We start from the raw sequence: 144,179 nt of genomic DNA on the forward strand, positions 1-144,179 counted from the left end.
AAGCTTCCCAAGAGTCAGGCTGATACCCTCAGGCTTCTCCAAAAACATCGCTGATCCATAGGGCTAATCTCATTTCCTGGACCCTGAAACAAGCTGCAGTCTAAGGGTTACGGCCGATGGATGCGTGAGACACAATCACCAGTTTGCCGAGTGGCTGCTGCTCCCCAGGTCTGTTAGGTACTTGGTGGCTTTTGGGCTTGCAAGAGACTTAGCTGAATGATGCTACCCACATGTAGGGGACACCATGCCTGAAGTCACCTTCCCCACTGCCTGCCTTCCACCGCCCCCAAACAAGTTCACAGGGATCACCCCAGTGCGTGTTTTGGAATAGGAGGGGTTTGGTACAGCTTTTGGGTTTCATGAAGTGCAAGAGCGCTGAAAAGCTGGTCAAACAACTTCCTAGAGCACATCCCTGCGGGTCCCCTGGGTCCATGTGCTCAAGGACACACATGTGTAGCGAGGTAGCTGTTTCTGCTAAGGCAAAGAGCAGCATTACCTGTTTAGAGAGCTTTGGCTGTCAGCAGAACGGATATTTTTGGCTCAGGTGGAAAATAATAAAGCTAGATAGGTCTGAGGTCCTGGTCAGAGTGTACCCGCCGGGTGCTTGACTTCAAAACTGATGCCAAGTTGTTCAGCTATTTGAATTTTCAGAATTGAAGTGCCAGCAGCTGGGCAGTCCTGGGCTGCAGGCACAGTGCAGGTGAGAACACGTTAAGCTGCAGGCTCTTGGGAGCTGCTTTCCCATGTGAGCACTAGACAGGGAATTACTGCCACTTCCCTGTCATCACCAGTGTGAAAAGTAGGTGTGGTATTTCCCGGTTCAATAAAATAGAAGGAGCCCAAGGTCACTACCCTTCTTTGTGAAGTGGGCCCATTCCATTTTAAGTGCTTCCTTTTGTTTCCTGCAAAGTGGTGACATGGAAACAAAGCCATCTCCCACCACCAAATGACAGCTTGCTCCAGCCCTTTTCCTAACAGAAGCCCTTGAGGTTTTCACCAAGGGAGCTTGATTAGGTTAGTAATCACTGCAGCACACAGAAAGCATTTATACCGTGCAACCTTTTGTAAATAAGGAGTTATACTGGTTCTGCCTTTAAAGCCAGGGAGATTTACATATACAGCTGTCTCTCAGCACTGAGGGAGGAGAAACTGAGGCAGTAAAATCCTGAAAGCCAGCAATTTATTCAAGAAGGGATGCAGAGAGCACTTGAAGGCTCAAAGCTTGTGGTAATTTACCTATAGTTTGCAGCACAGGGAACAAAGGATAGGATTTTCATTAAACCCTAGCATTTTTAGAGGCACAAACTGTATTTTTTTTTTAAGTCACATTGACGGTCTTGCAAGTTTCCTTCAAGAGTTGTTATTACACAAGAGCTGTGTGTGCAGCTCTTAGTAATTCGCTGCCTGTTAATTGTTGCTGTAGTGGGACTTCCCAGTTCTCTTCTATTCCTAAGACCTCTTCTGAGGTCTTCTGTCCTATTCTCCTTTGGCAGTCACCTCGCTCTGACATAGCTATTGCATCTGATGTGACCTCTAGTTAATGACTTATCATCTCCAAAACGTAAAGAAATCATTTGTGCCAAGTCTGCCAACACTAAATGACTTCGGGAGAGAGGGACTTTGTGACTCACGGCTCTCTGCTCACAGGTGTGACCAGGGAAATCCCAAACCTTTTCTTCAGTACTTCACATCTTGGGCTACAAGATACCTGGGAAGCAAAATCAGGTAACATCCCTTTTCCTTTCTTAGAGCAGACTCTAGTTTTAATTACCTCCTCCATTCCTTTGGTAGCAGCACTTCATGGGGGTTCCCTCTTCTGTAGCCGGGAAATCGGGAAACACAAGTATGACACAATTACCTTCAATTACCAAAAATATTACTTTTATGGAAGAAAGGCGAAAATTTTTACTTATTCCAGATCTGAAGCAGTGAGAGACACATAGAGATTATAGGGGAGTTTTCAGTGACTGAGGCTCACCCATGGCCTTCAGAGAGGAGAAATAATCATGTTACTGCCTTTCCTCCCAGCTTCACAGCGGTTTGTAGCCTTTAATCCCACACAGTGAATCCTCTGTTTGCTTGGGCTTTGGAGATTCAACAACCCCCATGTGCAGTTAGCACAGAGCAGGACTCCCCCGTTACTTGCTGGTTTGATCCTGGCTACAGCCATAAATGACTGCCCTGCCTCTGTATACACAACATATACGTGGATCAGATACAAATTTGAACGTGTAACACAGCTCCACCCATGCTGTCTGCAGAAGACAAACTCATCCACAGCAATGAAAAGTGCAAAGATAATTCAGTGTTTTCCACTTCATCCCAGGTGATGTTTCCTAGCATCCCTTGGCACATCCCTCCTTGCACACCTGCCTCACCCCCCCAAAAGCTATTGAGATGCTTGTTTTGCTGAGTCCAAGTCTTCTTTTGGTCTCCAAGGCTCTTCTATATGTGTTTCCAGAGAGATTAATAAATACTGTGCACACCAAGCTTCTGTAGGGCCCGTCACGGGAGCCCTGGTATCCCTCCAAAACATTTTAAGTTTGTTTTTTTTGCCATCCCTTCTCTTTGAATGTATGACTGCCAACAGGCCAATAATGGCTATGTGCTTTGCAGACAACATCCGTTGTTCAACCTGGAGCGCCACGTCCTTATTTTTATTTGAATGATTCTTCTCCTGTCCCATAATACACAACGACCCCCAATGGTTTTGCATTTGAGCTCCATCTGGTGCATCTTGGCTGCATGTAGCAACATCTCAGTGCCCATCCCTGCTGTGTAAATCCTCAAGCAGGTCAAGACATCACCATGTCCCAGCGCTGACTCATGGCTGTGCTCTCGCAAGGGTTGATGACAAGTTCTTTGGTGCTCTCATTCGTGTCCCCAGTCGTCTCAGTGTCCAAACAGAAGCGTGAAGCTATGTGTTCAATGTGTGACCCAACTTTACCCCATCGCTGAGGAGAGAGACACACAAGAGGAGAAACAGGGGTGAACAAGCTTCCTCCTCATTGTGCTTTTACTATACTGTTCCACCATCAAGAGGACAGTTGTCACTAAGCCTTTGCGGCCTGATGCTGGGAAGTACAGGGTCCCCCAGCCCACATCCAGCAGAGCACATGCTTAGCACTTCTCCCATCAGAAGCACACTCATTTAAGCTCAGCCTCTGCCTGGCTTCAGGAAGATAATATATTACTAACAGCTTTTTCCCCAGGTCACTGGTTCAAATGCCAGCTCGATGATTAACTACAGAGAAACGTTAGCATCTGCTGGCTGACTGGCAGCCCGTGTGAACTAAATTGCCTGTTTTGGTTTCACTTCTGCAGATAAGTATCCAGATCACCACCCGCACTAATAGACATCCTTATCAACACGCTCATTTAGAAGGCAAAGGGCTGAACAGGCCAGAGTGTACTCCCAGATAGACTGTGCTTCCCGGAGGAAGTCAGGGCACACGGGCGATTTGATGTGCAGTAATACTATGTGAAAGAAAGGCAACTTCAAAGAAAATGGCAGATCAACGAAAGGGCTCACCTGCTTGTTGTCACCTTCTTTGCAAGGTGACAGCAGCACCTGGGAACCGGGGAAGAGGGTGTACACAGACAAGCACAGCTGCTGCTGGCGGACTTGGTGGTTGTATGTGTATGTCCATTCCTGCAAAGAAGAAGAAGAAAGGCGGTGAGAGATCAGGGTTGATTCTTGGTATTCTTCTACCTGGAAAGTAAACACTTTGGCTTGGATCCTGCCCCCTCAGAAACCAAGCACAAACCTCACTGACTTCAAGAGGCACCAGGACAGGTCACTAGGATGTTTCAAGCCTCCTCAAAACTGCAGCTGTCATTGGGAGACTGTATATGCCAAAGAAAATGTCTACAAAAGCTGCTGGAAGAAAATGGTTCATGAGATAAAGGATTTCATAAGCTAGAACTGGGCCGTGGTTGGGGAGCAGGGAGATGGAAAAATGGCAAAAGAGGCAGAAATGCGCAACCACACAATGTGCAATCCTCTTTTTCCGAGGAAGAGCAGTACAAATGCTTTGCAGCTAGCAGCGGGAGAGAGGAGGTGATATATAGCAAGTATTTGCAACTCCTGGGATTCTGTTCCCAAATATCACAAAAGTCAGGGGTAAAGCTCCCCTTTATATCAAAGGAGCGGGACCAAACTCCAAACGTTTGCTTTCCTAGTTTGCTATGACCACTGCTATTCCTGCTCCCCTGGGCTGTCCTGGAGTATTTTTTTCTCATGCTGCTTTTCATGGTCACCTGCTCTTTATCAGCTCCTCAGCCCAAGAAATAATCTTTGGGGGAGCAGAGACTCTATCCTGTGTAAAGCTCTCTGGGATTATCATCGTTTCCACCCATGGATGTTTTTCTTGGGAGAAAAAGAGAAGAGGCTGATTGATAGTCTGACCAGGATTTCCAGATGTACTAGACAAAGCATCATGTATGTACAGATACACTGCTTAGCCCAGTAGTATTTCACAAAAGTTTATTCCAGTTGAACGTTTTCTGTCGTTCACCTGTGCTCATATTACCCAACAGCACCTCCAGAGGATCTAAGACCGTCCGGGCAGGGACGTCTCCGTGCTATTTGTGTGTGGACACAAGCAGACAAGAGCTGCTCTGGCTTCTGGGAAACCACAAACCATGCTTTTACATAACCCCAGAGAGTGACTTCTGGAACAAATTTTTTGCTTATAATTTTGTGAGAGTATTAACTTTAAAATTAGGGCTTGAAGGGGTTTCTGAAGGCCTCTAGCCAGGGTGCAAAGCAGGATCAACTCCTGCTGTGCAAACAGCTCGAGATAGTAGCCAGGCGAGCAGCAGCGGGAGCAGATGGAAAGCCGGCTGCTGAGCCGCGGCAGGGCAGGTGAGCAGGACTGGAGGACAAACAGCAGGCTGGCTCCGCTAGCAGAGGGCAATAACCACGCTGGAGAGAGCAAGGCCGGGCAGCAAGAGGTTTTCTGCAACAGGCCCCAAGAGACAAGGCAAATGCTTTGACAGGGTACAGGCCATTGAGAAAAAGCTGCTGTGAAAGAAAAGGTGCAGGGAGAAAGCAAAACAGTTGAGAGCTCAGATACAGAGGAGTCAGAGCTCCGGGAGGAGCGGAGTGAGCAGGGGTGTTGGCAATGGAGGGGAAGGCAGCGCTCAAACGTGTGGCAGTTTAGGCTGGGTCTGGAAAAACGAAGGGTAAAAGGTGCTCCTGGGAGGCTGCAACCCTTTCTGAGCGCCGGAGGGGAAAGCGAAGGATGGCTGCCCTGAGCTCAGAGCTGGGACGCCTGCAGCTCCCCCCGACTTTGAACGGTGGAGGCTTTGGGTTGCATTAGCATGAGTTATTAGAGCAGGGAAACGCTTCCACCCCTTTGGTATTTGTCACCGTCAGCAGCTTTAACTCCTCTCCCCGACTTCAAAACAGACAGCTACAGGCATTTAATTCCTGGGAATAAAAATCCCACTTCATTCAGGTTCTTAGCCACCTGGAAGGGAAAACACGCTTTTGCACAGCAGACCCAGATCCACAAGGACTTCACACTGTGATCCTCACACCTCACGTTGCTGAGCCTACTACTCCCCACCACCTAATGGAAATCAAACCTGGCTTTTTGAACAGCCTGCCCACAGGCTTCTCAGCGAGAGCTGCCCAGGGTTTCGGCACATAACAAGCATTAATTTTCAAAGCCGTAGTCTGCACTCAGAGGGCCTTCTGGCAACTACTGCTTTGTCAGACAGAGCAGAGTTTACCTGATCCTACAGTGAACACGTTCCAGACATCCCAACCATGCACGCTGTAAACTACCAGCCTGGGAAATCAGGTGCCAAATTCGCCTTGCATCTGTGAAGAACCAAGCCCTATGGGGCAAGCTCCACCACCTGTTCTCGGCGCCTGCGCTGCTACAAGCTACTTTGAAAACCTGCTTTACATTTTTAACCAATTGTTTGTCATTTTAGCTCGGGGCAAGGCTTGAGCTACACCCATGAGGCTCCTCAGCAGCAGCAAGCTAATCCTGTAACTCTTGTATATGTTGGATCCCCCAGCTAACTCAGGGAGCGGGACTTCATGACCTCTGAACCTCCATGCTTCCCTGAGGCACTTCATGGAGGAGTGCTGCTCCCAGAAGTTCTCCATGCTTTTTTTCCCAGGCCAGGCTCTGTTCAAGCCTCCCCGATATTCAAATCCTCCCAAGGCAGGACCACCCTCTCACTCAGCAAGGCGCCACGGGATAGACAGGGTGGTGGTAACCATCTCTCCTGAGCTGCTGTTCATCATAAGAAATGAGGCCTACGGAGCTAGATATATGTGTCAGTTTGATAGCTGACATTGGATCCTCCCCTCTTGCCCCCCGGCTGCCCTGCTACTGTCCTTATCTAAACTGACAGATTTTCACACAGCTCTTCTGTTTTGGCAGAATGGCTTTTTATGGAGGCCAGTCCTGTTGAAAATGTTTTATCCAGTTCTAATCATGTCTTGTCTCTTTTCAGCCCTAGACAAAAGCCAGAGAAAATGATGCAAAAAATGAAGACATTCTGGGGGGAAAAAAAGTCACTTGAACACCACAGAATCCATGAAAAGCTTTGAGTTAAAATACAGGCAAATGGCCATGCAAATGTTTATCTTACCCCATCTCTTCTTGGGATGAAAATTCCTGGTTTTTTTTCCCCATGAGAAACTACTTTATCTTCTAAACCCTGGCATACTGAGCACTCACGTGGCGAGCACAGCAGTAACAGCAGAGCTTCGCGCCCCAGGGTCGCGGTGAATGGGGCTACCGAGGGTACTCCTAAGAAGGGAGACCTTCAAGGAGCTAACACAGCTTCAGGGCTGCAGACTGGCCTGAAGCGATGCCAGCGGGACTGGGAGCTGACCCCGGGCACCAAGGAAAAACAGACACACGAGGTGAAACTGAGATCAAGATTTCCTGCCTTTTCAAAGACAAAGCAGCTCCTGATGAAGTGGTGGTGGAGCAAGGAGGAAGAGGGTGGACTGGGAGAGCAGGGCCATCAGCTGCACACCACGACAAGCAATCCCCCTCCTCCGAAGCCTCGGATAACGCTAGCCCCCATCTGAGGCTTGCGACTATTTTTCAAGGCTTCAGCATCATTCAAGCAGGCACCTGTCACTGCTGCTCAGCATCACTGTGAATTGAGGAATTATTTTAAAATGTGACCTTTGGCTTGGCGTAGCCTGGCTGGCAGAGGGAGAAAGGAGCCCCTCAGCCTAGCAAGGAGCAGCCCCATGGGAGCCCAGTGTTATGTGACAGCGCTGTACGTGCTCTGCTGCCAAGCAAGAGGTCAGCCGTACCCTAAAGCTAGGGTAGCAGCTAGAGAAAAGTGTTTCTGAAAAAGCCAGGAACCTCAGCCCTCAATTATCTTTTTAAAACCACAGGGAAGGACCTCCCAAGACATGCGACTGCATGGGTCACCTAAGGATACCAAAGTGCTTCACTCATCGAAAGGCCCTGGGATGCAACTAGCACTTACACACGTCTCAGGAGAGGGAAAGCAAAGTACAAAAGGTGCCCATGGCAGCCCGGGTGCAGAGGTGACATTGCTGCCAGCCAGCCCCTCTGCTCTGCCGGCTTAGCCCAGCCAGCCTACAGCTGGGGCAGGACGTGCCCATGGAGGAGGAGAACGAAGACTTTTGAGGGGAGGAAGGTCAGAAGAGAATTTTTGTGGTTGAGATGTCTCAGGAGGGACACTGTCAGGTTAGCTCAGATAGATGCTAATTGTTCTCCAAAGAAAAGTGCGGATTTAGTCAGCCCACAGAGGTCCTCAAACCAACTGGGGCAAGCTTCAATGCCACATCAGGCAGATTACCACATTGCATTTCCTTCACAATGAGAGTCAAGGACACGCCACCCAAATGCAATGGCAGCCAGTCAGCTCCAAGGCCAGATATTTTGGGGTATAGGCCAGATATTTTGGGGTGCAGGCCAGGGAAACAGATGCTGCAACCTTCCCACTGTTTCCTCACTTGTCTAGGAGATGACTAACTCTACACTCATCTTGCGGCTACTGCTTACATGTGTGTGAGCATCTAGGCTGAAGTGCCATCTTCTTTTTTATCTGAAGTATATCAGGTTTCATGGGACTGCTAATGATTAATAGTTTATTAAATAAAGATGTATGTATTAATATCAACTGACGCTTAGTTTGAAAAGAAAACCAAATCACTCACATCTTCATCAGATAGACCAGGGCAAAATTATCATCAATTGTTTTCCCTCAGATGCATTTCTCTTGTGAAAAACTAAATCAGTCAGTTCATTTAGCAAATGAGACACAACAAGACAGAGAGTACCCAGGCTCCAATGGGCAGGAGCACAGGCAGAGGCCGCTGTGCCCTGGGGACAGGTAGCACTGCATAAAGATCTCTGCCAGTCACTATCTCAGAGCCTGCCCTGACTGCTACCAGACCTTTTGGAGAGGGAAGGGCCAAGTGGATCCCAGGGACGAGAAGACAGAGCTCTCCTACACAAAGATGAGGGGTCTTCTTGTGCCTCAGCGCCCCTTTTAGTAATTCAGGACCAACACCAGACACCACCAGGGAGGGTTTGTGAGGTCTGCTAGGGGTGTCAATCTGATTTCACCGCAATCAGGGTACTCCTCTCAATTTACCCAAACTATGGATGTGGCCAGAGGGCTCACAACATCCTTCCCCTGCACTACAGACAGAAAAAAATAAAATAAAGAGCAATTGATTGCCATCTGAGAGCTCCTGTTCCTCTGTTCTCAAACCATGCTGATATATGACAGCTCAGATCTTCTCACACCTGGTCCCAGGACTTCACGCATGTAATGTTGGTAAAGGGCTTGGGGAGCCTACTAGGGAGATAGCTACAGAAGGGCAATCAAGCAACCACATTAATGCTACTAACACTGATAATAAAGGATCTGGATGGCCAGGATATTTCCATAGTACTTACTGAATGCCAGGAAAGCACAGCTTTGATTTAGTTAAGCCTGTTTTTCAAATAATGAAGCTTAGCGTAAACAAGATGTGACTTTGGTACGTTAAAAGTGAAGATTATTGTTCTATTCTGGTATAGCAAATAAATACAAAACTAAGTAGCATTCAGGACTGCTGCATAATCTATCCTACACAGCCTGGCGACTATAACCCCCATGTCATTCACATATTCAGGTGGTCTTGTAACAATTGTGTAATTAAAATATAAGTTTCTATTCACAATGAAAAGTTAAATATCCTGCTTTCTTCTGAAATATTCTTCATGGGTACAAGTAACAGAGAATTACCCTAGAAAGACAGAGAAAGATAAAAGGAAACTTTTTTTCTCTATTTCTGCCTGTGTATTGAGTGTAGCTACTCAGCAATCTGTTTGTAGTGCATTTTTCTGTTCCCCTGCAGAGTTAGTCCTGGATGTGCATAAGAAATGGAGTTGCCATCCAGTGGGAAGCGTTGACCTATTGCAAACTGCTGCAGAATCAGCATGGGAAGATGAAAAGTTTGTGGCATGAAAAATTCCAAAAATTTACTCCACAGAAATGTCAAAACAAAATGTGTTTGATGGGAATGAAACAACACAACTTGTTGGCATGACATTTCTCTTTTTAAAATATCACACCAAATTGATATTTCAGAAAGACCAATGCCATTTCATTTTGAAACGCTAGCTTGCAGCAGCATTTTCTGTTCTGATCTTCCCAGATTTTTTTAAAAACATCCAATTCATTGAAAGTTGCAATTGTCACTGAAACTTTTTTTTTCCTTCAGCAGAGTTAACCCTGCAAAACATGATGATCTGCTCTCATCAGCTCACTTCTCTTGCTGTTTGTGTAAAAAGTCCATGTAGCAGTGGAAGAAAGAAAAAGAACTCTAAAACCTGGGAGCTAGTTAAACCATAAGAACTGTAACTATTTAGTGTTATATTCACTATATTTTCTGAGCTGACTAAAATTCAAGTAGTCATTGTTGATTTTACCAGACTGTGAAGCAGATATTATTTTCCTGACTAAAGGCAGGCATGCAACTGCATGCAAAAGAGGTGCACATGCTTCGTTTCCACATACAAACTAGGGACATTTTCAGCAGCATCTCCAGGCTGGGCCTTTTATATGCATAGCTACCTGGTTTGCATGTGTAACCATGAGGGTTAAGGATCTACAGTCAAGTGGAAGCAAGCACACCATTGCCTATTAAATTATTTCACGACACCCCGAAGAAGCAAATGATTGTTATCATCCTCCCTGTTTTATAGATGGGAACAGTGAGAGAACTTCCTGACATGCCCAAAATCACAAAGGGAGCCTGAAGAAAAGGCAGGTTTCAAAGCCATGTCTTCAGGGTCTTGCTCCAGTGACTCCGCTGCAAGGCACATTTGCCTGCTCTTGGCTCTAACGTTTCATAGAATATGCTTTTGAGAACACTGATTCATATGGCTTTTTCTCGTCTCAGCGAGACTGAAAAAAAACGAGATCATCCTCATTAAATTCTCACTGGTTTAATGGGCAATCTAATATTGAGAGAATGCAGACTATGAAGTTATAAATACCACTGCAATTCAGTGCATTTTGAAAGAAATAAGGCCAAAAGATGAGAGGAAATTATAGTTCTCTTTGTCTTACTCTGATCTCTGCAGATGAACGGCGCGTAGCGTTCCTGAGCAGCAGCAATGCTCAGCGCAGGCTAGCACAGAGATAAGCGGTCCAGCCTGTACTGTGGCTCCTGCACCAGTCCCTGCTGCTGCCCAGGGCCTCCGCCGAGGTAAGGAGGACTTACCAGGGTTTAACTACGTGCTACCTTAGGAAACGGGCTAGCAGAACGGGTAATCCTCCAACAGAGCTTTAGCAAACTTAGGAAATCACCTTGAACCTGCCCCAGAGCATTCTCTCCAGCCAGCATCACGGGGACAGGCAACACATCTTACCTGTGCCGTTGCTGCTGTGCCTTTGCTGCTGATGCAAGGATTTAAGCTCAGGATGGGGAACTCTTGGGCTTCAGACTTGTGCGACTCCAGGCAGCTCTGCCTTTGCCTGATCATCCCAGTTTGATAGAGCGATTCCTCAGGAATCCTGCGGGAACAGCGTGAAAACAACATCCCTACTCCCCCAGGCACGCGGAGTACTCAAAGGGAGGCTCAGTGGGGTAAGGAGGGTGCAATTGCACCATTTCACTTTCAGAAAATGAGAGTGGCAAGATCTAGTACAATACTGAACCACTGAGAGCAGTACATGGACAGGGATGCTGCAGAAGCAGCACTCAGAGATGGATGGCCGGCCTTTCTAAGAGGAAAAAATAAATAACACCGCACGAGGCAAACAGAGCAGCAAGCAATAGATTGTGAGCAGGCTGAAGGTCAGCCTTCAGGTTGCAGGAGTGGGGAACTTTATAAAAAACCACCACAGAGCCCTGGCATTCCCTGTGAATGCTGCTGTGCAATGCCACACATGGCAAAAAAGCAAGAAAACATCTATAAATCATTTTCACCCTGTGATTCTGCACTCAGCTGTTGCACCAGCAGGTCCCTGGAGGTATCTCCAAAACATTTGCATCCTTTCTGAGGATGGTTCCTGATAGTGACCATGGGAATGGATGCAATGGTTTCTGGAGTAATTTTGGTGACTAAAAGGCATCTGTGCAAAAGCAACCGTGGAAGTGCATATTAAGCAAAGCATTAGGCTAGGAGTAAGGCAGAGCCACCTGCATACAGGTCATAAATGCCTGGAGTGGATGGTTTCACAACACAGAAGTCTTGAGTATCACAGAACAGCGTGAAAGGACTGGAAATTAGGTGCTTTTTTTTTGTAAGCAAGAGTCATAACGTACTGAAACAACCCACCAGAGGCTACAGAGGATTTTCTACCTTGGGATACTTTTGTAAGGAAAACTGGCTATATCCCTATACCACCTGTCCCACAGCGTGGGCAGGAGGATACCTGAGGAAGCCCCAAGAGCAAAGAGAAGCAACTGGTGCTTTGCCTCTCACCAGCCCTGCAGCAAAGAGCCACGGAGTCTATAAGGCTGCCTAGAGAAAGCAGGATCACAAATGAACCATGTCACACTGTGAGCAAGCTGTATTTAAAGCCAGCACAAAATTCACTATGCCCTTCTGTGAAGCCCAAGGGAGGAGGTGCCTGTGCCTCTGGGGCAGGGGGAGGCATGGGGACTGGAGGGGCAGAGGAAAGCTCTGTGGGGCAGGAGGGATGGGGCATCCTGCTGCCCTCCTAGAGACAGGCAGAGATCGCACATCCATACCGAAGTTCAGGATAAACGTTTTCCAGGTACCACTTGAAGCTGTGGCATTTCAACCTCTTACGCAGCTCCACTCTGCTCTGGACGCTGTGGGAAAAAGAGTATCATAGAGATACAATGGAAATCATAAAGGTGAGACACAACATACCAAAAAGGGAAGCTGAGAGAAACCCAACAGATATGCACAGACAGCCAACACAAGAGCATCAGCAGCTCTATTTTCTGCTGTCTTCTGCATGAGCTTGGGTGGTCGTTTCGATCTCTGTCTCTTTGGAGGTCTCACTTGGTAAAATGGCATGATGACATTTTGCCATTTTAACAAGGAGCCTGGAGTTTGGTGGATGAAAATGTTCATGGAAAAGTACAGTCATTTAAAACGGATTACTAAAAAAAATGTATGCTATCTACTATGTGCAATAAGTATTCATTTAATATATTAATATACTAGGAAATTAATATATGCTATTATAAGTTACTCTTAGTTTACAGGACCACAGAAGGCCTTGATTTCCAAGAGCACCTAAACATGCCTTTAAGTCAGCAGACGTTAATCACACAGTGAAATACTTCTTTCTTTCAGTAACCAGGGCAAAATTTCTGCTGAGGGATCATGCTGTATAGTGACATTTTCCAAACTCCAGCTCCTCCCTGGGCCAGCCTCTACCCATGGAGCTGTTATGAGCTGGCATTTACAGAGCAGCAGGAAGCCTCCAGTACCTTCCCTTCGCATAGGCTATCTTCTCTACACCCTTATATATTTAGCAGGACAGAGCTGTTTCACTTCATTTGGTGTTGGCGGATGGGAAGAAGATATGAATTCAGTGGAAACAGGTTAGTCACCAGGATTTCAATTTATTTATCCTGGAGATTGAGCCAGAAGGAATTTGGGTTTGGATTTAGGACCCTCTGTGGTCCAAAGAAAACTTTTTAAGGAAAGGAAGAGGATATGAAAATAAGAAATTAACACAAATACTTACACCTGACAGGGAAGCATTTCTGACTGTTCACAGAATGAATGGCAAACTCCCCGCATACAAAGCACTTGCTCCTTTTCAATAAAGCCTTAGTGGGCCCAAAATTTGATGATTTTCCTGCCCTTTAGCTGCCAGCAAGACCTCTGGACTCCCCCCCCCAAACTCCACTCTGGGACCAGAAGTACTTGTACCTAATGCCAAGGGCCGGACATAGGCAGAGGGGGTTTTCTTCCACCTCGATTTGGTTTGCTCACTGGGATAAACTAGCACAGCATATAAACTAGCTGTTTATATGTTTCATTGCTGTGTACATAGCATCTGCCTACCATTAGCATTTAATTGAGCGTTACTACAGAAACGATGCAGGCAGGTTTCCGCAGCAGGGCGATGTCACCGTGAACACCCACTGCAGCAGGCAGGGCACAGGCAGGGCACAGGCAGCAGAGAAAGACACCTACTTTCCATAAGGCCTCCCTTGGGCTGCCGGACGAGCCGCGTAGTAGTACTGCTTGAATTCGTCCATCCACACCTCCGCGGTACGCTTGGTGTTTCTGAAGGAGGCAATGAAAGACGGGTGAAACCAAGGAAGCCTGCGAGGTGACATTTTCTAAAATGCCTCGACTGATCCATCCCACTCTCCTCCCATCCTCAACTTGGTCTTCAGCTTCACCCAAATCACCTTTGAGCCAGCCCACCCCTCGCTACTAGAGAAGGTACTCCTCCTCCCCATTATTCCAGGGACCAAACAAAACAGGCCAAAGCTTGCATGAAGAATTCACCATTTCAGACTCCATTAGACGCTTTGCATCCACCAGACTCAGAATTGAAGCTTCTCCTAAGCATCATCTCCCAGGCAGGCATGCCTGGGGTTTTATGTAGTGGCTGGGATGGAGCTCTGAAAAGTGGTGCAAAATTTGCCAAAGATTGAAGGCAAAGATTTCCTTTGCGTCAATCCTGTATGGACTCTTCTGCTTTGCCCTCCCGGATTTCACTGAAGCAAATCTCAGCATTCAAAACTTAAGAGAAACCACCCCGGCCACAGTGCTGTAGCATAAATCTCAGTCTTCCACATCAGCCAGGTGTCTGGAGAAGATTTATGAACTGCAGAAAATCTTCTGTTGACTTCAGATGGCTCTAACTCTCCTTGCAAATGGCTTTGTTGCTCTGTACCTATCCGCCCATCCCTGTCTGGGCCAGGGGAGTCCTCCAAGCTCCTGCTCCAAGGCAGGCCAGTGCCTCCAAGCTATTGCTATCACGCCACTGGGCTGCGGGTGCCGCGGGGCAGGCTCTGATCCAGCCGAGTCCCACATGGCCAGAACAGGAGACAGTCTGCACATGAGCCCAGCACAACACTGGAGCCTGAGCTGTCTCTCACACTGAAGAAGAGGTCGTGTGGAAAAAAATCAATATCTGGCAGAAAGGTGGAGATATTTTTTGCTAACATCTCTGTTTAAACAGGTAGCACATAGCAACAGGTTGCCAGAAGCTGCTTCTCCTCTCAGTCTATACACTACAACATTAAGTTTAAGGCTGATAGATACCATAAGGCTAATAAAATCCCAGCTCCTAATGCTGACAGATATGTTTCTCCAGGCTGCTTTTCAGTCCCTTGCTGATTCACTGTGCTTCTTCCTCTCTCTCTAAGGCCACTGCAATAGTCTAAGTGCTCTTATTCAAGAGATACCAAAGTCACAGTGTCTACATCTGTATCTAACCTTCCCCAAAGTTTAGGGTTTTTTGTCTTGGCTTCCTGATGTCATCTGGGTTTATAAGAAACATGGGGATAAATGCCAAGGCTCACACTGAGGCATTGATTCAGAGCTCCCCGAAGTCCCCATGCGCCTGTGCCTGGGGTGCAGCCAGAAGAGCTGTACCCATTCAAGCTCCCCTTGCTCCTCCTGCAGGTGATGCAATGCAGACGCTGCCTTTTCACTCAGGTTTGCAGCGACTCTGGCAGTGAAGATGTTGCCACATCCCAGCCTCTTCTGTAGGAGTCTTATTTCACTACTAAAAGCAAGGGCCCTACTCGTGACTCTCAAATTTGTGCCCTCCTCCTTGATACCAGCAACGCCCTGTGCCCCTCATCGCCATCTTTTTGAAGCAAGGTGACAAGGTCCCCTTCCACACACTGCATGGCTGAAAATCACATATTAGGTGTAACTGAGAGGTGTAATTTGCACTCCCCCAGTTTGTTGTCTCATGCAAAGCATGGGGAAGGTGCAGAGAGCCCAGGTAACCCCGCTGCAAGCGGCTGGGTCTTCACAAATACTGTTGTCGGCTCTTTATAACACTGGGAAAGCCATACTAAAAGGAATGCCTGGTGTGTAAACACACACAAATGCAGTTTAGCTGAGAAACAACCCTGCATTAAGTATAAGTGCCCCCAGTGTTTTTCTCTGTCATTTACTTAATAGACAACCTTCAGCCTCATGCTCTAAAAAAGGAGAAAATCCTTCCTGACTTCACTATCTGCTCCCATCACCTTTCCCATGCCGATTCTGCACTGCCTTTCCATGCCCGCTGTTTCCAGGATCTTGGCCCATTTCAGCCGGCCGTTTCAGTACCTGGTTCAGTCTATGTTCCTGTGTGTGAGGACAGGTCCCCTTCAGCTGGAATGGCCTGGCAGTTCCATGGTGTCCCTGCCAGCAAGGTGCAGCCTGTTGCTGCCTCTGCTTGAGAGACAGCACCAGCCTGGGGGCAAAGCCACCCGCTCCGGCATGCTGCTCGGTTCCCCTCTCGGAGAGGCATCGGGAACCAAATTTTCTGGTTCAGCTGAGCCACGCTCAGCCCTCAGCTAAGGTCACTGGGTACTGACAGACATTGCTGGCAGCTTGATTTCAGGTCATTATAAATGTGTTCTGATGACCTTAGGGTCTAAACCATTTGCTGTTACGGTAGCTAGTGCTCAGGGAGATGCTGGGGACGTCCCTCCATTTCTGTGCTGATGAAAGGTACCATATACGTGTCCTATTTCTGTCATATTCTTGACACTGTAGAAATCCTAAGGGAGAGTCGTACTGAATTGCATTTTCTTCGGCTCAGGAGATTCCTGCCAGGGGTATTTCAAAGTTTTCCAAACAAACTCTCCTCCCCATCTTCTCTGCTCCCCCTCCCCACAAGGTAGCACCATATTCCATTTCACAAAGAACAAAGCAAGCACAAAACACCTACTTAATGTATGTATTGGCATTTCCCTCTGGAAAGACGTACGGATGTTTCTTCCGGAAGACATGTCCAACGCGGCTGCAGGGAATGATTTCCAAGCTCCCTCCACACATCCACACGCGGAAAGAGATTTCTACAAGAGAAGCAGCTTCAGCATTTTGTCTTTCTGTCCTAGAGCAGGCTGGATCCTGGTGCTACCTCTCACTTCATCCTCTGCCACATTAAACTGGGGTAAATCAATTACCGGAGGGGCTTTCCTAGGCACAACTTCTTTAAAAGTGCATTTCAAAGCTTCTTGCGATCTGTTTGAAGTCAGTGCACTTGAAACCTGCCTGTAGCACAGCAGGTGCTATCATAATGGCAAGAGCGAGACAGTGAGTAGGTCCCTATTCATGCAGCCCTGCTTACATTGCAGAATCATCTTGCCAGTTTTGTGCTCCCCTAATTACTTCTGCCCTGCCTATTTCAGAGTCACTTCCCTCCAAAGGGCTGTCAAGTTCACCAGGAGAGGCCAGGAATTCTGTGTTATTAATCACTACAGTGGTCATTATCTTTATGAATCCACCATTAATTCTGGAAAGTGAACAGAGAGCTATGCATCCATCACCTGTCCCAAAATGGATAGGAGCTTACCCTGCCCAGCGCATACTCGGGGCCCTGAGTGCCGACGTTGCGGACCAACAAGGCACATACCTTCACACAAGCAAAGGTCAGTGGTGGGAGGGATTATCCCAAAAATCTGGATAAGCTGTCAGTACGGGAAATGACTCCTGCTTGCCCCAAGCCACTCTCTGGCGGGTCCATGGGACCCTTCTGGAGGAAAACGAGCCTGTGGCACAACTGACACCAGAAGTTACAGGGCTCTTGGCAGGGAGCTGGATGAAATCCTAGCTGGCAAGGTAGGACGGGTGAACAGAATGGCTGATCTAATGGGTCCATCTGGTCCTAACACCTGTGAAGCTCTGAATCTGCAGCTATATTGTCAGACAGTCATGCTTAGACAGAACCAGCATGGAAAAGATATGAAATTAAAAAGAAAAGGCTTCTGCAGTTCTTTGCATCTTATTTTATCATTTGTTGACAGTATAGAGCTACACATAGCATGTATTTACTCCAAAACTACAAATTCCTTTTCACCACACCCCCCCCATTTAACTACAGAAGTCAGACACGAGGACACCCATTAACTTTGCCAGCTCATGCTCCCAGCAGTCCCCTCACATATGCCAGCACAAGGATGACTTGTCCCCAGGTTGGACGCTGGCAAGACAAGCGCCTGTGGTGGGAAGGCCATTTGGGCAGTGTGGACAGGCAGGCACTCCTCCTCCAACAGCAGGCACTGCCAGCCTGCAAAGCTGCCATCCCTCCAAAAACAACTCACAACTTCAGGGAGCAAAGGAGAACTGGAGCCCAGACCTCCAAAGCCACCTACTCTCAGGTGCACGTTGCTGCAGAGCTGGGAGCCAGCTTCGTGGGGCTGCCTGCTCCTGAGCTGATGGAAACGAGAGGCTGGCACAGCCACAAAGCCCTTTCGACTTGATGCCTGGGCCAAAAATTCAAGGCTTAAGCCCATCCCCAACAGCTGACCCTGGCAGCAGGGGCCAGCAAAGGCTGGGGTGGGAAAGCACAACAGGGAGAAGCATTTCTTTCCAGAAATCCCCTCCCCTTCCCTTCAGTGCTGTGTTTACAGGCAAGAGCTGCAACAGCAGTTGGAGCCTCACCACTTTCCCCAGAGCTGGGTAATAACAGGCCAATAAAACGTGCCCTTGTGCCATGTCCTGGTGCGATATTGGGAGCAACCTTAATCACAGCTGCAGGGAAATGAGATTACGGCAGGATACAGCCGCTCTAAGCTGCTGCGGCTCAGGTCCCCTCGCATGTGGCTGTTGCTCATTTGCCTGTGTGTCACAGCGCCGGCCACACTGCCAGCGCTGCTGCGTAAATCAGAAGGGTGCCCGATAAAAGGGGACAGTCAGCTGAGCAGCTGTGAACTTCAGCGTGGCTGCTGCGTCGTGCCTTCCCCTCCTCTGGTCCTTCTGCTCAGCCTGGGAGAAGAGCAGCTCCCTGAAGCGCTACGAGGGAAGGACCTGCACCGTTCAGTCCTTGCTTGCTCTTAATTTAAAGCCTAATAAGAGCTGAGCTGAGGTGATCTCTGTGCACTGTGAACTGGAATGAAAACACAGTGCTGGGGAGGCAGGAGATGGTGAGGAGTCTGAGCTCCCCGCTTCAGACATGTTGCACCCTGCAGACCCTGCTGCAATCCCAGTGGAGGCAATTAAAGCACGGGCTTCTGCAGGTAGGGGTGACCCCCAGAGCCATCCATGGCAGCTAACAAACAAGGTCTCCAGACAGGCAGCCAAGAGCTAAATGCTTCGAGAGGAGGTAAACTGAGGCGCCAGTGAAGGCACGGTGTGGGGCCAGCTCAGAGGAGCCAGGGGAGCAGGAACCGGCAGCACCCTCCACCTGGCCTGCGAGGGATGCCTGCAGTGCGGGTGTCCCCTCCCAACGACCCCCAGGAGAGGTGCGAGCAGTACGTGCTGGGGTGCACTGGGCTTGGCCTTAGCTTGGCAAAATACCTTTAGCGCTTCTTGCTGGCCTGCAAGTCCTTCTGCCATTACTCATCAATTCACCTACAGGGGATTAAGTAAATTTAAGAAGTAAAACACCTACAATGTCCTCCTCCTAAATCAAACACACTTGCTTTTGTTTTGCCTGAAGTCTCCAGCCCCCTCTGACTGCCCAGTCAATAACAACAAAGGCAGCAGCGATGCTCCCCAAGACCAGAGTCCTGCAGCCCCTCAGGACTATAGCTACCAGAAAAAGCAGAGTTCGCTGCGAGTGCCCAAAACGAGCAGCCGCTTGGTAAGCTCCTGCCCTCCGTCACCTGCCCAGAGCTGACTGGGGCCAGCAGGGTCACAGCTGCCCCTGCCTGCGTGCAAAGGAGAGGTGGGACACGCTGCCCTCGACTGTTGCGCCTGCAGGAGATGCAGCTTTGAGCAGGCATGCTTCTGCTCTCAGGGCAATGGGCAAGACAGGATCTGCCCTGCTGCTATGCAGACCTGCACTTTTTTGTTGCAGCATTAACCTGCCTGGCTCCTTCCTCGCCTTTCCCTTTGTCACACCGATGCCCTGAGGCAGCGTTACACCCTGCAGCACAGCCAGCACATGTTCGGTCAGGACCAGCCTCCTGGGACATAGCACCAGTAAGGGACACATGGCGCTCTGTAGGATAGGCCATAACCACACGTTAAGGAGCGCAACGCCTGCCGTGGCAGGGCATTGAGCAAGCTGCTGGGATCGAGCTTCCCCGGTGGGCAGGCTGCCCCGTCACTGTTCATCTCCCCGGAGCAGCTCATGCTGGCTGCTGTCAGAGATGAGCGAGGAGCAGAGACGGACAGCGGGTCAGGCGCAGGGCGGCAGTCCCTCTCCTCCTGTCTAGTTCCCTTCTGGAATGCTTTGTTTGGGCCATTGATCCAGCGGGGGAGGCGGGAGGGCTGCTGCTCCCTCCTAGGTTTCCTCAGAGCCACCCCACTCGGAAGAGCAGATGCTTTGGGACAGACCAGTGGCAAGACACCCACCCACAGAGAGAAAGCACGAGGGCGAGAGATTCTACTGCATAACAAGATATAAATAAATAAAATATGCTAGAGGAAAAAGGCATGTGAAGGAAACAACAGTGCCAGGCAGAGGATGGGTTACTGCAAGGCGGCAGCATCTGTTCCTTTGGATGACTGACAGCATTGCTGTATGTGTTAAGACACAAGATCCTTCCTTCCTTGCTAGCCATACTCCCCAGAGGTGTGAGCTATTAAAGCCAGGTTCTGATCTGTCTCCCTGACATCGAGTGCCTCCCCCTTCTTTCACGGATACAGTCTATTGCTCCAATTTGCAGCATCGCTACAGCTTCAAAGAGAGAACAGCCCAGCCTGATCCAGCTCCGCTTGACATGGGGGACAAGGGACAGGCTGTTACCTCTTTCATGTGCCCTCTCAAGTCTGCATGGAGGAGATTTCTTAATGCCCATCTTGCCTTGTGATAATGGGCAGAGGTGACTGAATTTAGGTTCGCTCTTAACCTTTTTTTTTTTTTTTTTGTGCAGGAAAAATCAATAGTGTCAAGGAGAGCCTGGCAGTACTCAGCCATCTAGCGATAAAAGAATGGATAAGAAGCCATGTTGCTTTGCCACCTGCTTGCGCCATGCCAATGGAGCTGCTGTTTCAGGCACTCTGCAAATTCAGGGAAGCACTGATGCCTCAGTTCATAGCTTCAAAATGCTGTCATCAGGCAATGGAATAAGACACGTCTTTGCTTTATTAATGAGAAAATAAGATCAGGAAGGAACAGGAGGGTGCGTGTGGTGTTCTCTCATCTGTTGGTAACACCAAAGCTGAAAACTCTGTGGTTTAGGGTATTTACCAATAGAAAATCAAAGTGGCATGGAAGGCAGGGAGTCCCAAGTACCAACAACTGCTCACTTCCCATCATTCATGGTTGTTGGATCCCTTACTCACCTGAGACCGAAACCTATGAATGTGAGGGAAACCATGGATAGCATTCAAAGCTAAATCCAAAATGACCTTGTATCCATCTGGCATGACTCAGGAAGAGAAGCCAACACAGCAAGGTGCAGGAGGAAGAGTGACTCACCGAAGTTCTCCCCGCCCCAGATGTCCATGGCACTGTCATACTTCCCCAGGTGATTGAACCAGGCTTTGTCGATCACAAACAGCCCCCCGGCAATGATGGGAGTCCTGCAGAATGGGTAAGGGAGGAGGGGACACACTCTCAAACACTGCTGCAGCACCTCAATGCACAGAAGCAGCCCTTCCCTTTGCCTTCTCTTCCATCGTCAGGACGTTATCCATGTATCTCCTTCTCACCAAACAAGGACAACACACCTCAAAAAGCATATGAGCCTTTCTTTCAGCCGCCTTGGTATTTTGCTGTCAATCATAAATTGCCTGGCACTTAATGACTGGCTAATGCACCCATCAGCACAACTCCTACAAGCCTGAAGTTCACAGCCCTGATTGTAGGCTTCAGCATCAAAAATGCACTTAGCGCTCGGGGGGGTTATTCACTCAGATGGGCTTTTTGCCTGGAGCCAGCCTATTAAGAGCACCATTCCACTGGGGAGGGGAAGGCAGAGCCAATTCAGAAGGGCTTTTTAAAAGCCATCACTAGCTGTGTGATCTTTATTTCAAAACAGGGTTATTTTTCATTCTTTGGATTCGCTAAGAAAACTGCACAGAGAAGGTCCATGGAGGAGGGGAGGGCAGACCCAGAAGACAGCTCGAGGAGACTCGCCATTTACCGGCACAAGTCCTGCCTCCATTCAGTTGCAGATAGTGTGGATGCCTTGGCGTAGGCTCGGGAGGAGCTGGGGCGACTGCTGCACCCGGGCAAGTCTCTGAAGTGCCCTGCGTGGCAGAATGACCAGGAACGCAAGGCAAGCCTTTGGGAAGTCAGTGAGAGCTCCTGTTAACAACAGCATCCTAAGGAGCAACAGTGCTTTGCTCCCCTGCGAGCTTTTGGGGGCCCTGAGCTTCCTCCAACACCTGGTCTCCTCCATGCTGCACACCCCAGTGTTTCACGGCTGGGGAGGCAGACACCAGCACTCGGCCGGCTGCCAGGAGAGATTCTGAGCAGAATGAGGGATTCCCTCCATCCCACGGCATGAGGACAGATGGCACCTCTCCTGTTCAGTTTTGCTATCTCTCCCGCTCATCCTGAATTTCTGAGGAGCCTTCAGCAAGGTCCAGAAGAGCAGTGCTGATCTGGAAGGGCTGGACTAGATACCATATTTCATCAAGTGGGCTGAGGACACTGCCTTATTTTTAAGTGATAATTGAACTGAGAGAAGCAGGAGTCTAGAGCACTGGGCTTTTTCTCTAACCATATTCAGCCATAAATATACCCCTTCTACCTTTGCAGCACCCTCAGGCTTCAATGTTGGGAGGTGAAGCTGTACTGCAAAACCCAAGCTAGCCAGGAGCTTGCTATACGTATTAGAAGTTCAGAGCTGCCCTGGAAGGAATATCACACTGCTATGGTGCACGGTGACACACATGAGGTCAGATGTGACGCCTGTCCTGCCCCATGTTCCTCAGGTGCCTCCTTCCCCCTCTTGACTTACTTAATGGGTTCAGTGGGATCAAGTCGTTTGGCTTTCTGCTCTGGAGAAAGCTGCTCCCATTTGAAATGCAGACTCCAGTCAAAACCTAAAACCAAAGCAGAGAATTACCATGGTGAAATTAGAAATGGGTATGGGTTAGGAGGCAATGCGGGTTGCAGAAGCCATGTTTGATGGAGTATTTCCCCACTTTCAAATGACTCAAGCCATGGAGATGCAGCTCTTGGGAGAAGAGTCCAATGACTAACGTATTTTACTACTGCATATGAACAAGAAACAACACATTGCATTACAGTTGCAAAGTCAAGCACTCCAAAGGCAGGAAAAGTCAGAATTAAAGCTGCTGATGAAACCTTACTTTGTCCCCTTGTGCACAGAGATACACGCTCTGATGGATATTGCACGCTACAAATAGCACAGGCATACTAATAAGCACTACAGTCACATCCTCCATTTGTTGCCTAGACATCCCACATCTCTTTTCGGCAGCCCAGCTTTCAGTGCTGCCAAGGGCGGCTTTGACATGACCCTTCTTTCCTGCTTGACCGCCTTATCCACTGTAGCAAACACATTCCTCACGCCATGTTTACCTGTCTCTAAAATAGCCTGAAAAGGGCCAGCGGGGAGCAATGAACAGTGCTAATGCACTTTTTGCAAGATAGCAGGAGCCAGCAGTGTGGTGCAGAGCCACCAGCTCCTCGGGCCAGTGCACTCTCACACCACAGGACGGACGCCCACGGGGCACGCACGTGGCTTGAACTCACCTCCTCTGAGGTCCGAGGAAGCCGCCACATAGGCAAAAGTGTCCAAGTTGATGATGTCAATAACGGGGCTGACCACTCGGGTTGGATCCTGGAAAGCAGAAGTGAAATGACCCATGACTTCAGATCCCACCGCTCAAACTGGTCAAGGGATGCTCTAAACTCCTGGAGACACCAGGTGGCTGGAAATCTCGGTGTCATTCAGGTTTGTTAGGCACAGGTGCCCATCACTGCCTCCTCCTCCTCAGCCATCACATCAGTTCAACCAAGGAATTAATGGCAGCAGCATCAAGCAGCAGAGGTATTGCTGGGAGCCAGCCGGCAAAAGAGGCTGGGAAGGCAGGCACCATTGCTCCTGGGAAAGAAGACGGCATGCTGCTGGCCACTGAGCTAGCATCTCTCACCAGCTTTGGCTTCACCCACAGTCTCTCCCTCCGCAGGCTGTGCATGTACTTGGCGCTGAACTTGGCTGGATGCAAACTCCGCCTGCCTTTTGCAAATTCACCAATGTATTCCCCTTTCACCTCCCTTAAATACTTTTTACTGGATTTCAGGTGACAAACAGGCAGTTGAAACGACAGAGGAAAACCACAGGCAGTCAAGCAGCTTAAATACAGGCATTTTTCAAATGTACGAACTATGGGGATACAATTAGAGTTTCGCCAAAGGTGTGAAAGGGTTAAAAAAAAAGACCCGAATTATTTTAAATAGTTGGTGGTGATTTAATTAACATCTTGTTATGGGCAAAGAGATTATACAAACAGTTACGAACAAAAATATCTACAGGAGGAAGAGACTCTGACAGCTTTGACTGGTCTCTTATCTCCCTTTTTCTTTTCAAAAATCCCAAACTCCAATTATAGCTCAAACTTCAAGCTTTTACCCTCGCCAGATCAAATCGTTTTTCACAGCCATGCAAAGAAAAGCATCTGAGCACACATGAGGTTGCTCTCTCGCTTGGAAAAGACTTTGTTTTAGAAATTAGTCCTAACAAAGAAGTACTCAAATGCAGCTGTAGGAAGAAGCAACCAAAGGCCATGAGCCAGGAGCTGGACTAGGGCTCAGGTTTTCCAAATGAGCATGAGAAATACTTGGTATTTCCATAACAACATCAAGTCAGGAGTCTTAACATGACTTTCTGTGAGTCAAACAACTCACTGAAAGGGCAAGGTCTGCTGTACCTACTACCGCATGGAGAAGGTCAAGTCATGTCCAAGCACGAAGAGCCTTTCAAACCCATCATAGCTGCTACGTAGTGCCCCTCAGACTGCCGCAGCTCACTATTCCCAAGAATCCTTTAGTTGCCTAAGGGCAGGGGAAAGGTTTTAAGCAAAGCATCGGCTTTGCGTGCCAAACACTGCAGGGAAAGGACCATATCTAGTCATTTAAAAGTTGCCCCTCAAGCATCTTACTGGTGAGCACTTCTAACTAGCCCACACTCATCCCCAGTTTCAATTCCACACCTATACTCATTGCATAGCACAACTTCTTGCAAGAAAATTCCCTTTACCTCTTGGCTGAGTGCATTACTGCAGAGTGCTAGCAGCTTTCAGCAGTGCAACCTTCTCCCTGCCTTGCTTTCCCTGCCATGTCATGGGGACATTTATATTTATTCAGCTTTCATGAAGGTCTCTCTGACCCTCAATAGAAAAGCACGGCATGCTCAAGAGCACAGCACTGTTGCTATGATTTATTTTGGGTTGAGCACCAGATCTTATTATAGGCAGCTTCATCTTTCTGTTCTTTTTATACTCAGGGTATGTTAATATTAACAACACCCAAATCTTCAATCCTCTTTCACATGAAATTCTCAAAAACCTGAGAACGCATTTCTCCAGTACACACCTCAAACAAACCAAATTATGCAATTAAATCAACAGGAAAAAAACTCTGAAAATGGTCCTGAAGACAATGGATGCCTTTCAACCTTCGAAAAGGACCTTCATTCCAGCTTGTCTCCCAACCTCTACACCGTGACCTTATAATGGACAACAAAACAGGCCATGGTTGCTCCTCTGGCCCCACAGCAGCATCAGGCAAGGCGAGAGGGCCAGGCTGCCCCTCACCTGCCTCCCCTTGCCCTAGGAGAGCACCGGACTTGGGGGGGGCAATGCTTGAACTGGAAGTAGGGGGTCACCATCCACTGGTTGATCCCAGTGCCATTTACCCCAAAATTCAGTTTTGGGGCAAGCTCATTGAGTCATGCTGTAAAAATGTCTTGGGCTGGATAATTACATTGTTAGAAACATTATTCAGTTGAAATGCACCGTTAATGACGTTAGAGATGTTTGTTCCATAAGTAAAAACAAGAGCCCGCGTGCCCACACGCTCACAGTCATATGCTCACAAATACACTGGTGCAAAGCACCCACCATTGCTGCCATTCCCTGGGACACGCACCCTCCCGGGCACAGGTCCGAGACCCCCCAGGCCCCCTCTCTTCCCCCCCCCCCTTTCATTTGCTCTTAGACTTTCTAGTCCTGCTTGTTTCCAAACCCACATGCCAGGCATGCGCTGCCCACACCCGAAAGGTAGCGTGGGCCTGGAGGGGGGATGCCATCGGCTGCCGGGAAAGCTCGACATGGGGCTCAAGGGGCACCTTAATGTGGGTGCATGGTGGCACATATAGGCACACGGTGCATTTCCCACCACAGAAAGCTGCAGGAATAGCTGCTCTGTCCAAGAAAAAAAAGAAAAAGAGAAGCGACGTGCAGGGTGGCTGGTGGTGGCGAAAGTGCCAGCTGTGCTTCGAGGCACTCACCGCTCCTTTGCTTGAAACTTAAATCACATTAGCTCAAAGCAGACTGTTCCTAGGAGTAACACGGTAAGAAAATGCTCTTTCTAGGCAGCTAATCCTCACCGCAGCGGTTGGACAGGGAAGCCAGCTCTTTAGCACAGCCTGAAGGTGGCAGCAGTAACATTTCATACAGTTCATTGATCAATATTTTAACCCTGATGGAAAGGATGGGTACAGTGGGCCTGGAAAGAAGGAAACCGAAGACCCACTGCCCTTATCCTGCAGTTTTTGCGAGCAGTTAAAAAGCAAGCAAGTGGGACCCCACTTGCTTTGCAAGTCCTTCAACACTCTTCATAGTAGGTCTCCATTGCTGCCCTCAGCTGGGCTGCAAGACACTGGGCAGGATAAGTGCAGCACGAGCAGCAGCACAAGCTTACCAACTGCCTTACTTCCAGCCAAAGATTTAACTCAGAAGAGCAAATAAAAAGAAGCTCATGGAGGTGACGTTTGCATGTGATGCTATATTCAGACCATGACGCAGTGAAACTCCTATGGCAATGCCGCACATGGCATCCGCATTCACCTACCCCACGGGCACCGAACATGGGGCACAGTCCCAGAGCTGCGCGGGAAAGCAGCTCTGCCTGTCCCCTTCCTGCTGCCACCGCTGCCCTTCTCCTGCCAAAACACAGCAAAAGCTCTGCCTGGGAAAGAGGCAATTGCACTGGATATTCCTCACGGAAATACAGCAGGGCTTCAGCAGAGAACAAGGAATGCCTGCCTTAAAAAAGCTCAGAGGAACAACCGATGCAGTAAAGTTTAGTGGTGAATCCCACCCTGGGGCAGGCCAGCTACGAGGCTCGAGTGGGGTATCATAATGTGTGCTCTCGTAATTCCATCGGAGCTGTGATCGATAACATGAAAAGGCCATTTTCATTATATTACCATTTATCAGCAGCACTGTGGCCCAGCCTGCAAACCGAGGTTGGGACCTCTCCAGCGCTGGCTGCGCTACAAGGGCCAGCAGCACCGACTGCCCTCATCCACCGCAGAGGGTTCTGATCTGGTGCTGTGCCCCTCTTCCCCTCGTCCCATCGCTGCTGTGCACAGGGGATGCACAGCCCAGCCAGCACAGCTATCACATATGGAGGCCTGAAAAGCAGGACGCCTTGGATGAGGGGCACCGTGAACACCAGCAGAGCAGGTTTCTCCATAACCCACTGCCTCAGCTTCCCCTTGCTCCTCAGCTGCCCTTATTCCAACATAATTCAGTAGTTTTAAAATTACCAAGTAATAAATACTAGCAATCAGGAAACAGAGGTGTAGCAAGGGTGGAGGAATAAGGCACAGCGAAGGGAAAGGACCATGCGCCCGTGCTGGAGCTGAAGGCTTCATCCCCTGCACCGTGCCAGCAGGTCACCAGCACAGAGCTCCCTCTGACTCAAGTGACAAGGCGCCGGGAGCCTCCGTGCGCACGTCTGGCGAGAGTCGCCACCGGCAAAAGGCGAATGTCATTGTCTGCTCCGAAATCAGCAGAATTTAAATCCTATTAAATCAATTTATTAGCGCTTAATTTGCATGAAATTAAATTCGGCCCCTATTCAAGGAGCTGTCACTCCCTTAAATCATCAGCACTGAGCATTTTACATGAGCCTAATTAAAAACTCTGCTGGAGCACTGCCCACGTATTCCCCTTTCACCACTCAACCTGTGCTTGCCGGTTACAGCCCCACCGCCCCAGGAGGCACCTTGTCCCACCCACCCACACGCTCTCCCGTCATGAAGACTATCCCACCTGGCTGCTGGCTGGAGGAAGACCAGCAAAGGCCACTTTGCACCCCAAAAGCTCATCTCTTTCTTACTTGGATGCCTGCATGCAGTTGGTTACGGTTGGGTGGTCATGCCCATTGAGAGGGAAGAGGAGGTGGACATCAGCGATGCGTCCCCTGAGGGTGGCCCTGGCCTCTCAGGAGCACTCACCTCTTTGATCCTCTGCAGCAGAGGGAGTAGCCAGTCCTTATTCACCTCACAGTGACTGTCAAGGAAGGTCAGGACTGCTGCTTCTGCCACATCTGCCCCTCGGATTCGGGACCGGATCAGACCTGTTCAGGGACACACCATGTCAGCTGCCGCCCAGATGGCTGGGCAACGTCCCTGGGCTCCTCCAGCATCGTCTCCCGCACTCGCGCATCTCCTGGGTTTTGACCCATCTAAACCCCATTCAGACAAAACACGGCTCGGGTTCATTGCCTCTTTCCCGGCGCTGCAAGGCATGTCAACCGTTTCCCAAGGTCACCAAAGCAAAAAGCAAATAGCTCCACCAAGATTAATGATTTATGGCATTTATGCCAATCCTTAATTTGCGCAATTATTTCTGCTGTCACCTTCTGGGGCAAAACACGACTCAAAATGCTTTCATAACCCCCTGAAGGTAATAAATTTAACACAGATATAAGTCAGTGGGGAATGGGCCAAGGGAGTTGAGGGTGGGATCAACTCGTGCCAGAATCAGGCTTTTCTTAGACTGCTGACTTTTCCCTGCTGTGCCCCTTTCTGTGTCCCAGTGACCCCCAGATCCCTCTCCCGCCCTGGGGGCCCTGCTGATTTGCAGCTCAATGGGAACATATATTCCACCAAGGAAAGAGGGTCAGCTCTCATGGTGCTAAGAGCCCGCTTGGCAGTGAATTTAGAGTCCTTCGGAGCTGGAGCTGGATTGCCGTGTGCATTTGTGAGAGAGAAAAATTAATGAAGAGAGAGGTCATGGAAAACAGCTGCACGCATGGATTTCACACTAGACTCTTCGGCAAGATCACTGCTCTTAAAGATGCTCTGTTCCTATTTATACAGGAATCAACCGGCTTTCCAACACTCCTCCTGCCTGCGGCCAATGCTCAAGTGAACCGCAACGTAGGAAAGGAGATGGTCCGTTGGCAAACAAGGACACGCAGGTTGCTCAAGGGGAGCGAAGCTTCTTGATGAAGAAGAAACAGTGGTAACATGAGGGGAGATAGATGCAGATAAAGAGAGACAGAAGGATTTCAGGGAGCAGACACACATCAGGTCCCTGCAGAAGGAGGTCACTGACCTTCATATTGAAATTCCCTAGAGGAAAGGGGTGAAGCCTCTGAGCAGGAGGGAGAAGGACAGGAGAACAAAGCCTGGAGCAATCCAGCGTTTGCCAAGATCACCTCCTGCAATGCAGGTCATCCCTGTATCCTTCTCTGCAACTTGTAAGATCTTGTGGGTAGGCACGGTCTGCTGTATTCACCCCAGCCCTCCCCAAATCCTGATAGGTCCTGAGGGGTACAGCTTCACTGATGTATTAAGTAAGGTAAGCCCTCCAGGCTGGGTTCCCACATCCTGACTGCTTTATAGAGCACTAATACCCGCAGGTCCATCCAGTGCTGGGGGCGAGCGCATATGTACCCCCATAACACAGGAGAAAAAGGTGAGGAGGAGGTGCAGGTCTATGGAGACCTCCCCTACCCTCCTGCCAAAGCAGGCGTGTCTCTTACACCCATGGGGGGGTGATGCCACCCTGACACCAGACCTGCAGAGCTGAAACCTTCTGCAGAAAGAATCCACAGACAAACCCTCTCCACTCCTCAGTCTCCCCAATCCGACACACACCTGGACTCACACCTTTGATTTCTAGCATGAAAAATTTCTTTGTTTTTTGTTTTCCTAATACTGCAAAGCAGGACTTGGAAACACCCATTCAGACTATGGGGAGCTGGAAGATGTCTCAAAAGGTTGCCAGCAGCAGCCCAGTAGGACATACATTCATCCTCCATATAGCTTTTCTTAATCTTTCAAATATAATTAATTTTTTTTTTTTTTAAATCCCACAGAAGCAGCAGGAACAGATCTCCTCTCTTTCATTAGAGCAAACATCTTTAAAAATAAGACCCGGGGCTTTGTTTTGCCTGTTCTAATTTTCTGGCTAATAAGCTACAGCTGAGCCTCATTGGATATCTTAATAGTCCCATCTTTTTCAGTGAGAGAGGAGGGATCCATTTCAAATCCCAGCCTTTTATCACATCTCCTTTTAACAGGGCCCCCCCATCCCCAGGAACCGCTGACCTCCCTTGTCGCCCACTCCACTGAGGTCCCCCCTGGCTCCATCACTCTCATGCCTCCCAAAATCCGGGTTTCCCACCTGGGTCGTGGGCAGGCACCTCTTACCTTCTCGCTGTCCGTTCCGCAAGCACTTCACCTTGGGGAGCTTGCCCAACAAGCGGCAGTCATCAGCTTGGGAAACACAAAGGGAGGACATGTCACCTTCAGCCCTCACGGTGGCTCTGGCAGCAGAAATGGCCCTAGGGGAGATCGGGAACAGGGAGAGGACCCCGTCCTGGACTGACTGATGGCTTGTTAGGGCAATGACACTGCTGGGGCACAACAGTCTTACCGCTCAGCTCATGCAGCGTAAATCAGGACTGGCAGAGCAGCAGTTTTCATAAAACTAGTGTAAACCCAGCAGATTTACACAGAGAACAGCTGGATTATGCTGTAAAGTCAGCACAGAAGAGCCGTGGTTGGGGTTGGAGTTTTTGCACGTTAATGCAAATTACTATTTTTGGTAGCTGCAAAGCAACACATAAGCCGTTTGATGCATGTCTGTGTGGTGGGGCACGAGCCTCCTGAGGTGGCCTGGGAGCCCCGAATGAGGAGAAAGGGATGGTGAAAGAGAGCCCCGTGGAGTATCCGAGGGCTCCTCATGCCCGGGGCAGCAGTTGCATGGGACAGAGAGGCCCCAGAGCCACCCACACCCGAGCCAGGGAGGTCCTGCAATCCCAAATGCAGTTGCTGCCGCTGCTCTTGCCCCGGTGCTGCCCGCAGCCCCAGCGTCCCTCCTCACCTGGATTCCTCCCAGCAAGAGCTGGGCCTGCAGGCAGGTGCACCCATCACCGCCCGCTCTACCTCCACACACCCACGCCGTGACCTCCACAACCCCTTCGTGCCTCTCACCACTTCTCTGCCTCTTCTTCCTCAGCACTATAAACACACACGTATGTGCCCCATCCCTGCCACCCACCCTGTGCATCCACATGTACCTCCGAGTGCTTTCGTCCCCTCCAGCAATCTTTGTTGACAAAAGACATCACCGTACTGGTGTCCCTAACAACTCTGGTACAGAGCTGTGTTGCTCTGCGCACACCAGGGGAGCAGAAGTGGCAGGGCTTGGCTACAGACCTGCGATGGAAATTTGCTGGGAACCTACGTGCAGAACAACTGCATCCCAGCAAATAAAAGGTCAACGGACAGACAGAGGTGAGAAATGAGACACAACTAGGCACGAGATAAAAGCACCAATTGCTTGGGGTGGCTTGCAAGGAAAAAACTGACCGTGTGTGTATAGCATATTATGCAAATACATGTATATTATGTAAATGCATGCAGACTAGATGCCAGCAGGCTCAGACTATCACAGGAAAGGAGATGTAAGAGAGCTGAGAAGCACCGATTTCGAGTAGCCGAGGGGCTGCTCGAAGTTACACGGGAAACAGGCTCCCCCCTGGTGCCCTGGGATGAGTTTAAACCCAGCCCTGCTCCTTCTCCCCAGCTCATGCCATCGGGTGTGCTGCAACAGGGGAGCTGCATTTCTACAAACCCTTCTCCTTTCAGGAAGGCGAGCGCTTTGTCTATTTAGCCAAACAATCAGCATTTACTTTCTCCACCCTTCAAAAAGCCTGCTCTGCTGTACGCCAGAGCAGCTCAAGTCCTTGCACCTGCTCCTCTTCTCCGTCGCAGCCACTCTGCCGGTCCCCAGGCTTGCCTAGCCTGGCCCCCCGTGCACCGGAGTCACTCCAAAGCTCACCATAATCACTGCAACCCCTTCCCCTGGCTTCAGCGACTCCCCAGGGAGGCGTCGATGCCGAGAAGTGGGTCTCATGTGAAATCTGTCCCTAATGCTCTCTGAGGCAGTGCCTATTTATAACATCCAAGAGCAAAGCATAGATCCTTTTTTTTTTTTTAAACCTCTCTGGCTTTGTTTCCACATTTCCTAGTAAATGGCTACATTTTGCAGCTCCTTGAAATGTAAGCGTCATGGACTGCTCGGCCTAGGTATCATCCTTTTTATGCCTGAGAGAGTTTTTTTGAGCACTTACTCTCAGCACCTGTATCTTCCACTCGCCCATCTCACCAGGCAAGGTCTTTAGCTGGGGTAGTTCCCTGGGAGCTCCCAGGGCTTCAGCTACCGCCTTTTGCTGCAGATCGGACCTATTGATTTCACTTGAGTCACACCATTAACTGGGAGAGAATGGCAGGAGGATGTGGGCTGTCTGTGGCGTACAGCGCTATTTACGGTGCCCCTCAGAAATGGGCAGCCCATGCGGGAAATCCTCTTTACATGGGTTAAAAAATCAACAATCCATCAAGAGTTGCTGGCCAGCTACGTAAATGTATGCAGAACATATGCATACATCAGGAGGGTCAGACTATTGTTGTCCTGTGCAATTCCAGTGGTTTCAACCCAGAATTGCTCCTGGCTGCAGCTGAAAGCCAGATTAAACACACCACGGCTGCAGCAGGATACAACCGGGTAAGGACTGGATTCATGTCTACTGGGCGTAAAAATGATTTGCCATGCACTTTTCTTTTATTATTTTCATGAGAAGAGCTTTGATCATTTGATCATTTGGAATTTGAATTCTCCACGCGGTGACGCAAACCCGGCAAAGCGGGGTTTGCTCTCCACGCCTACGGAGCTTTAAATTTCCTTCCACTTCGACAAACTCTTCCCCCTTCTCTGCGTAAATCCCAGTCCCTCACAGTCTCTTTCAGTTTGGCCTCTCGCTTTTAACATAGAAAGGGTCACTTACGATCATCACTGAAGTCATCCACTAGTATGATTTCATGGACGAGGTGCACTGGGGTGCGGTTCAGCACGCTAAAGAATGAAGAGAGAAAATCCATGACAGTGCTTGACCAACTCAACAACCCAGTAAACGGGGTGGGAAAGCCTTAGGAACCAATCCCTGCCAAAGCACAGAAGACCAGGCTTGGATTTCCAGAAAGGATATACTAGATAAGACCCAGAAACCACCACCCACCACCCCCCCAGTAACCTACAGTGCCCAGCTATCAGGTCCCTGTAGCCTGTACCAGCCGAGCGCCTGGTATTCCTGGGAAATAGCTGAGATTCACCCTTATCACCTTTGTGAGCAAAAGCAGAGCATAAAGCCAGGAGAAACAGGCTTTTCGGCAACATGCACATCGCACCAAGTTTCCTAATGGGGTTTACAGCAAAGCTGCCGTCACCCCGCCACCTCTCCCGGGGCTAATGATACGGTGTCTGCCAACAGCAGGGCCAACACAGAGAAAATTACCCAGCTCAAACCCATCTTTACAGAGCTCACAGCCGTGGCAGGACAACTCCTGTTTTTACCCGTGTGCTGATCGCGTTTCAGAGACTGCCGAGAGGATAAGAGCAGGGTTGGAGCCCGCCTATTTAATGAAAGAGAGAGGCTGGAGGATGTGGTTCACAGCTCCCTCCAGGTGGACAGACACTGTGAAATGTGGCTGAAAGCTACAATCTTCCCTGAATTATGCCACCAAGGGCTTTATTATTATTATTATTAAAATGTCTAGACCTGTTCTTCCCCTTTCTCGCACAGCGCAGAGGTTGGCAGAATTACACGTGCATAAAATCCTGCCCCATCAAAGGGTCAAGGCTGACTTCTTGAAGCAGAAACCCCAGGACATCTCAAAAATCTCCTAAGGGCTTCACATGGGCTTTAATAACACCAGGTGGGTGACACGGGCCATTCCAGAATTTAAACTCCTTGCCTTCATCCCGAGTGTGGTTCTTTTTTCAAACAGGATTTAAAAGCCCCCAAATTTCACACCTGAGTCTGCCCTCTGGTCTAGGTTAGAAAAAACCTTCAAACCTACTGCTGGCATAAGAGGACACACACCCCTTGAAGCCCCTAACATCTCCAGATCCTTATCAACAGGTTTCCCCAGCCTCTCAGGCTCCTAAAGCTTCAGCAAAAAGCCTGGAAGCCTGCAAAACCACATTCTTGGCCCAGACCCCGGTCAAGAGGGCTCCAAAGGGCAGGGTCCCCAGGGAACCCCAGGAGCCACCAGCCCAGCTGGCAGAAACCCAGAGGGGTCTCACAGCATCACCCCCAGATATCTAAGGACGTTCATCCAAAGGGCTGCACTTCTCTGATGAAACCTTCTTGATGAAAAACCACAAGCCCACCTGCCCAGGAGGACTTGGAGTATCTATACCTATTGCCACCTGCCAGCACCCACCAGGTGCTGGAATTACAACCCTGTAGAGAGAGAAAGAGTTGAGTCGGATTTTTTTGGAAGGAGAACAGGATATCCCAAGGCAGATGCTTGAAATGGATCCTCCCCCCATGTTTTGTTTTGTTTTTCATCCAGCAGAAATCCTGAAAAAAAGGGAGTTTTATCTCAGACCAGAGTGGGTAAGGCTGGCACCTCCCTTGTGGAGCTCCTCAACAACACTTCCAAGCCCATAATTACTTTCCCTGGAAACACAATCCCAGCCTCCTCCAGTTTCAGGATCTTGGCAAAAGCCATGATTTCCCCCCCACTTCAGATGCCGTGCATGTTAAGGCTGGGGTGGGGAGGAGAAGAAAGCCTCTGTCCCCTAAGCAACAGTCATAGTGGGAGCCCTAACAGCCAGGAGATGCTGCGGTCACCCCAGCATCGCTAAGGCTTGCACCAAGCAGGGTTAGACAACACCACCTCGCCAACGCCCACAGCCTGCACAAAATATTAGAAAAAGTGGTTGAATGCCCCTCCTCCCACTGGGGCACACAGAGCAATTTAGATGTGCTGTTCCCACCTGTCAAGTGTTTTTTAATTATTATTATTAATAGGTTTGTTATTTTTAAAAAATCCCCATATGTGAGAGCTGAGTTCAGCAAATTACCGTAGCTGAGCGTCAGTACAGAGAGACAGGAGAGCAATATCATGCTCAGTGGAATATTTAACAAGCGCTGATTGCCTGGAAACCTAACTTGGTGAAACCTGCAGGAAAGAAGCAGACTTGTAAAAAAGCCAGCAAAATAAATAAATAACCCGCCAAGAGCGGGAGAGGGGGAGGCAGTGGGCAACTTGAATATTCAAAGCCTGCCTCCGCCCAATCTCCCCTACAGATTCGCCTGCCAGAAGTGCAATGCAGGGCTTAACTCTACAGGAAGGCGGTCACAAAGGGGCTAATTCTGCTTTTGCTGGTTACAGCAAGAATAACTCAACCAAAACCGCTGCACTGGGCACTAGACTCAGTCCTGGGCTCACAGCGGTACTCAGTGATGGAGGAATTCCCCCCAGGGCACCTCTTACAGAAGAAAATCCAGCATTGACCATTTTCAAGGCGCTGGGCTAGGGAGATGTGCAGCCCAGTCTTGGCTCAGCTGCAGGCTCCCGCTGTTCCCAGGTCAAGCTCTTTGCTGCCAGCTCTGTGCCTTGGCTTGCCACCCCATAAATCAGGGAAGATGTCCCCTGAATGCCAACGATGGTCATCTCTGGGATGCAGAGGGGTGACCAGAGCAAGGGGGAAAAAGTCAGTGTGCAGGCTGACAAGAGAGGGACCTCTCCAAGGCTTGCCCCAGGTCCATGAACCATCATCCTTCCATGGAGCTAACGACAGACACCACCATGGGTGACACAGCATCCCCCAGCACCAAAAGCAGCCTCACCCAGCGCCATCACAGCCCTCTCCCATCACTTCCCTTGTGGGACTCACCCACAGTGTGACACTATCCCAAATCCTGAGTGAACAAAGCCCTGGTGAGGGTGGTCCAAAAGCTGGGTCTACCATGGCTCCAAGGGACCTGATGTCCACTGATTTCAGCAGGCTTTGAGCTCGTCATTGCTCTTGTGAATCTGTGCACAGACACCTGCAAGCACCAAAATTGCCGCTAAGCTAAGGGCCACTTGATACAGGCATGAAGAGATCCGCAGCAAAGGCTGCAACACTGCGACTGCAGCACGCTTCCCAATGCAACCGAGAGCAAGCACACCAGCTTTTTAGCAAAGCCAAATTCACGTCTCCAACGCATTTTCTACCTGTGCTCTATTAATAATGCGATAACGCACCCATGCCGCTGGAAACACAGGAGATTATAAACACCCCTCCTGCAGCACCCCTCAGGAAGGATGGGAAACAGAGGCACCAAATATGGCACATTTTCAACGTTATGGGGATTTTTTTTTTCAGATAGACTATAAAAGCACTTTTAAAAATTCAAAGACAGCTTTTCTATTACTTATGCCTCTGCTCAGCTTTGATTTTTTTTTTTTTAAATACTTTCTTTTCTTTCTTTATGTGTGTGCATGGCTTTTTTTTCCCTTTTCTATGGGTAGAATCAGAAGACAATTAATATTACAGTGCTTTGAAGTTCCCCGGTTATTTATAGAATTTTTTTCCCTGAAATCAAACATAGGTAGATATACTGCAGGGATCGGCATATTTTAACAAATCAAAACAGCTTTTAAGATCTGTTGAGCCAGAGATCACAACACTTTCTCCTTTAAATCACCAAAAGACCTGTTACCGTTGAAATGAAAACTCATGCCTCTAGTCCAGAAAGTGCTTACACTTATTGAACCCCATAAGACCAGATACGCTGCTGATTTATCTTGAAAAGTTAATGCTGAAATTTTCTTTGTTTCAATGGATTTAGCAGACATTATGCAGATGTAACCACAGAGAATTTCACCTTAAATTTTCATCCTAAGGTCCTTCTTTCATCCTCCTCAGCAATTTCTTGGGATCTTTTTCCACCTACCCAAAGGTAAGCACGGGATTCAACAATTTCATCTCCAAATAAATACCAGTGCAAAAGTCACCCTGACATGCAAGACGTGGAAAATGTTTGCAGGGAGGAGTTCAGATCTTCTGACCACAGGTCATCATCGTTTTGGTCATCACCCAGAATACCAGTTGCTTTAGGAGGTGCCTGTGGACATTGATCCTCGGGAACTCATGAACCCACTAATTCTCTCCATGGCAACACGTTGGGACTTGTTAGGGGAAAAAAAAAAAAAAAACAAAAAACACAAAAAACCCTTTGGGAGTATAATAAAGTGTCAAAAGGGCCAAGGGTCATAATTATCGAAATCAGACCAAGAGCGCGGAGCGAAAATGCCCGCCAAAATGAACTGCTTCAACAACCCAAAATGGCTAATTATGTAGGAAGAGAGACATCACACCAAGAATAACCATAATGAGCTTTGATTACACTGCGGCTTTCGCATTTTATTCTTTCAAATACTCACCAAGCTCTTTGAAATTCAAGAGTTCTCTTATGTTAACATCAAAAGGTAAAAGCGCATGGAGGGCTGTGTACTTAGTCACCGTGAGAGATGATTAGCAAATTAAGAAAAAAAAGTCCAGGGTTTAAGCGAAAAGCAGAAAAAAAAAAAGAAATAAAAAAATAGTCAGCACAAAGTGCTAATTATACAGTTTCTGCACAACACCTGGCTTGTTTTTGCTTCTTTAATCAGGCTCGTTTCAGTTATGGCACAGACTCTATACAGTGCCGCCGCTGCCGAAGGAAGGAGGCACGCGGCTTTGTCATTTCCCTGCCTCAGATGTGTCTGGATGCAGACAAGGTAGCGGCACGAGGGGAAGGTGCGAGGTACTGGCTGTCCAGGACATCACTTCTCTTACTTACAAGCACTGGAAAATGAAAGGCATGATATTCTCCCTACTAATTAATGATCTAAATATTTAATGTGGTATTCACAGCACTTGCATCAGGACTTTTGCCAAAGGACGTGTTTTGGTTTGTCAGCGAGAGGTAAATAATTAAGTCTCCTTATTCCTGTTCTGAGCTCCCCAGCTGCAAGTTTGAAGAATAAATAAATAAAGACCATTCAGCAGAGTAAATAGGACTGTTTCACCCTTTGCCCAGCAGGCTGCCAGCACGACAGCCTCCTGCACTCCTCTTCTGCCCAGCCTGTGCCAGCACTGATCAGCCATCAAGCTCCCAGAATTGCCTTACTGGAGAAAGTCACAGCACGACGGTCTCCAATAGTCCAGGAGCAGAGCATCACCCCAGGCTGCCTGCGGTTCTGCCTCCCCCAGCCTTGCCTCCAGGGCAGGCAGCGTTTCTCTCCCCACTGCTCCCAGGGATGCTCCCAGGGATGGGGCACGCACCAAGCCTTGCTCCCGGCAGACCTCGGCAGAGGATGCCACACCGCATCAAGTCCTGAAAGCACGACTGCCCACCCAGCGGTGGCCACATCTCGGCGTGTGAGCGTGCCGATGGCTGCAGAGGAGGGATGGGAAGGAAAGAGGAGGATATTCGCATAAGCAAGGCATGGAGTAGATCCCCCTAACCACACGGCATTACACGATGGGGAGGCACTATTACCCATCGCTATCGAGAGCACCAGCATCCAGCCCGGCCCCAGATGACAAGGAGCGTATCTTTCCTGGCCACGCTGCTCCTTCTCCTCCAGTGAGGAGATATTTTATAATAATTTTATAATCCCCCAAGCCTGCTATGGCCTTGGGGACATCCTTAAGCTCTCCCCCGGAGGAGCTGGGCAGCTAGAGCTGGGTAATAAGCTGGATTCCCTTCCTAAATCCAGCCTAGCACAGGATGGAAAGAGAGGAAAGAAGAAATTGTATTCTTTTTTAAAAAAAGCCTCTGTATTGCTTTTTCTCTCCCTCGCTCCTGCCTTCCCTCCTTGGGTTTACTCACACGGGCCCATCCCCGTACTATTGGAGGCTTTCACCATTTTTAATGCACTGAGCCTTGGAGCTTGAAATATGTGAAACAGAACCGCAGGGGGATAAGAAACTTGCCCAATGTCATCCGAAAAGCGAGTGGCTGAAACAACAACCCAATGGCAGTTTCTTCACTGTCTGCACAGTAAAAAAAAAAAAAAAAAAAAAAAAGAAAAAACCTCAAGAGCTACTTTGCACCATCTGCTCCTTTCTGGCCTCTTCTCTTTTCTATTTTCCTTTCTCACAACACCCATAGCCTACTACCTGGACGCTTGTACATATTCACAAGCATAGTTACATACGCATTTATAAACACTGACTACATCATTTGCAGAGATTTGGACATTCAATTAATTCAGCTTTTCTTCCCCCCCCCCCCCCCCCCCCTTTTCTTCCAGCTGGCAAACGGTCAGAGAAAAGATCATGAAACTTCTAAATTAATTCATTATTCAACACAGTCCACTAGCTTTTCTCAATAGCTCTGACGACGCAAATTGTTCATAAGCGAACTGTCACAAATGCTCGCAATGTGACTTGCATAAGGGGTGCTGCAGAGGCCACGTACCGGTGCCTCTGCTTCATGGGTCAGAGCACTCGCATCCTCTCCAAGAGCCGAACACAACACACCGAGCCTGCAATACAGCTCAGCCTCAGCATTTGCTGAGCATTAAAGCTCTCAAGCACTTAGGAAAGGCGTAGGAATAGCAAAATCCCTCCTGCTCGTCATGTACGTGGTCCCTTCTGCAAGAGCTGATTTCCTCCTCTGCTATAGGGTACCTTCACCAGCATTTCCCTCTGCCACCCCTCTGTGTTTACATGGGGTCCTGTAAGAAGTGCTCCCTTTGTGGGGCCGGTGCCCCATCGCCCCATAGCTTTGGACAAGCCAAGCATTGTCCCTTTGCCCTGTTTCTTGCTCCTGCCACAGCGGTTAACTGAGAACATTCATTGTGCAATGAGGCCGGAAAACCCAACTTGCTGGAACTCAGGATATCAGGTTTGCAACCCAAAATCTTCCACCAGCCACAGACAAATCACCTCTCTGTTCCTCAGTCTGTCCATCTGTCAACTGGGTTATACCAAGAGCGCACCGTGGAGATGTACTGGGGAGAACAGGGTAGAAGAGGTGCCCATTTTACTCACTGCTGTGCTTAAAGCGCTTGGAGACACTTGGCCACAGACTGCTCCGACAGGCACAAAGCAGTGTCAGGAGGACAGAGTTTGTTTTGAATGGCCATGGAAAATGATCCATGTTGTTACAGCCACTGTGGGATGGAGTATCTGAAAGATCTAATTAAACTAAGCATTTGCCGAGCAAGAGGGAAAAAAACGGAGCAGTCAGAAGGCACAGCAAATTAACCTACAGAGGCTGAAGAGGCAGATAAGCTCTCAGCTGGGTCCAAAAACAGGCAGGGAGGTGGCAATATGTGCACAATCATGGCCGGAGAAGAGCAGAGCAGAGCAGGAGCCACGTCACCAGCACGACTTGCCACCAAGGGCTGGTACCCCTATGGCTGGCTGGATCAAAGCGAGTCTCTAAATACTGCATCCAGGAGGAAAACGGTGAACCCTGATGCCAGGAGGCCACCTCCAAACCATGGGGACCAGAAAAAGGATGATCAGCTCAGGAGAGCTCAGGATCTCAGCCCAGGGAGAGGCAGGGGAGATGGTGACCCAAGGCTGCCATCTCGGTTCCTCACTGCCCAGGCTTGCCTCTGCGGTGCAGCTCAGTGGGATGCTCTGCGGGGCTCTGGCAGTGTTTGGAGATCAGTCTACAGGAAAGGGGACTCAGAAGGGGCCCCAGAGCTGGGGAAAACCTCCCCACAGACCAAACACAAGCGCTGGAATCGCCGGGGCACGTGAGTGGGGATGAGCAGTGCACGGAGGCAAAGATGTGGTGAAAATCACATGCAACTGGGTAAGGAAGGCAGTAAGGCCAACTAATCAAGTCAAGCAAAGAAAAGAAAAGGAATAAGGAAGAAAGTCTTTTTATAGCTGGAAATCAGAAACTTCAGAGGACAATATTCTAGAGGAAGAAGGAAAAAATCAAACTACCTGTATTCCTAACCATGCCATCGTTGCAATGATCAGTTCTCTAATGAAGCCAGATATGTGGGATCCAGGCATTAGAGTCTTATCATGGGTCTAACATCTTTCATCTGACAACATCACTCATGATTGTACCTGCCAGGACAGTCAAGTGGTGAGTTATAGGGAGAAATGAGACTAAAGTCCATCCCTGCACTTCACATGTTAAAAGCATCGTATATCTCAGGGGCGAGAGGACACTTGGCTTTGCCTTGCCATCTCTGTTACAATGGGTTCCGGAGAATGGTAAACCTATGCAAGGCACTGTAAAGATAAAAGAGAAGGTCCAGGATCAAAGAGGTGGTACACTGTCAGTGCTATGCACACCCGAAATCCACACACCCTAGAGAGAGAAAGCAGCGACAGATTATTAAGTGTGAAGCCAAGGAGATGGGATTGGGCATGAAACCATAAAGCAAAGCAGGAATTCAATTTCAGGACTGTCAAACTCTCTTGTGGCAGTGGGTGCGTTCACCTGAGGAAGGATGCTGTTTTCAGAGAAGAGCCCAGCAAGGATGTGACGGTGAACAGGGCACAGCTGAAGTCTCCCCCCAGTGAGCAATCCCAGTCTGACCAGTACCAACAATGGCAAGGGGTCCCTGGGGAAGCCAGGATTTAACTGACAAGGCTTGCAGCAGAGCACAAACCTTCACTATGTGGGCGTGAGACGCACCTGCAAAACACTTATCACTGGCACAGAGCAGAGCACACCCAAGCTCACTGCAGAGGAACCCACCAGCCAAGACCTGGAGATAGCCCCCTCAAAGGTGTGGTGGACACAAGTCACTAAATATTCCCACAAGAAAACTTGCAGATTTGAGGCATACATTGGGATTAAACACTGATTTCAAAAACCTGTGGTGAAAATGAAGCCTTTAGTCTATTCACTACAGCAAAACACAGCCAAGAACAAACCGACAAATGAAGGAATGGCCACATGCCCAGAGCGCTCCACTGCGTATCCAGAGCAGTACAGAAACCGTCCTTGAAAATCTAGTCTGCATGTGCACCATTAGGGCTTCTCAATTAGCAAGCCTTTCTGGCACTTGATGGGTCACTGGAGAAGCTCAAACAGCAGTACCAGAGCAGACATCTGCAGAATAATAGCTGTCCCTAGAGGACTGGGACAAAACACAGCTGAGCACTGATACCCAGCTGGATATAAAACCTCTTATCCCAGACTCTATCTAATCTGCTGCTGCTCCCTCAAGAGTCTCCCATGCTAGACACTGCAAAGGGAGCAAAGCTACTTACTTTCCTGAGCATCCCACTGTAAAACCTACTTCTCAGAGACCAGCTTTCACGCTAATTTCTCCCAGTAATCATTTGAGACTGTACCTGGTAGGTCTGGTCCCATTGCTGCGGTGAGTGCAAGCAGATTCTGCCTTTATCTACAAAAACCTCTAGCCCACTCACCCTTTTTTAAGAGCAGACTGGGACCTCTTACCTCCGAATCGTCCTTAGCAGGGTCGACCGGGCCTCGTTGTGGAAGGTGATGATGACGCTGGTGGGCGGGAGGTCCTGGCGATAGTGCAAAGTCGTACACCTGGGGGGCAGAAAGAGGAAAAGGCCATTCAGGTGCTGGAATTCAAAGTGGGAGCTCACTTCATTAACACAGGCATCAGTAGATTGTCCTCCAGCCACTATTTAAATGAAAAAAAAAAAAAAGGAGTTTTTCTGCGTGAATCCTTTCTGAAGGAGTCCAGAAACTGCGAAGTAAGTCACTGAGGATTAAAGCAGCAAAAAGAGCTTAACTGTCATTAATAGGAAGGGATGAGAAAGGAGGCACCGAGCTTGCAGCCCTTTTCTCTAACCACTTCTTCCCAGCTAGCACACCCTCCTGTGCTACCAGCCTCCCCCACCAACAGGTAATGGGAAGGTAACAGTCCTCCCTTTTTATATTGGTCAGGGCAATGCCACCTTCAGCAAAGATACTCCTCACTGACGTTAGCACGATGGGATCAGAAACGGGTCCTTCACGCCAAAGGTAAGGCACAGTGGTGGTCCTTGCAGAAGGCCAGCTGCAAATCTTATGCTGCCTCAGTGGCTCTGTGAGCTTCATGGGGCTTTTGGTGTCATTCCAGAAGTACTGGAAGACATGCTGAGGTCGTCTTCTTTCTTAAATTGAGGCAGGAGCCTGAGCACTCTCACACCCACCTGACTGATGGCACCAGCAGAGGTAAGAGCATCGTTGCAGCTCCAGCTCCGAGCCGCCTCACTCCCACCTCCTGAGGCTGCAACTTCCACCAGCCGGCTGCAAGGTAAGCCAAGTCCTGTTTCTAAACTGATTGTTTCCTTACTCATTCTGCCTTAATGGCATAACCTGACTACAGGGAAGATTGGGATTTAACACTTTCCAAGCCAGCCTGCAGGTGAAAACCCACAACTGCAACCACAGCCCCTGCTGCATCCTTCCCAGGAGGAAACATCGTAGACTCTGTAATTACTTTGACCTTTAGCTGATGAAATTTGTGGCTTTTATAGACCGATGCCAACATATTCCTAGCTCAGGAAATCCAGATATACCTCTTACATCTGTGCTGCTCTTTCCAGGTCCCCGTCAGCCCCTGTGATGACCTTAAGATGACACACCAGTGGCAGGAGGACACCCTGTGCCCAGCCTAAGGAGCTCCTCATCACAGCCATCACGCCCCTTCCCATCCACACGCCACTCGCCTGCTCTTGTATCGCTGCCCAGGTGCTACCACTACCATCCTCAAAAGAAGCAGGAAAGAGAACCAGGCAACCACTCTTTCAAGAAACCATCAGTTTGCTCCCCCAAAGCTCTGAACCACGGTATCTGCAAGGTGAAGTAAAAACAGATGGGAAAATTAAGGTGGGGATGGGGAGGAGAAAGCAAGTAACAGTAGCCAAATATTGATGGTTTATGCTATCAGCACAGCATATTGCACCTCAGAAATGCCAAAATGATCGAGATATTCTTTTCAATGAGGTTTTTCACCTTTTCATTTTGAAATTGCATTTCTGATTATTTACAAAGTCACCTAAATGAAAGGAAAAAAGAGTGCACAACAGGTGAAATAATTCCAAAGATAAGAAAAAAAAAATTACATCTTGGATGGGACAAAATATTTGCAAACTCACACTAAATCGGTTGCTGCCTTCTCTCATGAAAACCTTTCCCAAATCCTGCCTCAACTTGACGAAAGCAGATTTCTCATTACTACCCTGTTCTTTCAGCATAGTCACTAACCCCCAAAATTCATCATTCAACCAATTCTAATTCTAGGTCCATCCTCAAAGGACACTAAAGTTGCATGGCCACTTGGCATGCAGGAGAAAATTCAGTGACATTGCCCCATGCGACAACACCCTCATTCATCAAAGTTACGTCTCAGGGATGCTAAAAGCAGAAGGTTTCTGAATTACTAAACAGCAGCAGGTCATGCCCTGAGCTGCTCAACTGGGTCACTGCGGCCCCTTGCGTCATCCAGTAACCAACTTCAACTGAGCTTTCCCAACCTGATATGATGAGAAAGAAGCTGCTGCTGCTGCTCGGCGCCTGGTTTGCCACGCTTAGGCTCAGCTCTCGCTTGCTTTGCGGAGCTGCAGGGACAGACTACGACGATTGCTTTCCCTGTGCTATTTATACACCATTATCTCCTAACTGTTCCCAGATGCGTGTCCTTCCACCCGCTTCCATCAGGAGGGGTTGTGTGGAGCAAACAGGGGAAGCTGTTTCTGGAAAAGAATGAGAGAGGGTGGAAAATACAAAGTCATCAATACTTTACTTATGTTACGACAATAGTTAAGAAGCTAATAAATAAAGCCGCAGCGGATGCGTGCTGTATCACCCACCAGTGGGAGTGCCAGGGATCCTGCACACTGGCTGAGCCTTCCAGCGCTGTGGCGAAGGCTCCTCGTGCGTGACAACAACTTGATTTTAAAACTCCAGAGGTCTACACACCCGATCAGCTTTAATTAGACAACACGCGGGAGGAAAACACTGAAACATCATAGAAGAGCACCTCCAGAGCTTGGTCACTGTCTCTGTGACTCACCCCTGACTTCTGTCTAATGAGGCTCATCATATCCCAAAGACGTCTGACTGATGACTGCACTGCTGCTACGGAGTGGGCAGGGACCTGGCAGCACCCCCAGCCTTGCTTCGCCTCTGTGACCAGCACTGCACAGCCGGTGGGACTCGCCTCCCCAAAAAACAGCCCACAAAGGGTTAGGCTGAGCTGCTGCATCTGCTAGGGCTCCTCCGGGGTCCTTATGTGACCCTGACTCTGCCCTTGCCCAGGATTTCACCCCTGGGTCCTTCCTTCAGGAGCCCTCCCAAACTTTTCTCCAGTTTGTCCCTTATTTTTCTTTCCTTCCCCCCCAGCGTAACTGCAGCTAAACATCCTGGCTCCTCAGAAGGCAGATTTCAGTTTAAGTTGTTGACTACAAGTGTTTTTTTGGCACTTGCTTGGGTAATAAAAACCACAGCTTGGAAAAGCATTAAATCCAGCATGTCCAGAATTATTTTGTGTGACAATTACATCTGGGGTAATTTCAATTTAATACCTCACTGCAAGTGAAAATTGCAGCATGCAGCCCTAAAATTGCTGTAATAATGAAAATAAACCCGCTAAGAGCTGCCTGTGCTAGCTCAGGCTGTCACTGGATAAATGTTTTGTGCTGCTTATGATATTTCATAAGTCACCCAATTGCCAACAAGAAAAAAAAACAAAACCAACACCCACAACATTTTCAGGAAACCAACGAAAGTTTGAGGGTTTTTTTTTTTTTAGATTGTTCAAAAAAAAAAAAGGTTGAAAAAAAAGTAATAACTGCATTGCTTATATTTGCAGTGTGTTGAAACTCACTGGCTGAAGTCATTGAAAGTTTCATGCTTTGAAACCTTGCAGCAGGACTGGGGAGCAATCTTAGCACAGCAAGTACTAGCAGGAACGTTGCCAGGCTGAACTGTCTGCAACATGGGCTGCTCCACCAGCTCACAGCATCTGGGGGGCCAAAAGAAGACAGAAGCTAGGCTGGTCTGCCCCAAAAACCCCAGAGTGAGCATCCAGCCAGAGAAACAATTATTATTTCCTTCTGCAAACCCAGAAGTCAAACTTTCATTTGATGGGAAGTTTCACTTTTCTGTTGTAAGGTTATTTCCCATTCAAATTTGAATCAGGAAGTTATGAAAGGGGCATTCTGGCTGCAGACACCTTAGGAATCACCCTTGGAAAATCCCAGCCTGGACTCGCCGTACTTCCTTCAGGGTGAAAGGAGCAGCACATCTCATCGCTGTGTTCCCAATATGCCATTAACAGCTCAGGAATAACTTACGGCACACCCGTTTGCAGGGACAGGGAGTAGACAGCCGGAGCCCTGCACTCATCGCAGGAATTGCAAAGCCCTCCTGCAAAGTCCCAAACTTTGGACACTCCAGTGTTCCTCACAGGCCTCCGAAGTCCCTCACGCTGGACTTTTTTCTTAGGTTGCTTCGACCCTTGTGCTCCTGGTGAGCGATGGGGTATCACACCCTGGTGGCCTCTGCACACAGGCGCCCCTGCATCCTTTGAGGTCCTCCTGATGGGGCAACGCACACCCATTCCCAGGGCATTTCAACCCATTTTACATTTAAAATGGCAGATTTAACTCATAGTGCCCCTCACCAAATGGAAGACCACCTTGGAAACACCACTACGTAACACAACGGTAAAGACTAACAGTGTGAACAGAGATGGACCCTGTTCCTCAGCCCCTCCTGGTCCACCCCTGGGCTCATCCAGAGTGTGTTTTCTCCTTGACATCTGCCATCACGTGCCCGCAGAGTGCGCCATGTGTCCCGAAACCCACCTCTCATGCTCACCCTCTCCTGTGCCTCGTTAACTTCCTTCAAGAGATGATTATCTTCATCTCGCTCCCCCAGCTTCCCCTGCCAGGCTTGTGCTCGTTCCTCCTTTCTGCTTCAACGGTCATCACTTGCCAACAGCTCTGCTTTGAACCCTTAACATTTTCCATAAAGTCCAAACTCTCCCTCAACACAGCTCACCACTTCCAAAGCGCTCTCTGCGTATTTATTTCAAACAGCCAGCCGCATCAGACAGAGCTACACCATCTTTCAACTCCCTCCTGGCTCCTCTCTTCTCCGTGGAAACACGCGAGAGAGCAGTCTCGTCACCACACATCTAAACCAAGAGTATTTGGGTTTGTCCCCACACTGCACTCACAGAGCTCTCCCTCTCACATCGACCCAGAGGACAGGGACCTGCCATCAGAAACAGTATGGGTTCACACTACCACTGATGGACAAACCTACAAGCATGTTGGATTTCAGATGACATTCCTTGAGTCTGACTAGCTCTCCAAGCCCGACGGCTCTCTTGAGTGAAGACACATGCAAGAGTCATGTCACAGCAGTGCAACTACCATGAGCTGCATGTTATAGACTTGGATGCTCCACCAGAAGCAGAGAACTTGGTGGAGAAAGGGGAAAAACATAAAAAGCCCTTTTAGCTCACAGAAGAAGTGAACTTAATTACACAAATCTCCACAGCAACTTCAAGGAAGAGTTAATACTAACGTCAAAGTTGTCAGCTCACAACCATGCTGGAAGAAGAGATCTTGCCAGCCACACCTCTCCCAGGACTCAGCAAGCCTCTGCTCCAGCCTGGCCTTGGGCTGGACCAAGTCATCCATGCCTGGGAGAAGCCTCTGCAGCTTTGCTCAGGCTACACACCAGTCAGTCAACAACTACATCCCAGGGACCTTGCTGTCACCCCACATCCAGCCAGAGAGACAGAGCAGCAGGGAAAGTAGAGGAGAAGGACCAGAGGTACTGAAAACATGTCTGTGCCCTACCAAAGGGACAGGAGCCACTCCGCTTCTGGAAATGGGCGGCAGTCCAGGGAAGAAAAACAAGGAGAGCTTTCTTTTATAATTTTTCATTCTTATCATGAAAACCAACTCAGCCCTCTCTTGGTTGAGCTGCTTCACCTAAGTATTGTGGCCGGGTATCCTTGGTGTAGTCACTGCAATTCATCCCTCCAGGACCCCAGAGGAAACTGGAGCAAGTCTTGACAACCAACCAGGTGTGAAAAATTACCCCCTCAGAGGAAGATGAAAATTACTGCCCTCAGGAGCAAGGAAGCCACCCCCCATAGGCAAGCAGAGTCGCCGGTGGGAAGGAAGAGATTAGAGTCCCAGCTGCCTTTACCCGCCCGTAGTGAACATGCCCGGGCTCCGCACACCTGCAGGGATGGCAGGACATGCAGGCACCTTGGTCATACCTCTCAGGACAACCTCTCAGGCTGGCATAGCCCCTAGCCAGTGGGAAACCATTGTGCCTAAACCCTATCCTCAAGCTGAAGCAAAATTACAGGCGATATCCACAAAAATAGTCTAAAAATAGGGAACCTGGACATGTTGCGATTTAGAGCTATATAGCAATGTGTGTGCCAACTTGTATGGAAGCTAATGAGTTCATAGAGCTTACTGCTGGACAGGACCGTGCACTGTCTCACCTGACCTCTGGGTAACAGTCTCTGGCATTTTTCCCAGTTATTTATGCATTTCTCAGTTATCCATGCATCAAGCTCAGTGACTTGTGTCTGACTGCAGAGTACCTTTCAAAAAATGATTACTTCATGCCCTCCAGAGATTGAAAATCCAAGAAGCGCTGTTCACGTTACAGTCAACGCGTCAGTCTCATACAATAGTATAAACGGGATACGACAATTCAGTATTTGCATGACCAGAGCACATAGAGGGTTCAGTGGCCTTCTTCATGACATTCACCTCCTGTCACCACCCTCAGTTCTTCTTGGCTCTCCCCATGCCATCCTTCCTGCACATTGCCTCAAAATATTTTGTCACTCAGCTTTGAGAGACCTTGAAAATCCTACTTTGTCTTCCCAACATATGCCAGCACCTCCTCCTCCTTCTATGGGTGTGCTTCACACCGCCTCAATCAGGATGAGGCTGCCAAACAGAGGGCTGACCATGGTCTGCCTTGCTGCCCATCTCCAGCACCACCATGCACTGCGTGCGCAGTAGCTGCGGGGATTGCCACTGGCTACAGACCTTCTTGCTTCTATCCTGGTCCTGCAGGTCCACCTCGGGCTGGCCGTGACTGTGGGCAGGTTGGTGCTACCAAAACACCCAAAAGCCTAGAGCAAAGAGAGGCTGAAAAAACAGCTGGAAGGCAGAGGACACTGAAAAGCAGCCGTGCCAAAAGGAAAGAAGAAGGGACAAGGAGTCAGATGTCAGCTGGTGATGCCACATGATTGCAGGGAACAGCAGCTCAAGTCTGGCTTGCCAAAGTGAAAAAATACCCCTGAGAAAGGTTGGTAGAATTTCTCCGTGCTGGACTGTCATGTGCCTCAGGTTTGCATTCCAAAAAGGGACTGAAAAATCCCCAGGGTGGCAGGCAACAGCCTCAGTGGCTGCTGGGGCTGGGAGAAACAGGGGTGATCCAAAGAGAGGAAACCCTGGTTGAGCAGACGACTTGGGGGAGTGCAAGGGCTTGAGCAAGGGTGAGAAGGCAGATCTGCCACAAATATTTAATGGTGGTTAGCATCAGAGCTGACATGGAATTATTTAGCAGGCTTTAACTAGATGTAATTGGATAAAACTGTAAGGAAGACCATCAGGAAAATGCTGCCAGGGCACTGAACCAGTGCCGGCTGTAGATCAGACTCCCAGAGGAACCTGTCCAAGTCCCCACCTCTCCCCTCCCCAGCACATGCTATCGCAAAAATACTAGAAAACGGGCAAAAGAGAAGAGCCATCCCGAGGGCAGGAGAAGATGCAGCCACTGACCAAAGAGGTCTTCTCAGCCTCTGTGTTCTTCTGAAGTCGATGTGCTGCCACGAATGCGATGGTCACAGCTAGCGCTTGCCTGAAGGCAAGCAGCTCGAAGCCTTGGCAGGGTACCACCACACACACACTGCCCACCAAGGCAGGGACCTGCAAACAGGAACCCGGGTTCAGCTCAACTGTGGGTTGATCTGAGACGGTCAGCCCTCTTGGGTTGACCAAGAAGGACATTTTTCTACACAGCTTCTGGAAATTGAAACAGTGCTGTATTTGGCTAGTGCACAATTACCATTTCCTCTAACTCACTGCCTCTTTCGGTCTCTTTCTTTCTTTCTTTTCCCTGCAAGACAGATATCTAAAAAATTAATCAAACGGCTAAATTCAAAGAAAGGGGGAAATGCAAGAAGGCAAAAATAACCTTCTGTGCACATGACGTGCTGCTGCCTGCGAACCTCAAAACTGGTGAGATGATGCATTTATAATTTATTAAAAATTTGCTGGATTTTTGTCTTTGGAAAAGGGGAGGAGGAAAAAAGAGAACCTGCTAAAAAGGAAGGAGAGAATAGCATGGCTGCATTTAAAAACAAGTTAAACCAGATTGTGTGTCTTGATTTTCAAAGCAGCTCATGAATAATTCAGACTTCAAGGGCCCTCCACACAGACTCAGGGTCTGTCTTGCTTCTTGAGTCCCCCCACCCTTCCTTCCTCAGAACTGAGGCAAAAAAGAAAAAAAGAGCCAACAAAAGTGAAAAAAAGAAGAAAAAAAAAAAAAGAAGAACCTTCTTTGTTTTCAGTAGAATTTTAAATTGTGGCCAAATTTCTGATGCCAGTTTTACTGGAATACCAGAGCTGATATCAAAGGTTTTCACTTGGTGAAAGTAAATGCAAAATCTGGCACCGTGCACCTTCCTGGAAAGCCACCAATCCTTTATTAAAGATCTTTAGAAGCCAGGACAACCTGAAATTATGTTTCAGAGAGTCAGAACCACGGATGTAAAGATTCATTAGGGAGGACACTTTCTGACCAGAGCTTCCTGGCACCACGTGGCAAATCAAGGCAGAGAAAGTCCCCATCCCCTCAACGCCCCCTTAGTCATCAGCGGAGAAGCACAAACCCAACTCCATGATGTGGTAGCTCAAAACCACTTTAAGCATGCAGGAATCTGCAGCACTTACAGCAAAAATCCACCCAAATGGCCCCGAAACATTGCCTGTGATCGCCCTTTTGCCAGTTGATGGAGTAGGACTTTAAGGCGCTGGGTAGCTGGAAAAAACAAACAAACAAGAGTTTGATGGAAGAAATTGTCTCGTGGCCTTCGTTATCAATATTAGCGAGCCTCAGAGAATTAGTTCCATTGCTTACTAATACTCGACTTCGATTTCTGCCTACGCAAACATATTGGGTCAATAGAAATACCGAGACGAGCATGAAAATTAAACAAACAACTTCATTCTGTCAGAATTACTTGGAGCAAGTTATCAAAGTAATCGATGGCATGTAATAACTATAAGACAAGTGGTCAATACGTTATAGCAGTCAAAGGCAGAGAATGGCTCTAGCAGAGAGTGATCAATGGCACCCCGGGAATGCCAAAGCACTTGGTGATGAAGCGAAGTCCGTCATGAAGTCATCAGCGGACCCCGGCATGGTTCAGGAGGGTGCCACGTCGCTCTCTGTGATGGGCACCAAGACAAGCAAGGCTTTCTCTTCCCTATAAAAACCCCAGGATCCTCTCTGTCCATTGCAGGGAAGGAGGCACATGGAATTTAAAGAGGAGACTCAACGCCCGCATGGATTGACCGGTGTTGGCACAGCCATCCTGAGGGCCACGGATGGGGCTGCGGTCAGTCCTGGTCTATAAGAGAGCCCCATCCCTCGCTCCAGTGGGAAGAAGTGACTGCCGCAGCGGTACCATGTCCTCCCACCAGCAGTTCCTGCAGCTGCGGACGCACGTCGCAGCTTCACTTCCACTCCAGCACATCATTTGTTCCAGAGGAGCCCAACCTGTACTTTCATCTGATACTTGAAATCACTTGCTTTTAAATACAGCCTGTCATTTTTAGATGACTAGAAGTGTCAAAAACATTTGAGATCTAAATGAAATGTTTTCTTTTTCAGGATGAGGAAAACAAATCTCTTTGGCCTTAAGTTTTCCTGTATTTTTACTTTCAGATTCACTGAGAATTTTGCTTTTGTTTTATCCTGAAATTGCTAACTCCTGGCTTTTCTCTTTCTTAAATAACCAAAGAACTGAAACACAGTTATTCACTCAGCTCTACCGAGCCCTGTCCACCCGCATAGCCCCCAAATTCAGGCTCCAGAGATGTGGCCCTGACAACACCGATGTAACCCAGGCGTAGGGAGCGGAGCGGATCCCACCACCAACTCCATCTCTGTTTCCAGCTTCAGCCTCTCAAACGAAAGCAGCAGTGCCCATGTCCGAATGCTGCTCACATTGAAATGGAGCAGTTCATCCTCAGGGCGCAGCGACTGGCAGGTCACTGTCTTTTATTAAATACCCAGCTCTCCCCGCTCCCAGTCCCCCATCATGACAGGGACATGCAGAAAGATCACCTCGCCACAGGCAGATATCTGGGGAACAAGCTTTTATCTCCAGGTGAATGTGTCGCAGAAGTGGAGCTAATTAACTGGGGCTCTGTTTTTGAAAAAGGTTAATATTTTATCACATGTCTTCTATCTTGAGGAATAATTAGCCCTGGCAGTACTAGCTCTGTCGTTTCCCAAGGGACTGAGCCAGAGACTGGAGGCTGGAGAGAGACACGTGGTATTGATGGATAGACAGCATCTCAACACTGGGCTAACAGTACATCTAACCAGTGGTTACTTCTCAACACAAACTAACCTGCCATAGAATATTAACAGAGGCAAAACCCTGCTCCAAAGGCTGTACGTATTCTGCTTGTCCTAGTCTACGCCCTCAGGTGCAGGGGATGCTTCAAACCAAGGCACTGCGACTCAGTCAAGAGCTTCACAGCTCTGGCACTGGAGCACCAGTCCAAGCCCCTTCTCCCCAGGCACTGCTGCCAGTGCCAGCTCTGGGGCAGTCTCTTCCCTTGTTGCTCCAGTGCCCCGGTCTGCACAAGAGGGAAAACCCCAAGGGCTCCCTCAGCTCTTCCATCCCAGCAACAAACCTGTTCTCATGGTGGGAACCGACCACTGCAGCAAATTCCCACAGGGACTGCGGAGAAGAAGGTCCCCCCAGTGCTTGTGCAGCAGTCCTCATCATGTGGTACCCTATGAGGCTGCTAAGAACAGGGCTGGGATGCAAGCAGAGTAAACAGAGAAATTGGAAAAGGATGAGGGAAGAGTCATTTCAGCTCGACCCAGAACTATTTTGTGCATTTGTTTTTCTTGGCAAAATGCAATGGACAGGTCTGGGTGGGGAATTTCCAAAATGAAATCAAAATTGTCTCATGGGGAAACAAAATCAAAATAACTTAGGTGAAGGAAGTCTATCACTTGGAGGGGGGGAGAAACTGTTTTCATCTTTTTTTCTCTCTGAAACAGCAATTTTTGGCAAGCAAAACATCAGTCCAAACAAAATAAAGAGACGGCTAGGATGGAGGCTGTGCCTGCTCCTGAGTGAGCTCCTCGGACTCTTCTCGGGAGGATGCCTGCCCCGTGCTCCTCCTACTCAGCAAAGCACTGTGGGGCTGGGACAAGGGACAACTTGGAGCAACAAAACACAGCACATCAGCACATAGGAAATTTAATGTTGCACCATGGGGTTTGCTGGAACAGTCCAAAGTCACCCTCGCTGCCAGGAGGAGGGCTCCAAGACACTGAGGTCCCATGCGCTCCCCTGGTATCCATGCTGCCGATCTCCTTCGCCCTGCAGACACCTTTTAACCGAGAACACAGCTCAGGAATCGTTTCTGCTCGCTGTGCAGACAAGTGCCATAACTCACACTCCTGGCACAGCTCTTTCAGATACAACTAGCTTTGCCCTCCAGAAAAAAAATGAGTAACACAGCCACTTAACTGACATATGCTCCTGCATTCAAAACACCCGCCTATACATTTCCATCAGCTCCTCATACAGTCTAGCTCACTCCTCAACTCCTTCCCAAGAGTCACCCTCATCCTTCTCACTCAAGAAAAAGAAAAGGAGGGGGAGGAATAGGACTGCAAATCCACTGCAGCAGAATAAGCACCGGCACATTTGCCATTTCCCTATAGCATCCATAATCGAGACACAAGCAACCTCGTTCCTGAAGAAACACCAGCCTCCCCCCGCCCCTGCCCCAGCATCCCTTCCCAGTACCATTTTTAATTAAAGCCTCTCAGCCTGCCTTTCTCTAGGCAGCCCCTGGAGATACAAAACAGCGGTATCTCATGGCGCTTCAGACCCTGCCCCACTTGGTGGTCGCAAACATCCAGCATCAGAGCCCGTGACTCCAGGGCACAGTTCGCAACCTGGGATCCGTGGAGCCACTGCGCTGCCAGGGTGAGGAAGACATAACAGCTCCGAAACCAACAGGGTGGCAGTCCTTTCACTGTGATGCAGGTGGCCTGGTGGTAATGATTGCCCTCCACTTCTGCATAGGAGTTGTTTGTTGGCTAACCTGACCCACCACCTCCAGCTCCAGGAGCAATCAGGCAGGGGCTGGAGGGCACAGCGCTGTTGCAGGCTGCCATGTACATCAGAGAAAAATCTGGTGTTGGGTTGGGATCTCGGCACTTGGAAGCCTCTCTCCTCCCCAGGGAGGTCTGTGCAAGTCACGCAGGGCGATTCAGATGTCGGTGGGGCCTCAGGAACACACTAACCCCCAGGACAAGCACCAGCAGAGTCAACATGGACCGCGGCAGAAGCCCCATCACATCTGAGGAGAGAAGAACAGGCTCTTTGGGACAAGTGGATTTTGGGATGATGGTCTGGCCAGCAGTGCTGCCCAAGGACAGTCCCCAGCCCAGACACAGGCAGCCACCTCAGGGGAGATGCGACCTCTCTCAGTCCTCAAGCCCACCATAATCTCATTTCATGCAGCCCCTTTTCATCACTACTTCCCCTGCCCCTATTAAAAAAACAAAAAGCTTCAGAAGAGGGCATTAAATAGAAAGAGATATTTGAAAAAGATCATCGCATTCATCAAGTTTTTTCCCCTGAAGCCACCAGCCTCTGTCTCAGAAGCCATCAGGTCTAGCTGGCCTGCTCCTCAAGCCCTCCACCTCCCGGCAAGCTGTCCCACGGGCCACCAGATAACAAACATGGGGCAGCAAACGTTACAGACGCTGTCATGCATTGGGGTGGCCGCAGCCATTCCCAGGGTGGGGACCTGGACACACACCAGCTGTTTCCCAGGACTGTGCATTTCCAGCCCAGTTCACAGCCGGTGAGTCCCCAGAGACACCCACCACACCTCCTGCATCAGCTCTCCAGAAGCAGTAGGTGCAGCTATTGGACAAAGGAACCTTACTGACTTCTTACCAGGTGGCCCCATATCTATGCAAGATGCCAACTCCAGCAGAAGCAGAAAAACATGGAACACTGGTTTTTTGCAGTGTTAAAATGGTCCAATGAATATTTTTCTCCACTTTCAGGAAATGTCATGGTGTAGAGGGTCTGTGGGATTTTTGTCTCTGAGTGGGAGTGGGATTTTTGTCTCTAACCAAGTTTTCTGAAGCCTTAGGAAAGAGAAAAATTTAGGAGTTTCAGTTCCAGTTTGAAACAAGCAGTCAGGGTCACTTTTTTTTTTCCCAATTTTTTCCCCAATGTTCTCTGAGCAGAGGTCTGGACAGATCGCAGCCCTGCGGTCTAGGCAGGATTTAGCAAGGACCTTCCTCTCTTCCATGAGGAAAGGCAAAGCAGATGGTCACGGTCAGTCTTCCAGTGAGTTCAGGCATCCCTAGCAGGAAACACTTCAAATTACGGTCGGTCCTCTTCTCTCAGAGAAATGCACATAAACCAAGAACCTCTCTACTGGAAGAAGTGAAGTGCTGCTTACAGCCCAGCCTTTAAAGCTTCTCCTGTGCTGATGTGGTGTTGGCCAGCTGACAGGAGGAGACTGCGTCTTTATGGCAGTCTTGGAGGGATGCAGTGCTGAGGCCACCATATCTCGCACTGGATGCACTGCAGAGGATGCACAGTGAAAAGCAGGGCGTGAAAACAGCTGCAGAGTCCAAGCAGCATGAAAAGCTGATACTGAAACACTGTGGGGACTGTGCTGGAGTCTAAGCAACCCCACCACTGGCAAAGCCTTGCAATGTCAAGGCAGAAGAGATACATGAGTGTGGCAGTTAAGTGCATCGCTCTTAGGTGATGAACCCCAAAAGAGGAGAAGAGAGAACTCCCCTCCCTGCTGTCCGCCAAGAATGACCTGAGACCACCGAACATATCAATGTTGCCCAAGCAGCAGCACACCCTCTCACTTTTTAACCACATCGACAAAGGCCTCCAGTCACTTCAGCAGTCCTCCATCAGGGCGACCGCACAGCGGTACACAGATCTGAAACACAGATTTGCTACTGACGTAATGATCAATCCCGGAAAAGATAGCAGGCAGCGAGGACAGGAGGCTTTAGCAAGCATGCTTTGATGTGCACCTACCCCTCCTCTCATTTAAATGCACTCGCTCTGAGTGACAGGAGAATTGGCGCCCATAGTGCCTGCAAGACAGGAAAGATACGGGTAATGCAAGTGCTGCAAGGACAGCTATTCAAGAAACTTGAAAGCTTCTTACACAAATGCAGGCAGCTGAGGGAAAAGAACTACAAATTATGTTCACTGCAATCAAGGTTTGTAAATTATGTCAGCTCTTACAAAACACTGGGCCAAGCCTGAGAGGCAGGAGCCCCAGAGGGCTCAGAGGTTTCTGCAACAAGAGGGAAACCTAGGCTGATCTCGTAGCTGACCCCGCTTCGAGCAGGCAGCTGAATCAGAGACCTCCTGTGGTCTCTTCCAACCTGAATCATTCTATGATTTTATGAAGTGTCTGTTTCTGATTAATAGAAGTCTTGCTTTCCTTGCTTAGCTGCCAACAATTGCAAATCTCAGTACTCCTTGTTCTCTCTGCTACCTGAAAACAATCTCTCTGGGTTTGATCACACACCTATTCCTCAGACCTCCTTGGAGTTTCGAGTTCAAATTCACCCAGAAGACCAAGTGCAAAATGCCACTATGAGTGGTGAGCACTCCAGATGGACTGAACCTACAAAATGCACAACTGAGCTCTTTTGAATGAAAGACTCAGGTTTTAGCCTACCTATAGTCATAGGCGGGTCAGGTTTAGCCAACAGGCACGTAAAAGCCAGTGTTGGCCCAGGAGCAATGGGCAACCAACTGGCCATCACAGCCATGAGATGCTGGTACAGCTGTCTGACAGGGTCTGGAAGGCCAAAATAACTAGTGCCTGGCAGTCTGGGGGACACAGTGCACACCCTTACTCAGACTATGCCCCACCCTTAAGTCTTTGGCCAGATGGGACCTTCCCAGTTTGCACCCTCTAAATTGCACTTTGGGTTTCATGCTTCAGTTCATTCAAAAGCCTCAGCTCTCCAGCAACACATAAGTCCAAACTGTGAGTGACAGCAGGTCTAAACTCTAGCACAAAACTATAGGTAGTGGGGTTTGATAAGGGGAGCTCCATACTGGGTCTGTTGTTAGCAGACAGCAAATTTGCCCAGCTAGGGGAACCGGCTGCACTGGTAACCAACCTGTATAGCAAAGGTCTGAAATCCTGGACGGTAAAAGAGCTTGAAAACAGGATAACTATGATGAAAACAACAGTTCCCTAGAAAATAAAATAAATCCCAGCATCACACAATGATCCCATCTTACATAAATGGTACAGCTGGATCTCAAATGGTTGATCAGTGATTGGCGATAGTGTGTGGAGAAAGAGCCGGCTGCCCAAAGCCATGTGTCCCACTGACTTTCAGCTGCCCAGCTGCATTAGGAGAAGATACAAAACATACTAAGATACTTATTTCACATCGTCAACCCATGCTAGCTATTTCAACCATCGCCAAAGGGTTACCAGGTTGCACAGAAGCAGCAAGAGCAATTAGCGCTCTTAAGACTGCCCAGCCTGTGAAAGGTTCAAACTTAGGCCACAAAAGCCAGCTGATTGACGGCAGAAATAAAACCTTGGCCTCTTCGGGCGGTTCCAGTTTATCACCAAGACACATGCCAACCCCTGCTCTGCCTGATGGACTGTTCTCATATCTTCATCCCCAGAGATCGCAGCCTAAGGAGGTGATGGAAAAATACAGTGTCGAGCGCTAACCTCTTGGGGTCTGGTGTCCAAGCAATCATCCTGTTTCCTAATGGAGATACTTTCGTCTCAAATGTGTTTTCCACCGTTCATTTGTGTAACTGCTTGCCTGCAGGGTCATGCTGTGCTCTTGCCTGTAGTTAGGAATAAGAACGAGATCAAGACCAAAGGCAGGGGTTCCCAGATCTCCTCCTATCCAGCTAATTCAGCCTCAGAGTATGCTCTGCTGGCAAGAGATCCAGGGACAGCCCTCACCCATACAGGATTTTGCCCAAACGTGATAAATCTTATATTGTAATGAAATCACAAATGCCCTGGCTTTGCCCAGCGAACAGTATAACAGCTGGAATAACAGAACAAGGGACAGAAAAACTCTTTGGGATATTGCTGGCAGTCACGCAGCAGCTAATAATGAACCCCAAAAGCAAGAAGACACCCGTACCCCTTTACATTCAGCCCCCATCCAACCTGCGCAAGGTGCTGCCAGCCTGCTCTCCCTGAGGCATCACACACTTTTCTCCTGGGAGAGCACCCATGTGGAGACCCCCAAGCCCAGACACGAGGGTGCAGGACACAGCAAAGCCAGCAGCATGCACACATGGCCGCACAATCCTCTGATTTCACCAATGCTGAGTCCAGAGGTGTGGCAGCACTTGAGTGCTCCCTCTCCCCAATCCTCCTCACCCGGCTCCCCCTTCTGCAGGCCAGACTGGCTTAGCCTGCACAGCTCCATCCATCCTCACGGACAGAGGTCTATCCGCCTCCACCGCACACAAGGCACCTCTGCTCAGACATGCCCCACTCCCTGCTGTCCCACCACCCTTGTGCCCCGAGCAGACGCCCTCGGCAGCATCAGGCTCAGGGAGACCACACGCACACACACATCCCTCCCGTACCCACACGACTTCTTGCCCAGGTCTACAACAGAGCGCATCCGGAGTCAGCAACTCACAGGACGCTGCCTGAATAAGCAAATTTTAAAATAATAGAATCCCTTGGGACTTAGTCTGCATTACACAGGAAACCGGATTAGTTAGCTACAATCCAGAGGCCACACTGAGAAACGTATGGAGTCAGCAAAGGGAAGGCCAACAGTAGACCAGGAAAACCTCTAGGTTCAGTTCCACTCTCAACTGTTTGAGGTCCATCTGGGTGACGTCCCAGCAAACCTTCCCTCAAATTCAAAGGGGGTTTGGCTACCTGCTTCTGCAGGTCTAATGTTCAGGTACCGCTAAGGATAGCAGAGCAGAACTCCACCTCTGTCCTGCCTGTGGGATAAGATGGGCTTTTCTACACACGTCACTCTCCAGACATTAAGTTCCTCCTTTGGGGACTCTCAAGAAACCAGGCAAGGAAGGTAAGATGCCTAAATCTCTATGTGGGGTACAAAATGCATTTCTAGTTGTTGAGACCCAGTGTGCACCTCGATTCATCTCAAAGCGGTTTTGGTCTAGTGGGCAATGAAGTTGAAGGAAGACAAGGCAATGTGAGAAGTCCAAGGGGATCATAAACACGCTAAGCCAAAGGCAACGCTGTCAAAATCTACTTTTCTCCTCTTCAACTCTTCACTTCCAAGAAGATATTACAATATTCTCAGTGCACTTGACTGTTTGCCGCTCCTGGGATGCAATCATCAACTCAGCCAAAAACGGAGCCACTTCAAAACCGGCATGTGATACAGCTGCCCTCACGCAATCTGCACGCAGACACCTACGCGCTCTTTCACGTGCTGTGCGCCAAACGCGTTTGCACAGGACACGGGGACACGTGGAAGGTGCACAGTGGCAGAGATGCACACTCAGCCCCACATGCCCATGTAGGCAGGTACAACACCTGGCGGAGGCAGGACCACCCTCAGGACAGTGGGCTCCTCCCGGTCATCCCCACCCACAGCACAGGTATTTTCAACTACCCCAACTAGAGCTGCTGCGACGTAACACTGAACGTGCAGCCTCTGCACCCTTGGGATGCACGCTGCCGTGAGTGGGTCAAAATAACACTGCAGCATGTAGTGCTTCAGGGCTGAAATCCTGACTTTTCTGGACCTTGAGAACTCAAGACAGCAGCAATTTGCCCCAGGGGAACATGACAGGCATCACCTCTTCCCATCCCTCCAGGAACAGTCCCTATGAGCAGAGCCACCAGCCCTGGGCAGCTCTCCCACCCAACAGACACTCTCCAGCTGGCACTGCACTGCGGTTTCAGTGAGGAAACCTGGAGGAAGTCTTACGGTGTGAGCTGTTCCCCGCAAAGGGAACAGGGCAGACTACAAGGGCAGAGTTTTTCTAGGGGGCACAAGTTGGTGTGACCAGGCCCCCAGGCTACCAGGATGCTCTCATCTTCAGCAGACAATGCGCCAGTATCCCTGCCAGCCTCGCGTTTCAATCACAACTTGATTTTAGCAGCTGCTTTTTCTCTCTCAGATGCACACATATGCACATGAACGCACCCTCTCAAGCAGCTGTAAAATTCAAGATTAACCGGGTAGGTAGGGCCTCCTGTAAAGCACTTGGGACCTGGGGAGTGGGGGAGCTTCAAAAATTTGGAGGATTATTGCCTTATGCCAGGATCTGAGAGGGCTCCATCTCCGGCCTCCTTGCTTTACCAGCTCTTGAAACAGCACTACTAAACTCGTATCGGCGCTGCAGAGGAAAAAAGTGAGACAAACGGAGGAAAACAGGCAGCAGGGGATGCCAGAGGCTGGCTGACATGATTTGCAATAGATAGATAGAGAAGTCTGCTGGAGGCTTTTACCTCTCCTCCAGCCACTATCCTCTCATCTACTCTCCTCATTCCCAATTTCACCTCTCTGCTTCACCACCATCAGTGAGTACAAACCCCAGCTCAGGCTGGTGCTGGCCATGACTCATGGTCCCAGCCTAGCCTGGCAGCCACAACAGCATCTGCACATACACTAAACCCAACGGAGCATTTGAGAGGCGGAGGTCAGCCTAAGCAGCATATGGAGCAACCACGTGGCGAATACCGGCCTCCCTGGGAGCTGTCTGCCACAGATGGAAAAAGCCTGGGAGCCATCACAACGAAATCTTCTGGCTGGGGGCGACGCATCCTCCCTGTCAGCTTTCCAAGCTGCTGAGCAATACTGGAAACCTCAGCTCCTCTCCCCTGGCGCTGACTCACTCGCTGCCATTTTGGTCCTGTGGTTTGCCGGTGGGAGTTGCAGAAGGTGGGATGTGGCAATGAGGTAATCCCAATGGCGTGTGGCTACCGTGGCGGAGCAGGACTAGCCACCCACTCCAGCAGCATGAGCTGGCTGCGCATGATGTGGACGTGCCACCTAGACCTGGGTCCCGCCTGCTGCTGTGGACACGGGGATTTTTTAACCTTGGCTCTTGGTGGGGATGTGATACACCACCACAGGACCACATGTGGTCTTCTCCTAGAGAAAGACATCCCTTCACGTAGTCCAAGGGCTGAGTCAACATGCAACCAGGAATGCAGTTAACGGCAGGGAAATGCAGGCGGGCCACCAGGAGTGATGCTCCAGCTGTGAGATCTCCCAGGCCGAGGGACACAACATAGTCCATGGAAGCCATGGCATTTCCCTGGCTGAACTCACCCACAAACCAAGGACAGGCTCACAGCCCTGTGCTGGCCAAAGGCAGGCAAGGTGACCCACCACGGTTTCTCTACCTCCAGTTCCTCGGAACACTGTGATTCCTCTCCATCTGAAACCATTCCACTGGCTGCAATTTAAAAACAAAATCAATCCAGCAAACATTGCTAAGCAACTGGCTGTCAGTGCCACATCCCACCCCACCAAAAGTATTTGCCCTCTCCGTGACCTTCTGGCAAGGAGCTTGATGCTCAGCCCTTGCCAGATTTTGTACATTCAGTTATTGTTGGCAAGTCCAGATGCTTGGCTGGATTAGCAAAGAAAACTCCAGGAAATCTTCTGCAGCCATCCTGGTGAAAAACACCCCACAGAGAGGCGGTAAGGAGCGGCCATCCCACATCCCGGGCCCTAGGATCAGGACTACGAGGTGCTGGTCTCTGGGCATTACCGTGGTTTGCAGGTCTGTGAGTCTTGGTGCTGCCACGTGTTGTACAGAGGGGATAAGAGATAGAGAGCAAACATGCTGAAAACCTGGTCGGAGAGCAGAGCAAGCTGCTTCAGGCAACAACATCTGTCTGAGAGGCTGAAGGAGAGCCTGCTTGCCCATGGGGATATGCTCAAGAGGTGGGTAAGACCCTCTCCAAAGTCTCCTGCCCCTCATGTGAACTTCTTCAGGTATAGCAGCTGGGCAGGAGCACCTCGGCGTGGCTCCTGGCATGGTGGTGCCCCGTGTGTGGGGTCTGTGCTAGGATGCACCTTCCCCCAAGGTCAGCTGGAACAGAATTGAGGTCTGACTCTTTGGGTTTGCTTTCGTACAAGCAAGCCCGAACACTTTCAGTCTGGCCTGCACAAAGCAGCCTAAGCCAGGCTTGCCGTCCAAACCAAGTCTCTCTCTAAGCACAGCCTCTGGCAGGTCATGCAGCGTGAGCCCCACGGGTTTCCCATCTCTCACGCTAGCACGGTCTGCGGTACTCAGCTCTCCCCTCCGCAGGAGGGACCTCTCCAGTCAGCCCCCTGATGGACTCTCTTTACATGTTCTTGCACAGCCACCAGCAGTTTCTCCCAACTCCAAGAGCAGGCCATGCTCATCCATGCTTTCCCACCCAGCTCCACTGGGTAATTCAGGACCCGCTCCCAGGTTGCACAGTAGTGCCACAGCATCACCTGCGGCAGCTCCCTGGACACCTGTGCCGTGAGCGAGGATTTCTTTCCAGAGAGGGCTTTGCAAACTCTGCACCTCCTTCTCCCCCTCAGACACCAAGCCCAGACCCTTCTCCCCGCTCCATCCCACCCATCAGCGCCTGCCTCCCCCAGATCTCCCGGCAGCCCCATTTCCTCTGTGGCCGCTCTAATGCTCGGCTAATGGTGCATCATCCGCAGCATTGTTCAGACATATTCAATAAATCAGAATCCAATTACCGGGTTAAGGAAATTGGAAGCAAATGCAATTAGCCCCAGCCCCTCCCACGTGCTGTGCCCTCGCTTCCTCCTTAATGAGAACTTTTTTTTCGCAGGAGCACTCAGCGCCGCATTCACCCACCCAGGAACGAGGTGGCTGCCACCGCGCAGCGGGGGTACGGCGAGGGGGCAGCCGAGTCGATCTTCCCTTTTAATAGGGCAGATGGTTAATATCCCCTGCATTAATACCCTCCAGGAATAGCATACTCGCTCTCTGCTCAGCTATAACAGGCATCCGTCAGCGCTGACAGCTCCTCTCTGGAGAAAGGAGCATCTGGTCCTTACTACGAAAAGGAGCTAAAAAAAATATATAAATAAAAAAACACCATTGCTTGCTATAGGGCTGGCGAACTGGTGCTGTCTCAGCATTTCAGCCTAAAAGTGCCACATTTGGATTGGAATAGGGGAAATTTAGATTGGGTCAGATGCCGGGTGTTGGGCTGCTCTGAATCATAGAGCCTGGACAGCAAGGGTTGGGTCCGCACAGGGCTCCCACCAGAGCAGGGCTTCCCCCCACAGGGCTCCCAGGAGAAGGCAGGAGAGGACGGCTGCTGCCAGTGGGCTGGGACGTAATGCCAGGCACAGCTCCTTGGGAAGGGCTTGCACCGCCTGTGTGCTGGGGACTGTCGGCGGCGGCCAGGCATATGCTGTGCCCTCAGAGGACGAGGAAGAAAACTGCATCGAGAGAACCCTGGGGGTATTTGCTACCCCAGCAGGACACCCTGGCATTGCTCCATCCAGGAGACTAACAATTAATCCCAATGACCATCAACAACCTGCAGCTGCGAAGGGCAGCTCTTCCCAATGCATTTGGAGAGGTGACTGGAGGGAGGCTACAGCTGTGCTCACGGCAAGAGAGGGTGCACCAAAACTCCCACCCTGCCCTTCCCACGCTGACAGCAGCAGGGGAGTGCAGGTCCTGCAAGGCAACCCTCCCTGCAATCCTCCTTGCCTCCCTCAAGAGGTCCTTTGGGAGCCAAAGGATATTTTTGACCCTGATGGTGCTGGAGCTGCTAGTAACCAAATGAGTTCTTACCTTCCTCTCCCCCTCCCTCAGCAACAGTCCCTTATTCCCCACATTAGCTCCTCTCTCTGCAGAGCAAAATAAGCGCTCAACAGTTATTTTATCCCCCTTGCACCATCTCATTGCGTCCTCTGCAGAGCAAGAGTTCCCAGCACCAGTGAAGACTTCGCTCATCGCGGAGATGTGCTCTCGCACACCCATTACTTTTCTGAAGGGGGAAAAAAAAAAAAAAAAGGCTTTGCTTTTCTTTCCCTATGGTCCTGGAATAATTTATACAGGTTTTCATTAATAGGTTTAGGACCACCAGACATGCCAAGAAATCAAGTAAAGTGAAAGATTCAATCCTAAAAATACAACCCAGGCAGAACCAATCCCAAGCACACCCACTGGGCATGGGTGAAGGGCCCAGACCCACCTAGCATCCCAAAACCACGGCCCTGAAGAGGAACGGGACTATCCACCCATATAATGAAGTTTCGTGAGGAAGACCAGGAGAAATCGGGGGGAGGCAGAACCTGTGATGGCGGGTGTCACGGACGGCGCGGTCACTGGGGATCCTCTCGCTCTCCCGCTGGTTAAAGGCATGGAGCCGGTATGGGTCCTCGCCGCCCTTCCACCTCCGGGCGCTCAGGTACCTCCGCTCTTCAAACTGATCCCAAAGGTCGTCCCAGTCCACGTCCGAGCCCTGCGCGCACAAAGTCAGCCCCATTAGAGAGAGGAGAGACCGGAGGACACCCGACCCCGCTCCAGAGGTCCTCCCGAGCCCCACCGGAGGTCAGTCAGCCCTGCGGCATGGGCAAGCATCGCAAGAGCAGGCTAAAAAGGAGCCTCATTAGGTCTTCAGGTTTTTTTTTTTTCCTTAGGTCTTGAAACAGCATGTCAAAGAGAGTCTGCCAATTTGAATTTAAAATGACTAATTTGAAACCAAATTCAGGTCTCTGGTGGATCCCCTTCTCAAGCAGCATGGTCTCAAGAAATATAAAAGTGCAAAGGTCTTGTTAGGGTTTTAATTTCTCTCCAGCCAAAAAAACAAAGGTATTTTACACCACATGCCTCATCGCCCCTATAACCCTTCAGGCTGGAAAGGGCCATCAGACAGGAGTAGTTTCATCAAGCACAATCCCACGTTTCCACAGCTGTACCCTGGCCCCAGAGCTGGCTCCAGCAACAGGACCCTGGGAGAAGGGGGCCATCACCTTCCCCGTCACGTTTCGGTCCATCTTTGCCACAAGTCTCCCATCAAAAACTTCAGCCTTACCACAGGGAGGAGAGTGGGCAAGCATGTGCCTATGTGGTCCCCCCGCTCCAAAAGGATGGAGGAGCTGCATTTCGGGGTTACCCGACAGCTCCAACAGCCATCAGGGGGTTTAAGTATCCCTTGGCGGCTTGGAGCCATCAAGGGGTTTAAGCATCCCTCAGCAGCATGCTGCTGTCAGGGGGTTTAAGCATCCCTCAGCAGCACAGTGCCGGTGCCGGAGCTGGCGAGCACAATGCGGCGCCGATAAGATCTCATCGTTACAGCAGCACAACCTCTTTGATCTCAGCCTACGTGTAACACAGAGAGATGCGAACATTTACAGACATCTCAGCCCCCAAAGAAAATTGTGATCTTATCCAATAATTGATCTTTTCTTCTTCTTTTCTTTTTTTTTTTCCCCTCCTCAGTTCACACCATCTCAAAGCCGATTTTGCCTGCTAATAGCGCAAAATGAAGCTTTTGAAACGGGCGATTTTTATCCCATAATTGATTTTACTCGCATTAGGCAGCGGGTTTTCTCTAGTTGTAGGAAGGGGAGGAGGGAGCACCGGCTCCTGCAAGTGAACCGTGGCAGGACCAGGCCAGGTGCCTCCAACCACACGATGCCCCACACCACCTCACAGCAACACAAGTACCCCCAAAAAGCCGACAGAGCTCAGGGATGCAGGGGTTTCCAGATACAGGGTCATATTCATCCTCCCCCAGCGTGACCCCGTGGCCTTCTCAGGAGCTCCTCCAGCACTTACCCCAGTGCAGGGAAGATCAGAAGAAACCCCCAAGCCACCACCCATACTATAAGAAAGTTATTCAGGACCGGGAGAAAGTTATTCAAGGCTGGGAGAAAGTTATGAAACCAGTAAGGTCACTGCAGCAGGTTTACGAGGAGGATGTATGTAACCCGCCTGTGGGCTTTCGGGAGGACCGACGTACACCGGGTGATAAATATTGTTTATGTTTTTTCTAAGGCATCTTGCAAAACGTGATTTACTGCCGCAGTAAAAGATCAGGGAAAAGTGAGCCAATTGCATTTCGGAGACACCAACAGCCTGACGTTTATAAGATTTCATGATGACCCCGGGGGGCCTGGCACCGTTAAAACAACTGCTGCAGAGTTGCAGTCCCTAAATTTTAATGCTGTGAAGAAAAGCAAAAGTTGGTTTTATCAAACTTAATAAGAAGAGAAATGGCTTTTAAAAGCAGCCACATAGCACTTAAGGCTGTTGGATGTATATATAGATTTTTTTTTTAATGATGTCAGTTAAGCCCTATAGCCTAGGATCAGCTAGAAGGGTGCAGCTGGGCAAGCATCCGACGGCTCGAGCAGGAGGGCTGGAGGGTTCTTGCGGGCAGCTGTGGCTCCAGGAAAACTGGAGCTTCTGCACATGTTGCAAGGGCAGCGAGGCTCTGACCAGGCCAGCAGAAGCAGGGGGTTGGCATGCAGAAGGGTCCTGGCACGTGCTTCAAGGTCTGGGACGGCATTTCCCCGGCATCTTATCTATCCCCGCTACTGTCCTGTTACTGGGGGATCCCAGTAGTAAATGGATACATGGACAAATACCACTGCCTTATCCCATGGCATTTGCTTCTCATCCTGCCCTGGATATACCCTGCATCCAAGGGTTGCATTCTTGGTTCACACCTCAGTGAATAACTAATAACCCTGTGAAATCTCCACCTGAAAGACATCAGCCCACCTTGACTCACCCAGGCTCTCCTTTTTGGGTCAAGGAAAACTATCAGTAGAATTGTTCCTAAATATCAGGTAGCTAAATACACATCTGAGATCAAGAGCAAACAGATGCCAAATAGAGATAAAAGAGTTATTTTAACCACTATCTGGCCACAAAACAAGCCCAGGGATTGGGTTAACTTTCTCAGCCAGAAGTAGATACCCGGGTTTGGTCATTTGCTTTCAATCCACATCTCCTGTCCAAATCTTCTGGGTGTTCTTCAGCTTTCCATCCCAGGCTTCCCCGCAAGGATAACCGAAACCGGAGCAGGATGCTCAGACACACACGCACACCGACCTCTGCAAAAAAATACCTGCGCAAAGTGGTGAGGGAAAGCAAGGCAGCGGCCTCGGACGAAAAGCTCCCAAGCTATGCAAGTGGTGGGAGGCAGGAGATCTCCCCGACCTGCACGCAGGGACTCGCCTGTTTCTCGGCACCTGATCGGGGATGGGGAAAGCAAGTTAAAGCATAAGGAGAAATCCCCTTCGCTCACCTGGGGACAGCGCATCAGTTACAGGTTACTGGATAAGGTCTTCATTATAACGTTTCTGCCACGTATTATCACCTCTTCCTCACACCAGAATTCTGTCTTGGGAGTTATTTAACTGATGTGCAGAAATCTAAATTTAATTTATTATGATCTAACTCACTTTAGAAGCCAAATTACCCTGCACTAGAAAAGGATCAAGTCAATACTCCACTTGCCTTTCTATTTATCTTCTACAGGGCTCCTCTCTCCAAGTTTCATATTCATTTTCTCTCATGTACTAGTAATAAATTTTCATTTTTTTACTTGGAATTAGGTAATTTCTCTTTCAATATTGCAGTTTAATGGCTGGTATTAATTATAGGAAACACAGTCAATGCTTAAGAGTTCGAGAGACTCAACGAGCTTGCAGGAAAGAGAGGGAAAAAATATCCAAGGGGTAGCCGGCTGCTTTCGGCAAACAAGTGCTGCCCCTTCCAACATTGCATCGGGGGGGTCCCTGGGGGGTTAATGAGAGGGACCCCCCCGAGGCAAAGAGACATGGACAAAACTCATTGTGGAGAGGAGCTCCCATCTCACGCCAGCACCCAGCCAAGAGCAGGGCTCGCCGAGAGTCTTCTCCTTCACCAGCTTGCTAAAGGCACCCCCCCAGAACCACTGGTGAAGGGCAAACAGCAAACCCCCAGAGCAAGCACAGAGGCAGCTTTTCACTGCAACTGTACATTAAAGATTGAAAGCCTCTCGGTGCAAAGATGTAATTCATCATCTGCCTTTTAAATCACCGTGCAGAAACAAAAAAAAAAAAAAAAAAAAAGGGAAAAAAATAATATTAAAAAAAAAAAAGGAGCAGTGCTGTGGGGGGAGAGCAGGTCATTAGCAGTAAAACTACAATTTTCTGGCAACTGCTAATGCCTTGTTTATGTGGATTTCTGCGAATATGACATTTTAATGGCATAATAATTGTGTGATTACAGTACAGCAGGGATCTCTGGAGCGGGAAGGAAGAACGAGCAACCCAGCCGGCTGCTGCTGCGGACCCGCAGCGTCCCCATGGGATGCTTTGCCTCCTCCTGCCTGCGCCCGCAGGCAGCCCCCGGCACCCCTGGCCGGCACAGGAGGCCAGAGCAGGCTGGACACCGGGGACGGGGACGGCGTGTTGCGGCAGCAACTTGGCCGTGGTGAGGCAGCCCAGCAGGGAAAGGGCATTTCGGGTGAAAAGCCTGGCCCAAGCGGAGCCGGCGGTGACCGGGGACGGGCAGGTCACACTGGTCCCCAGGGCCAGCCTCCAGCTGCCCAGGAAGAAAAGGAGTGGGCAGCATGAGCCAAAAGCAGACTCTGATTCACTTTCTTCTTTTGTGGCACTGTTTTAAAATAGAGAACTTAAGCCTCTGCTAAAATAAAAGCCAGTTTCCTCTTGGGGCTGCTGAGCGTTGCTGTTAGACCAAGGTGAAACGGACTGGCACTGTGCGCATCCTCTCAGGAGGCAGCAAACCCAAGCCAGCCCAGCGGGCAGGCAGAGCTGCTGGTGTTTGCCAGGGAGCCCCAATCTTTGGCCAGGCAAAGGGATTTTGCCTGTGCAGGTGCTCTGATGACCCCAAGGGGGTCTGGCAGCAGCCAAATGTGCCTCTACCGCTCTTCAGCCCGCCATGCACGCGGCTTTCCCTGGAAAAATCTCATCCCTACATAATCACTCACTGAGCACTCGGTGCTGAGCCTCCGTCCTGCCTTTCCTGAGACTCGGGCACTAAAAAAACAGGAGGGGAAGGGAAAATAAAAAAATACATCAGCACAAGCTCCCATAAACATGCAAAAACTCTAGAAACTCGGATGCCCTGTGGCATGTCGCTGCCCGGCCACGCTCAGTCGCTCCTCTGCCTGCGGACGGTCAGAGCATGCGTGCGTGTTTGCCACAGCTCGGGGGCACTGGAGGTGGAGGGCAATCTTTCAGCAGGAATTGCAACCAGGCATTATACAAATGAGATTTAAACGTCTTGCTGAAGCGCGGGGCCCCTGCAAGCAGGAGGTTCAATTATAGAGCTGTTACCGGCCGAGGCACTAATGCCATCTGAAAGGATTATAATACTTCAAACAGGGTACGGCTCATCCCTGCTCATCCCCCAGTGCATGCACGGAGAGGGACAGCAGCCCCAGAGGGGCAAGAAGCGGGGCAGCATCACGCTGCCTCTGTCCTCTTCCCTGTCTCCCCGAACAGCCCAGATGGAGCATTGAGGTACGAGATCCTTCAGTCGAGCTTTGGTGTAGTTTTCCCAATGCCAGAGCCCAGTGGCTCGGCTTAGCCCTGCGCATGCAGTGCTGTGCATCCCGATGGCCTCATCCCCAACATACAAGGGGGAGACAGACAGAGCACCATGGCCATGGTCTTCGCCCTGTCCAAAGAGCACATGGTGGTGCCAAAAGCAGGCTGTGGATCTCCTGAGACCAGGCTTCATACCCATCCCGAAGCACCATCCTCCAGTCCTACGGGTACCACTCAGCCAGGGAACCGACACAGACCCCCAAAGGGTCGCATCCCACACCCCCTTTCTCTTATCCCCCTTCGCCAAACTGCACAGCCCCCAAGCCAATCAAGCACTTAAATGCAAACTTAAGCGACTCCAGGCATTTGGAGAAGCCCACAGAAATCCCTGTTTAAATGTTTGAAGTTAAATACTTGCTTAAGTGCTTCATTGGCTCAGGGCCATCTTCTCCAGCTTTGTGCTGACACCAACCACACATCGGAAATGGAGGTAGCTCTGGGCCGTGGCTATCATCTGCCCTTAATTAGTCTTCTGCCCTGTGGGGATTTTAGCTCCAGCTCCTTCATTCGAGGGCTGTGAAGCTCCTCTTCCTTTTGAAACCGTACCTGGACACAATACCCAGGTACACCTTGGTAGCAGCTCCTCCAGGACCTCATGGGGATGCACAGCAGACCCATGCCTGCCAGGATCCCACCCTGCCCCAAGGAGGACCGGCACCTCCCACTGCTCAGAGGTGATTTACTGCCTCTCAAGGGAGACCTGCAGATCTGAGTCTGCTCTGACCCCACTGGCTGGGGGAAGAAAAAACAAATAAAAAAATCAAATAAAATATTAATACAGATACCTAATTAAAGCAAAGCACTTCTCCAGCAAAGCTTGTCCTGCAGCTGGGGTCCCTGGAGAAGCTCTAAGCGTTCACCATTAAGCTTCTCGCTGCCACTGACCTTTCCCTGCTCGTGTACATCCACAGGCACGCTGCTCCAGCTTCAAAGGATGGAGCACCACCTCCTCCTCTGCTAGCTCTGCAGGGAACATGAGTCCCTGAGGACCTTCCAGCAAGCATCCCACTTTCACACTTATGATAGCCATGCTATCACCACCCTTGCTGCCCTCCCTGCCCACTGCCCAGTTTCCTTTACCCGTCTCTCTCCAACCCACCCTCTAATGCCCACTCCTGCATGGGCAGTGTCTGGATATCTCCTGTACTGCACACACAGGTTTATACAATCAAGACACCTACTGCATCAGGCAACAGGACTGACAAAAGCTGGAAAGTGGCCGTGGAAGAGGACTTGACCTTCAGGAACTGGAAGAAGACTTGACCTTCAAGAACTACAGCTGCAACCACTGCCTGGATGGAAACATCCCCATTCGGGCTCTGAAGAAGGCTCTCCAGTGTCTTCCTCTGAACAGCCCCACGCTCAGCTAGCATCAGCACAGGCTGCTGGCCGCTGATTCAGTGCAAAGAGTCGTCCCTGAGCTAGGGCAGCTGGGCCATCATTAAGTTGATCACAGCTAGAACCAGCTTTTTGTGTATCTTCTTGTCCGTATCTGCAGTAAATGATATACAGGGTCCAAAACATCCTTCAGAGGTTTAAATCTGTTAAACTCTCCAGCCAAACACAACGGCATGAAAAGCCACCGGAGAATTATTGATGCTTTTTCCAGTAAGGGTACCAAAGCTTTAATTTTAAAATGGATGGCCAGGGCAGCCACCAAAATGGGGAATTTATTTGCAGATCAGGAGCAGGGGACTCTGAGTTGCAAGGAGGGAAAGATGACAGATTCATTGCTTTGATGAAAGGCCAAATTTTGTTTCCAGGGCTTCCCTTAGGAGAAAGCAAGTCAGCTCAGAGTTCACACCACGCTTATCAGCAAGCACTTGCCACGCTGGCAGCAGTGCCAGGTTAAAATATACCCCCACCTCCTGCAGGCAGCCTGGGCCTGAGCTTCATGCATGGATGATGCTCCTGTCCGCTGGCTGTAGCATCAGGCCACCGCCCTGCCTCTGCAGAGGGAGAGGCAACGCACGCTGCTGGCCAGCATTGCATGCCCCAGCCACACCCCAAGGAATCCCCATGGTGACCTCCATCATCTCCAATCTTGCCTCCCTGTGGTGATGCAGAGGAGTGCAAGACCCAGGCCACTGACCTCTAGAAACAACATCCAGCTACAAAATCCCATGTGTTCCCACTTGGAAAGATGCTCTTCCTTCTTGGTCCCCCAAAATCAGGTGCACACACGCACAGAAGCACTTCGCTGCATAAAGAACACAGACTTTAATTCTTTAAAATAATAAATTAGCCCATAGGATAGACTGACACATGAAGACAAATCCTGTATAATTAAAAAGGAAAGGAAGCCGATTATATCCTCCTGGAGAATATTGCTGCCTGCTTCTGTTTTATTTATACGTTACACTGTATAATGAGCCGAATATTTAGGAGGTCAGCACAAACCAAGCTGCTGACTGGAGAAAAGAGAAGACGTAGCTCTGTCTGTGCCGGGAGTCAAGCAGATGGATGGAGGAGGTTTTTGGTCATCTCCTCCTCCCCCTGCCCACAGCTCCCCTGAGATGCTATGGGACTGCTTGGACCAACTGCTCACACTCAACTGCTTGTGCTCAGGATGCATCGGTCTTCCCAAGCCTCCATCAAAACAGGTCTGGGCTCCCACACAGCCCCCAGGAAAGGATGAGCGAGGTCAGCCTGAGCCCGTTGGCAGCTGCAAACTCTTCTAATGGGTCTGCAAACAGTAATTTTGGACAGCAAACAAGACCAAATAGGTTTTTAAGAGTCTACAAGAGAGTCTCTGCTTCCACTGAGAATTTTTTTTTTTTAAGATTTCAGGTTTATAAAAACCAAAAAAGGTGGAAAACCACTGGTCTGGCAGCAGCTCTGCTCCATGGTGAGCCCCCTGGACTGATGGCAATGGTCCCCCACCAGTGCCCCCACCAGCAGTGGGACACTCGCAGCTCCCCCGGGCCCTCTCCGTCCTTCGCTGATGCCAGCTCCCCCAAGCCCCTTTGCCCCCTGCCAGAGGGTTCCCCTCGGCACCCCACTCCGGGCTCTCCGGGGCATCAGGAGATGGCAGAGAGCATCTTCATGGCCGTTGTGCCACATTAACCGGAGCACCACAGGCAGCCCCTCCACAGCCCATTGCCACTGCTCAGTGCCACCGTCTGCTGGCAGCACAATGTGGGCGAGCCCAAGAGCTGCTCCCCTGAAGGTTGCCAGCAATTACATGGGGTAATAATTGGGAAAGAAAGGAAAGCAGCATTCCGTGTGTCCCCTGCGCCAGCCAGGTTCAGCTTATTCCCAGGATCATCAGAGGTCAAACACATTGGGAAGAGCCCAGACCCACAGTGGGTAAATAGCATGGCAAAAGGAAGCTCCTGCGTGGACAGACAGTGTTTTGTTTTCCTTCTGTGCCTTTTCAGGATGGACATGGGCTGCTTCCCAGCCATGAAGGTCAAACCAGCCTTCCCAGGCTTCAGCAGGAGCAGCAGATGATTTAGTACTTAGGTGCCCATAGCTGCACTCAGTCTCCAACTGAGCTTTGCTCGTCCTTCTGCTTAAAAGCCAAAGCTGCTACCAAACCACAGAGCCGGAGCATCTCGGAGGTCGAAGAAGGTCTCCCCCTTCCCCATGGAGCTGTGGGTCCCACATGCCGGAGGACAGCCCGGGATGGGGCACATTGAGGGGAAAGGGAGGGGGAAAGGGGAGCAGGGAGGGAAGGGTAAAAGAGCCAGCAGCCAGAGTCCTGCTTTGAACCAGCCCTTTAAAAAGCAGGCGGCTAATCCGAACTGCACCTCCCGAGCAAGGAAGGGATCGTGCTGTTAATACACTCGGCATCCTTGACCCGAAGCGGCCTTTTCGCAGCAGCAAAGCCAGGGGTAATCTGTCTGGTAATTGCTTCCATGGGGATCTTTACACAGCTTTAGAAACTAATGCTACTATCCTTCCCCGAGCGCCCGGCCTTCCAAACTGAGCAGCAACGAGGGGTGATGGATAACAGCAGCATATTAACATGAAGGGAAAAGTGCCTCTAAGGGAGGGAAAGCTCAGCCTTTATTTTACCTTGGTTTATTCTAACAGGGGGAAAAAAACCTAGAGATTAGAAAAAGAGACATTCAAGGAAAATAAAATAATTGCAAATACACAAGGCAGTTATATGCATGGCTTTAGTTGTCTTCAGGAAGCCACGAGCTTGCCTTTCCCTCTCCCTCTGTCAGCTAACCGCTTTTGAGGAGCAGAGCTTTACCAAGTATGCACCAAGGCACAACATGCTCCAAGGAAGGAGCTCAGCAAGGACAAGAAATGCCGTCAGTCAAAACTCCCTGCTCCTGTGATTGATTTCCAGCTCTGGAAAAGCCCTGGACTCCCCCCCAGCCATGCCTCGGTTTCCCTGCTCCTACAATTAACTCACAAGGCTCCCGCTTGGTGGGAGGCTCCCCAGGGAGCATCACCTGCGCTGAGCAGCTCCAGCACAAGGGCTTTTTTTCTCTTCCCATCTCTCACTCCTTGCAGAGTGGGAAGAGCGGAGGAAAACTGTCACTGGTGACTAACCAAAATGCCCCAAGCCCTCTCGGAGAGCTTTCCTGGTGGATCCACACTGTGCAGTGATGTGTTGCGGGCCAGCCCAGACTAAACCATGCCATGTACCTACCCTGGTACTGGCAGAGAAAATCTCGGTCATAGCAGGACCTCTTCAACATATTTAAAAGCACCACCAGAAAACACGTGGGCTGCCCTACCCCACATCGAGAGGATGAAGGAGCTGGGGAGGGTTTTCTGCAGCCGGCAAGGGCAGCGCGGGCTGTGGGGTACCGACCCGTGGGGCATCCTGCAAGCCCTCAGTGCACAGCCAGAGCACGGGACCCACCGGTGCCCTCCTGTCCTACCAACAAAAAGCGCCAGGGCTTCAACATGACCCACCTCCTCATCTCACACATACATATTTTGCAGAGAGAGGCGTTTCTGTAACCCGGAGCTGGTCTTCAATACACAGGTGGAGGGAGATGAAGCTCTGGTCACGGTGACGATGCTCCAGGGTGCATGTACTACCCAGCTGTCAGCCCATCCTTCCCACAACTCTCCTCAAGGAGAAATTAGATATAAAACATTTGTGACAGCAAGAACTGATCTAAACCTTTGATCCTTAGGTACCTGCTGCTGGAGCGTCTGCGAGATCCCAGGCTTGGGAGCAACATGACTGACAGCACCAGAGATACAGCATAATTTAGAGCGTATGTGTCAGCCCAACCTTCTCCTATCTCAGCTCAGTAATAGGAATAAAAAAAACCAACACTGGCTAGTGAGAAATGCACTGTAGCAAGGTATGCTGAGTTAGAAAAATAAGCCTGTTGAGGAAGGACTGCGGGTCCCTGCCAGCCACAGGCACAGGCGCTGCGGGAGCCTCAAGAAAGTGCTGCGCCTTGGGCTGATGCGGGCTTAGCTGGGGATGGGGATGGAGACCAGAGGCAGGGCACAGCTGGTGTGACCTGGCCGGGCAGATCACAGGCAGGTCTCCAGGGTCTGGCCGCCTTTCGGCAGCACAGCGCTGCTGCTCGCACGAACAAACACTGAGCAGAGCTGCAGCGAGGCATGGGGACAGAGGCATGGGACACTCCAGGTCCATGCAGCAGGGACAGCCCAAGGACAACACAGAGTTGGCAGCAAGGGCCAAAGCTTGTATCAAGGCCTGAGCAATATTTTAGGGTAAATTTGCTCCAAAAATCATCCCCACAGGGAGAGAAGAGACGGTGCTGGGAAAAAATCACAGCTTCTTCTGGAGCAAAGACCCCCTTCTGCCATTGCAAAAGCCACCTGCTTCCCTTGAGGGACAGGCTTAAGCAGCATTATCCTTCCCAAAAAGAGAAGTGGGCAAACGAGCATGGAGACGCACGCCCCACCGTCCCCTCCAGCTGTCCTCATGAGAAGGCACGAGCACAGCTCCCCACACTGGTAGGAAAATCAGAGATGCAAAAGGGAAACAGAAGGAGGGCGGGGAAAGAAAAACCAAAACCAAAAAACCAACCAAAGCTGTAATTGGGCTTGCAGCAAATGACATCTGTAATGTGGAGGACAGCTGTGTTACCACCAAGGGCCCATTGCTGGAGCTCTCGCACCGGGGAGGACGCTGGTTCAAAAAACACTGCTATGTCACAGCCCAGAGACACAGGACAACCTTCCCTTCCCCCTTTCCTTAATACATTGGCGACATCTGGTCAATATTTCTACACATCTCTAGAAGAAAAAAAAAAAAAAAAATTAATAAAAAACCCACTCAAAATAAAAATAAAAACCAAACCCACTGCTAAGTCACCTTATGCAGCAACCTCAAAACACCTCCCGAGAGCATGGAGATCTGGATGGAAACCAGCAACCAGGCATCGAGCTTTGGCGTTATGATTGGAAAAAAAAATAAAATCTGCGTTTGGCACTGATTCTCTCTCGCACATACACACACGTTCCACTGCAATAAGGAAAAGAGGATGTTTGGAGTCATCAGTCATGAAAACGTAGCATGGAAGTCTTGATGGGCAGCTCCTGCCTGGGCATGCACTAGCCCCCTTGGCTGACGCCGGAGGACGTTTCCTCTACTGCGGCGAGGCAGTACGGCTAACGGCTCCCAGCATGCTCCTGCCCGGCTCCACCACGGCTCCACACTCCGTGGCTAGCCCACGCCCAGAGGCAGTGAGCCTTGCCATGTACCTCAATGCATCAAATCCCCAAACCTCATCCTCTTCAATGCAGACAGCAAAGCGCTCCTGTAGATGGCATTTAGTATTAGCGCACGATGTGAGGAGGCAAGCAGAGCAAGCGTGATACATACCAGCAGCAGGGCTCAAATCACGACAGAAATAAGCCCCCATAAATCTGTTGGCTCTTGATGCTTTGGCAGCATTGGGCTTGGAGGGAGGTGGTAGCTGCAGGTATTGTACAGCTTCTCACAGCACAGTTGGGTGGCAAGTCAACACGTGCTCCATTCGTTGGCCATAGCAGCACAGAGGTGTCAGCACCAAAGGCGTGCCCATCCATCTACCAGAAACAAGTTGATAGGCAAGACCTCAAGGACCTCCAAACTCAAACAGGCAAGCACCAAAACAGCCTGATGTTCTCTACAACGAAGAGCATTTCATGCCAAGTGAACACGTTAGCTGCACCAGAAGCTGTGCAATATCTGCTGAAGGCGAAGTTCCCTGCTCTCAGAAAGCCACAGTGGGGAGAGGGGAAGCGCCCCACACAACGCAAGGAGTGGACAGCCGGGGCTGGACCCACTTTTGGGCAGCCCCACTGCCCAGCTGGGCCACGGCCTATCCCGCAAGCCTTTGATACCCCTTGCTCCCGCAGCGACATGCTCCCCTTGCCAGCAGCACTGCATTAAGGATTAGGTGGGATCAGACATGGGATAATACAAATGAGGTCGTGTTTGCTGCTGACAGTAGCTGCAAAGACATGAGAAGCCAGTCTTCCCAGCCGGATGGAAATGAGATGGCGGAAACTTTTCTGCCCACAGGTTTGGATATACTGCTACAGCACCCGAAGGCCCGCAGCTACAGGGGGAAGGGACTCTCCTTGCAGAGGAGCCACGTCTCCAGCCAGGCTTCCCGGTGGAAACCAGGGGAGGTGGGGAGTGGACGCAGCAGGGAGGCTCTCCACAGCTGGAGGGAAGTCTCTCACACCACCCCTGCATGGGTCTGTATAACTAGAGATGAAACAAAACCCTTTTGTTGCCTGGATGGACCTGAAAGCACATGGAATCAAGCCCCAAATTGGTGATGCTGTTTCCCATAATGCTGGGCATCCACTGGTTCATTTCTCCACCCTCACATCCTCTTACATCCCTCAGCAGCTCTCTCCTCCCAGCCACAGGCATGCTTCTACCTCTCCTTGCTCCCCGAGCCCTCAGCACCAGCCACGGCGTGCCTTCAAACGGAGGGGAGAAGATGGCGATACAAAGAGCTCAGGGGTATATTCAGGCTTTGATAGGCACACCAGAGCAAGCAAACGCCACACCACCTCATGGAAGGAATGGTGAGGAGCAGAAACCCTGTGGACGGAGAAGACCTGCTACTCCACAGACCCTTCCCAAAAACACAGCAGTCAATGCAGATGTCCTACCAGCCGTGGGGCAGGCAGGCTTGAGCATCTCAACTAGCACTCATCCTGATGGCTCTAAAAAAAACCCACCTGACTGCTTTTATATTTCATTTACTGCTTGTAAAGGCACCTCCAGAGCACAAGCTCCAGCTGAGCATCGCAAGCTCCAGCTAAGCATTTTCATACTCTGTCTGCCCTCGTTGGAGCCCAAAGGAGAAGAAACTCTCATGAGACACGAAGAGCTCTGGACACACCACCACAGGCTCCCAGCTCTGAGCTGGATGACCTGCCACCAGCTCGCGCACGGCCCTGGGGAAGGCAGGGACGCAGAGCCCCAGCTGCAATGCCCGTCACAGCCCCAGCAAGCCTGCGCGCAGGTGGCAACGGGACTGGTTCCTCTGCAGCCGGCAGCATATGCTGCTGCTGCCCACATCGACGCAGATGCCTGGAGAGACACACCAGAAATAACTGGTTACACAAGCCAAGACTTTGTCTCTTATGCAGGCAAAGAGAGTTTTAACCCTAAACTACCAGGTGCAGCTGAGCATTTGAATGCATCCCCCCTTTTTTGCAGCAGAAGGAACAACATCTCAAGGGCAACGAAGTGGACCTAAAAAAAGTGCTGAGACAAAAGAAGGCCAGCCGGAGCTACGGTGGCTTGTGACAGCTAGGCTGGTGAACATGTGTATGGCAGAGTTTCTGCTCTTGGTCTGCCAGCGACCTTTATGTCTGCTCTAAAATAAGGGCAATAATACTCACTTAAGAGTCTCATGCTGAATTAATCGTTGCAAAGTGCTCTACGGTTCAGCAACGAGAGATAGGAAGGCAGCACTAAGTACAATCATAGCTATACTCAGCAAGACTAATGGTCTGTGCTGTGCTATGGTCCCCGGTAAGCTGTCTCTTAACACCGCTGAATGCTTCAGAGAAGGGTGCACGGCAACCCCGGCGGCAGGGGTGCACCCTCCTCCCTGCCCCGGATGGGCACCAGCAGCACCTGCCCAGCAACCTGGGTCTCATCCCCACCAGGCACAACGGCTGCGGTTGTACCCCGTTGTACCGCCCGGCTCTAAAACCAAGCTGGGGAGCATGGTGTTCAGAGAAGCCCAGAAAAAGAAAGGGGGAAAAAAAAAAAAAAAAAAATCGAGTGATACTAAAGGAAATAAGTTATTTTAAAAGGCTTCCTCCTCTCTGCCGACATCTGACCTGGTCCTGGGCTCTCTGCCCAGCAAGCAGCATCAGGCAGGGTGAGGTGCAGGCAGGGCACAGCGCAGGCAGGGCACAGCGCAGGCAGGGCACAGCGCAGGCAGGGCACAGCGCAGGCAGGGCAGCACCTGGCCAGGAGTTGGTATGTCCTGGTTGAAGCCACCGCGCAGACCCCGTGCGTGCAGCGTAATGCAGCCAGCCAAAGCGGCACAGAGCGGCAGGGGAGGGATAAGGGTTTTGGTCCCCATGGCAGACTTGCCTCCTGCCCAGGTGGAAAGGAGCAGCATGCCCACAGCTCCAGAGCTGCTCATTCCCACACCCAGCCGCAGCTTTCTACAGCCCAGTTTTCTTACAGGGATGTGGTAAATTAAATATATCAGTGTATACGCACATATATGCATGCACGCCATGTTTTTCCTGCTCATTTACACACCCTTCCCTGCAAAGAGCCTCCAAGCTGAACCACTACAGCTGCCACAGGGATGCGCTGGGGGCATGGAGTGGGAAATCTGGCCCCCGGGAAGCAGGGGGACAGCCACACACAGAAGGGCTGCTCAGAAAGGCAGCAGTGCTGGGTCACGTCTGCCTAAATACTCCATCTCTGATGGGAGTCTTGACAGCAAAGACCTGGGGAAAACTACAGATGAGTGAGCACAGGGACACCTCCCTAAGCACCCTGCTGCTGCCAGCACACTCCCATCTTCACGTTTAACGCCTGCACGGACCTTTCTCCCACGTGTCTGTCCAGTCAGTGCTGAGCCCATGTAGCTTTCAGTGCCTAGAAGATGCTGTCGCAACTTTGCATCCATCCGTGTTGACCTTGCCCCCTGCCAGCTTCCTTTGGTGACCCCAGCTTTTGTCCGGGAAGGATGGGAAGTAAATTTCCTATCCACTCTTTCTCGGCCACTATCTATCTTGCAGATCTCCAAAACAACCCACGCTCCTCCATCCCAGGTTAAGCAGCCCAAGCCTACTTCTCGCAGAGAAGCCATCCCAAAGCCTAGATCACCCTGTGTGCCCCCTCTCTGCACCACTTCCAGTTGTACAGCCCTCTCTCCGAGTCGGCAGGGAGTAAACAGCCAGGGATTCACATGGCAGCAGGATTCGCCAGGGATTCACATGGCAGCACCCTGCTTGCCCTTGCGTCTTGACCACCCACGGTTTACCAGCAATGCAACCAACCTGCCCACCATGCTCCAGCCCTTGGTGCTTGCTATGGGGCCGACTGCGCTCCCCGAGCATCTCTCACCTCCGCCGGCAGCACAAATCACCCGGGAGAGGCTGTTCAACAGTCCCGTCCTGTGCCTCGCTACCCAAATAGCTACAAAAAGACACACAGCAACAGCCTCATTATTCTAAAATATGAGTCCAGGCAGCTAAAAGGCACAGGGGTTGTGGGAGCAAGGTGCAGCAAGACAAGACGTTCTTCCCCATTGAGACGGGAAACAAAACCACAAGGCATTTGGCAGGGGCTCTGCAACTTCCAGCGCCACAGCTGAGCTCCGGCAGGCTCGCTTTGGCTTATCGCTCATCCCCTGCCCGGCACCAGCGATGCTGAATGGGAATGGGCAGCCAGCGCTACTGGAGCAGGGCTCTGCTGCCGGCACCAGGCTAATCCCACTGGCCCCTTACTTTCCGAGACAAAAGTGGTGAACACGAGGAATAAAATTAAAATTCTTCTTTGTGTTTCAATTTAACATTCTATCTGTATTGGAAGCAGCAGGGAAAACACGTGGGAAATGTGAAGCGAGTAACCGCTCCGGCTCAATAGCAGGAGAAGCAAGAAGAAACACTAGGGCATCTAGGGTGAGCTCTGCGAGGCTCATTTTAAAATGTTCCCTCTGCCAACACAGATAAATATTTGAGCAAAAAATATTACAGAAAAATTCAGTTGACTCACGAAGAGCAACTGCGTTAAATATAGAAAATAAATTAAATAATTAAAGGGCAAAAGAAAAGGGACTTTAGTCGTGCTTTAAGCATAATTTTCATTGCAGCCTTACACGGGGAGCCACCAAGCTGCTTTTAACTCTTGGAGTGGGTGAAGGAGGTGGCACAGCGAGCTTTTGCCATGCTCTCAGGCCATGTTTCCCCCTGTGGGGAAGCACGGAGCAGCAGGGCTGGTGTGGGGAGCTCCCCCCAGCCACTGCCCCGTAGCCCCAGAGCGCAGCACAGCCTCACGCAGGGCTCCCCATCCCTCCTCCACATCCTGATGGGGCAGCTGAAGTGCAGAGACAGTAACTGCTTTGCCCGCAGTGGCTCAGAAACTCTCTGTGGGATGTAAATCCACTGGGAATGTGCTATAAGCTGTTAGCCCAACTGCTGGGCACTCCCAAGAGCTGCAGGTATATGTGGCAGCTCTTCGGGTACAGTCCAATTCAAGCTTAAAAAAAACCCTTAAAAAAAAAAAATCCCAGCTCCAAATAGACTCAAAGATCTTGGGACAGGCTGAAATTTCAGCTACAGATGTTATGGCCAGATCCTGTTATTGCCAGGAGCCAAGCCCTGCAATTTGAAGGTGCCCTGGCACCAACCCACCCCAAATGCGGCTCGCAGCCTCTGCTGCACTTATAAATTACACAAGGCAAAAAGAGCAAGCTCAAAGCATCTGCACCCCTTTTGAGAGCTCAGCGCTGATCTGGCTACCAAGGCTTTTACGGGTCCCCAGGCAGAGCAGGGGAGCTCCTTGCTCAGACCGGCAGGGAAGCCCAAGGCTGCCTGGGAACACGAGAGCCACATGCTCCTCCACTTCCAGAAACTATTCCCCAATATTAAAGCAGGAAAAACTTGTGGCAAGGCTGTGCTGGCAGGTGCCTACCATGGCTGGGGGAACAGCGGGGCCGTCGGTCGGGCATCACTGCCCACCCCCACGACTCTCTCCTTCCACAGCCTGCAAGATGCAGCGGGTGAAGGAGGCGAGCAGTAGGGTAAGAGCTAGGGAGAGGATAAGCTCAGAGCCAGGCTCTTTTATTAACGTCCCTCTCCCTTCTTCCACCAACACCCCCCAAAAAGGGTCCTTTCCTCTTTCTGAAGTGACATCCTCAGAGCCTCCACTGCAATGAGGTCAGCCTCAACACAGGGGCAACCTGGGCAGTCCACAGAGGTGAAAACAGGAGAAATGACTTTAAGACAGATTTCTGTGTCTGTGATCAGGAGGCTGAAAACCAGCAGCATCAGCTCCTTAAATCACACACAGCATCTCAGGCTACACCGCTGATCTCGGCAACAACCCTCTCCCTCAGCTACAGAAAACCGACATATAGGAAAACATACATATATATATTTTTTATATATATATATATATATGACTTTCATATCATTTTGCCTTTTCAAAACAGTCCAATAAAGCTTCACGGATTTGCTTTTCCCAAGCAGGAGACCAACATGCCCATGGCTAGCACCGTCCCCCGCCCACTGTGCCACACCCCTCTCTGTCTCTAGCCCTGGGTGCCTCCTCTTCTCTGCCAGTGCTGCTTGAAGTTGCAGAGAGGAGGATTAAATTGCTATGCCAAACTAATTGAAACAGATCTGAAATATTCCTAATCTTCGTTGGGCTACCCTCTTTGTATTTATCCTGGCATCAGCTTTACAGGGATGGAAGAGAGAAGTACATGCCTGGGGCTGCCAGGCCACAAAAGGCGCAGCCCAAGTGGCAGGGACAGATTCAAGCAGTGAATAACAAGGCTGTGGTTAATGGTTCGCAAACGTTTTATAAACGGGCTTGCGTCTTCCTCGGTCATGAGCGATGCCTGTTGCTCGCAATGGGCTCCGCATCCCTTTCGGAGCCGCCAGCGCTACCGATGTCCCCTTCAATATGTCTGTAACGTACCACGCTTGCAGCAGGACCACGGGGAAGAGGAGGCGATACCAGCCGACATCAGTCGGTCCCCTTCGGTGAGGTGTGAAGCATCAGGATGCCGCTCTGCACCCCAAGGCACCCCAACCGCTGCAGGTGCCCCCTAAAGCATCCCCTCGGCTTCCAGGGTAGCCATATTCAATCTGAAGCACCAAATTTGCCCACTCTTCCCCAGGCTGTAGAGCGACCCTTAGAAAACCTAGTAACACTGAAAGTGTTAGCCTGTTGCTTCTCCTGCCTCGCTTCAATGTGCTTTGGTTTTAATTGCAAAGTCCTGACATCCTGCAAACCAAATGTAGCTGGAATTGAAATTGAAAAGTAAAACCGCCTATCAACGAAAATCAAAGCACTGCACTGCCAAAACCGAGCGAGATGCACAAAGCAGGGAGCTTAAATAGGGAGGGGAAAAAATGGAAATTACATTAATAGCATAATTTCATTCATAATAATATGAGAGAGACTGGTAATGACACTGGAAGGTGAGCTATCCTCGGCCCAAGGAGACGTGGCTATTTATGAAACCATCTGGCTGTCAGCCGCTCGACTGCCGCGTGAAGGTAAAGTGTAAACGGCCGTGCCAGCTGCGGTCAGGCTAGAGCCGGGCTGGCAGCAGCCCTCTGGGTGGGGAGAGGATGCTCCGTCCTCCACCTGGCAGGCGGAGAGGCGAAAAAAATCCAGAAATTGTCTGCATTACGGGGAGGAGTAGCAGTCTGCGGTTTATAGGTCTGGGGGTTTTTTTAACTGTATATAACTTGTTTATTTAGGAAGAGGGTTTTAAATCATTGCTTTCTCCGAAGTGGGCATGAAGTAACAGCTACAGGTGAGTATTTCCTTGCTTTTAAGAAAGCATTGCGCAAAAATGATCAAATCTATTTAATGGGCTGTTGAAATAGTGTAATGCCAGCCTCTTATGTTATCCTGGTTCCTAATTATTTTATTAACTAAAGAGCTGGAAGGAGATTGACTTGGCATTCCTGGTCTCTGCAGTTACATTCTGCTCAGACACAAGCAGGAACTATAGCCGAACAGCAACAGGTAGGATGATATTTAATGCCTACCTCTGTATCTCAAAATTGTCTGGTTTGAAATAGAGTCCTCATGCCATTTACTGGCAGTGAAACTAATAGGATTCTGTAAAAATCAATCCATAAACGCACAGACAGTAAAATGAATGGTTTCCTTTCTGTTTCGTTTACAGGAGGGCTCTTTTATGGATATCTATATGCTGGCATAAAAATTTCAGGATCAACTTTTCTAAGTCTTCATTAAATTCAAGGGGACTTTTGTAGAGAAGACTGCTTTAAAAGAAACTGCTATTTCACACCACAGCTTGTTATTACCCACAAACCTAGAAGAGCGATGCTCGTGAGAGCTGCCCCGACCATGCCTTGTTCCCGATGGGCACACGGGAGCCGCGGGGAGGGAAAACCAAGGTCAAGGTTAGGATGGGGCACCGAGCCCCATGCCCAACACAGGGGCTATCAAACTGAAATGCCATGCCATCGTCCACCAGCATCCCCATCCCTTCGAGAGCGGCCACTGCACCTGCAAAAGAACACCGCCGATGGCAAAATGCTGCCCAGGCTCGTCCCCGGGGACCCCAAGAACGCGGCAGTGCCGGGGTCTGCCCTGCCAGCGGGTCAGTGGAGGGTTTCCAGAGGGAAGAAATAAATTCATTAACTAAAACTGAGTGCTTTTGGGCAAGCCAAGGTGAATGTTTCTTGATAAAATAATGAATTGAATGAAAGCGAATGAAAATAAATATTTCTTCCTCGCCCTACACACAGTATTAATGGCAAGGGGTGGGTCTGGGGGGTTTGGGGGCTGGTTTTTTTTGGAGGAAACAAAAAGACTGCATGACCTGTTTTTGGCTTCTGAAAACAAAAGTTTATCTGAGCAGTGTGCAAACTGAGAGATTATTCAGATTTCTGCCTCCACAAGGGTATTTCTTCCAACACCACTTTCCTGAAAGCGCTGCAATAATTCCTGTCCCAGAAGCGAGGTGGGGATGCCGGGCAAACCCCTGCCTTGCTCACCAAACCAGCTCTGTGTCCCCTTCTCAGCTCCCAGCGGTGCAGGCGCTGGGGTTAGTCTAAAGTCCCGGTTTGGGGTCCCCCTTGCAGGCAGGGAGGCTGCCACGGGGCCTCCCCTGGCATCAGCCCACCTGCCTCTGATTTCATCGGTACCGCTTGGATGCAAGGACTCTGCCGGCACTGAGGGCTGAAAATAGATGGGCGGATAAGAGCCAGGTCAGGCACACACGGTCCACAAAACCATGTCTCTGGTCCCTCCTGATCCACGGGGGACACCAGCTCCCTGGCTCTCCTCAGCAGAGCAGGAGGAGATGGTGACCCCATGGACCGGCTTCGCCACGGCCAGCCAGTAACACTGACACACCTTCAATAGTCCACTGGGACTGCCTCTGGGAAAAGCCAAAAAGCAGAAAGCCACTAGCACATCACCAGATCCTCTAGCAGGAATGATTTTCCATGGGGCTTACAACTATCTCGAACATAAATTGAGATAAAGGGAAATATGTACATCCAAGCCCTTTGCACATCTGCAACGATCCGTCTTGTCTCTGGCAGCTTAACATCTCCAGAAAAGATGTAGCTCTGCTGTAGGAAAAATAGCTCCTAAGTGCTCCTGGTCGTGACAGATCCCAAGGCACACGGCAGAAGTTCACCACAGCCTCCTGGCCGACAGCCAGGCTCGCAGAATTCAATTTCATCTTACCCTCTTTCACCTCCTCCTTCAGCCATAGAGGCTTTTCTTCATCTCTCCTTCCTCACATTTCACTTCCAAGGGCGTGGGACTACAACAGCATTGTTTTTTCTCCACACCCAACCTCAGAAAACAAACCATTCCCAAACCATCCGACCAGACACTTTGCCTCCAACACCAGCCAGGAAGGCGCAAACCTCCCTGCGCTGGTTAGCTACATGCAACTCCCTTACAAGTGATGCTTTTCCCTAATTTTTTGCCAGCAAGAGACCGTCCCGAATCACAAGACTTTTTTTTTGCCATCTCTTTTTCCTCCTCTTATAGAAGCTGTGGCTGAGGATGGCCAGGCAGGTGTCAAATCCTCCTGCTGCCAACCATCAAGTGCTCAACCCTGCTGAAGCCCAGCAGCAGCGAGGCCCACCGGTGAAATCCCTCTCTCTCCCTGCAGATAACATCCCATCATTCACTTTAATTTCTTCCAACACAGGATCCATCCCAGCGAGATGTCCAAAACTTGGCAGCATACTCAAGGCGGGGGCAAGCTCCTGAACTACCAATCAGAGTTACAACTTCATCAGCATTACTAACTCTTCACTTGCTCCTCCAATTTCTACTTTTTCCCCATAAAGAATGAAAATTCTCCAATTATTTTAGCTGAATTTAGCTCATTTTTGGTTAATTTGGCTAAGATTTCTAAACTTAGCTAAGTAGCTAATTTTACAAAGCATTCCCCATTAAATCTTCCCGTGCCTTGAAGTCCCCGTCTATAAAAAGAGAATCATTATCGCTGGTTTGTCTCCAGATGACAGAGGCTTTAAATCACTGCCACCCGACATCTGCTTTGTGGCCCATGGGGAGCCGCCAGGCTCTGTTCAGCTCCGAGTGGATAATTACCCACCGGTGGAGATGCCACCGACTCAGCTCCAAACACCCTTCTCCATCCCCAAAGCGCGGGCCAGGGCTGAGGGACACGGTCTGGGCAGCCCAGGGACCCAGAAACCGCTGCTGCCTGATGAAATCAGTAGAAGTCTTAAGCCTTGGGGGCTGTCAGCAGGAAAGCTTTTTAAAATTGGGTGGGAAAAAAAAAGAAAAAAAGAAAAAAAGAAAAAAAAAAGGAAACCCAGCTAAGGCAGGCAGCAAATGGAGAGGTTGCAACCTTAAGAGCTGCACAGGCATTCAAACAATAGTATCTCAAGCTCAAACCTTCCCCGCAGCTGTAGATGGTGAGACTATAAATTGGCCTATGATTTAGCTCCATTTGGTGCCCTCTATTCAGTCCCACACCTCAGCACCCGCTCCAGATACCGGCTTTCATCCTTATCTCTGCCATCCATTAGCTCCTGTCAGCAAGCACGGGGGGAGGAAGGGGGGTGCCAGCGCGGCTCTGCTGTCCTGCTGGGGTACCCACCAGGTGAGCACAGCATGCACACATGGGAACCCCCTTCTCCTTCCCCAGCAGGTCCCATTGCAGTGCCACAAGTCATCACTAGGACCATGCTGCTGTGCTGAGGGGCCTTGGCCGAAGGAGATATTTCATTTCATAGCTCATCTGTTGTTGAGTACACTATTTTTTTTTTCTTTTTTTCCCCAGTTTTTCCTTTTTTTTTTTTCCTGCTCCCCCTCAGTTCACATTACAGCCATCATTTATTTCCACAGCACCAGCAAGCTGATTTACTGCCTCGATCAGTACAGCTCCAGCATGAGCTGTGTGAAAAAGGGATGCATCGAGCCCAACACGCAACGGGGACCCGGCTGCGGGAGCCTGGCAGGACAAGGGGAAGGGACAGGGCAGAAAACCATCCCATGAACCAGCAGCACCAACAGCACGATTTTCTTCAATCTCATTGTGGCAAATCTGGAAGGACGCAGCAACACCAGGACAGACGGACAGATGTCCTGCCAGGCATCCCTGGAAGACAGGAGGTTTGAGGCTTAGTGCTCTAGAAGTGGAGGAGATTTGAGCAAGATGATATTTTTTGCCCCCTAACCAGGCAGCGGAGGAACCTGTTCCATCAGGATTGACTTGGAGCATTTCTGCTAAGCACCTACTTTGCTCTCCCTCTCCTAATCAACAGTGTAACAAGCTCAAAAATCAATGGAGGCTCAGCCAACCCTGAGCAAAGCCTCCTGCCAGCATCCAGCCAGGCGTCCCCACCGCGCTGCTCTCTCTAACCGAAACCGACGGGGGAACGATTAACCAACAGGTTCGTTAATGGCCACCCTGTCAGGACTCTTCTCACCAAGATCCCGTGAAAGCAAGCCACGTAAACGAGTCATTTGTGGAGATGTCAGCCTTCCTGGCCATACCAGTGCAGAAAAGAGGGGCTGCTGAGGCCACTGCGGCCACCGCCAGGAACCGGCCTCGGAAGAGCCCCCAGCATTTCCCCACGGACAAAGACATTTGGCTCAGCACCTCCTCCCAGCCACTTGCAGGACTTTCAAAGCCCCCAGCCCCACAAGCTAAATCCGGGTCTTCATGGCCAGGTGGATGCAGCACATTTTGGGGCCGAATGGGAAGCAGCGGGACACTTCCGAGACAAGCCACCCGCTTGCGATACCTGTGGTTGAGCGGGGAAGCAGGCAGGGGAGAGAGGAGATGGCCTCAGAGGAGCGAGAGGGATGGGGAGCAGCCCAAAGAGTGCAGCAGGGTACCAAGAAACTGCTTTTGGCTCTTTTCCCTAAAATACCTGGCAGGCTGAAGCCCTCTCTGCGGCGGCTGAGCCTGTGTGTGAGGGACAAGGCTTTGATGGGGAAACGGCTGCGTCCCGGCATGAGCCAGGGAAAGCCGGGAGCTGGGACAACAGCACAGGCATGGCAGGGAACAGATGCTCCCCAAACCCGATACCAACCAGCCCCCAGAGGAAAAACCAACAGGCAGCAGCTTCCCCCCCAACATCCATAGAGCTTGGGATGGATCAGGGCCTTTTCACGATAAATAGCTGCTGGCTTCAGCTCCAAAAGCCTCCCCATGCCACCACCGTAGCATCCTGTGCCACTCCCCCATTTGCTGCACTGCCAAGTACATAGCAGTATATATTCATATATCTATCTATCTTACTCAGTTTGCTGCTTTTCCCATCCACGACTGAAAAGAGGACGAGGAGAAGCGGTGTGTACAGCAGCGCCGCATCATGCACGTGTCCCCCGATCCCTCCGGCTCCTCTCCCTCGCAGCGCCCGTGCCCTGTTCTCTTAACCTCTCTGCGAGGGGCTCTTTTCCCGTCTCATTTCGTGGCTCTGAACCGTTCCCTCTGCGTTTTGTTTGCTTAAACAACGCCACCGTCACTTAAGAGATGGAGGAAAAAAGGAGGTAGGCAAATGGAAGAGATTTAACTCTGCTTTTGAATCTCCTGGCTGGAGGGGCTTCACATGCTATTCAACGCAGCATCGGTGATTTAATCATCGGTGCAATGCTATTGCAAACAGCAGCAGACAGCAGAGCCTGCAGGAGTAACGCTCTCTCTAACAGCATGAATATTAAGGGCATTTAACAGCCCTTGTAATCACGCTGTGCCTCCTTGCAAGAGCACAGCCAGGCAGCACGAGGGAAGGCACTAAACCACGCTGCCGCGTTATCAAACTTTGCCGTGCTCCTTACGGCATCTGAAATCAGCCCCACTTACAGAAAAGCAAGCGTTGGCTTCCCAGTACATTCTCTCAAAACTGAATCCCACGCAGCAAAAGCCCTTAAGCACGTGCTGGGATGAACTGGGAGGCTTTAAAGCCTCCTTCAGTCAAAGCTGGCCCCGTGCAGAATTTGGGTCCCCGTAACATGGAGCAAACATTAAGACCTTCAGCAAATTAATCTGCTGTACCTGTGTTTGATGTACTGGGAAAGGATTACTGGGGGAGGAAAAGAAATCCTGAGCACTGCCTGAATTTAGCTGTGCCTTGGAAATAGAGACGTATCACACTTTTCAGGTCAAGCGTTAGTCCATTCTCAAAGGAAAAAGATCCCCAGGTTTTACACTTTAAAAAACCTTTTACTTTTTTATCGGATTAATATTATTCAGAAAAAAAATCCTGTGATTCTGATGCAGAAATGGCCAGTTATCTATCGCAGCCTACTGTAACGAAATGTCTGTGAAGTACAGCCACTCCTGGTCTATGGGCTTGAAACACAGTTTCTGGAAACAAAGAAAAACAGTCAGAATTCATCTGCTTTATCTTTCAGATACAGTAATGGCTGCTACTTCTGCCAGAAGATGGGGAGAACATCTTGAGACCCAAGCCTGCATTCAGAAAGAGAGATGCTGGCTTGCGAAAGGCCATATGCACAGCTGGTGCTAGCGCCCAAACCGGTGTGAATACCAGGAGATCTGCATCAAAAATGAGTTGATGCCAGTTGATATTTACATATAGAAACTCAGAATTGTTTGGCTGTGAGATGGTGCAGGCAGGTTTCGGCTGGACTAACACCCGCATTGCTGGGTGCTCCCAGCTCCCCGGTTATCTCAGCGCAGCCTGTGCACCAGAGGGAAGGGAAATAACTACCTGGCCTTTCATTCACACCTTTAATTATTCAGCTTATATTGATATAAAATTAATTGAAGCAGAATAAGCTTTTATCCCAAATACAGGTGCCCGCACGCAGGCATCGCTGAGATTAAAAGGTGCAAATTACACTTTATTTAGTGAGCTTATTTCCATCTATCGCATGGGCAAACCCCTGTGCCAGACCTGCGTGTGCTGCCCCTACCTATGGCAAGTGCCTTTATACCAGCTTCTGCCCCAGCTCCCCAACTGCGGCCTAAGTACAACGCTCTGGTTAAACAGCAGATGTGCAACGGTTTGGTTAAATAGCAGATATGTTCTTCACTTCTGGGCTGCATTTCATTTACAGAGTCAAGATCCAGCCATGACGCTGGCAGCGGCACCCGATCTGCGAAGGATGCAATAAAGCACCCAGAGCAAAGAAATCCTGCTTTACAGAACACCGCTTGTGCCTGTCGACCACACTTCAACTCCCAGCAGCCGAGTGCCCTCGAGTGCCAACACATTTTCCTCCTGCTCCACGCACGCTAGCAAAGCTTCTGCTTGCAAAGGCCAAATTGGAGCTGACTTTCCTTCGCTGACGTTGCCTCCAGAAGGGAAGGTGTCCTCACCTCCCCGAGCCCCGCGGTGCCTCAGGTGAAGAACAACATCTGAACGACCTTCCCCGGCATGCAGATGCCTGCTGGAGCTCACTCTCACCTTGCAAGGTAGATTGCGTTTATATTTTACGTTTGATTTTGGAAACATCATGTTTCTTGAGTGTGCAGCTGCATCCAGGAGGTCCCTGTTGAGGACACACATCTGCATCTGTGCACAGTAATGCAGGCCATGTCACCAGCCAACATAACGCTTTTCTCATCATCCGATTCTCCTTTTTGCCGCTGCAAGACTAATTTCAAATTTCAGATATTTCACTCAAAAATGTCCTTGTGGCCTCTCTTTTGAGACGTCCTTCCTTCTCCAGGCTCTGGGGCTGGGACTTCAAACCGGGCAGATGACAGCCTCTCTAATGGGCTCAGATATTTCACTTTTCCTCTGAGAATGCCACCAAACCAGGCAAAGCGAGAAGCCTTTGCAAAGCCTAATTTTGCACAAATACCTGACGCTTCCTAAGACTGCAGCAGCTGAAGTCTCAGCAGATTTCAGGCTATTTGCAGGCTTGATCTTCTCACTGTTTCTAGCGCTGACCAAACCCCTCACACACCACCTCTGCAAGGGCGACGTACATCCTTATTTATCCAGGAGCTGGGCAAATCCAATTATTACTGCTTGTGAGGCCCTTGGCTGCACGAGCATTGAGCACAACAGAAAAGTCCACGTGGAAATGCATAATGTTGTCCTCCATCTATGGGCTCCAGGGTCAGCAGGGAGCAGTAAGGAATAAAACAAAATAGTTGTTTGAAAAGGGAGCAGAGGCCGTCCAGCACGCTGCGTGGGTACTCTTGTACATCATTGTGCTGGGGAGGATTCAAACTACACCCATTTCAAGGGGCTAAATTAAAGTGGTGACGGGTACGGCAGCACGCTCCCCTTTAAAATCTCAGTCCTGGTCTTCGAACACCCAGAACAGTATTCTTGTGGGTCATTAATTATATGGTAAAAAACGTCAAACCTTAAGAAAAAAAGGCAAAATGATTTTCCTTCTTGCTTCCCAGAATTTCAGCCCCACAGCAGAATCGCTGCTAATGGCTCCCCGGGACACGTGCCATCCCTCCAACGCAGCAAGCTGTCCGTCCATCCATCCCTCCCTTGCTCCACGCCACAGCAGCAGGGCAGGGAGAGCTGGTGCTGGCCGGCCCGAGGCAACGCTTGCCATCTCCTCCACCCCAGAATCGGCTCCTCCATGCGCCACGGCCAGCAGACAGGACCGCTGGGGCACCGCCGGGCTGAGCACCCATCCCCAAGGGCTGCGCGGTGGTTGGTTCTTTCTTTTTTTAAGAGACTTAAACCAGAGATCTTCTTGTGGGATGGAAGGGCAGGATGGGAGGACGCTTCACGAAGCGTTTGCTCCACGAGGAGCACACCATATGCAGCCTACATGCCGTACACAGTTTAACTCTGAGCGTTATACGGATATTCATCCATTTTGATCACAGTCGCTGGAGCAGATGGCTGGTTAATGCATGTTTGAGTCTCTCTCTCTCTCCAAATTACACCATATTATCATGCTGGGAAAATGCAACGGGCATTATAAACGCCACGGCTCTTCCCCGCTCCCTCCCCGTCCAGCTCTGCTTTTGCCAAAAGACAGGACCGTGCAACACGACAGCTTCCCTCCCAGCTCGGCTCCCAGACCCCAGCTCCAGCAGCCCCCCTGCATCTTCCCACTGCCCACCCCGCTGGAAAAACCACCCACCTTCTCCAACCAGAAGAGGTCAAAGTGCAAAGGGGCTGCATCCCAAACATCCCCCGAGGCAGATCCCAAAGGATATTAGAGGACATCATTCCATCCTGAAGGACCCCAAATTAACCCATCAAGTAGAGCAGATTACCCTGACAGAGAGGAAAAAAAAACCCTTTAAAAAATTTTTTTTTAAAAAAAATCAATGTTTAATAAAAAGAACTGACCTAAGCCATTGAAAATGAGCCTGCTGTCACCTGTAACTCCTCCCTCCCATCTTTTCTCTGTCTCACCTAACGACAAGCAACTAAAAATTCAATGCACAAGAAATAAAAGATGTGCACGAACTCTCCCTGGCCCGGGGGGGCTGCAACTGAGGCCCGCGCCACTGAACATACTCGTGTCTTATTTGTGAGCCACATGCCTCCATAATGTGTTATGAGGTGTGTTTGTAACCGGCGGATGCCGACAGTGGCCCTTGAGGAGGCAATGGTGTGTGTCTAAATGCAGGCAAAGCTATTTAGAAAGCCAGGACAAAGCAGCTTTGCTCTCCTTGCTTGGGCCAAATTACATCCTTTGGACTTATTCCTTCAGTGCCTTCAAAAAAAAGAAAAAAAAAAAAAAAAAGAATAATCCGCCTCAATTTCCTTGGCTCTGCAAACCGTATTTAGACAATAGAAGGTGATTTCAGAGCTCGTTTGTTTTTGCACCACACAAGCCCTGTTCTCCTCGTATCACTTTCCAATCAGGTTTATTGTTGGCATTTCCACTAGAAAACCAAGGCTAAAATCCTCAGTCGCACGTAAGACAGAAGGGGAAAAAAAATAAGAAAAAAAAAAAAAATAAAAATCTATCTTTCCCTTGTCTTTCAGCCTGATCCGAAAATGAACCTGCTTTGCTTCTGAATCAATCCTCTTCTGGCATCGCACTTCCCGCGGTCCTTTCTGAGACAAGATGCAATCATTAGCTCACTTGCTCCTCCAAATAATATTGCAAAGCCGGAGCTCGAGCTGCTTTGTGGTAAAACATCACTAATTTCTGCCTATCTATCTGCAGCAAGGTAAGGTTTGGCAGGGCACAGGAGGCCCCCCTGGCACTGCGGGTGCCACCACCAATGTCTCTGTGTCCCATCTGGCTGGGGACAGTCCCCAAGCCAGCACGTCCCCCCCCCAGAGAAGTGAAACCGGCACATTGTCCCTTCCCAAAACGCTTCTCCGTGATGTGCGAAGGACCGCCGCACCTCTCTTGCTCCCTCAGGGCTGCAGTAAGGGTTAATTAAGGCTCATAAGGAGCTTCAAACAGTGGGATTGAAGGCAAACTATTAGTACTACTAATGCCGCCTCCATAAACAAAGTGGTAAACTCCTGCTGAACCTGTCACCACTGACCATTTTCCGCATTAACGATGAGAAATCATCCTCCTCCTCTTCCTCCCAGCACCCCCGTGCCAGGGGCACCCAGAGACCCAGCCCCCCTGGGACACCCAACACCCATCCCACAGCGGGCAGCTTCCCAGGGTACCCTATAGACTGATCCAGCCCGACCTAGGGCTGCCCTCCCCACCACAGCAGCGGCTATACGGGAAAATCTATATCTAGGCAGCCCACCTTCCCCAGCTCCTATGGAAATATATAGGAAGAGTGGAGCAATACCGATTTAGACGAGCAGAAGATGGGGCCCAAGATCTCCCCCTTGGCTGACTCTTCCCATAACGCTGACTCCTGCTGAGATTTTGGAACCAAAAAGGGGAAAGAGGGTGGGAAATCAATTTAATTGCAGCTTACTAAGCAACTGTGCTAAGTGTTGCTGGCAAAATCTGAACATTTTGCTGTGAGAGAAAGGCGGGGGGAAAATGGCTTTTTCATTGCACAGGAAAGTGGATTGAGAGCAAAACCCCCCTCCATCATCTGCTCCTCACCCCTTCCTTCTTTAAACAGGAGGAAGCCAGCAAGAAACAAACAGCTAACACCAGCAATCTCCTGCTCACGCTACTCCAATTAATAGTCAATCCGCTGCACCCTTTGTCATTAGGCTACACGTAATTACCCCTTCACGCAAACGTCTTTCTTAAACAGATCCTACTTTTGCTTTCTCCGCAGATACACTCCCCGTAATTGGTTTTATTGCACCAAATGCTGGGCTGCCCTCATGGAAGGGAACGGTTATAACTGCGCTTCTCTCTCCCAGCTGCAGTCGGTTGCTTTTGCTTTTCCACAGCTTCTCCCAAGCTTGCTTTTTCCACCAGCAAAGAGACTAGAGCACCCAGAAGTACCAAACTGGCATCCCATGGGCTGCGCGCACCGGACGTGCACGTCCACAGATTCAAGAAAAACACTCGGCTCACAACACCTCTGCTCAAACCCTGTATTCAGCTACTCAGGGATTCACCAGCCTGGGACAATAATGCTACACCACATTTATACGGGCGTCTAAGATAGTGCTATTTGCAAGGCTGCTGCTCCCAGCGCTGCCCTTCCAGTGTCTGAGCTTGCCCAGCTCACGCCTGCTGAACCACAGCAGTCCGGTAGAGCGTGCCCCGCATGTTCTGCACTGGTCTCTACGCCTAAAACCAACCTCCCAGCTTAGGGAGGGAAAGAAAAACTCTAGTCGCGGTACCATAAAATGCTCTGCTGACCTGCCTTGCCCATGCACAGCCGTTTATAGCCCTTTCCCTGCGGCTACCCCGTGTCCCAAGTCCCGCTGCCCGTGGAGAGGCATGGATCACGCTGCAGAGTCAGGGTCAAGAGTCGTCTCGGCAGAGCCCGAGGAAGCAATCTCAGCCAAGAGAGGCCCTGGGCCACGAGCATATCAAAATAAATCAGGATGATGTTCCCGTATCACGGAAAGGAAGAGCGAGGAGGAGACAACAGTTTTTGAGTAAATAAGCCATCTCTGTACGCATCTGAGGTGGTGAAAGGATAAATAGGAAAAAAAATCTTCCCTGAGAGTCAGCATCTTTCTCAAGCATGGAGACACTTCACAACATATGTGCTGTGTCTATGATGCCTCGGCATCCAGACACAGAGCTGATTTCAGAGCCCTCCCTGCTCAAAGCAGGACTTTCTTTTGTCGAGCCCACCCTGAAGGGTCACCAAGGGCTCAGGGCCACGAGCCAGAGCTGCAGAGAAATTTATTTAGCATCTTACTAGCAAAGAAGTGTAATCCTTGCATCCTCTCCTTCCTTCCCTGATATTTTTTAAAAGCACCAAGCTAGGAAAGGCACCTGGCCATCCTGATGCTCACCGTTTTGCAAAGCAAACGGGTCTTGTTCAATCAATATTTATGCCCCCATCAGTCACAGCTGCAACACGGCGTTCTACCAGAATGTAATGGGAGTAAAATTCATTCATTGCAATTACCAGTGAAAAATTAACAGGGTTTTCATTGACTGCTTAGTGTTTCACAGGTATCTCGGAAAGCATGTTGATGCGTAGTCGGTAGATTAATTAAACGAGACATACAAGGCAGGCTGTTTGTCCGTGACTGGTTTAGCAGCCGAGGTAACGGGGTGCTGACTTTGGCAGGACTTCTCACCTCGCTCCTGCTCCACGAGGACACAGGCGTTTGTACACGGAGGCAGCCGCGCTGAGAAAACCGCTTTCCCAAGCCCACCAGAAGGAAGGCGAGCGCTTGAGAAATGGCACCCGTTGATGCACCAGACCTGCCCCGTCTGGTCCCACAGACAGGGACAGCTTGGGCATGGCTTTCTGCTTTATATTTCCACATCTATCGCTAAATACACCAGCAGCAGACAGCAACTGGATTCTACCCCATCTCCCGCACCATCAAAGCTCTGGACATCCTAGAAAGCCTGGGTTTGCTCCTAGAGATTTCAGGCTGGGATTTCACCAGCAAAGCATGACAGAAGTTTCCTCTTCTCTCCCATCCTGGACCTACCCATGCCCCGAGCCGAGCCCCCCGCCAGCACGAGCATCCCTGCTATTAAACGCTGTGCCTTTTTGTTCCTGACAGCTTTGGCACTTCAATCCCTTAATTGTTAAAATCTGAATTTTTGCAGGATACACAGTTATTTTAATCTGTTAAGTGGCTCTGCTGCTATAAAACTGACAGGAATTTAATATCTGGAAACTGTCAGCTGAGCTCCAGGTGCTGAGGCTTTCTAGATGGCGATGATGCAGAAGGAAGCGCAGGCTGGTGCGAGGCGCACAGGCGCAAAGCTGGCAAGCGTCCCTTCGCATCGAGGTCCGATCCTGCGGGGTGCTGAGCACCCCAGAGCACTCTGAGCAGGCAGCGAGGGTGCTGAGCCTCTCATCATCTCCCAGGAGCCATCCCCCAGCTGCATTTGAACACACTCAGAAAGGAGCTGTTGCATCACGAACACTAGCACAAGTCAAGTATATCAGGTCACTTTTTTTAATAAAAGGAACTTTTCCTCCATAGATTTTCTCCTGCAATCCAACCCACAATGGACCTGCTTTCCCTCCAGAGACCGTCAGCTGTGCTTCAGCCATTCATCCAAGGGAGCAAGCCAGCACACAGGATGGAATTAAGAGAAATAAAATCCCCAAACCCAACAACAAATTCTTCCAGGCCCTCCTGCACGCACTGCTGGCCCTCAGCACCGGGGCCCAGACCCCACCATGAGCCCCTCACCGCAGCAGGGCTCTGCTATACAGCCAGCTCCCCACCTTGGTCTGCTACGGATTCACCAGGTGGAGGGGACAAGATGACCAAGGGGTTGTCACCTACTCCTCTCCCACTCCCTCTTTAGCATCCCCCAGGGCTGCGTGGCCACAGCCTGGCACAGGCCACAGGCACCGGCAGGAGCCGGGGCAGCCAGCACGCTCACGAAACATCCCTGAGGAGCCAGCTACACGTAGTCCTCACAAATCAATTTGGGAATTTGCTTGTAATTAATCCTGCGTATCAGTTCCTCTCATTATTTCTTAATGTAATTAAGTTATTAATTTATATGTTCCCCCCTCCCTTTCCAAAGCAAAGCAAAGGGCCGGATCAGAGGGAGGCAGGGGAGATGCTGGGTGGTAGCGCGGGGCCGTGAGCCCCGATTACCCAAGCACATGCCAAGCCCCAATGCCGTCTCCCTGGGTGACTTCAGGTGGGTCACCGGCACCCTGATTTTCCAAGAGGGCTGAGTGATTCTGATTCCTCTAGAATCAACAAGAGCCAGGATACAAAGTTCAATTAACCTCTCTGGGTCCCAGTTTATCCAGCCAGAAAACTGCCGGGGCAGGGAGACAGGCTGGAACTAATTAATGCTTGCAAAGTATTTCAAAACCCTCTGCCGAAAGGCATGGAGGGCAGGAGGCATCCATGAGTCCCAGCTGATCCGTAACCCTGAGCAGCCCCATGTCCTTACACCCTCATCCATCAGACTTGGCTTTCCTGCAGGCTGAGCCCCCGGCTGCTAACCAGGCACCCCGCCGGGCCACGCGGGCCGTGCACCCTGGCAGAGGCAGGCACGCCACTATGGCTCCCTTCTCAGCCAATTTATAGGACTTTATAAAGGGCAGGGAAAGGGCAAGGGCAAGTTTTGCTTACTGCACTAATAGGGCTTGATCTGCCCTTTGGAAAACTAAAAAAACCCAACCACCAAGCGACAGCAGTAATAAGCGCACCAGAGGGACCAGGAGTTTGTCCCGGGAACAACTTCACAGTCCTAAATGGAGCAAATTATGTTCTTCTGCATGTTACCAGCCCCGCAAGGTTACTACACCCCACAGCCGGGAGGGAGCCCCACACCCTAAAATCCAGCCTCAGCCTGCTCCGGCCGCCCTGGCACGTACCGCCGGTGGCTGCAAGCGGCAGGGAGGAGGAGGAGGGAAAGCAGGCAACAGGGACTGAGGGGAGGAAGGGCTGGCAAGAAGGGGAGCCCTCTGAGCCTGCCCACCACCAGGCAGTGGTGAGAGGTCCACAGAAATGGGATTAGAGGGGAAAAGAGGGAAGAAAAAAAAAAAAAAAAAAGAAGAGGTGAAGCCAAGTTAATTACAACAGACGGCCGCACCTCTTCAGGCACGAGCAGCTTGGGAAAGCTCAGCTGCTGCTGTCAGACCTGCCCCGAACGCCCGCCGGCGCTGCGAGAGGCCACGCCGTCAGCGTGTTTTGGGGGTAGACAGGACTCGAAGACCATGGCAGATCCCTCGCACCAAGGATCTGCTCCTCGGAGACCTTGCTGACCCCAACACAGGGTTCTCCAGGTATAGCAAAAAAACATCAGAAGCCTTCCTTTGGGAAGCTGAGAGCATAAGATTTGGGGTGAAGGGTGAGGGCGGACCGCAGACCAAAATAAAAGCAATGGATGGGCAAGCCGTCCACGCAGCCAAGGGCGGCAGCTCCACGAGAAGCAGCTCTGCCACTGGCCCTTGGCAAGCCACCAACACGCCACGGCCGGCCGGCAAGCTCGGGCACCGTGGCCTTCTGGCATTGAACACATGCCGCAAGCCCTGCTGGGAGACAGGCACGGGCAGGAGGAGGCATTGCCACCTGGAGCCTAACTAGAAGGGTCTAAAGGTTAAATCCACATGAGGCATGATATATGGTGTGCATATGGCCGCAGAAATAAAGCTCGACTGAGAGAGAAGGGGGGGGGGGGAAGATAAAAATAAATAAATAAATAAATAAAACCACATGTCGGAAAACGCTGCCAGGAAACTTGATGTGGATTTGCTCCATTTCTCCACTGTAGCTGTGCTACAAAGTTTGCGCTGCCGTTAGCAACCTACTACCTCCAGTTTCTCGAGAAATTTGGGAGGACAACTCTAACTGCTCAAGTTTCCATCATAGGCAGCCGGTCCCGCTGGCCAAGGGAAGGGGACACACCGTCAGGCTCCCCTCCGGACCACAGCATCTCTGCCTCTGGTACCCACGTCAGCTCCACAGCCGTTCAGAGGGGTTAACCGAAGTGACACCACGTCTCTGCGCTCACAACCAGCTTATAATTCACACTGCTCAAAAGCGGCTTCCAAAGCCAAAAAATGTAATGCATTAAAGAATCTGCACTCTATGGATCTCAAGGGGATGCAACTGTTTTGATGGAAAATTCAGAGGAAATGAAGGAGAGGCAATTCTAGCAGTCAAATTGCTGGAGTTATGGCAACTTGGCGGTTGCAGCTTTGAAACTCAGGGCCTGATCCCGTGTGATGGGAGAAGTTCGCTTCACCAGCCGTGGGAGCCCAGCCCAGCCCCTAACAGCATCAGCAACCCACACCCCAGGGTGGGGGGAGCCTCGAATGGGAGCAGACAGCCAAAACGGGCCGCAAAATGAAACAGCAACTCAGCTGCAGCTGGTGTTAACTGAGAAGCAAGGTTCATTTCAAGGAGAATACAGGTGCTCACGTCGAACAGGGGAGGTCTCATTTTGCAATTTTTAAGAACGCAGCTCTGATAGAAACCTATTGCCACCAAAGCATAGTTACAGTTAAGAAAGCACTTGTCTTCTAACTCTGTTTTCAATGACTTATTACCTTTCCCAGCTTAAATAAATAAATAAATAAATAGTGTATATAATTATTTATTTTGGGGCCTGAAATCGCACAGATGCATTCCCCTCTGCTAGGACCGAAAGATTTCTGAAAGCCTGAACAAACCTCCTCAATCATTTTTATTTAAAAAACATGGAAAACCAATAATTCCTCAGGATGAAAAAATCAAAGCAAGCTTTATGAGTTCTGACTTTTTTTTTTTTCTCTAATCAGGTCGTTAATTCAGTTGCAGAGGTGACACATATACCAGACTCTGTGAAGACCTGGCCAACACACATAGTTGCCGTAAGTCACGGGATGAACACTCAGTTGGGTGTCACTGGTGCAAAAACAGGGCTGAGGGCTCGCAGCCTTCCTCTGCCACGATAACCCTTAATCTCAGCAGATTTTCAGGACCTGAGCTCTAACCCCGATTAATTTATTCAACATTTACAGCAGTGTAACTAAGGGCAGCATCTCATCTGTGTCCTTTGGAAAGTTAACCCTCAGCTAGGCTCAGGCTGCTCTCGGCTATTAAAGAGGAGAGGACGCGGGACCTTGTTCAAACGAAGCTGCTTGCAGCTCCCTGCTCTTCGCAGCATTTGGGCAGCGAAACTCCTCTGTTTCACTCCCTGTGTCGAGTGGGATGCTCTCCGCATCTCTGCCGTGCTGTCGCTCCGGGGACTCAAACATGGCACAGAGACACGCGATAGCAAATGCACCCTTCTTCCACCCAGGCTGAGACCTACAGGGCAACGCTCCTACCCTCGCCCTGCCTTCAGGCAAACCCAGTAATTAAAAGCCGCAGCGAGTTACCCCGGCTGATGTACCTGCGGCTCTGCAGCCCATGCACCCCAGCCACAGACCGCCTAAACGCTCTCCGTCTGCTCCCCTCTCTTTTCGGCCAGGGGACAGGATCGAGCCCTTCTCGTTTAGGAGAGGGCTCGGAAACGCTGCGTGACCCACGGGGGGAAGGAGTCACCCGTCCCCCGTGAGCGACACGAAACACGGGCTTCGATTTCTTGGGGCTTGGGGCTCCCCGGGGACCCAAGGCCCGAAGCCAGGGATGCTCGAAGTTGGCGGCGGGGCAGAGGGCCGGTACCGCCGGCGCCCCTGCCAGCCCCGACGGCTGCAGCCCCCGGTGAACCGGGGCGGGGGGGGACGGCTGGGGCTGTCGCTGCCCGAGCCCGTGCGGAGGGGGGGGCACCGCGACCGGGGGGGGGTCATTCACCGGGGTGGGGTAACTCACCGGGGGGCGGGGTGTAAGGAAGGGGCCTGACCCCCCCCCCCCCCACATGCACAGAGCCGGTGCAAAACTTTCCGGGGAGCGCGATGGGGTGGGGGGTCCCGAAAACCGCCGGGAACTCGTTCCCCGGGCGGCGGCGGCGCGCCCTGCCCGCCGGCTGCGCCCCGCTCCCGTCCCGCCGGGGCGGCCCCGGCCCCGCCGCCCCCCCCTTACCTCCGGCGTGCGCCCCTCGGCTCCCGCCGCCTCCAACTTCCTCCGGGCCCCGAATAAGAAGAGGAGGAGGGCGGCGAGCCAGAGCACCCCCAGCAGAGACAGCGCCAGCCGCCGCGTCGGCCGCCTCATCCTCCGGGAGGGGTGGGAAAAGTCCCGGGGAGGGGAGGGGGGGGATGGAGGGCCGGGAGGGGGGCAGGGGAGGGCGGTGGGCGCCTCCGCGGGCAGCGGGAGCGGGGCTCGGCGGGGAGGAGGGTCTCGCCCGCCCGCCTCGGAGCCGGCGGTGCGAGTCCCGGGCTGTGCATGCTCTGCAGGGGAGGGGAGGGGAGGAGGAAGAGGAGGAGGAGGAGGCGCCGGGAGGAGGGGGGCTGGAGCCGGAGCCGCTCGCCGGGGGAAGGTGCTGCGCGCAGGCCGGCGGGCCGCCACCCCGGGCCCGGCGGGGGAGCTGCGGGGCCGCGCCGCTGCCCTGCCCGCGCCGCCGGGGCCGCGGCCACCCGGGGCCGGGCACACCGAGCACACCGGGGGTGTGTGGGTGCGGGTGTGTTGCGGGGGCGGGGGTGTCCATCTCTCTCCCTTCCCACGCACCGTGCGTGGGTCCAGGCCACTTCCCGGCGCCCCCGGAGGATGCGGCGGGCCGCTGCGAAGTTGGCCCGGGCCGGTGCCGGTCCCCGCCCGGCTGCGGGGCGAGGGGAGGCCACCGTTCAACAACACACAGCGGAGGCTCCAACATGACGGGAAGATTAATTTATCCAATTGAAACAGCAGGGGAATTCAGGTAGGTGGAATTTAATTACTGGGTTTGGAAGAGAAGATGTGAGTCTCCGGAGCTGTCAAGAACACTTAAAAAATAAAATCATAATCATCAGCTGTTGGTATGCTGGCAGCAGCTTGGTGCCGGGCCACCGTCCTGCTGGGATGGCCTCAGCCGTCATCCCCGTCCCGTGGGGTGTTCCCTGCTGGCTCCACACACCGCCCCGGCACAGCAAGCCTGTCTGCACAGGACAGCCAAAGTGGGAATTACAGACATTGCCAAGGGGAAAGAAAAAATAAAAAAAAAAAAAACAACAGAGTAGGACTCCAGAAAAGAGCTGCCTCACCCGGCTGTCGCTGCTCACCTGCCTGACTCGCTGCTCATCCGATCCTGCCACTGATAAGTATTGTACGAGCTGAGCAGTCCCTTGCAGAAGACATTAGAGAATAAATTAAGTAGTGGAGCAGATGTGAGTCATTCATGTTAGTACAAAAACTATAGAACAAACCCCATAAAAACAGGAATCCATGCATAAAGTAACATATGGAATGAATTGGAGATAAGATGTCAAATGCTGGAAAGTCCGATGCACATGTTGTAAACAACCTCTCCTATGCATTTCCCACACCCTCCTCCTGGTTTTATTATTTCCTGCAGTTGTTTTCTGTCACTTGCTAATTTATCATTTGTGATCTTCATCCTCTGTCCTCCTCTGATTTATTTCCAGGGCTCAGTAAGCCCTTCTCCCCTAACATAATCCATGCCTCTCAGGCCCAACATTCACAGAAAGATGCCCAGATAAAAATTTCATTAGCATCCACAAAAAAGGACATTTCTCTTTCTTTGTTTTAAGGCCATCTGACTTTGAAACGCCTTTACCAGAACAATAAAATCCAGGTCCAGCAGGCAGGCTTAGGTTGAACTTTGTTTTACAGCAACGGCAGCGGCGCAGCCAAGCGGGAGCAGAACTAACCAGGTGGGGAGAGAGCGGAAAGCCCTCGGGCCCTGGTGAGCCACCAGCAAGATGCCACGCGGGAAGCCCGCGCCAGCCTGAAAATCCCACCTCTTCCCATGGTGTGCATCATTTGTCACGCCAGTTAACCTTCCTCAGCCCCGTGCTTGGCGTAGCTGGGCCACCGCGCTCCAGCTCTGCCACCGTGAGACATCTCCGCCCAACCTAGAGGGGACCTGCAGGTGGATGCTCTCTTCCCCAGACTGTTGCTTTGTGCTTTCTCCTGAAAGCTAAGGTGAAGGACCTGAGCAACTTTCAGCAGCTGAGGCACATCAATGGTGGCTTTCCACATGGCTTATTACCTTCTTACCTTCTACCCACCCCAGCTATCGGCATAGGCTGCTTGCTGCCTCTCACATACCTCCCTTTAGAGCAGAATTGCCTTTCTGACCAAAAAGGCCATCTTGCCACAAATAGAAGGTAGCTGCTGGTGCTTTCCTGGCTGGGATGAAGCGACCTCGGCTGCTGTAACGCGGCATTCCCCCGACACATTTGCAGAGGGTGCTGAGCTTTTCCTACCAGACCTCGCTCCATGCTAGGAGAGCTTTTCATATAAAGGCACCTGGGTGTTATCATTCAAAGCTGGATTAAAAACCTCATCTTTTTTTGTAGGTCAGACTTTCAGCGGAAGTTATTACAAAATATAGGGGGGAAATAGAGAAAATAACAGGGAAATACATTACAAATTAGATTACAGGTAAGGTAATAAATAGGACGGACCTGACAAAAATGCAATCAGATAATGCTATCTTATTACCTTGAGAAACAACTCCCTCTGCTGAGGGAAAGCTTTATTGGCAGGGCTCGGTGCCGTGATGAATAACCCGCTGCGCCTGGCCGAGATAACGGGCAAAGGCCTGACTCTTCCCCGCTGGCACTGCCGTTACGCCAGCGAGGAGGGCGACGCGGTGCAAATCCCTGCCTGCTGGAGCCCTGTGGCTGCTCTCTGCGGGGGTCCCGTGACAAGACGGGAGATTCGAGGAGCTCTAGCGACGCATGCGATCTCCGAGAAAGTCTGTTCCTCCTGAGCACGTGCATGTGTGCTGGGACCGCTAATATATCGAGCAGATGATAGTCACAGCTATTTAAGCAAGAATGAGGCAAGAGTACAAATCCATAGGTTTGGAGTTATTTGAAGCCATAGACTTTCAGAGACTTGTATAAAAATCCTACTGCAATTCCATTAAAACCGTGGCAATAAAAAAATCTTCTATTGTATTATTGATACCCATACGTTCCCCATTTTTCTACTTTTTCATCTGCCAATCTCAAATGCTTCACAAGTGAGGTCCGTAACATACTACCTGTTTCCAAGAGAGCAAAACTTAAGGCCAGCAGTACAGCCAGAGACAGAAAAAGTCTAGGAAATGGGTATTTAGCATGTGTTGGTATCAGCACTACAAAGTTGATGAAACGTGATTGTTTCATGAAAGCAAAACTAGGACATCATTTCTGAGCGGAGGGGGGACCCTTCACAACCGCAGCCTCAGGCGATGGCCCTTCGGGGTCCTGCCTTTAAGGAAAGGGTTGTAGGGAAAAGTATCTCTCCTCGCTATTTCAAGAGCATCCATAAAGCACAGCAAGAACATTTCCAAATGAATTTCATCTCGCCAGATCTACAAACCAGCTGGGCACTGCTTCAGTGCAGTTTATGCTAGGACTGCTCCTGGGTTTGAGTTCAGTTCACATCCAAGATCCCATCCACAGAGAAAAAACACATTTCTTTTCCAAAAGGATCACAAATAGTTTGTGGTTTGTTCCTAGAAATTTGAAAGGGGGATAAACAGATACCCTTGAAAAATGATCTGAGGAAAGGATCAAAATCTACCCCTGACTCAGGATGCTGGGGAGTCCCAGCTGAACATCACGGGTTATTGTAACACAGGGGAACCCCACCGAGCTCTGACTGAAAAGGGGCTTCTAGGACACGGAGCCCCGCTGCCAGGGGAGGACCTGGTACAGTCCATCGTCTGGGGCAGCCCAGCTCTCACTGCTGTTTGTGGCCGTGCAGCTGCTCCACGAAGAGGGGCTGCTTGCAGTAGCAAATATATCAGAATATATTTGTGTGCAAAAATAAGAGATCAGCACCTGAAAGGGTCAGCATGGTTATGTGTGGTTACACAGGGAGCTGGATTTCATTCAGTGGTCAACAGTACCCTTGTGGTCCCTACTCCAGGCTTGGGGAAAGAAGCTAATACAGAAGTTTCTCTCCCACCCCTGGAAGAGCATGTGCTACACTCACTGAATTTAACCATACTGAGGACAGGGCCAGGAGAGGAGGGAGAGCACATCAAGCTGCTCCCAAATAGCTGCTTTGGCAAGTGCTGAGCATTGGCGTGTTTCACAAGAAGCCCAGCTGTCCCTTGTCACCCAGCAGCCGAGGTGCCAGCCTGGGTGCAGGGCCTCCAGGAGAGCAAGCCCACGCATGCCCCCGGCCCAGGCGCCACCCCGACAGCCCCAGCCTGCTCCCAGGGATGACTCAGAAACCATTCGCTACTTGTCTAGGGGTGGAGCTGTGCTTCGAATGCATGTCGGTGACTCTTCCAGGTTTATATTTAATACAGGAACAAAAATCTCTTTTTGGATCTGCAGCTGTTCAAAGAGCCTCCAGGCCACCTAGTCTGTTCCTAATCCAGTCAACATGGGCAGAAGAAAGGGAGAAGCCAGCAAGCCCTTTGCACAGGAGCAAGGGGAGATCATTGCTTTACCGTGGGGGTCCACCACCTCTGCAGCACTTGTCACCACCACACCTCAGCCCCATGGCATGCTGCTGCAAGGGTGCAAGTGTGTCCTGAGACAGTGGCTCCTAGCCATGGCTACTGTCACACGCAGCCCTCAGGGATGTGAATGACAGCGAGGACTCTCTGCCACCTCAGGCAGTACCCTACCATCTCAAAAATCAGCTACCAGGAAGGCTGTTGAAGATACTGTGAACATGATCCCATGTCGTGGTGGCAGGTAAGTTCTGCCTTTGATTTAGTGCTGTATTGGGAGCCAAAAAAAAAAAAAAAAAAAAAAAAAAAAGCCAAAATAGTGCTTATGCTGAACAACGTTCTCCCTGCATACCCTCAGAGAAGACCACAGATGTTAGAAAAAGCTCTGGCCTAATACCAGGAGAATTGTAAGTTAAAGTTCTTTAAAAAAGTAAAATCTCTGTAGTTCGCTGTCTCCTTTCCCTCACTCAGATAACAGAACTGTAGCTTGTCCTACATCTGCAGCTGGAGGGTCAAACACGAGGCTGTGAAACACCCACCTTCTCCACTTGGGTGATGATATCGCTCTGCACCTCCTCGCCTACTGCTGCAATCAGAAAGGGAAGTGGAGGAATTCCTGCAGGCTTTTTGCCACCGTTGGAGTTGCAAGTAGATCTTTTTCAGTAACTGTAAGGGATTTTTTTTCTTTTTAATTAAACCACAAGCGTTCTTCTTTAGCAAACTTTCCACGACAGCGTCTCCGGTTAATTAAAGGTTTAAGCTGTCAGGAAATACTATGCATTAAAAAAAATAAAATAAAGAGGAGAGCTACTTTAATAGCATTTGTTAATTGAAGTTCTCATCAAGTCAGCTGCAGGAACACAAGCTGTTCCCCAAGTAGATGGGCACCAGCACACATCCAGACGTTTGCTTGCAGTTCCTACAGGTCAGGTTCCCACCTTCAGCCTAGCTTGTGTGGCACAGATGAAGGAGACAGTGCTGAGCTCTCTCACCGTTGGGACAAATACAAAGATTTCTCCATAGTAAGGCTGGAGGAGGGTGTGGGGAATTCTTGCCTACCACAACATATTATATCTTGCATTTTTAGCAACTGTAATTCACATTCTCTCCAGTTTTTGCCTCCATTTGCTGGAGCACAGGTTTTTCTGGATTAGGTGCAGCCTTTTTACTAGCTCCCAGCATTTCCAGGCGCCCCATGGTGCCAGTGCAAGCAGGTGTGGGAACAAGGGCCAGAGCAATGGGAGATTTGAAAGGAGACACATCATTGACTTCAGCATGCGGCTGGGGGACATATTAGGGAGCACAAGAACAGAACCCTTGGGCAGTGCTCTTCTGCTGTGACCACCTTCAGTACTGTTCACTGGCTGCTTTTGACCAGCCCTACTTTTGTGTAGCTATTGCCACAGGAGAGCCAAGTCTTCCGAGTCCTGTTGGTCTCCAGATGTCTCCAGTGGTTGACAGTCTCTCCTGATGCTCCACCACATAGGTATTTTCTGGGGAGAGCCCATGGATAAGCGATGGCTGCTGATCCCACAGCCTGTTTTTTCAGTGTTTTGGCCTGGAGGAAGCTGTCTAGCTCCAGGTCACTGCATCAGCAACCAGTGGCAGCCACTGCAAATAACCACAAAAGAGCATTTGAGACAAAGGAGGCAGATAGTTTTATGGGCCGAGTTGCAGCAAACGATCAATAAACAAACATAGCACAGGGCAGACAAATATTTACCAGCAGCACCTGAGCCTGTAAGGTCCTGGGCACCCTGCAGTCCTCAGCACAGCTCTGGCAGGCACCCACGCTCCCGGGGGACCCCAGCACTGCTGTAATAGGGGAAGCAGAGCTGCTCAGCAGCCTCCCAAGGAGCTGTGCTCCTGTGTGCATGCACGCGCGTGCACGCACACCCCCATCCCTCTCTGAGAAAGCGGAGAACCCTGCCAGTATTCAGACCAAACCCTTTTGTTACTTTGAATAGGCCAAATCAGTCCTTTTAGCCAGCTGAAGGACTATGTCCCTTAGACACATTCAAGCCCATAATTGAAGTTTGGACAGGTGACACTCAACAGAATAAAGAACAACTCAGGTGATGGGTGAGAGAACACATTAGCCAAAATAAAGCTTTGTCCTTAAAGCACTTTTAACGCCTCTGTCCTTTTGTGTGCAGGTGTTAAGCAGATTTCGGAGCCAAATCTCTACTTCTGTGATATGTAAGTGTGGCCTGATGCCAACTGGGATTTAGGCATCTATTAACACAGCTGGCAATACATAATATTGCACCAGGCATTTTGTGGGAAGGAGCACTTTCGCAGCTGGATGAAAAGTTTTACCCTCGTCTTCCTCCTAGAAAATTTCTCATAGAAAAGATTCTTGAATATTCATCCCTCGCCTCTCCTGAGGGATCCAAGAAGCTGAAGAGAGTGAACCACACATCACCTAACTTCTTAAGATTCCAATCCTATTATTTAGGTGAAGTGCCTAGGAACAGACATTTCTTCCATACACAATCAAACACTTTAAATATAAAGACAGAGTGATATATATTGTTCAGGCAACCTCCTGCTCTCAACGCAAAAGCTCCAAGGGGCTAACAACTAACCCCACATCTCCTTGAAAAATAGTCAAAAGCAAGCAGTTGCTCCATGCAAAAAGCAGGCATAACCTCAAGGTCTACGCTTGCTCCACATCGATCTTTTCATGGGATCCACTGTGATCTCTTACAGGAAAACGCACACGGTGCTACAAATTCTGCCTACCTACAAGGGAACAATATTCAACCCTGAACGTGCTCAGGTGGATTAACATCTCATTTCCCATCACCAAATCATTGCTGTTGGTTAGAAAACAAGGCAGCAGCTTGATTTCCCCTACTAGCAGGACAAAATTTCAAGGCTGCTGTTTAGAAAACAAAGTAATGTTTAATTGCACACATTTGTTTTCCTGTTATTGAGCAAGAACAAGTTAGAAGCCCAACAGCATTATTCTTCCTTCCCCGCATAACACCTCATTAATGCATTCAAACCTGTTAGAATTTGTTAGTCCCGGCGGCTTTCGTTGAACCAGAATGATCAATAGATGCAAACAGAGCAGGTAAAGAGGTAATCAGGGTCCTAGAAAGTTGAAATATTTTCCATTAGGATACTGTAATAACTTCCCCTGAGCAAGCATTTCAGCAGCTGGTGCTACGAGCGAGGGGACATCCCAGGTAGGAGCAACCCAGGCGAGACACGCGAGGGAAGAGATGCATCTCAATTTGACCACACAGAACAGAATGTGCTCTGGACAGCAAGATCTGCTCCAGACAGCTTGGGCTATCCCACGCAGGAGGGGTATTTCTCAGGAAATTCTGCATACGGGAGATAATTGGAAGAAACCGCTCCAACGTTTCGGGTTCTGATCTCCTCGCAGTAATGAGCGCACAGGCAGACAATGCATATGCATGAGAACATAATTAAGAGTGGTGAAACCTGGAAGATTTTCAAACTCCATGGCAATTACCAACTTAAACACACAAAAAAAATTAAGATAGCCTTATACCCAAAGGAAAGTTATTATTCAAAGTGCCTTGCCTCATTATAGTTAGCTGGAGCTCAAACAGCAGGCTAGCGAGCCGGGGAGAGCTGCCTTCCATTAGCAGCAGGTGCGCTCCCCGGGACAGAGGCAGGGTGCTGACATCCTTCTGCTCTTGCTGAGACATCTCAAACAGTCCCAAAATGCTTTATCGGAACAAAAATAGAAAGCGGAGGGCGCACATGACTGGCAGCTTGGGCTCCCCAGTTGCTCTTTGGGCTTCTCTGGTGAAGAGCATTCATGGACAGAGAGCTACCCTGTGTAAATAGATTCACTAAATAAATGTGGTAATTATACTGAATATTATTCTCAGTAGAAACAACAGCAGGGAGATGATTTGCATAAGAAATGTGGATTATTCATGTAAATGAATGTGTTATTTGTTTATAGAAAAGATTAAGCCTTGTCTAAAAGACCTAGAACTCAGCTCTATGTAAAAGCTAACACTTAGCCAGCATCTCATGCCTTCACTGTGCTCTGCCTACCTTTATCAAATTCATCTTTGCAGGACTAGCTATGTTTTTCTCATCAGTCCATTTTGCTAAAGCTCAAACTCCCCTCAGTCCAGGGGATGATAGTTAATTTTCTCTAGGGAGCCTGTTTTGGCTGCCATTGAAGTACCTTTACAGGAATCCAGGCTTTTAATCTCTGTTTCAGCAAGCTGAGACTAGTGGCAGGAAAAAGAGGAGCAGTTTCTAGGTTTGAAGAGCTGAGCAAAAAGCCTGACTTGGGAGGATAGGTCCTTTAGTTTTCTTCTTCCGTGTGCTGGATGCAAGGAGGGGCTCAGGTCCCAGGCTGGCTCTGCCCTGCACAGTCCAGAAGCATCCTCAGTTTTGGGAGGCAATAGTATCTCAGGGCAGACCAGCATAGCCTTGCAGCCCCCGAGAGCTAGGCTACTGATGGAGACCCTGTGTGCCCACCCTCTGTGCCACCCCATGGCATGCTCACCCTCGGGGTACTTTCACCCTGCTACCTGAGCAATGCAGAAGGGGTTGATCCCTTTGCAACCACCTCCTATTACCATCAGGACAGCCTCATCCCCAGCAATCCCAAGCCCAGGGTTATTCAGCAAGGCAGAAGCACTGACTTAACACAAAAAGCAGAAAGGCAGCCTTAGCTGTCACCGCAGGACCTTCACCCTGCCACTCACCCCTGCAAAACAGCCAACTCAGCTCCTGGACCCATGCTGGGAAGGGCACAAGCACCCAGCACAGCCTCTTAGAAGAGCAGCTTTACCCACAATCAGAAGATTTTTCTCACTAGGCTTTGCCCTCAAGGACTTGCTAACTAGAGGCAGCTCTTCTTATATGCCAAGCGTCGAGGAGAAACACTCTCAGCTGATCCTAACTTTCATGAGTATGCAACAGTGTGGGCCACCTGAGGATCTCTTGCCTCCAGTTGCTTTAAATAATTTGAGAAAGGATGAATGTCTGCCTCACAGTCAAGCGGGAAGGGCTTGGTTTACTGTCACGGTAAGCTCTCCAGTGACAGCTGTGTTCGCAGCTCAGGTTTTGGCATGTTAATTCAGCAAGGCGATGTGGACTTCTCTTGCTTCAGCTGTTTCAGGTGGTTGGAGCTGATAGAAGTTCTTTGATGTTTTCCAAATTTATCGCAACATTTTACATAATTTAAAGAGTAGTGTCGAGGAATGGCACCTCCACATGGCCTTTCCACCAAATTTCTCCTGAGATTTTGTATTTCCAACTGCTTCTGCACCATTAAAAAAAAAAAAAAAAGATGAAGAATAAATAGGTGTTCCTTCTACTGGACTCAGCAATTTATTCTTGCAGCATATGAATTATTTTCTGTTAATTCATTCCCTAAATTCTTTATGTGCTTAGCTATGTGTTAGTTTGATAGAGTATCCCTTTCTTTTTGCATTTGATACAATTAAAGTTCTGCAAAACTCAGCAGTTTAAACTCTTGGAAACTTGTGCACATTGGAAAATATTGATCCAGACGATGGCTGTGAAGTGCCCAAGCCTTGCTTCCATGCTCTGCCCTGCACAAGTAGAAGAGCAGGCTGGAGTGGAAACTGAGTTCTCAGTAATGCTTGTCTCAGCTGTTCAAAAATCATGAGCCCTTCAGATCAAACTACTTTGGAGATGCTCAGGGTTATTTCTGTTGTCCATATTTGCCTGATGAGCTTTGGGAGGCCAGGAGTCACAGTTCTCCGCAGGCCCCAAGGACGAGCGTCTTGATCAGGCTAACATTTCTCCAGTATCGCTGAAAGGCAGGTAGCGCAGTGCTGGCAGAAGCTGGCCACAACGGATGCGCTCAGCAAGGGCATCCCATGGGTTTCAGAAAAGCACTCTGACAAGGATGGCTCCAAGTCAAAATAAGACCTCCGGTGGTCTGTCCCACCACTCTCATGGATGCGGTCAGACCCCGGTGCTGGGATGTGTGGTCCGACAGGAGCCAGTTCCTGCCTGACTTCAGGCATCAGCCCGGAGAGCTGGAGCTAATGAACAACTGGAGCTAATGTTGTTCAGGGGAGCAGGGGGGAGCACCGCAGCCCTTCAGGTTTAATCTGTTGACACATGTGCACCCATGCCCTAAGAGCAGGAGACAGTTTTTAAGACTAGGGTTTTCTAAGCTGTGTGTAAGATTAAGGAGCAGGTAGGAAGAGTGTGTGATGTTGAGTTTGTTTTCTTTTTGCTTTTGAAAGGAAGCACTATAAATGACATCAACCACCCAAGTTCAAGAGAAGAGGCAACATGAAATCTCATACCCAAAGATGTGCAGCCTTTCAAGATATTCCCTGCATCCAAAAATGGCCTGTGGCCATTTCCATGACCCTTTCTCTGGAAGGGGCGTGCTCGCTGTGTGCTCCAACGCTGTGCATTGCCTGCTCGGTTTTTAGGGGAAACAGGCTAATAGGGGGCTGGATCTAGAGACTTGCAGAGCAGGGATGGCCACAGCTTCTGGAGCGGTATCCCTAGCTAACACTTTGGTTTTGAAGGGGGCAGCGGGAAGAGAGACAGTGGTAACAAGGCTATCTCAGACATAACCCCGCTCCTCGCATCCTCTGGAAACTCTGCGTTTAGCTGCAGAGGCAGGAGCCTTCTGCAGCCTCAGCCCAAGCAAAAAGCTGCGTTGCCGCTGTCAGCAGCCAGGCTGAAAGCACCCGGGTCAGGGCTGCTTAAGACCCAATTTCTCACTCATGAGCTCCAGCTCTTCAGCAGTGCAGAGCTGCTTTCAAGCAATAAGTGGTTTATGTCTAGCTGCAGCGTATTTATGAGAAAGAAATCCTGCTTTTACCTGAGGAAAAAAAGCTACTTTAGAGAAACTACCTCTTTCATTTCATCTCGCTTAATGAGCACTAGCTATAGACATCCTTCTCAAAGCCACGTTTGCAGGAGCGTGAGGATCTCCACGTTTCTGCAGGGTGCTCAGCTCTTAACCCTTCCCTCCACACGAGATGCGTACATGACTTGTTAGAAAAAAAAAAAATGGTCTTTTTAAAATGTGACTCTTCATAGCAATCCGCACTCTGGGTCTTTTGAATCTGAAAGTGTAATTTCCACATTTGTACATGGTTCACTAAATATTCCATCAAAATGGGCTTCAGGAGAAAACTGGAATTTTAATTGCATGCTTTCTCGACAGAGGTCCCCTGTGCTAGATTATGAGTGCAAATATTCCTAGACAAACTTGTTCCCCTTAACAGCAGTAGCAAAGTCTGTTCCCATTTTCTCAGAAAACAGCTGAAAATTTCTACAAAACCCAACTTTGTTTTCAACTTGACTCTTACTATGAATTTGGACTGCAATGACCAACCTGACCGTCCAGCTGTAACGTTATTAGTGATAAAGGAGATGTGTAATTCACCCAAGAATCATTTTCTATGGCACTTTCCACTACTTCTTCAACAAAATAAAAAGTAGGAGATAAGCCCAGGTGGAGAGTACTTCTTCTGCCTGGTATCTGTAGCCACCATAACGCCAGGCGGGTGCTTTGTAAGTTGCATCACTCTCGGCCCTGCCAGGCTGGCTAGAATTAGTCAGGATTTTGTAGGTTTTTTCCTTTATCTGTGGAAAGTCAGCTTCCTACATTACATAGCTGATCTGAGCAAAACAAAGGTCTGCCTGCATTGGAAGGGAGCGCGATGGAGACATTAATTTCCCCAGAACAGGTAGTGTAACAAATCAATCCTGACTGCACTGATAAATTGAACTTCAAGCTTGGTGATACTGCTTTTCAGGTCTAATCCAGTGTAAGACAGAGCAGGAAGGAAAGGCAAAGGCGCTCGTTAGCATTTCATTCTGCAAGGAGCGGCTCCCTGAGCAGGAGAGAAAAAAACTGAAGGTCTTCTTTTTCCCTTCTCTTTCAGCACAGTATTGCAACTATTTTTGAGGAAGGTGACATGGGGTGCGCGGGGGCGCGTCTGCAGATAACGAGGTGCAGAAGAGCTGCCCAGCAATCGCTGGCTTCTTGCCAAGCCGCAAACCTTGGGACGGGATCATAACTCGAGCTCCTGGGTGCCAGTGAGAAAAAAAAGCGTTGCTTAAGGGAAAACCTGGCTCACAGCAGTACGGGGATTATACAGCAGCAACGCTCTGGTACGCACAGGGAAGAGGAGCTGGTGGGCTGGGTTTTGGGAGGCTGAGGTTCAGAGCAAGTCTTGACTTGCTGAGCACAGACAGATCACCCCACCAGGCACTGCAGAAGCACTTCTTTTTCTAAGTAGACAACAAGTCCTGCTCTCCGGGTCACACAGCAGCTAGGTCTTCCTCCTCTCAGCACTGTGGCACTGTAAATGGCAACAAAGGGGATTTTTGCCCTTAACTTTTCTGAATCTGAATGTAAACATCACACCTGTGGGAAACTCCAGCTTTTCACCCCTCCTCCACTTGGATCACAGGGTTGCATTCAGCCAGTGTCTGGCAGGACTAACGTTGGGAGAAAAGTCTCTCAGCCCTCCGTGTTTGGGCAGAAAGCTTGAAACATTGGCCTGAAAAAAATCTCACAAAGGAAATAAAAAAAGACTTAAGGTTTGCAAATTTCAAAATCCCATTGTTTTAATTGAGTCTCCTGGTGGGGTTGCAGGACTGGAGAGGGGGTGAGTGAGGACTGGTGGACACTTGGATTTGGCAGTGGCTTTGACCCCCTGTTCCCACATTGTCTCTTCATTCCCATCACTGCCCTGTGCAAAGGTCTGCACTGCTGGGACACCTTGCACCTGCTCTGCTCTGCTGCCAGCCTTTAGGCACTGCCTGCCCCGGGAACCAGGTTTTTGCTTCCAAAAGCTTCAAAGTCCTCCTTTTTATGGCTCCAGCGCAATGACAACTTGCCCTTTAGAAGTCCCTTTTGTGGGTCATGAAGTTAGGACTACATGTACCACTTAATAATTAAAAACAAAGCAACATTATTCACACTACACAGAGCATCTTGTGGTATGGTCGAAGTCCACTGGCACAGCTTGGCCAACCACGATGGTGGTTTGTGCAGTAGCCACTTACATGAATATAATACCTCCCAGCAAAGGACTGTAACATGCTTTTAGGTAAGGCAGGAGTCTTGTTGGCTCCACTGTAAAATTTGTGAAAAGGAGAGATGCGACCTCAGACAGAGAACTACACCGCAACGTCTCAACAGCACGTAGACCTTCTAATTTCAATTGCTTGCCCAGAAATAAATACCCAGATAGGCAGAAATACTCAGACCTCCAACCTGGCCCAGCTTGGTATCTCTCCAAAGGCAGTCCTCCCTAGCTGTCCAAGGGCAAAAGCCCCATCATTTCGGGGTGATTTGCCTTGGGGTAATTTGTCCCCAGAGGGCAGCTCTTTGCCTTTGGCCTGAAGCCAGGTGTCAAGTCTCTGCCACAGCTCTTCACTGAGGCCATGACCGCTACAGCCATGCTTGTTGTTGCTGTAAGTCTTAACCTCTTTTTGAAGCCTGTTAGGCTTGAGAGAAGAGCCTGTCCTGTTGCCACCTGGCCAGAAGCCCTTACCATGCAGAATGCACGCAGCAAGGCTGACAGGTACCTGCTCTACCCCGACTGCACACTAAAACATGTGCACCAACTATATCCAGGAAACATTAAATACTTCCAGTTGTGCACGTGTATCTTGTGGCAATAAGCTCTAGCTGAATATTTTGTTTGCAAAGGGTTGATTAGTTCCTTTCAATTTCATCCCAGTCTTATTGTTCCAGTATACCTCATCATCCAGCTCCTCGTCGCACTCCAGCCATTATTTGCTATTCTTGTTATTTGCACCTGCCTTTTCCAAAAAGGACCCTTATTAACAATACCAGTCTTAAGCCACAGCCCCGCTTTACTTTCATTTCTGCTAGAGCAACACCACCCACTGCAAAGCTCAGCATCTCTATAAACGCTGTGGTTACAAATGAATGCATCCTTCAGCAGCCTTTTAGACCATTTTTTCCACAATGCACATTGTAAATGAGGAGTAATATATCTTCAGAAATGCCCAGAAAACGTTATTCTGTTAGCAATATAAAAGCCTCACAGTGTCCGAGTAGGTGCCCTTGCCAAAAACATTTTATTGTGAGCCAGATAGTTCAGTTTGAATTGTACACGGTTTGGTATAATCATTCCAGTAAAGCGTTCTTTACAATTCTGTAACAGCAAGTCACATGGCTCAATAAAGTTTATTGCTGCAAATGCTTAGTGATTCACGGCATGGATGAATTCTGTTTCTTTCCTGGATCAAGTAATCAATAGCAAAATAATCTCCCTGCAATTACATTGCTCTGCATTAAAGAGGTATGAAATAAGTAAAATCTGATACAAAAAACAATGTATACAACATTAAAATGAACTGCAATTTGAAACTGGGTGTCCTGCACCAGTTTTGCACATGGCCTGTGGCAGAGCTATGTCCAGCATACTTCTAGCCTTAAATGATTCTTGCTCAGCTGATTACACACATTGTGCAACAAACGCAGTTGGGACTGACGGATTTTCATGCCATCATGTCCAACAGAGTCCTGCTGTGAACGCTCTGCACTCACGCAGACCCCCCGGCCATCCTCATGGGTGCCAGGGACCATCTTTTTCGGAGCGCATTAAAAAAGCAAGACCTACACTCTCTCAATCAACCTTTTCGGTTCTTCCAGTGCTGCTCCCACGCACAGTAAATCAGTGTTTATAACATCCCCCACTGAGTTGAGTGCAAATTAAATCAGGCTAATTTAGTTTGCACCATCATGTTCAGCTGCGAGTCACAAAAGGAAAGAGAGGCATGACAGTTGGGAGAGGGCACGTGCTTTGTGATGGGAGCTGCTAGCGGAGCCTCTTCGGGAGCCCGGCAGGATGGCAGGCGGGGCTGTGACACCACTGCTCGAGCGCCCTGGATGCCCCTGCTCCCTGTAACCTGCCCTGCTTCACAGATCTGACCCTGCGGCTCCAGTCACACCACAGCAGGCCACTCACAATAGATGATAGATCTATTATCTGTTATAAACAAGTATAAACACAGCTATCTATTTATCTGGTTCTAACAGTTTTCTCATAAAAACAGTATGAAAATGATACTGTTTAGAAACAGACTGTTCTGGGGAATAAAGAGCGTACTGTCGTTCTTACTGTTTAATGCCTCCTGACTGGGAACACTTAGACGCGATGGGGTTTCTCTCTAAATATGCTTATGCTGTTGTACAGGCTTTGATGCAGTGGTAAACACATACCTGAACTCAGGCTTTTGCTCATGTTTACATTCTTATCTGCAGTTCACCTCATTCCTGAATCTCATATGCACTCTAAAAGGATATTTATGAGATTAAGCACCTAAAAAGTCACAAAAAGCCAGAGGGAAGGCTGCCTATGCAAGCTTAATATAACACCTTCCTACACAGGCATTAGAGTATGGTCTTTCATTATATGTTCATTCCCATTGGAGCTCTGTTTCATTCAGCGCCTAGACTAGGCTGTGCACTGGAAAAGAGACACAATTGTGTTGTCCACAGGAATGCAAAAAAAAAAAAAAAAAAATCAAAGCAGCAACCTGGAACAGGCACTTAGCGTGGAAATTTCCAGCCCAAATAAATAAATGGTAAGAAAGCGAAAAAGGATCCTACAGATAGATGCATCAACTAACTCTAGCACAGAGTTTGACGTGAATAGTCCCACTTATGTTCTCTAATGCTGTTCACAGCTACACACCCAGTTTCCACTGTTTAATTAGCTACAACCTACATGAGCCCGCATCATTTAAAAGTACACACACACACACACACACTCTCTCATCCTGCTTTATAAAAAGTAACTGACAAATATCCAAATGCTTTACCAGACTGCTCCTGTATCATGCTACAGAGAACATCTATTCCCTGCCAATCTCCGGTGACTTAAAAACAACATGGGATCAGTTTACTTCTCACTGTACTGTACTTTTCAATCTGCAGAGAAAACCCACTGCCTTTCTGAAATAAATCTGCAAACATCACATCCTCCATCCACAACAAAGAGCTAGAGGCCCGGCTCATCCCTTGGTCAAATCAACTTAGGTTCACTTCAATGGGGCTACACTGACTTATAAAAGCAAAAGAGATGGCTTGAATGCTTGCAAATCACCTTTCCAAGCCATGGCTAGGGAAGAGCGTTCATTCAGATAGTCCCCACCCCTTCTTCCCCGCAAGCACACAGACTCCTGCCCTCCACCATGGGCCTAGCATGCAGAGCTGGGATTTCCTCTGTTAGGTGACAAGCCACTCAGGGCAGGGGCCGTTCCTCTCCCAGGCTCAAGAGGCCCATCACCAAGCACAGCCTCTGGGCACTACCACAACGTATGCCATCCTATAACAGTAACAGCGTAACATCAGCATTAAGTAGGTGATCCCAACCACTCAGTCACTACTGTGCACCCATCGTGGTTGGCATCCAGCAGTCTCTTCTCAGAAGGGTTGTCTGAAGTGAAATAGGACTCAAAATAAATACATTATTTAGCAAAACTTCAGTTCACCGAGTCTGTGGTCATTAGGTCAAGTCTGCTTGAGGGGAAGACTTTTCGTAAGAGGTAAATTGCAGGGCTGAGCCCAGGGAGTCCAGCGTGCACAGAAAGTTGATGCAAGGCAGCATTCCTCATCCTGGTACAGGCCTGGCTGTCTCCTCTTCTACAGCATTGCTTCAGGAATACAGTGTCATCATCATCCACTGTAAAGTAATGGGGAAAGCAGGTTGAACTCATCCAGCCCTGAGAGCACTCTGCAATAGTCACAGCCGAACTGGACTATGGGGCATTGGAGATTTTCTGTCTCCAGAAGGAGCAGAAGCCACAAGCACAAGACTTAGAAGCCTGAAGCTCGTTGTTGTTTCTGACCCACTCTGTAAGTGATCAGGTAAAGATACCTTTTTTACTGCCACAGAACAAAACACGCAGTGCCACTTGCAATGAAGGAGCCTGCATTTATCAGTCAGGGAACAGGCTTTACCTCAGATTCCCGGAGATATATCCCTTTGCCATCTTGTGTTAAGTTGCGAAAGGCCTCTGCGAAAGAAATAAACGAGGAGTATTAACTTGATAGCCAAGAGATCAACACCAGCCAAGACACTCTGTCTCAGGAAAAACCTCAAAGGCAGAGTTTGTAGGCTATTCACAAGTGCATGTGAGCTTCTCTTTCTGTTGCTGGAAGATCCCTGAGGGCTGGGACACAGGGAGCAGCTGAATAAAGTCAGGCATGTTACTGTCTGTCCCTCCAGCTGTGAAACCTTGAAATGCAGGCAGTCCCAACTTCACCCACTACAGTTTTGAGACACGTGTGAAGTGTCTACAGCACGAGCTCACAGACGTGAGTATCAGCTGTCTCATCATCACAACTGCAGTCCAACCAAAGGTATATTCCAAGGCTCTCTTCTTCCTGGAAAATGAGCAGTTTCCATCTATAATTTGCCTACCTCCTCCTACAGAAGGCTGCTGCAAACCTTCAGGGAGCTAAATCACTTGGTACAACCTGGATGTCTGTAGAAAGTGACTGGTGGAAAGGTAAAGAGCTTGATTTCCTCTATATCTGTTGCTTGCTTTAAATTGATTACTCTCAGCCTATTCAGAAAGCCAGTCCTTCTAATTTTGACCTTGCCACTGCCAGCTGGAGCAGCGTCAGAAGGGCCAGGGCTTAGCTGGGCAGCCCAGCTTGCCTGTCCAGCCATGTAGTGCCAGCCTCACCTCCCATGATCTCCACTCGAAGCATGAAGCACATGAAGCTCTCAAAGCTGATCTTCAAGTCAGGGTCACCATATCTGATTGCCATCAAATTACAGACTTCATTGCTGAGTGAAATACCTTCATAAAAGGAGAAAAAAAAAAAAAAAGCAAAAAAAGGGGGGGGGTGGGGAACAATGAGATGGCAATGCCCAGCTGTAGGCAGCTGAATGTTCAAAGCTATGGGTGTGCACACAGCTCTGAGCGTGCACAACTGAGTGGTCTTCAGCCCTTCTCCAACAGCTTGGTTTTTCAAACCTCCCTTAAGATTATCAAATATCAGCCAGCCCAAACCAGACCACCACGTGCAGATACCCCCTCCAAAGTTGAAAGGGTTCAGATCTGATCCCCTATACTCACAGCCCTGCGAGAGTTAGAATAAAATACACATGTGCATCCTTTGCTCATGAGTGAATGAGGATAATAACAGCAGCTGTGTTTAAGAGCAATACTCCACAAGAGGGTAGGAAAGGAGATGAAAAATAAAGTCCAGAGGAAGCTCATACAGAAAGCATCAGTCCCAATGTCAAGCAGCATTTGCAAGGAATAAAAGTATTTTCTATTCATGGCCTAGGATTTTAGTTTGCTTTAGCAGAGGTCCACATGGGCTTCTCACTGTGCTTTCATTGACTCAGATGAACTGGGTGAACCACGTACCAAAAAAGAGGACTGATATTTAAGCTGTAAACGTGCAAAAGAGGCTACAGGACTGAGCACCAGCCCCCACACAAAGCTGAGTAACAGCAACAGAGTATTTGGACCCATGTGTATGGTCTTCCATTTCTAGATCAAGCTTCATACATTATATTAGTGAAGTCTGGCACCAGTATTGCCTCTGTGCAAGTCCCACACTTCCAGGTTCAGTCCCTGAGCTGTCGTCTTCAGCAAAGGTAGAAATTTAATATGAGCTAGATCTGGCCTCCCGCGTGTATCTGCAAAACCCCACACAGTCTTTTAAAATTAAATTAGCAACGAACAGGAAGGGATTTAAAAACTGGGTCTAAAATAGACAGACACTTCTGTTTCAGAGAACTGTCAGTATGAGACCACACTGGGGCAAAGATTAAGTAGCCCGTTCCACAGCAAAATAATTTCCAGATATGTTTACCCAACTGAAGAAGGAAGCAGAGATGGCTAAGACCATGCAGCCTATGATGTTTTCCACTCCTCCTGGGTTCTACCTTCAATTCTGAAGATGTTTCCCAGACCTGGGCTTTTTCCAGCCTTTATGAGGAAGAGGATGAGACTGGCCAAGATGTGATGTGGGCTCACCTGTCTCCTGTACAGCTGCATGTAGTTCCACAAGGTCAAGCTTTCCTGATCTGCTACTGTCTCTCTTCTGGAAAACTTCCTGGAGGGGGGGGGGGGGATATATATTTGAAAAAAAAAAAAAAAAAAAGGCAATGAAAAACCCCAACAGATGACACCAAAGGGATTGTGAGCAGGGAGATATTGCAAAGGGACACAGAAATTATGCTTATACCAAATAGAAAAGCAGCCTTTTCCACAGGACTCTGAATTCCTGGATACTCAGTGTGCCAGAGGCATTCAGCTTCGTGGGAGAATTAAGGTCAGAATATCTCAATTAAACATTGGAGAGCACCCATTACATAAAAAAACCCAAACAAACCAAAACCTCATAGCCGGTCTAACAGTCACACAATTACAATATGAGGATAATGATTTCTTAGACCACAAGCCTATCTATAGGCTTGATCCTCCTCCCACTAAAGTCAATGGAAACCTGGCTGCTGGTTTCAGAGGCGGCAGGAATCAACCCTTTCCCAAAGCAATTCCATTCTGTCACAACTGAACTGTTATTATGGAGGGTGAAAAGTTCAATAAGCAGGGCCATGTCCTGGTGGTAAAGAAATCACAGTAACACCCAGTCTGCCCTAAGAAATAATGCTCCAGTGAAGTATTATATGAGTCAGAAGCATCACTCATGCCAAGGATACATCCAGGAGCGCCAAGATACCCTGGCAGGCATCCAGACTGAAACTTAGGTGAAAACTCTGGAAATCTGGAGACAAAGAAGAAAAAAAAAAAAAAAAAAAGAGATTGTTTTGAGGAGTCATTGAACATCTCCCAGAAAAACGGACTCTCCCAAAATTCCCCCTCACTTGAGAGGGCTCAGGCCCCAAAGCCTTTGTGAAACTTTACACCCACTTGAGAAGACATATCATTTATGATGATAAAAATGTGAGGCAACAGGATGGATTCTACTAGTCTCGGAAAATCCAATATGAGCTCCCTGCAGGCATGTAATACGGAATGAAATATGGTGCACTATCTCCAGCTATTAGAGAAAATGGAAGGAAAAGGACATCCAAAGCTGTAATCCCAAACAGAATTTACTACATGACCTTGAGCAAAGTCACTTGACCTGAAGAGCTTTGGGGAGGAGCACTGCAGATTAATTGAAACCCTTGTGCTAAGCATCTCTCTCTCTCTCTCTCTCTGTTTCACAGACACACTGCCAGCTCTGTTAATATAATTAAAAGTACAGGCATCACTGAAAACATGATGCTGCATCAAAGCTTAGCATTCCTGGTTCATACATAAATTACATGAAGAGTAACAGAAATAGACTCTAATCTCACTGCAAATCATGATTATAGGTTGTCTGTAGACTTCCACTGAGCAAGGGACAGAACCATAACTCACCAATCCCTTCTCTGCAGAAAGTGAAGATGTTTTAATATTGTAATAGCCCTGTTTAGTAAATATGAATCAAGTACTGTAAAGTTTTTAAATTAATGTCTTAAAATTGATCACTTATGAAAAATAAAGACGCTCCATTCAACATAGTCTTCTCACAAATAAGACAGTGCCTGGTGGGTCACTTTTTGCAAAGACAGAAGAGCTATCCTTCTCCACCTTTGTAGAAAACGGAGCAATGTCAAATTCAGCTTAAGTGGAAAAGGAATCACATCAGCCTTTTGTTCATCTTCTTTGTTGCCTATAATGGCTGGACGGTGTATTTTCCATGTTGCACATCAGTTGTTACCAGTGAAGAAACTGGGAAGGAAAACTGGATTCATGATTACATCTGTAACTTCATTGTTGTTGTTCAGAGAAAACAGCCACTGCAATACCTCATTGCTGTCCAGGTAGCGTTACTTATAACTAGGGACCAAATTGTGAGCTTGTGGAGTGCTCTGGGCTCCCACTGGCAGAGTGGATGTCACAGTCCTCATGAGAGAGACAACCTCAGGGCTCACCTAGTTCTCACAAGCGTAAGTTACACAGGCTACCTGCATCTCCATCCGGTCTCCCAAACACAAACAGCCCTATGAATGCATAGCAGGGAAGAGTAAATAGGAATAGCAGGCACGAACCAGGCACATCAAGGTAAAGACAAGAACCCCTTCCACCGTGTAACTGCCTACAGACCAGGCTAACTTTCTACACCTTCTAGCAGTGGCGCTGCCGAGACTGGCAGTGGCACAGGGTGAAATGAGATACAGTTTCAGAACCAAGGCTGAGGTCCAGATGGGTTTGGAAGTCAAATTCAGAGTCTGCATCCACACACAATATCTACGCTTGCTCTTCTCCCTCATTCTTTCAGTTGTTGAAATTCAAACTAGATTAGCTTCGCTTAAAAAATTTCTACCATGTTGATTCACACCCCAGCAAATCCTTTCTCTCTGGAAATATAACATGCCATCAGAAGAGTCTGTTCAGTCAGATTCAAGCCAGTTTCTCTTCCCAGAATTCAAGAAACAGTACAGGAGCTGAGGCTTTTCTCTAAGAGGGTTTATTTTACAGAAACATTATTTCTCAGCACTTACTTCTCCAAGATATATTATTCAGGATCCTCTGGAGTTGAACAGCATTTATTTCAGGATTCTGTGATATGGAAGAGAATTTTTATTTTTTTTTTTTTTTTTTTTTTAAGTATTAAATCACTTTTCTCCCTCTTTTGTTTTCCTATCATGTCCCATCTTCATTCTTTGCTTTTCTGGCCCCACTCCAGCCACTGTGAAAATCAATAGAAAAGACTCCCTTTGACTATGACAAGATTCTCAGCCTGCAAGAGCTGCAGTCTGCTCTGGGCTAAGTTCTCAGGGCTCCATGCAGATCAATGCGGTAGTGCAGATTTACACTGAGTGAGGATCCAGACTGTTAACCTTTCAGCTCTGGTGCCATCTGTCCTATCAAGCACATTGTCAGGAGACCTGCTTCAAATATTTCCCTCTTATCATTTACAAAGATGGACATTTTGGAATACTCCGTCCCCAAACTTTTCAAAGCAGAGACTTCCCCTCCTCCTTGTTGTACTAAAGTTTACAGGTTTTTTAGAAACTGTGACATTTGTTTGTTTGGAGGATTGTTTTAAATGTCACTCTCCAAAACTAAAAGCCTGTTTTCAGATCATTGAGGCATGCCAGGGTAATGCATTGAGAAATGGTAGTACTGCTTCGCCTCTGTGCGTACTCGGACCTCCTGACAGCAAAGGACCGGCACTTCGCAATATGTGGCAATTTCTGGAACATCTGAAAGCCACACCGTTCTCAAAATCAAAATCTTAAACAAGTAGCAAAAAGTAAAAAGCCTTGCTTGTTTTTAGTAACAGCTTCCATCAAAATATTGCTCTCGAAAGTGCAAATGTGTTTTTGTGAAATTGTGTTTGCCAAATACAGGGTATGCTGCTAAATAAACACAGCCACCTTTTCTGAAAGGTGAAGCACTTGGATCCCTCACCATAGTTAGTGGGATCCCTGAAGGTCAACTCCATCCCAAATGAAGCCAGAGAGATCATTGAAGAGAATCTTTCACAATAAGGATCACATTTCACTAGGAAAATCAGTGAAAAAAATGAGGTGATGGGACACCTGGCACGCACTTCACCTCTCAGAGCAAGTTAGCTGCCATCAAACTGTGATAAAGGATGTATGAGACAAGTGTCAGTATTTCAGGGGGTGTTCTCTAAAAGGCAACTTTCCCCAATGGGTGTAAGAACACCCTAAAGGGTAGGATGGATCCACACAGCCCACCACTTTGTCCCCAATAGAGGCAATAGGAATTAACGTGCAGGGAGAGCACATGAGCCTGGTCAGCTTCTGCAGTCCATTCTCCTGTTTCCCTGGCACCCACACCTGTTGGAAAAGGGATCTTAGAGGGTACATCCCTGTCTAGTCCTTTAGTATCTGTTTATGGACCTGCTGTCCATCAGTTTGCTAATACCTTTTGAGCCTGTTGATACTGTCACATCCACAATGTCCTGTGGCATTAAGTTCCAGGCATTCACACCCTGTTGCACAGAGAAGTATGCCTGTCTCAATGCTAACATATTCCTAAGCTTCGCGGTTAAATCTGCTGCATGGAATCAGCACTGTACACACAGCTGAACCTCCTGTGGCCCCTCTCTGTTCCCCACGCTTCCATGTCCCTTGAGCATCCACGTGCCTTTACTTTCACATAGCTACATAATAGCTCTGGAGGAGTTTACCCTGGCAGTTCATGCACACGCTTACCTGTTCAAAATGCCTTGTGAAGAAATCCTCCCAAATCTTGCCTTCATACCTATCAACAATTTCCTTTAAGATATTAAAAAAAAAAAAAAAAAAAAACATCATTAACTCAAGGAACAAAAACATTGCCATCCAAGACAGAGTTACTAAAGATGCTTTCCCAGAACTGCACTCCCCACCACTGCAATCAATGCTACATCACTAATGCAGCCCACTGCTAAGATAGCTCCCCACGTCATAGAAATGCTATTTCTTGGAAAGAAATACTCAGATAACATTCAGTGGGCAGAAACACTTCCCTCCCACCAAGCTGTGCAGCAACAAAGGATGGGGCTCACTCCAGGCCAAGAAGAGAGAGAAGGGTCTCTGTCCTCCTTTATACAGGGGCATAGAGAAGATGAAAGAAGGAACGGCCCTGTTTATGCCAGGGGAACAGACTATGCTATAAACTCTCTTGCACAAGTTGCAGATGTGCATGCACTGCCATTGAGGTCAGTTATTTTGAAAATAACCTATAGGCAGCTGCATGGGAACAGTACTGCTCAGGTCCCATGATGTCTTCAAAACTTTCAAGGCATGAAAGGAGCAGGGAGAAGTACGAGAACAGATGAGGAGTCTCCAAAAAGCCATGAATAGGAAAGACTGCAGAGCGCATAAGATGGTGTCACAAAAAGAAGTTTGCAAAAAGGCATTAACAAAGGCATCTTTTGTCTGTCCCCCAGATTTAACTGCATCTGTCCACATGGTCTGAGGGACTCTGCCTGTAACCCAAGCTGCCCTTTCAAAAGCGCTGCACCACAGGCACTCACATTCTCACTCAGCCTCTCCATAGCGCAGAGCAACAGGAAAAACCCAACACCTAGAGCTTAAGACCGAACCACAGACCTCCCACCCGCCTCATACTCACACACCTTAGAGAGGGTGAAACTGGTGTTCCCGCCGATTTCCCTGGAGATGCAAATAAGTAGACACATAGAGATATCCCAGAGTTGTGTGTTTGTCTCATCACAGGTGGCATCCCCCATCCCCAGAAGGGGCCCCAACTCGCTGTTGGGGCATATGTTTTTTTTTTCCACAGTGTTACAGGTGCAGTAAGGGAGACCCTCATGTCCATACAGCTCCCCAGGGGATGCTGGCATTTGAAGTCTCCCAAGCACCATTTCTGCACAAGCAACCACCCTAGCACCGCCAGCAGGGTCTCCTGGCAAACTGATGGTGCATTAAAAACTATTGTCCTTCTCCAGTCTCAAACATGAGCATGCTGCAAGAATCCCTTGTGTGGGCCTAGGTCAACACTTCTTGAAAGGATAAGGCCAAAAGTAGTGCTTCATCCACTGAGCATCCTATGCTGGGAGAGACCCACAGCCAGCCTCTCCAAAAGAGACCATGCTGCCTTTTGCATGGTAAAGTCTCTATGCTGCCCTCATTAGACTAGAAAGACCTGCCCACCCCACCATCCCAGAGAATTAGGTGCTGGCAGAGGGGCAGCAGCATCTCACCGAAGAACGTGCTTCCTGGAGAAGACCCGCAGGATGAATTCAGACTCCTGCTGAGGCTCCAGGGTGGATGGGACAATCACATAAACACCAGGTGCCAGGTGGAAGTCATGAGTCACTTCTCGCTCATCAAGGAAGACCTGGTGCTTGTTCACAGGCTGATGTCGGGTGAAGAAAGCTGGGGAGAGCTTTCTGTTGCTTTCCTGGTACTGTTAAGGAAAGAAACAGAAGGGAAATGTGTTCTGCACCAGCTGAACAAACAGACAAAAGGCACATGGAGAATTTACAGGCATGGCATAGACAGCCTGCCTTCACACCTCAGATTTTTTTTTACAGTACAAGCAGATAACAGGGCCCAAAGGATTCAGTCTTCTCCCAGGACATGGTGGTTCTCACCATGCACCACGCCTGCCCAGTACTAAAATGACAAAGAACAGGGCTTCCTGCAACATTATCAACAATATAGTAGTACTTGCAAGGAAGAGCAGCAGCAAGGACTGGGAGAAGTGGCTTCTGTCAACCTAAGCTTCTGCAAAAGTCATTTCTATACTGGCAGAAATGACTGCAAGCAGGAACTACTCTAGAGACTGCTCTTCACTAGCCAGAACACCCCTCCTATCCCATAGGTACCATGCACTTTGTTCCCAGCTTGTCCTTTGCACTAGGGATCTGCCAGAAGAGGATTTTTCAGAGCACCTGTGATCTGAGCATATTGCAGGAGCAACCTAATCCCTAGCCCTGACTCCGTGCCTGTCCCCTTGATCTGCCTGGCACTCTTGGCTCTTACAGATGTTTCACTCTGCAGGCACTCTTCTGCAATAGGAAGATGGATAAAGTGTTGATCCAGGCAACACTGAACTCATTTTTAATGCCACTGAGTGCCCAGTACACAAGCCAAATAAATAATCCTGCTAGCTAAGACCACTGTCACCTTCTGATCTTGGCTGTTCCTCAAAACATTTAGCCATTTTATTCCGCAGCCTCATAGTGGAGATACTACTCCTCTTCCTTTGCCAGTATTTTTCTTACTAATAGAGCAATCTTTCTTCTGAAGGGTTCGGGGTTACTCCTCCTCGTGCCCCTTGTGTTAAATTTGAAGTTTTTATATTCCAGTCAATACTTTGTTGACTGTAGTTCCAATACCTTAGATGCTCTCAGCTTGCCATCTCTCTGTATTGATCTTGGCAACCGCTACAAACCTGAAATTAAAGACCTGGCTGCCACCCTTCTCCATCAGGTGCAGCACAGCAGTGTGCTAGGGCTACACTCAGACCCCCTCTGCCAGGAAGTTTAACTCACTTGTAATCCTGATAGTGCCTAAAATATTTAAGTCAGGAAGGAGTGGCATCTTACCTCATGGCTACCATGATGGAAACACAGTAACTGGGAACACAATTGTGCTACCCTGACCATACATCCAAACTAGTTCTTTGCCAGCCCAAATTCAAAGGGCTCTCATTTAAGAGGTGTTCTGAGTAGTAACAGTGTGGAAGATGTGCCCTTTCAAGATAAAAGGAGCTAAACCTTTCCCTGTTTTAAATAGCCCTCTAAGGTCAGGGCCAAAATTGGGACATACATCAGGGTTTAACTTCCAGGGCCCTTCCTCAGGTTCCAAAGGCTTCTGGCTAAAGAAAATGCTAGAAAATTCCTCAGCTGGCCTGAGGAAGCCAAAAACAGCTGTAGCATCAGCTCCAGAGCATCCCCAGCCAGGAAGGAACCTGAGCTCCCCGGGAGACCCCTGACTTGCATAGGACACAGGCTCTGTTCCTACCTTATCCCAAGACTAGGAGGCAGCAGAAAGGTGGCTCTGGCTCCCTTGAGGGCTGCAGTGAGTCCGCCTCAGACACACCCAAGAATTGGAGCACCATCCCACAATTGGAGGAGGGACAAAGTGCTGATCAGCTAAACACTGATGCCACTTCTAATATCTTTGAAGACCCAGTGCAGAAGCTGAACAACTAACGCCCCTTTTTAAGGTCACTGAGCCCTCCTGATATGGCTGCTCTTCAGAAGAGTCAGTAGATAGCTCTGCATTAATAGTGACTTACTGTGGTGCCTCACTGAACTCAAATACACAGTTACTAGCTGTCAGCCAAGGAACAAAGGCAAACACAACACATTCGGTGTTGTCATAGCAGTTGCACCAGTCCAGGTCCCTGAGCAAACAGCCAGCAGTGGTAACAAGGGACTCACCTGTAGGTCCACCTGCAGGAAGAAAAGAAACAGAGCATCTGTCAGACAGGGACCTCTGGGTCTCACACAACGTTGCCATATCATTGCTGGGAAGCAGTTACATACATTCAGCTGGGGTCTTTGCCTTCAGAAACCTCAGCCCCTCCACCTGAAAACCCTTCTCCCCAGCCATCTCTCCATAACTGTGCAAACTCACAGCAGCAAGAGCTGTGGCTCTGTTCAAGTGAGGAGAGTGGCTCTGCAAGGCACTCAGATAAGCAGAGAATTGAGGTGAGGAAACTCTCACTCCTTCTAGTGATATCCACTTACCCCTGGATACAGAGAGAACTAGTGGTATTCACACATGGGCAACTGCCACGTCATACTATGAACACTTCTCAAGCACAATTTTACTGTGGTTGGAAATAACCAGAGGGTAGTACTCTCCATGCTCCAAAGTAAGGGGACTCCTGGCATCCTCTGCCAGCTCTTGCACATACTCTCAGAGAGGGCAAAATAAAGCCAGTGTGCTCTGAAGCAAGAAGCATTTCTCACTGCTCTGCAGGCTGACACACAGCATGCCGGAGAGGCAGCAAGTGGGCACAGAGCCTGACGGAGCCTAGCCCTGATGCGTGAGGAGACCGGGCACAGGCAAGGAGAAAAGAGCACAGATCACCCTGCATACAACAAAACTCTCTGCAAAGCTCTATAATTTACAGGGGCTGGAAGTTTCCTATTTGGTGAAAGCAAGAAAGGCAAAGCAATTCTTCACACCTTGTAAAGTAAAAATCCAATGAAGAGGTGAGGAGCTCGGTTCCGGTGTTTGCTGCTATGTTTCTGCATCAGGGATATAACCACATTGCAGGAACGCAGGCGTTTCTTACTGTCTTCAACTGGTAAAACGTTCAGCCAGTACTGAGGGTTCATCCAAAAGCTGCCTAAGCAAAACAAGAAAAACATTTTGATGTTGTTTTCCATCACAAAATTGCTTGCCAGCTTCCCACACGATGCCTGGCATCGGACTGAATAGGTCACAGGTCATCTGGACCTCCAGACCCCACAGGGATTTGATCTTAGGGCACAGTTTACAAGTTCAGCAGTGCAACCACTGGGTAAGACAGGAGGAAGGCCCAGGAACAAGGAATTACATTTCCACTCACCTGCAACTAAGTGCTCATTTTGTTTATAAATGTATCACTATTCTGCTATCACCTCCAGTGTATGGGCCAGCTGACTTCAGACCCCACCTGCTCTGCTTCCAGAAGAGCTGAACCTCTGTAGTTCCCATTCACTTTACTTAAAACACCACTCCCTGGCAGTGCCGAAGGTGCAAATTTTAACAGACAAGTTTAACGTCCCAAAGAAGCTCAGTGTTAGCAAATGATCCTAGGATCCTGCTGCTCATTTCATGCCCCAACCAGCCCCACTGCCATATGTTTGCAAATGATGGAGCTTCTGTGATAGCAGAAGCTAGTCAAAGTCCTTCAGCTGCTTATTTCTGATGTTTGTGTGGAGGGTTAAACAGGAAGGGCTGTTGTCAATTTTGTGTTAACAGGTGTAAGGTGCTAGTAACAGAGTCAGCAGAGCAATGTTACCCCAGAGTCATCCAAAAGAGCACCCCTCACCATTACAGAATCCCAGACTTCCTCCCGCTGTACTTCCTTTAACCCATCTCCCACTCTTCAGCGAGTACATCCACTTCTTCCCATCTTCCCGGCTCATCAAGTCTGGAGTTAATTTACAGATCGTCAGATCCACAAAATGAATCTTAAAATCTCGCAGAGACATCCTGGGAAAAGAGTGCCAAGAGACATCTTGTCAGCAGTTTAGTTTAGTCCATATGGCTTATAAAAAGAAAAGGAGAAGGAGCAGGAAACTTCGAAGCCACACCATTCTGCATTACATATGGTAATGCTCATATTTTATTAGGTAGTAAAGAAGAGAGCGTCTGCTCCAACAGCAGCATCTAGCAGTAGCAAATGCATGACTAAAATTTCAGCAAAGGATAGCAGCACGAAGATTAAAATAATATTGCCACCAAAGGGACCGCAGTGAAATGACACGGGCGACAACATTGCCACCTCGTGGCAGAAGCTGTTGAGAAACCACGAACAAACGTAAGGCAAGCAAGAGCTTCCCAAAGCTATCTTAAAAACAAAAGGCAGGACAAAAGCTCCTGAAAGCTGCCCATGTCTCCAGCAGCCCTGGGAGACCTGGCAGCGTCCTGCTTCTCTCTCACTCCTGCTGCTGAAGAACAGTGCATCTCTTCTGTGTCAGCACAGCTACTGCTTCTCACATCGTCAAGCAGAGGAGGAGAGCAAGAAAGCAAGCATGGGCTGTCATAAAGCAGATCACATATGCCTCGACCTAAGTAGCAACGTGCTGCTTCATCTCCAGACGCAGCCCCAGAGCTACTGACAGAGCAGGGAGAGGCAACGCTGTGCTGTTACCAGAATTCTCCATCCTCCTTCTTTGTCCTCAGCAAAATCTTCTCCTTTGGGCTCAGCAGCTCCCATTTGTAAGAGCTGAGGGCAAAAACATGAGGTTACTAACCACGTGTGGCCTCAAATTCAAGGCAGAGTACATAGCTTTCCTCTATAAAAAGAGGCAAAATCCCTGTCCCCACATAACTCTACATTTATCCCCCACTAAACACAGGCCCCCTGTGCCTTCAGCCACCAAAGACTCTCCACAAGCACTCTGGGTCCCGTGCGATGTAGCTAAATGGCCCCAGTTTTCTCCAGCAGAAATCAGAAATGCTCCATTTCCATCAGCCAGTCCATTCACTTGCACATGCAGCTTCCAAGTACTTAAAATAAAAAAATCTAGACCTGTTTTGTTGGTTAATTTTCTGTCAAAGGAGACATAATAGGAAGAGCGTTTGGCATAATGAATGAATGACTAGGACAGCACAAGAGGCAGCTGGGAGTCGTTTAAAAGGCAGGCCTACAGTATGTTGCTCATTATGCTCTTCAACAGGAACAGCTGGTATGTTGTCATTATGTGACAGACACGCATCAGAGAAGTTACTGCTCCGCAGACAAGGTGAAAGTCACTCACATTCCCAGCACCTCCCTGTGCTTTTCCCTCCTCCCTACCCCCGAGCCTTGGCAAACAGGATCTGTGCAGGGAATGACGTGAAGCTTGGAAGGAAGGAACATGCTCCGCTTCACAGAGGAACAGGACACAAGTCTACAGTTGCCTGTGGCCTAGAATGCAAACCACTGTCTTTCATGGGTCCCAATTAAAAAAATCAGGCAGATGCAAATATAGGGCCCATTTGCCTCACTGCAAATGGGCTCCCATTGCTTCCTCTGATCTCATACCCAATTTTATTTCTCCAAACAGCCAGGATGGAGGACTCCTTCGCAGCCACCCAACTCCAACAGTTTTCAGCCCATGGAGGACTTTGCACGGTCCCTCCTGTGATAAAGGGCTGTGTGCCCTGAAACATGCTGTTTGTCTAGAGCCTCCTGCACAGCTATCCGTCACTTTGCATGCCATCCAGATCACAGCAATGTGGTCAGCGTCTGATGTTCATATTATGTTTCCTCTGGCATTCAGTGAATGGAAAAACAGAACTGAGTTTCTGGAAGCTGCATGTGTGAAGTGTGCCCAACTACATGAGCACTATCTGCCAGAGAAATACAAATCTATCGAGTCATTGCTTTGACACCAGAAGGTCTGTGCAAGCAACTGTTACTTATCTTAATGCTGCTCTCAGCACTCATTCATGCCTGAAGATGGCAGCATCTTTCCTCCAAGAAACCTTTCCTCCTACTCAGCATCAGACCTTCCCTTTTTTTCAAACTCACCTGTCACTCCAGTCTCCTTTCCATTCAATTTTTCCCCATGGATTTCTCAGTCTTACTAGGTTTTCTGGTCCATGTTGACAGGTCACCTGCAGAAAACAATAACACTGTGCTTACCAAGGTCTCAGCAGTTCTTTATCTGGTTTGTATCACTGTACTATGTCAGATACTAACAAATATTTTGTTTGTTCTCATAGATGCCAGCAAGTATGATGATAAAAATATATGATCATGCAACTCTAAATGCCAGCACAAAGAGATTAAGATGCTTTACCTGACCTTCTATAACTGAAACCAGAGACCTCACAGATTCCTAATTCGGAGGCTTGACCATAAATTCCTCATCCTTTCCAACATCTACTCATTTTGTGCTTATGTGGGGGCAGGGCTGTACTACTGTGAAAGCTAAGTCCTACCCCAGTGCAATGGCACAACACAATGCAGCCCATAGGGTGGCCACATAGATTAGTGCCTCCTGAACTGGGAGGCCATGGTGGGAGAAGAGGGAGCCAGACCGACTAAGGGCTTTGTTGGCAGCATACAGTAGAATGGCTGACTTCACATCAGCTCCATGTGCTCAGTCAGTCCCTTACTCCTGCCTGGCTCTTCATCCCATCAGAGGAGCCAGACTGGCAAGCATGTCACTGATAAAGTCCATACCTAAAACTCCCCTGCTGTGTGTGGGAGACACAGGTGTGCATCATCCAGCTCACAGTATCTCTTCCAGCTTTCCTAGTATCTCTTGCTAGAGGCACTGAACACGCTTTCACCCACATCTATATCACATGTCCAAAGCCCCACAAAGTCCTTTGCCATCCTTGTCAACCTCCTTTTGAGGCTGGATGAGATAGTCATCCATCAATCCAGGAGGAGAAAGCTCGAGCTTTCTCCCGCTCTTTGGGACCTAATACCCTTACCTCTGCACAAATATCCTTAGGGGAGTCCCTATGATACTTCTGCAGATCAGTGGGGTCCACCTATACTCTCTGCAGAGGAGCTCAGTTTGGTTCCCTTACTTTAGCCTTGACTCACATTGCCATCCACAGTTTTTCACATTTTGACCCTTGTATTCCATTATCTTTACTTCACTATGGCCTCTCCTCTGACTTCAGAGGAAGGCTTTTTACCCCAGGTAGGTTTCAGCACATCCTCCCAGCATCCCCAAAGGCCAGTCCTTTTGTCTTTAACAGCTAAGATGCATTTGTGGGTGATGCTCTCAGCAGAGCCCTATGAATCATTCTCACCCTTGGAGATATGCTGATCTACAACCATTGTCCTTTACAGCAAGGTCACAATACTAAAATGGACACACTTGAAAGGGAATCTTCACAAAGCACGCAGTCTCTTTTAGCCTTAGACTAAGAGAAGAGTGCTGGGGGAGGAGATACCATAGTTGCCCTGATTACTGGTTGAACCTATGACTGCAATAAAAATTGCTGACATCCAAACAAACCTGGGCCCACGACGTTAGTAACTCTTACCTTTCTAATACCAGTTACTGTGTAGGCATGGCCAGCAACAAGCCCATTCTTCAGGACCTTTGTTGCCTGTACACAAGGAAGAGAAACAGAAGGAAAACAATCCTGTTATTATATCCCTACTTACACAGCAGACTTATACCAGTACCAGAGACCTGTACCTGTGTAAGCAATGACTCTCAAAGCAAATGGAGAATGGTTTGAACTGGAAAAAAAAAAAAAATTAAGTCTAAGCTCCTAACAGGCATATTTTGCAGTATGCTTGGAATTGGAAGGTTGATTGGGAAGGTCCCTTCCTAAATTGTGGATATTTGGCTAGAGACCGTCTCACTTTTTAAAAGTTCAGGAAGTTAGGTTTTGGTTTTCAGAATAGTAGGGTTTCCCAACAGCTGAAGTGTTAGTATAAGGCTTGGAAGCCACGATTTGAATTCATGTTCTGAACTACACACCTCTCTACCTTAGCTGTAAGCTTATTCCATGAGTTTCTGTGCTTCACTGCACCATCTGTAAAAATGGAAAATTTATTTAACAAAAATGCGAAAAGGCAGTAGATCCTTATTAAATAGAGGCTCTTTGATAGATAAACCAGTTCCTAAACATAGCAGCAGGGAGCTGAGCGCATCAGGGAATCAATCCACATGCAAAGTTTAACATTAAGAATGTGATTCCTACAGAAAGTCACATGTGGCAGCTTTGATACTTTTTGAGTCACAATGACTAGCTGAGCAGAGGGAAACAGGTCTGGAAAGGCTTTTAGCTGTGAAGCCATTTGATGTCACTCCAAGTCTCACCCCTAAAGACGTCTGACAGCCCATGAGAGATCTGCTGTAGGTTGCTCTTGTCAGGATATCCCACAGATCAGGAGGAGCTGTTGCAAGCTTGATCCTTATATTAACACCACCTGTAAAATCCACCAAGGCTTCTGAAACTTGCCCAATCTGCAGATCTTCATAGGAGCCGTACAGTCTAGCAAAAAAGACATCAACATATTCTTCAGGTTACAGTCACAGATGATAGGTTGAGAACAGCATGCCAATGAAAACATACAATAAAGGTCTGCAAAAGCAAAAGGAAGGCTGTAACTCATGTTTAATTTCAGCGGAATCTTTGGCATTTAGGAAGAGGGGAATCTAGCAAATTGCCTCCAATATTGGCCATAGTCTGAAAGGGACTCTTCACTCACTGTCATCCCTCACTGCACAGTAGTGAGAATATGCCCATCACTACTTCTTTGATAACTCTGCCTTAGTGAATTTATTACCTTATTGCCTGAATTTATCATGAGACACTGTGCTGCATCTAAGCTACAGTACCTTGAGAGGCACACTGTCTTGAGAGCTCAGTCTCCAATCTAATTTTCTTTACCATTGCAGCACAACTTTCTCCGGTCTTTTTGTTCTAACGCTAACACTAAATGAAAATAACTGAATTTTCTCTCCTTTGCTGTGATCTTTCTCTCAATGTTAACTAGGATTTTTCCATGCTCTGCAGAGATTGTTTCAGCCCAATATTAACAAACTCCATCAGTTATGCCTTGTTGCTTTCTTCTTAGTCCTAATAAACCACTCTAGACAAAACACCCTGGAGAGAAGCCAGTATTCTCATCATGCTATGTGACTTGTTGAATGCCTCAGCTTTGGGGGATCCCAGAGCAGGAACATCTATCAAAACCAAAGCACAATGCTTCAGCAGACCCCCAAAATGAAACTCCTTGGAGGTTTCTCAAACTGATAATACATCAAAGGAGGCATCAGAAATCATTCACCTTTGAAAAATCCTTATCTGTGGCCTTCCACTCCTCTACAGTATTTACAAGGAAGGCATCATCCTAGCCAATACACTCCAAACAGTGATAACACTCAGAAGACAATCCCACAGGATAGGTCTGTTTTCACGCCTACTCCTAAACCTTTGGATTTAAACTCAAGGGCCTGGATTGATAACAGCTACTGCAGCTGCAGTGTGTAATAATAGAAAGATGAGAACCATTTACTACACTCCAAATGTGGCAAGGCCTAGGAGATGCATTTATAAACAAGAACAAACTGCGTAGGCACCAACCAACATATTTTAGAGAGACTATTTGCATAACTTGGAATGAGTCACTTACTTAGCATATGCCTTCTCCAGAAGGGCTCCCCAGAACACATTCTTATAGACTGAAGAAACAAAGACGAGCTCCCCTGCCTCGTTCACCGGCAGGCGATCATCAACCACCACGTCAACCCATTCACCGAAGTGCCAGAACTGTCAGAGGAAAGGAATGAGCTGATGTTTCCCTTGAAAGAGACCTCCCCTTGAAACAACAGGAAAGGCAAGGTAGCTTAGCTGTGGGCACAGGATGAGCTGCCTTGGGGGGAGGGCTGCTTTGGGTCAGGGGATGTGCTGACTCACCCACAGAGCCAACTCCTCAGCCTCACCCTACCAGAGGAGAAAACAAAGCCTGTATCAGGTGTAAAAGGATTAAGCAGGGAAATTAGGCACAGCTGGGTTTCTGGGGGAAAACGAGTTCCTAATTGCAGGGTAGCAATGCTGCACCAAGAGCTGGGCAAAGGGGCAGAAGACTGGAGCAGATGTGCTCAAGCCTGGCTGACTGTTGCTACTATGTAGGAAGACTTCTGTCTGGATTAAAACATGGGTAGGGCACAGCTGGAGAGAAGGGCCAAGCAGAGGTATATCCTCAGACTGCCTTGTAGTTGATCCACTGCCTGCACTGCTTTGTGGGAGGGGTGATGGGCTACCCTCCAGGCTGGGATACCCTCTGGCCACTTGCCCCTGGCCAAGGGGAACCACGTAGAAATTATCTAAGGGTGTGACACAAAATGTGACAGAGGATTCCTGAAAACCTCCTTGCACTCTAGGGGAGCAGATGTACCCGGAAGTGGAAAATGCCGGCATATTTCCTCTCAAAGCTCTGGTTTTGTGGCACGACTGCAGCCAAGATGTCCTGGTGGAACGTCAGGGCTTCCAGGGCCGCCAGGAACCAGCAGTTCTCTGCGCCAAGACAAACGGACACATGCAGTTGGCTGAAAAGCAAGAGTTGTCAGCCAAGTTCAGGAACACCACCAAGATCCTAGCAGAAGAGCTGCTGTGGTTGTGGTTGTGCTGATGTCTTTACAATTATAACAAATCATACACAGAAAATTAGATGATCCAGACATGTGCTTTATTTAACCAAACCATGATTAGTTTATAATTGTTCTCTCATGATCTTTTCATTTGGATACTGTTTGGTTAAATAAGAAATTTAGCAAGAAATAGCTCTCAATGGAAACATTCTGGTTTTTTACTGACATTGCGTGGGTTTTTTCTGTTCTCTGTAAAGGCACACTATTAAAAAAAAACCAAAACTTTTCCCTTTTTCTTTGAAAACATTAACTTTTTAGAAGAGAAAAAACATTTGCAATGGATCTCATGCAAGACTCTACTTATCAGACTTTGTGTTTAAGGGCTTAAAGCACTTAAAAATTAATTTGGTCCTGCCCCTACCTGTTTTGCAGATGACTATATATCCTTTTACTTTAGGTAAAGTGGGCATAAAAATTATTTTTCTAACTGCAAAGAAGAGAATGCCCTCACATTAAGCCTTAGATATAAAGATAGTGAAAGTCTCAGATTTTCCTGCTTCTGTGGTCACTGATCAATCACCAAGCAGCAACATTACAGACCAATAAGAGCACAGGATCACTTCCTATTGCAGTACTAGCATGCACACATGCAACACAGGGTATGGCGATTTCAGCTTGTGGAGACACCTCTCACCCCTCAAATCCCACCTTGAAGCTTGCCAGGTTTTTTACTGACCCTATGCCATCTTAATGATTGCTTCACCCACACCATGCCAAGTGAAGAGATAAGGACACGTGCACCTTCTATTTCTATACCAAGTTTTATGCAGTCAAAATTCCACACAAAATGTTACCTTGTATAAGAATACTTAGATATTTATACAAAGGAGCTTCCTTACCCACCAATCCTTGGCAGAGATCGAGCTGCTTCCTGTTTGCAGCATAAAATACTGGTCTTCTGTGCAAAGCCTGGGAAGCACACAAACAAAAAGAAAAGAGAGAGAGAGTCATGTCAGAAACATGAGCTGGTTTAGCTTGAACTCAAGGACTTTCTGCATGCAGAGCTGCGGTCTCGCAAGATGGGAAATCCAGTGAGTTCCTAGTCTAGGATGTAAAAACCTCATGGATATGTGACACAAAACACTCCCTCTGCCTGTTCAAAGCTTTCAAAATACTTAAGAGTCCCTTTGTCCCAGCAGACGTTGTTCTGGTTCAGGTGTAACTCTAGTGTTATCATGTGCTCTGGCTAACCTGACACAAGCCTGGGCACACATCTGTGCTTGGTCTAGATTGAATTTGGTCTCCAACAAAAGCCACTGGTGCTCAGATTGGTCTCCACAAACATCTTGCTGAGAAGCCAACCCTTCAGACCTGCCAGCCCTGCTCCTCCGTAATTACTGACAAGTTTCAGCCAAAAGAGGCTACAATGGCAGAGCATAACTGTTCAAACTTTCAGCTAACCTGGCTGACATCTCCACGATTTGACTGACAATCAAGCTGCAGACTAACTGATGGCTGCTACGGAAGTTCCTGTTGCTGTGACAAGAGTGGGTCTGTGAATAATTGTTCAGAGAGAAATTACATTGTTGGTTTTTTTCCTCACACAAGTGCCTCTGGGGTCAAATTAATAACGTAAGTGTCAAGCTTACGTTTCACTCTAATGACCCACAAATTGCTCAAGCTAATTTTCACACTGTTGGCTTCCCCTTCAGGCAGAGAAACAGCAAACCCTCAGAAGGCAGTTACAGTAATTAGACACCAAGCCCTATCCTTGGTGAATTTGGGTGTTCAGTTTGCAGACCATCAGTCATAGATGCAGCAAGCTACAAGCCTGCAGGCTGAATGGCAGAATCTCACAGTTTCCTCTGCAGCACAGGGACTGAAGGATGCACAGCATCCATCCTCAGAGAGCCTTTGCTGGTCTAAGTTTGGCATTCAGAGCAACTGGCAGCCTTCTTCACAAGGCAGTTTTAGAACGGTGGACTGAGAGACAGAGGAGGTTTCAAGTCCATTCCAATATTTCTGGGGTGGAGGGACACCTGAAGGGCTTTGAGGACAGGACTCATGTTGACCTTTCCCTCCCAAATACCTCTGTGCTGATATAGCTGCCTCAGCCGCCGTGCCCAACACAACCCGGCTCAGGCCCCCGAGGACTGCACTCTTCCTCCCCCTGCAGATCCTGACTTAACACAAACCATCTGCGAGACCAAATTGTGTATGAAACTCTGAGAACCACGGCTGCTACTCCCAAGCTCTCCTGCACAATTTGCAAAGGTGCCTTTACTTTCCCAGTGATTTTCATGAGTTTTGCAGAAACGCAGCCCTTCTAAGAAATTGGTTAAATCTGACAAAATATGACAGCTAGAAAATAACTTAGCTAGGAGATGTTATCTGCTATTACCTGGCAGAATTCCCTTACAGACACAGTAACATAAGGAGTCAGTGCTACTGAAATTCTCAGATAATTCTATACATTGCTTTCAGGAAGACCTGATTGTCAGTATGTTGCTCAGTGGCTTAGTAAGAACAGAACTGCCATTGCTAGGAACAGACCAGAGCTAACAGGCCTTATCTAACTGTCCCAGTCCCCTGTCCTGGCCTCCGAGACTTGTTATCCATTTGTTGTGAGAACTTGCTCTTGTGACCAGCACTCGGTACCAGGTGCCTCTTGTTGTGATGTTCAATTTGAGCATGGGATATCAGCAAAGGCCTTGGAAATATGGGCACAAGCAGAAAACAGAGGTCCCAGAACTAAAAACATCTCACTGATTGATGGTCAATTACTGATCGTGGCAGAAGCACAGCCTTGAGAGCTGTGAGAAGACTGCTCTAAGTACAATAAAGAATAGACTAAACAGTTAAGCAGGAAAAAAACAGCCCAGCAAGAGGATAAGGCACCTGCCACTGCCAGTGACAGTAGCAGCCTCCAGCATCGCAACGGTATGTGGTCCATGGGAGAGAGGTCAAAGGCTAAGAACTGTCTAGAAACTCGTGAATCTTCTAAAAGGTCAAGATCTTGAATTCTGGGGAGAGGGATCATTGCCATGAGACCTGTCATCATGGAATCATGGTGGGATCATCAGATCATCATCATGGTGAGCTCCAAGGACACCGGCTCCCCCCTCTCCCTTTGCCTGCTCTCCCTGCCTGCTCCGAGCATTACTGGATATAAACTGAGTGACTCTGGTTATGATTTTGGGCAACAAATGCTACAAAGGCAATTATGAAGCTCCACGTACCCCAGCTTCCAAAATGACAGCTGATACAATAAGTGTAATCTCTGGAAGCATTAAGGCACACCTAAATCAAAGTCTAAGAGTAGCCTGCTCAGTGCTAACACTGTTTTCTGGCTATCATCAGCTGTAATCGTGCTCTTACATGAGATTATTCACGGAAAGTCACTTACATGTGGCCTCTTCCACTGTAAATTTCGGGGTAGTTTCTTTAGCAGTGCTCCCATCCCAATAGAGCTGATGTGAGCAGGGAAGTTGTCATCTGTGAACAGGCATTTGTTCTTCAAGCATGTCTCCAGCAAGGCCTGGTAGTTCTGTTGGATGGGTGGGGTGTGTTTTTGAAAGATGCTCCTGCCTAAAGGCACAGGTGACTTCTTTTTTTTCAAGAACGGCAGAAATGGCATGGCAATGTCTACAGTAATGCCAGGATAATTTTTTCCACTGCGGATTCTGCAGGGATCTTGCCCTGCACAGTCCTGCTGGAAACTCCTTGTTTCTTGGGATGAGGTGCGTCTTCTCCAGAAGAATTCCTGATCATTAAAATAAGTGTAAAAAGTCAATTTAATCACGGCTTTCAAAGTTTTCTCTGTAGCTAGTGGGGGGGTGTGTGTGCGTGGGTGGCACTCCCAGGAGAAGTGGGGGACCCATCCAATTCTAATCTAGCACCTATCACTGCATTTTCAAGGCTTTACATTCACTGTAGATCAGTGAAATCAAAATGAGTGACCCCACTGACTTTTACTGGGGCTTTGAAGCCATACATATGGCTATTCTCAGTCTCTGGACTATTTTAGGCTCACCAGGATATTTTCATAACATGCTGCAACATGAATGACAGTCTTTATTCAATCACATTCTGGCATGTGGTTATTTCCCCTTCCAAAAAAAGAAAAATAGCAAGATAAACCAAAGGCTAACAGAAAACTGGAATACATTAGGTGTTACAAAGCCATTACTCACACCCCCTCAATGGTTATTTTGCCCTTTTTGCCTCATTTTGGAGAACGATACAATCTCCCCCAAGAGATCAGATTCCATCTTGCTGATTACCACAGATTCACACATGAAATCACATGCTGAGATTTTTTTTTTCCTGTAATGTTCAAGACAGATGTTTCTCACCCCTCCACTGAAAAGGGTAAAGAGTGATTTCATAGCCCTTTTTTAATATTAGCAGCTATGCTACACATTAGCAGCCATCACCTTTTGCTGCAAGTGGTGGGCTCCTGGGAGAAATCATTATTAAAATCTCAGCAGGCAAATCACACCCACCAGTGGTAACAAGGTGATCATAATCATAGCCTTATCATTACAGTGTGGACTGAAAAAATGAATCGGGATACAAAGTTCAATAAATGGTTCACATGCCGTAATGATACAGTATTTGGAAGGCTTCCCTGCAGAGGAGGCTCTCTGAGACTCAAAATCACTGCCCCAGGCACCCTAGCAAACCGGTCTCAGTTAGGAACCAGTTGATTGTTACTGCCATCAAAGCTGAAGGTCACCAGCATTCCCTGTGAGAAACCATACAACCGCTGATTGCGCCGTCCTCCCACACAGAGCCCTCATTTGTTATAAAACCACTCTACAACTGATCCACAAGGCTTGATCCTCAAGGGCAACTGAGAGAAAATCTTCAAAATATAACCCTGGAAACAAAAATCCAATTTTCTATTGTACAGTAGAGATTTCAGAGCTGAAAAAGCATTTAAGTGCCTAACAACTTGCCTACTTTTTCTCCAGATGAAAAATACTATCTCTCCCTCCAAACCTTGCCTTTTTACAGCCATTGACCTTCACGGCTACAACAACATGAGCAACAGACAAAGAGAGAGATTTAAGATAAAAACAAGAGGAAGAAAACAGCCTGGAGACTGGCTGCACTTTATATAGACAGACAAAACATGTATGAAGAAGAATTTCTCATTTTGCTGCTCCCCAGGAAAAGAAGTGGTGAGCACTTCACATACTTTGAGCTACACTGAAAAGCAAATACTTGAGACTTGATTTTTGGGTGTGCAGAGCATCCATAACGCCTGATAAAATCATTGTAACCCTGTACCAGTTCTCACCTCAGTCTGGCATTTATTTGAAAAAGAACTAAACTTTATAGATAGGCCTTGAAGGCCAGACATAGTATGAAAGAAACAATGCTTTCAAAAATGGAGGTTTAAATCACCTGAATATGTAGCCTCGTTTTCAAGAAACTGATCCAGCAGCCGTGACTGTAACAGTGTGTGTTGAGGGTCAATGATGCAGCTACTTTATATGTTTTGAAAACCTCCCAACTGTACCTGCCTGTAGGTGTATTGTTTTAAACTCTTTTCCAAATCACCTGGAAATCTTTGAACAAAAGATGCAATGAAGCATTTTACGTACCATGAACAGTCACTGCTTAGACAGCCACAAGGTGTTCCACCCTGTGTTTTAACCTCCTGCCTGCTGTCTGGCCGCAGTCATCTGTAGGAGCAGACGCCAGATACAGTTGTACATGACTAGCCAAAGTATACCTGGAAATCCCTTGTACTCCAGTCAGCAGTATTACTCAACCGGACTAAATCGGAGTGTCCCACCATGTCCTCTGGCACAGGTGGAGCACAGAGTGTGCATGTCTCTTCCAGCAATTTTAATTTCTAAGGGAAAGCAGCCAACTGTAGCAGACAGAGGTTAAAAGCTTTAGATGGAAGCCGTGAACCAGTAGGTTGGATGGATTTGATTCTCTGTTCTTTGCACGTTCCCCTAGTTAGCATGTTTGCCTTCTGATGTAAGTCCTTCCACTACATTAGCATCCTATGATCTCCCCTGATCTTTCTCAACATCTTAGATACCATGAAGTGGCCTCACCCCTAACTCTTAAAATGAGAACCTGAAGAATCCACAGAAAACCCTTCACTTTCAGTAGAAGTGATTGGACCATGAAAGAATTCTCTGCGAGCCTCTTACTCTCTTTACAAGAGGATTTATCTCAGTCAACACTGGGGCAGTGGGCAATTTGCGGGCTAAACCTGGAGCTGACAGACCTCAGCGCAGCTCCTCTGATTTAACAAAGACAATCTGTATCTGGGCTAAGGAGCCGCTCCTGATTGTGTGGAACAGAGCAAATGTTCGCATGCAAAATAATAAATTTTAGGGTGAGCAGAACAAATGATGCAGGGCCATCTTTTACAACCATTCTTGTAATACAGCAGAACATTAGCTACAGAAATTAGCAGTCATTAGTCAAAATGGAAATGTGACTGTATTAGGCTTTGTTAATCTTTATTAGTCTGTAAACACACCATATGAAAAGAAGCACTTGCAGGTACAGCCTCAAGCCTTTGATTAAACATAGTGGTGTATTTCAGAAATAAAAACTCAAAGCTGACTCCCACTCTTCCTGTGGGCTTTTTAGCAAATAGAAATATCCTGAAAACAAGCATTGAACTGTGTTTTCTCACAAAATGAATGAACGTACCGACAGGTGGAGGACCTTGCCCTGAATCTCCTGTGCTTAGATTACTGGCCCAAAAGTTGATGAACACCACCTGGTGCTGAGATTTTCAAAGCCGAGCAGTGAACCTGCCCCAGCGCTTTGCACTGATGTTAACAAAAAGTCTGTAGCAAAAATGCCTGGATGACTTTCAGAACTTCAAATAATACCTCTCTGAGCAAAGATTCACTTTTAAAGACTCTGGTTGAGAATTTAAAATATATATTCTTTGCTGTGTAAATTGTCTAAGCTACACTGAAATCAGTGGAAATATGAAAATCCCATTTACTCAAGATCTGTCCTTTAGTACTTAGGGTTACACCATCCTATTCATAATCACCGTAAATCATTAGAGATTCTGACTGCCCACAACTCCTGTTAAAGTCAGATGAAACTTTTGATCTCTGCAGAATACTTTGTGATCGAGTATCAGCTAAACTGCCCCTGAACAGCAAAACTGGGAGAACAAGGGTGCACAAAATCTGCATTAGCTAAAACACCAGCCTGTGTTCCCAACCATTTGGCAGGCAGAAGCTTTGGAGCTGTGACATGCAGGGCAGCTGACAC

The 144,179-nt window shown here is 49.0% G+C and overlaps 2 protein-coding genes across 2 annotated transcripts; both read right to left on the bottom strand.

The window, feature by feature from the left end:
- Window positions 1-2,795: 2,795 nt before the first annotated feature.
- On the bottom strand, window positions 2,796-101,340 carry GALNT14 (polypeptide N-acetylgalactosaminyltransferase 14; the record flags this gene model as incomplete). The annotated part of the gene is made up of 15 exons (XM_082305973.1): window positions 2,796-2,954; window positions 3,533-3,652; window positions 10,884-11,028; window positions 12,212-12,295; window positions 13,641-13,733; window positions 16,354-16,480; window positions 20,995-21,098; window positions 22,484-22,568; window positions 23,245-23,332; window positions 27,959-28,080; window positions 30,164-30,229; window positions 32,806-32,873; window positions 42,232-42,330; window positions 64,372-64,541; window positions 101,212-101,340. The coding sequence occupies 15 exons, from the start codon at window positions 101,338-101,340 to the stop codon at window positions 2,796-2,798; spliced, it is 1,659 nt and encodes a 552-aa protein (XP_082162099.1).
- Window positions 101,341-118,335: 16,995 nt separating this feature from the next.
- On the bottom strand, window positions 118,336-140,562 carry LOC309588076 (calpain-14-like; the record flags this gene model as incomplete). Its single annotated transcript, XM_082306879.1, has 21 exons — window positions 140,317-140,562; window positions 137,810-137,879; window positions 136,718-136,836; window positions 135,953-136,089; window positions 134,634-134,808; window positions 133,846-133,911; window positions 132,368-132,453; window positions 131,003-131,077; window positions 130,178-130,341; window positions 129,327-129,490; window positions 128,574-128,585; window positions 126,384-126,589; window positions 125,796-125,832; window positions 124,888-124,950; window positions 123,202-123,259; window positions 121,366-121,430; window positions 120,891-120,959; window positions 120,680-120,758; window positions 119,372-119,488; window positions 118,641-118,696; window positions 118,336-118,362 (listed from the first exon to the last, which is right to left on the bottom strand). The coding sequence occupies exons 1-21, from the start codon at window positions 140,545-140,547 to the stop codon at window positions 118,336-118,338; spliced, it is 2,076 nt and encodes a 691-aa protein (XP_082163005.1). The 5' UTR covers window positions 140,548-140,562.
- Between the last annotated feature and the right edge of the window lie 3,617 nt (window positions 140,563-144,179).

Source organism: Platalea leucorodia (assembly GCF_965183815.1).
Source record: "Platalea leucorodia genome assembly, chromosome: 3".
NCBI lineage: Eukaryota > Metazoa > Chordata > Aves > Pelecaniformes > Threskiornithidae > Platalea > Platalea leucorodia.